Source organism: Heptranchias perlo, unplaced genomic scaffold, assembly GCF_035084215.1.
Source record: "Heptranchias perlo isolate sHepPer1 unplaced genomic scaffold, sHepPer1.hap1 HAP1_SCAFFOLD_63, whole genome shotgun sequence".
Lineage (NCBI taxonomy): Eukaryota > Metazoa > Chordata > Chondrichthyes > Hexanchiformes > Hexanchidae > Heptranchias > Heptranchias perlo.
Window position 1 is genome coordinate 1617703 of NW_027139655.1, and position 141630 is coordinate 1759332.

Genomic DNA, 141630 nt, shown 5'->3' on the forward strand with positions numbered 1-141630 from the left:
GCCCTGAAATGATCTTAAATCTGATTCTGAGATTATATTTTATTGATAATCTCACCTATTGAGGCAGGATTTGCTTTGCAGACAACACGTGAATTGTGGATCTAAATGGCGGCACTAAAGAGCTCAGCTGGACTTTGAATAACTGACCGCAAGACAAAATGGGCAAAGCTCGAAATCAAAGTCACTTCTGTGGACCTGATCAGGATGTGTGTACTTCACATAAATGTTGAGAGAGAGGGAGAGAGGAAGGGAGGGAGGGAGAGAGAGAGGGGAGACAGAGAGAGGGACAGAGAGAGAGAGAGGGGAGGTGGAGAACGGGAGACAGAGAGAGAGTGAGAAAGAAGGAGTGAGGGAGCGAGAAAGAGGGAGAGAAAGGGAGAGGCAATTGGAGAGAGACAGAGACAGAGAGAGGGAGACAGAGAGAATGAGAGAGGGAGAGTCAGAGACAAAGAGAGATTTGGAGAGAGACAGAGAAAGAGAGACAGAGAAAGAAAGACAAAGGGGAAGAGAGAGGGAAAGGGTGAGAGAGGGTGGGAGAGAGAGAGGGAGAGAAAGAAGGAGAGGCAGAGAGACAGAGAGGGAGATATAGAGAGAGGGAAGCGAGGGAAAGAGAATGACAGAGAGAGAGAGAGACAGAGAGAGTGGCACATAGATTGACCGAGAGAGAGACAGAGAGAGAGACCAGGAGAAAGACAAAGAGAGAGGCAGGGAGAGAGAGACACAGAGAGAATGAGAGACAGAGAGGGCAGAGAAAGGGAAATAAACAGATAGATAGAGAGGCAGGGCAGAGGGAGAGAGACGAGAGACAGAGAGAAGGACAGACAGAGAGAGAACACAAGGACAACATAAATGTACCAATTAGAAAAGTGCAGAAATAAAGAGAGGCAGAGACAGAGTTATTCAGAGACGGAGAGAAATAAAGAGTAAGTTATTAAGACAAAAGAGAAAAATAAAGAGAGAAAGAAAGTATATATATATATATATATATATATATATACTTTCTTTCTCTATATATAATGAGAGAGAGACACTGCCAAATAATTACAAAGGAGAGGAGAGGTTAATAGACAGAAGAAATCAATTCAAAATAACTAGAGACTGAGCAAGATTCAGAGCAAGAGAGTGTCAGACATAAAACGACAAAGAGAAAGAGAAAAGGAGGAACAGAAACCAGGGAGAAAATGGAAAACAGGAGAGAGGGGGAGAAATACAAATATTAAAACAGAGACTGAGAGAGATGGAATGAAATACAGAAACAGATGCAAAGAAGAGTTCAAGAATTCAAATCGAAACAGAGAGAAAGAAGTAGACAGAAGCAGTGCTGGAGAGAGTGAGAAGCAAACAGAATGATATAAAGACAGATGGAAAGGGAAGGAGGATGAGACAGATAGAAAGAAGGAAAAGGGAAAAGTAGATCCACAGAGAGAAACAAAGAGAGAGGTGATGCCGGGAGGCTGCACAACAAAGTCACCCAGCCTTGTGTACCTGACCCTGACCATTACTTACTGCAGGAGTTTCCCAGCTGCTCTGTGTCGTAAAATAAAATCATCTGATAAACGAAAGCCTGAGATTAAATCGGCTTCAGCATGTCTGAAGGAAAAGAACGATTAAAAGGAGGAAGGGCTGTTAGAAGGATTGTTAATGACACGTTGTGAAAGACCACACAGCAGAGGATAGATCACCATAGCAATAATAACGATTCCAGGAGGGCTGGAGATGGTTTGAACTCCTGTCGGCTTGACTTGGTTACGTTGTGGACACTGAGAGAAAACAAGTGAAGTGTCAATCAATCATGGGTTGTATTTGTAGGAAACTATTTTTGATAAGCTAACGCCCCAGAGGTGTGGTTCTATGTTACAAAGAAGCTGGGCAGAAGTTGAGTGGGCAGAGACGCAGATCCACCACTGCTGCTCCAAACTCACATTTCGCTTCCTGGCAGCACCACCTCACCTGGAATCTTCATGACTGCTCGCAACCTCCCAGCTTGATGCCTCGATGCTGGTTTACAGGTTGCCTGTGAAGCAGATGACCTGGATGCCAGAGTAAGGCAGGCGACACTACAACAGGATCCATCAAAACGCCTGGAATCTTCCAGGCAAGCTTGAGTCAACCATAAGGATATAACTTTCGTTATCAGCTTAGTCGAAGATAGATATTGGATTTCCAAACGGTTATGCATTTTCGGAATTCAGAATGTGTAGTTTCATTGGTGTTAAAGCAATTCTAAATCGGGTATAATCCCAAGATGTTGATTAAATTCAAATGTAAAATTTTCTAGTGCATTAAGAATAATAAATGATTGTTTTGTTCATAAAGCCATGGTTTGTGCCTGAAGTTTCTTGAGGAGAAAGAGCCCATTATTTAAATATAAATTTTAACCTTTTGGAGATAAAAAGGCACTGCCCCAAATTAAAGTGTAAAATCACTTTGCACATTTTTATTCCTCCATCTGTACCATGTGTAACTTTCCCAGTGAGCTGCTGGGATTCTGTAATAAATCATAATGTACTCTTACCCCTTCTGCTGTCTTACTAAACTGGGCAGAGTCCCGCAGCGCTCTCCTGTTATGTTACTGTTACAAGTCCGGTTATTGTTTCAGATTAAAGAAAAATATTCGATGTTAAATATACATACATATAATATTTGATTATATATTGTATTATATTTTCTACTCCAGAAGTTGTTGTCAAATAAGAAATTCAGGGGAACTTCTTTACCCAGATGGGCTGAATGGCCTGTTTCTGTGCCGTGCTGTATTCTATGTAAAATATATATACAGATATGTACGGGGTTCAATTCGATAACCCCCAGAATCCGGGCGCGGGGGTCGATTAACCCCCACGTCATTAACCTGCACCCGGTCATTGAGATGCAGACAGTCCGTGAGATTGGTGCTGCCTGGTGATTTCCTTGATTCCTGCGAGCAGCGCTGTTGAGCGGCTTCTCACCAGCAGGGGGCCACGATATTGCGTAAGTGGCCAGCACCTCTTAAAGGCAGGCTGCACCTCTTGAAGGCAGCCTGACCTCACAAAGTCAAACATTTGATTCAGATACAAACCTCCGGGGTCATTTCTTCTCCTCCAGTTCTGATTGGAAGCTTCAGTTGAATTAAACAGACCATTGCTTAAAATGACTGGCTCCCAGTCACTGTTTTGAAACTATTTGTCAGCCTGTCTTTTTCAAACTGGTGAGTCTGTTTGGAATCTCTGAGAATGTTCATCAAGTCGTCAGTTTCCATAGTTAGTGAAAAAATGACAACAAAGAAACCAGGATGTTCGAAAGTTCGCTCACAGTTTCGTACAGTATTTGTGAATTATTTATTATTTTCTTTTCCAGTAAGGATCTCGTTGAGCTTTACATTAAAACTGTTGTCTTGCTGCTACTATTTGTTTGTTCTCTTACTGTTTCATCAATTTGTTTGGCAGTTCAAGTCTAAAACAAGATCTAGTGTAATGTGAATCTTTCACCCTCTGAAGAACAGGCACTATTAGGCACTGGATAGAACGAGTGGGCTGAGATAATCTGAAGGGGTTTCACTGTTCATTACCTGGAGCCCTTCAAATGTTACATTGATATCAGGACAAGCGTAAACGCTGATAAATTGGGAGTGAAGCCTCACCTAACAGAGGAGCTGCTTTTTCAAGCTTAGAAATACAGCTGATTTGAAATCAGCAAAATTTCACTTCATGAAAGTCGGCAAAAAGGCAACTATCTCTGAACTGTCGCCACGATTTGAAAAACAAGGACATTTTACTGATCGGGGAACAATGATCTTGTTCAAACCATACAAATTAAAAATCAATCCTAATTTTTTTTAAATAACGATCTGATATAAATCATTCTCCAACCAAACATTCCCAGGACATTGAGAGATTAAGTGAGTGGGTAAAACTGTGGCAAATGGAGTTCAATGAGGGGAAATGTGAGGTCATCCACTTCGGATCTGAGAAAGATAGATCAGAGAGATTTCTAAATGGTGAGGAGCTCGGAACTGTGGAGGAGCAGAGAAATTTAGGGTCCAACTACAGAAATCATTAAAATCTAGTGGACAGTTACAGAAATAATTAAAAAGGCTAATAGAATGTCGGCCTTTATTTCTCGAGGGCTGGAATATAAAGGGGTGGAAGTTATGTTCCAGCTGTACAGAGCTCTGGTTAGAGCCCACCTGGAGGACTGCATTCAGTTCTGGGCACTGCACCTCAGGAAGGATATATTTGGCTTGGAAGGGCTGCAGCGCAGATTCACCAGAATTATACCGGAGCTGAAAGGGTTAAATTATGAGGACAGGTTGAATAGACAAGGCTTGTATCCCCCTGACTATAGAAGATTATGTGATGATCTAATTGAGGTGTTTAGGATGATTAAAGGAACTAATAGGGTAGATAGAGAAAAAAACTATTTCCTCTGGTGGGGAATCGACAACAATGGTGCATAACCTTGAAATTGGAGGTCGGCCGTGCAGGGTTGATGTCAGGAATCACTTATTCACACAAAGGGTAGTGGGAATCTGGAACTCCCTCCCACAAAAGTCTATAGAGGCGGGGGGTCAATACGAAATTTCGAAACATAGATTGCTAGATTTTTGTTCGGCAAAAGTATTACGGATTTAGGAACCAAGGCGGTTGAATGAAGTTAAGATACAGATCTAATTAAATGGCGGAACAGGCTCAAGGAGCTGAATGGTGTATTCCTGTTCCTATGTAACTTTCTCGAGGGGCTGAATGGCCTCCACCTGTTCCAATGTAACAGGATCGAGGGACTGATTGGCCTCCTCCTGTTCCAACCTAACATGCTCGAGGGGCTGAATTTCGTCCAATTCCTGTATAACAGGCTCGAGCTGCTGAACGGCCTCCGCCTGTCGCTATGTAACAGGCTTGAGGGGCTGATTGGCCTTCAGTTCCTGTATAACATGCTCGAGGGGCTGAATGGCCTCCTCTTCCCACTTAACAGGCTCGAGTAGCTGAATGGCGTCCAGTTCCTGTGAAACAGGCTCGAGGGACACAATGTAATAGGACCATGATTCTGAATGGCCTTCAGTTCCCGTATAACAGTATCGAGGGGCTGAATGGCCTCCTCCTGTTGCTATCCGACAGGCTCGAGAGGTTGATTGGCCTCCAGTTCCTGGAAAGAAGGGCTGAATGGCCTCCTCCTTTTCCTGTGTAACAGCCTTGAGGGGCTGAATGTTCTCCAGAATCAGGAACTGTCGCTCTCGATTGGAAAATTGCACATATCACTCCGCTTTTTAAGAAAGGAGAGAGAGGGAAACCTGGGAATTATCAACCAGTTAGCCTAAGATCTGTTGTGGGGAAAATGCTGGAGTCTATAATTAAGGATAGGGTGACTGAACACCTCGAGAATTTTCAGTTAATCAGAGAGAGCCAGCATGGATTTGTGAAAGGTAGATCGTGCCTGACAAATCTGAATGAATTTTATGAAGCCGTGACTGAAGTAGTGGTCAGGGGAATGTCAATGGATGTTAATTATATGGACTTCCAAAAGGCATTTGATAAGGTCCCAAATAAGAGACTGTTAGCTAACATAGAAGCCCATGGAATCGAGGGAAAAGTACGGACTTGGTTCGGAAGTTGGCTGAGCGAAAAGCGACAGAGAGTAGGGATAATGGGTAGGTCCTCACATTGGCAGGATGTGACTCGTGGAGTCCCGCAGGGATCTGTCTTGGGGCCTCAATTATTTACAATATTTATTAACGACTAAGTTTGCCGATGACACAAAGATTGGTGGCATTGTAAGCAGTGTAGATGAAAACATAAAATTATAAAGCGATATTGATAGATTAGGTGAATGGGCAAAACTGTGGCAAATGGAATTCAGTGTAGACAAATGTGAGGTCATCCATTTTGGATCAAAAAAGGATGGAACAGGGCACTTTCTAAATGGTAAAAAGTTAAAAACAGTGGATGTCCAAATGGACTTCCGTTTCAGGTACACAGATCATTGAAGTGTCATGAACAGGTGTATAAAATAATCAAGAAGGCCAATGGAATGCTGGCCTTTATATCTAGAGGACTAGAGTACAAGGGGGCAGATGTTGTGCTGCAGCTATACAAAACCTTGGTTAGACCGCACCTGGAGTACTGTGAGCAGTTCTGGGCACCGCACCTTCGGAAGGACATATTGGCCTTGGAGGGAGTGCAGTGTGGGTTTACTAGAATGATACCCGGGCTTCAAGCATTAAGTTACAAGGAGACATTACACAATGTGGGTTGTATTCTCTAGAGTTTGGAAGGTTAAGGGGTGATCTGATCGAAGTTTATAAGATATTAAGGGGAACTATTTCCGCTGGTTGGGGAATCTAGGAGTAGGGGGCACAATATAAAAATTAGAGCCAGACCTTTCAGGTGTGAGATTAGAAAACATTTCTACACACGTAAAGGGTGGTAGAAGTTTGGAACTCTCTTCTGCAAACGACAATTGATACTAGCTCAATTGCTAAATTTAAACGTGAGATCGATAGCTTTTTGTCAACCAAAGTTATTAAGGGATATGGGCCAAAGGCAGGTATATGGAGTTAGATCACAGATCAGCCATGATCTTATCAAATGGCGGATCAGGCACGAGAGGCTGAATGGCATATCCTGTTCCTATATTCCGATGAATGGCCTCTTTTATCTGTGAAACAGGCTGGAGGGGCTGAATGGCCTCCTCCTCTTCCTGTCGAACAGCCTTGAGGTACTTGCCGCTATTACGTCCAACGTGGCTGCCGTAATCACCTCCATTTTATCCAAGATCGCCGTCGTGCTTACCGCCATTTTGTCCAATATGGCCGCCGTACTTGCGACCATTTTGTCCAAGATGGCCGCCTTACTTTCAGCCGTTTTGTCCAAAGTGGCCGCCATACTTGCCGCCATTTTGTCCAAGATGGCCGCCGTGCTAGCCGACATTTTGTTCAATATGGCTGCCATACTTACTGCCTTTTTGACCAAAACGGCCACCGTACTTGCCGCCATTTTGTCCAAGATGTCCTTCGTACCTGCCGCAACTTTGTCCATGACGGCCGCCGTACATGCGGCCATTTTTTTCAAGATGGCCGCTGTAGATTTAGTCTGGATGGAGTTAAGAAGCAGCAAGGGGCAGAAAACACCGGTGGGAGTTGTCTATAGGCTTCTAAACAGTAGTGGTAATATAGGGGTCGGCATCAAACAGGAAATTAGAGATGCATGTAATCATGGGTGCCTTTAATCTACATATCGACTGGCCAAACCCAATTACCAATAATACTGTGGAGGATGAATTCCTGGAGTGTGCACGAGATGATATTTTAGACCAGTGCGATGAAGAGCCAACTGGGGAACAGTCTATCCTTGATTGGGTATTGTGCAATGAGAAGGGGTTAATTAATAATCTTGTTGTGCGGGGTCCTCTTGGCAAGAGTGACCATAACATGATAGAATTCGTCATTAAGATGGAAAGTGAAGTAGTCCAATCCGAAACTAGGGTCCTAAATCTAAACAAAGGAAACTACGAAGGTATGAGGAATGAGTTGGCTATGATAGATTGGGAAACTTCATTAAAAGGCATGACGGTGGATAGGCAATGGCTAACATTTTAGGAACGAATGCATAAATTGCAAAAGTTTTTGGCATAAAAACACAAATGGGTAAGTGGCCCAACCATGGCTAACACAAGTAATTAAGGATAGTATTAGATCCAAAGAGGAGTCATATAAAGTGCCAGAAAAAGTAGCAAGCCTGAAGATTGGGAGCAGTTTAGAATTCAACAAAAAAGCACCAAGCGATTGATTAAGAGGGTAAAATAGATTGTGAGAGTAAACTTGCAAGGAACATAAAAGTGGACTGTAAAAGCTTCTACAAGTATGTGAAAAGAAAAAGATTAGTGAAGACAAAAGTAGGTCCATTACAGTCAGAAACGGGAGGATTTATAATGGGGAACAAGGAAATGGCAGAACAATTAAACAAATACTTTGGTTCTGTCTTCACGGAAGAGGACACAAATAACTTCCCAGAAATGCTCGGGACTAGTGAGAAAGAGGAATTAAAGGAAATTAGTATTAGTAAACGAATAGTGCTGGAGAAATCAATAGGACTGAAAGCCGATAAAACCCCAGGGCCTGATAATCTGCATCCCAGAGCACTGAAAGAGGTAGTCATGGAAATAATGAATGCATTAGTCGTCATCTTCCAAAATTCGATAGATTATGGAACAGTTCCTACAGATTGGAGGGTGGCAAATATAAACCCACTATTTAAAAAAGGAAGGAGAGAGAAAACAGGGAACTACGGACCGGTTAGCCTAACATCAGTAGTAGGGAAAATATGAGAGTCTATTATAAAGGATGTGATAACAGGACACTCAGAAAATATCAACGGGATTAGACAAAGTCAACATGGATTTATGAAAGGGAAATCATGTTTGACAAATCTACTGGAGTTTTTTGAGGATGTAACTGGCAGAATAGATAAGGGAGAACCAGTGGATGTGTTTTATTTGGATTTTCAGAAGGCTTTTGATAAAGTCCCACATATAAGTGTGCAAAATTAAAACACATGGGATTGGTGGCAATATACTTTGAGCCAGAATTAAACCAGCGATTTGCCTTTCAAGTTTCAATCTCTACAAGTTTTCTGCACTACCAGCTGAGCAACGGAAGGGAAGCAGCAAAGGTCCCTCTCTTTAGTGATTTTTCACCGTGCGCCTTTTGACACTCCCGGACTCGTGGAGTCGTGTGGAAATGACCGAGACTGACTCGATACCTGCTCATACCGCAGCGCTGTGGGAGTGTGAGCTCCTAATTACTTGCTGCACCCTGGGCCAGTGGAGAAATGAATAACGTGTCTGACCAGAATTCAGGAGATTGTTGGTTCGATTTCCACCTGGATGGATGGTTTTTGCAAACTGCCAATTAGTTCATGACTTTACACCTTGCAAACTGTCCGACTTGGTAGTGCTGCCTGGACAGTTATGTTTCAAGTGCCTTCTTAGCGCAGCAGGCAGCGCGTCAGTCTCATAATCTGAAGGTCCTGAGTTCAATCCTCAGAGAAGGCATAATTAAGCTTTTTTTTCCATCTTTGCTCAAGACCAAAATCAAGAATTTTTGCTTCCTGCAGCACACCAAAAGGTTTGCTGCCCCTTGACCTCTGTGTGCCATCGCACGCAGTGAAGCTTAAGAAGTACATGGGCCATGGGCTCGCTGAAAACTGACGCCACTTTTTTTCTGGACAATTGACCCAAGTCAAAAGGTGTATGGAGAATGCAACAATCTATCCTGCTATCTCTCACATGCTCAGCGAGAATCATAGAAAGGTTACAGCACGGAATGAGGCCATTCGACCTATCGAGTCCGCACCGGCTCTATGCACGAGCAACCCAGCTAGTCCCACTCCCCCGCCCCATTCCCGTCGACCTGAAAATGATTTCTTTTCCACGATTGAATCATGCCCTCGGGCAGTGCATTCCAGATCCTAACTGCTCGCTGTGTAAAAATGTTTTTCCTCATGTTACCTTTAATTCTTTTGCCAATCAACTTTATTTCTATTTCCTCTGGTCCTTGACCCTTCCACCAATGGGAACAGTTTCTCTCTATCTACTCTGTCTAGACCCTTCATGATTTTGAATACCTCCATCAAGTCTCCTCGCAACAGTCTCTGTTCCAAGGAGAACAACTCCAGCTTCTCCAGCCTCTCCACGTTACTGGAGCCCCTCATCCATGGAATCAATCTAGTAAATCTCTTCAGCACCCTCTCGGAGACCTTCACATCTTTCCTAAAATGCAGTGGCCAGAAGTGGACACAATACTACAGTTTTGGCCGAAACATTGTTTTATAAAGGTTCATCATGACTTCCATACTTTTGTAGTCTATTTAAAAAGCCCTGGATCACGTATGCTTTTTAACCGCTTTCCCAACCTGCCCTGCCACCTTGAACGATTTGTGCACATATACCCCCAGATCTCTCTGTTCCTGTGCCCCTTTTAGAATTGTGCCCTGTAGTTTATATTGCCTCTCCTCGTTCTTCCTACCGAAATGCATGATTTCGCATTTTTCTGCGTTAACTTTCATTTGCCACGTATACGCCCATGCCACCAGCCTGTCTATATCCTCTTGAAGTCGATCACTATCCACCTCACTGTTCACTACACTTCCATTTTTGAGTCATATGCAAATTTGGAAATTGTGCCCTATACACCCAAGTCCAAGTCATTAATGTATATCAAGAAAAGCAGTGGTCCCAGAACTGGTCCCTGGGGAACACCACTGTACCCCTCCTTACAGTCCGAAAAACAACCATTCACCACTACTCTCTGTTTCCTGGACCTGAGCCAATTCTGTATCCATGTTGCTACTGCCCCCTTTATTCCACATTTGAGGTTGTTTCTTGTAAATTGCCCATCACAGTAGCTGCTTCGCACTCGCTTCCAAGCAGCTCCACTACCAGCAGATAAATCTTGCCTTGGGTTGGCCCCTCCCTGAATTCAATCAATATTTTGCTCCAATCGGAGTTATCGAGTATCAACAAGTGAGCGACAGCAGAACGGGAAGCCACAGTAATCGTGAATGATGCTGAGAAGAGCCCGAGCCTGCGGAAAGCAGACGAGGATAGGAACAACCGTGCCGAGCTTGAGGGAGCAGCGAGAACCCAGTATGTCTCTCTGTCTGTCTGACTGATAGAAGACTTTTTTTGCCTGAAAGCGGTTTGAAGTGTTGTTGCTCAAAGGCACTCACTGCTGGTGAGCAGAGGCAAATGCTCGAGCAAAACAGCCGTGTTTGGGCAGACACAGAAAGCTTTAAGTTATGAGAAATGAAAAGAGGTCTCCTGTGCCTCAGCGCCAACGTGTTAAGCTGTCGGCTGCCTGTAAATTTAAGAGAACGGCCTGGAGCTAATTACTCCAAAAGCACGTTCGCTACTTCGAACAAGCAACCTGAGGATGACTTTGATCTGTTAATTGTACAACAGTTCTCCACTCTACCTGAGCGATCGAAGGGAAGCAGCAAAGGTCTTTGGGGATTGTTCACCGTGTGCCTTTTGACTGTCCTGGACACGTGGAATCGGGTGGGCATGACCGAGACTGTCTCGGTACCTGCTCATTCTTCAGAGCTGTGGGAGTGTGAGCTGTTACTACAGTTTTACAACCTCGGCCAGTGGAGTCATGGATAACGTTTCTGTTTACAAATAACACCCGTTCTATGTTCGTTTCCCGCTGGACTCGAAGGTTTCTGCGAACTGTTTTTTGTTACAAAACAGACATTACTGCATAAAATTGGTCAGAGAGACTTCTGTGATCAACAGCCTGAAGGAGAAAGAGGGCTCGGTGACGTCTTCAAAGACCGACATACTGAGTCCACCCCACCTTGTATTGTACAGAATGTAATATAAGTTATGTACTGAGTCCACCCCACCTTGTATTGTACAGAATGTAATACAAGATATGTACTGAGTCCACCCACCTTGTATTGTACAGAATGTAATATAAGTTATGTGCTGAGTCCACCCCACCTTGTATTGTACAGAATGTAATATAAGATATGTACTGAGTCCACCCCACTTTGTATTGTACAGAATGTAATACAAGATATGTACTGAGTCCACCCCACCTTGTATTGTACAGAATGTAATATAAGATATGTACTGAGTCCACCCCACCTTGTATTGTACAATATGTAATATAAGATATGTACTGAGTCCACCCCACCTTGTATTGTGCAGAATGTAATATAAGATATGTACTGAGTCCACCCCACCTTGTATTGTACAGAATGTAATATAAGTTATGTGCTGTGTCCACCCCACTTTGTATTGTACAGAATGTAATATAAGATATGTACTGAGTCCACCCCACCTTGTATTGTACAGAATGTAATATAAGATATGTACTGAGTCCACCCCACCTTGTATTGTACAGAATGTAATATAAGATATGTACTGAGTCCACCCCACCTTGTATTGTACAGAATGTAATATAAGATATGTACAGAGTCCACCCACCTTGTATTGTACAGGATGTAATATAAGATATGTACTGAGTCCACCCCACCTTGTATTGTACAGGATGTAATATAAGATATGTACTGAGTCCACCCCACCTTGTATTGTACAGGATGTAATATAAGATATGTACTGAGTCCACCCCACCTTGTATTGTACAGGATGTAATATAAGATATGTACTGAGTCCACCCCACCTTGTATTGTACAGAATGTAATATAAGATATGTACTGAGTCCTCCCCACCTTGTATTGTACAGAATGTAATATAAGATATGTACTGAGTCCACCCCGCTTTGTATTGTACAGAATGTAATATAAGATATGGACTGAGTCCACCCCACCTTGTATTGTACAGAATGTAATACAAGATATGTACTGAGTCCACCCCACCTTGTATTGTACAGAATGTAATATAAGATATGTACTGAGTCCACCCCACTTTGTATTGTACAGAATGTAATACAAGATATGTACTGAGTCCACCCCACCTTGTATTGTACAGAATGTAATATAAGATATGTACTGAGTCCACCCCACTTTGTATTGTACAGAATGTAATACAAGATATGTACTGAGTCCACCCCACCTTGTATTGTACAGAATGTAATATAAGATATGTACTGAGTCCACCCCACCTTGTATTGTACAATATGTAATATAAGATATGTACTGAGTCCACCCCACCTTGTATTGTACAGAATGTAATATAAGATATGTACTGAGTCCACCCCACCTTGTATTGTACAATATGTAATATAAGATATGTACTGAGTCCACCCACCTTGTATTGTACAGGATGTAATATAAGATATGTACTGAGTCCTCCCCACCTTGTATTGTACAGAATGTAATATAAGATATGTACTGAGTCCACCCCGCTTTGTATTGTACAGAATGTAATATAAGATATGTACTGAGTCCACCCCACCTTGTATTGTACAGAATGTAATATAAGATATGGACTGAGTCCACCCCGCTTTGTATTGTACAGAATGTAATACAAGATATGTACTGAGTCCACCCCACCTTTTATTGTACAGAATATAATATAAGATATTTACTGAGTCCACACCACCTTGTATTGCACAGAATTTGAAATTAGATATGTCGTGCGTTTTCTTTTGAAATAGCATGATCATAGTGTGTGCGATCTATTTTGTATTGTTTTGAACTGAAAGTGCGACTTTTACACTGAACTGTATGTACCCTTAAATTTTATGAAATGAAGTATACTTTGAAATTTTTAAAAAGTTGCTGCTCAAAGGCGCTCCCTGCTGGTGAACAGAGTGAAATGTTCGAGTGAAACAGCCGTTCGGGCAGACACAGAAAGCTTTAAGTTTTGAGAAAGGATAAGAGTTGTCAACATGTTGAGCTGTCGGCTGGAAAGTTAAAAGAGCGGCCTTGAGCTAATTGCTCCAAAAGAGCACTCGCTCCTTCAAGCCGGAATTCAAACACTGATCGAAGGATGAATTTGCTTTGTGTTCTAGGTCAATTAAGCATCTTCCGCTCCACCAGATGAGCGATCGAAGGGAAGCAGTGAAGGTTTTTCTCTTTGGTGATTGTTCACCATGCGTCTTTTGACACTCCCGGACTCGTGGAGTCGCGTGGCCACTGATTCGGTACCTGCTCATACCGCAGCGCTGTGGAAGTGTGAGCTGTTACTTTCTCTCCACACCCTGAGCCAGTGGAGCAATGGGTAACGTGTTTGACTCAAGGCCAGAAGTTTGCAAGTTTGCTTTCTAGATGGTTCATGTACACGTTTTTTTTTATTACAAAATATATTTTGTTTCATAAAATTTAATAATCCACAGAGTTCAAAATAAATATCGCAATTTCAAATCAATGCAATTCAAAACAACACAAAGCAGAACGTGCATAGTATGATCCCAATATCGCAATTCAAACAAAGTACATATTTTATAATATATGGTGACCAATATCACGTGGGATGGCCTTACCCGGTTCCCTTTCCCCATAGAGCTTTTGCGTAGGCCGCACTTCACTTCAATGCGTCACGCAGCACGTACTCCTGGACTTCGGAATGTGCCAGTTGGCAACACTCGGTCGTGGGCTGCTCCCTCAGCTGAAAGGTCAAGAGGTTTCAGACAGGCCAAAGGGCCTACTTCACCGAGTTGGTGGACTTCCAGCAGCAGTTGATATCTGTCTCGGTGTGTGTCCTGGGGAACAGTCCATAGATCACAACGTCCTGTGTTACCGCGGTGTTGGGGATGAACGGGACCGATACCAACGATTCTCTCTCCAAACATTCTGATTGAAGGGTAAGTCCATCAGGAGACGGACGACGGTCTCCTGCCCGCCGCAGCCTCGAGGGCAGCTCACGGTGGTGCTGAGATTCTATCAGTGTTGGAAGGACTGCACTGGAAGGCCTTTCTCACCACCATCCAGGCTACAACCTGGTGGCTGTTCATCAGTTCCAGCGATGGATGTTCTGCCAAATGGCATCGACTATCTGGTCGAGGAACTGCCTGTTCGGAGCCTGCCTCTCCTTTCCCTGCCGGATCCCCGGAACGTTCCGTGCTGACCACTGTCTGAGGTCTTTGTGGTCAAAGTGGTTCCTCCTCGGGAACTTCTTCACCTGGGACAGATGGGGGCGATGGTCCAGCTGGACGGGACGTCCTGCATCTGCTCCATCAGCATAGAAACTCAGTGAGCAGTGATTTTCCTCTTCTCAGCAGCATTCCTGATTACTGAGGTTTCCCGTTCTGCTGTTCTGGGGAATGAGGTGGGTCAAGTGGAGCAAGTATCAGGGGGGATAATTTAGGGAACAGCAATTATAATATCATGAGGTTTCGATTCGTGATGGACAAGGAAAGGAGCAATCTACAGTAAAAATACTTCATTGCAAGAGTGACAATTTCAGTGGGTTGAGAAACGGATAAATTGGAATCAAAGATTGGCAGGCAAATTGTATTCGAGGAATGGGTGGCCTTTAAAGAGGAGATGGTACGGGTACAGTCTAGGTACATTCCCACGAGGGGGAAACGTAGGGCAACAAAAGGCAGCGTTCCCTGGATGACGAAAGAGATAGAGAGTAAGATGAAGTAGAGAAAGTGGGCTTATGACAGATAATACAAGTGAGAACCAGGGTAAATATAGAAACCTCAGAGGAGAAGTGAAAAATGAAGTAAGAGGGGCAAAGAGAATATGAGAGTAGACTGGCGGCTAACACAAAAGGGGAATCCAAAAGTTTTCTACAGGCAGATAATAGTAAACGGGTAGTAAGAAGAGGATGTGGCCGATTAGAGAACAAAAAGTAGGTTTACGCATGGCGGCAGAGGGCATGGCTGACGCACTAAATGAGCACTTTTGCATCTGTCTTTAACAAGGAAGAAGATGCTGCCAAAGTCACAGTAAAATGGGAGGTAGTTGAGATACTGGATGGGCTAAAAAATGATAAAGAGGAGGTACTAAAACGGCTGGCTGTGCTTAAAGTAGATAAGTCACCCGGTCCAGATGGGATGCATCCTTGGTTGCTGAGGGAAGTAAGGATGGAAGTTGCTGAGTTAATGGCCATAAACTTCCAATCATCCTTAGATGATACGGAGGTGGTGCCAGTCGACTGGAGAACTGCAAATGTTACACCCTTGTTCAAAAAAAGGTGTCAGGATAAAAGAATCAACTACAGGCCAGTCAGTTTAACCTCGGTGGTGGGGAAGCTTTTAGAAACAAATAATCCGGGGCAAAATTAATAGCCACTTGGACAAGTGTGGATTAATCAAGGGACTAATTGGATAGCCCTTTCAAAGAGCTAGCACAGGTTCAGTGGGCAGAATGGCCTTCTCTTGTGCCGTACCTACTATGAAAATATGAAACTATGCACAAAACAACTTCAACGTCATGAACCTGAAAAAGAATGGCAGCCAGTATGGCAACAATCTTACTGAGGGACAAACTGGACATCTTACTGAGGTGCAAGGCGGCCATCTTACTGAGGGGCAAGGCAGCCAACTTACTGAGGAGCAAGGCAAACAAATTACGGGCGGGAAAGGGGGCAATGTCAAACAAAATGGCCTCCATGAAACTGAAACAAAATGGCCGACCTGATCCTGAAGCAAAATGACCACCAGGAAGGCAGCCATCTTACTGAGGGCCAAGGTGGAGCTTGTTATGATGAGAGAGACGGAGAGGGTTTATTTGCTGTTCCTGTTAAATTACAGTTGCATTATAGTTAAAGATACAAACTGAGTGAGATTGGCAGTAGTTGATGTTTAACACAAAGACAGCGGTGCAGTGAAGGAATTAAACACCAAAACGTGAACTTCTGCTGAAAAAAAAGGATTAACGTTTTTTTTTGACGTAATGTTCACGGCGAAGGAGAGACCAGACAATCGGACGAAAGGTCAAATTAGCCATTTTGTGTAGAGAATGCAATTCTAGCTTCTATTAAATAAATCAGAGTAAAATTGGACTCAATGTGACTGTAGTTCTGATCTGGGATGGTGTTTATTTCTCCATTATTATTTAATCTGAAACAATAACAGTATTTATAACTGTAACAGAGCAGAAGAGTACTGCGGGACCCTGTCACACAGTAACACAGCAAAAGGGGTAAGAGTACAGTGTGATTTATCACAGAATCCAGCAGCTCACTGGGAAAGTTACACATGGTACAGATGGAGGAGCAGAAAGGTACAAAGTGATTTTACACTTTAATTTGGGGCAATGACGTTTTATCTCCACGAGGTTTAGTTTTATAATTAACTTAATGGTCTCTTTTTCCTCAAGAAACTTCAGGCACAGACCACGACTTCAGAAAGAAAACAATCAGTTATTATTAATACACAAGAAAAATTGACATTAGAATTTGAACAACATCTTGGGTTTATGCCCGATTTAGAATTGCTTTAACACCAATAAAACAACACATTCTGAATTCTAAAAATGTCTAACCGTTTGGAAACCAAATGTCTATCTTAGACTAAGCCCATAACGAAAGTTCTCTCCTCATTTGAGGCTAATTCGGGAGTTTAATGACTTCGACATTTTTTCCCTGTGACTTGTATAGTTTCGATCGATGATATGTTCGTGAAAAGAGTCAGTGTAAAGAGAGTTAGCAGCTCATGTTTTCCCGAGACACTTCCTTCAGCCCTGAGACCGAAACGTTTGTCGTTTCCGTAGTGTAGTGGTTATCATGTTCACCAGTTACACGCAGAAAGTCCCCGATTTGACCTCGGAGGGAAGCATTTTGTTGGGACTTGCTCCCCATAAACCTCCAGGGTCGAGTTTCTTCAAGCGTGAAAGGGGCTACAAACCTTTTTAAATTTAACAGCGGCTGCACCAGATTCCTGGTATAATAAGCATTAAACATTTTTAAGCAGACTCCCAAAATACAATATGTAAAATGGGAAGGGAGAAACGTTCATGACATGCAAAGCACAAAGATTTATAAATGTTTTAATTGTCACTTAGCAAACAAGTTAGCATTTCCTTCAGTGTGCAACAGAACGTATTAATGGCGATTAAAAAAAACATTAAGTGTCTCACATACTTGAATTATTTTTGTGCAATGAACTATTCCCAACGACTAGGGAACACTGCATCAAACATATATATTTAAGTATATAATACGTACACGTACATAAAAAAATCTATGCCCCTAGCAGACCTTGTGGCGCAACGGTCGGCCACCCAGGGACGAAAATTGCACATTTTTTCCCACTTTAGGATTTATCGCCTCATTCTGATAGCCATGAAGCTGGTGCCAGGTTTTAATTCCCGATCTGCAGTAAGTGGGAGCACTTTAAATGGCTCCGATCTCTTAATCTCATTTCAAGTTTTCTAATGTGTGATTTGGTTGCAAGAAAACACTCTGTGAACAATGTCATCTGAGCATGCCTGATTCGCCATAATTTAAACTGCGGTCGGATATCAGGCAGATGCAAAAAAAAACAGTGAATTGTTTGTGTCGGCGCGATGCTCTGGGATTCCCCGCCTGACCATCGCCACCTGTCCTTCTCTGCAGCCTTCCGAAATACAGCGCAGCAAATGTATCCCTGTGAAATCAGCTCCTGGACAGTAATGCGGAAATTGTTTGGCTGAGGGGTTATGTCTCTAACACGGGAGTCGAGGCATCAGGTTTCCGTAGTGTAGTGGTTATCACATTCGCCTAACACGCGAAAGGTGCCCGGTTCGAAACCGGGCGGAAACATTTTGCAAACTTGTCCCCATTAAAAATGATTAAATATTTAACGATTCACATTGCTGAACAATGTGAACAAAGTCCATATCTCCCAGCCCTGTTATTGCAGTCCGCTGAGAGCAGGCGATGAATGCCAGCGTGATATTGGGGGTGAAGGCTGCTTCCAATACTGTCTCATTACCGGTGGGACCTGGCGGAGATTTGATCAGCCCTATCTATTCAACCAATGCATGAAACGGTGTTTGAGAAACATTCGTATATATAATAACATCCAGGATCCTGTCTTCAGAGTGCGTGGCACAAAGGTCTGACTCCAGATCAAAAGGCTGCGTGTTCACATCACATCGGGGTCACTGTTTCTTTCACCGCTCACATGAGACCGGATAATTCCCGAATGAAGGTTTTAATTGCTTTTTCACAAAAAAACTGAGTCCACCCCACTTTGTATTGTACAGAATGTAATATAAGATATGGACTGAGTCCACCCCACCTTGTATTGTACAGAATGTAATATAAGATATGGACTGAGTCCACCCCACCTTGTATTGTACAGAATGTAATATAAGTTATGTACTGAGTCCACCCCACCTTGTATTGTACAGAATGTAATATAAGTTATGTACTGAGTCCAACCCACCTTGTATTGTGCAGAATGTAATACAAGATATGTACTGAGTCCACCCAACCTTGTATTGTACAGAATGTAATATAAGATATGGACTGAGTCCACCCCACTTTGTATTGTACAGAATGTAATATAAGATATGTACTGAGTCCACCCCACTTTGTATTGTACAGAATGTAATATAAGATATGGACTGAGTCCACCCCACCTTGTATTGTAGAGAATGTAATATAAGATATGGACTGAGTCCACCCCACCTTGTATTGTACAGAATGTAATATAAGATATGGACTGCGTCCACCCCACCTTATATTGTACAGAATGTAATATAAGTTATGTACTGAGTCCACCCCACCATGTATTGTACAGAATGTAATATAAGATATGTACTGAGTCCACCCCACTTTGTATTGTACATAATGTAATATAAGATATGTACTGAGTCCACCCCACTTTGTATTGTACAGAATGTAATATAAGATATGTACTGAGTCCACCCCACTTTGTATTGTACAGAATGTAATATAAGATATGTACTGAGTCCACCCCACTTTGTATTGTACAGAATGTAATATAAGATATGTACTGAGTCCACCCCACTTTGTATTGTACAGAATGTAATATAAGATATGTACTGAGTCCACCCCACTTTGTATTGTACAGAATGTAATATAAGATATGTACTGAGTCCACCCCACTTTGTATTGTACAGAATGTAATATAAGATATGTACTGAGTCCACCCCACTTTGTATTGTACAGAATGTAATATAAGATATGTACTGAGTCCACCCCACTTTGTATTGTACAGAATGTAATATAAGATATGTACTGAGTCCACCCCACTTTGTATTGTACAGAATGTAATATAAGATATGTACTGAGTCCACCCCACCTTGTATTGTACAGAATATAATATAAGATATGTACTGAGTCCACCCCACCTTGTATTGTACAGAATGTAATATAAGATATGTGCTGTGTCCACCCCACTTTGTATTGTACAGAATGTAATATAAGATATGTACTGAGTCCACCCCACCTTGTATTGTACAGAATTTAATATAAGTTATGTACTGAGTCCACCCCACCTTGTATTGTACAGAATGTAATATAAGATATGGACTGAGTCCACCCCACTTTGTATTGTACATAATGTAATATAAGATATGTACTGAGTCCACCCCACTTTGTATTGTACAGAATGTAATATAAGATATGGACTGAGTCCACCCCACCTTGTATTGTAGAGAATGTAATATAAGATATGGACTGAGTCCACCCCACCTTGTATTGTACAGAATGTAATATAAGATATGGACTGCGTCCACCCCACCTTATATTGTACAGAATGTAATATAAGTTATGTACTGAGTCCACCCCACCTTGTATTGTACAGAATGTAATACAAGATATATACTGAGTCCACCCAACCTTGTATTGTACAGAATGTAATATAAGATATGTACTGAGTCCACCCCACCTTGTATTGTACAGAATGTAATATAAGATATGGACTGAGTCCACCCCACTTTGTATTGTACAGAATGTAATATAAGATATGTACTGAGTCCACCCCACCTTGTATTGTACATAATGTAATATAAGATATGTACTGAGTCCACCCCACTTTGTATTGTACAGAATGTATATTAGATATGTACTGAGTCCACCCCACTTTGTATTGTACAGAATGTAATATAAGATATGTACTGAGTCCACCCCACCTTGTATTGTACAGAATGTAATATAAGATATGTACTGAGTCCACCCCACCTTGTATTGTACAGAATGTAATATAAGATATGTGCTGTGTCCACCCCACTTTGTATTGTACAGAATGTAATATAAGATATGTACTGAGTCCACCCCACCTTGTATTGTACAGAATGTAATATAAGTTATGTACTGAGTCCACCCCACCTTGTATTGTACAGAATGTAATATAAGTTATGTACTGAGTCCTCCCCACCTTGTATTGTACAGAATGTAATATAAGATATGTACTGAGTCCACCCCACCTTGTATTGTACAGAATGTAATATAAGATATGTGCTGTGTCCACCCCACTTTGTATTGTACAGAATGTAATATAAGATATGTACTGAGTCCACCCCACCTTGTATTGTACAGAATGTAATATAAGATATGTGCTGTGTCCACCCCACTTTGTATTGTACAGAATGTAATATAAGATATGTACTGAGTCCACCCCACCTTGTATTGTACAGAATGTAATATAAGATATGTACTGAGTCCACCCCACCTTGTATTGTACAGAATGTAATATAAGTTATGTGCTGTGTCCACCCCACTTTGTATTGTACAGAATGTAATATAAGATATGTACTGAGTCCACCCCACCTTGTATTGTACAGAATGTAATATAAGTTATGTGCTGTGTCCACCCCACTTTGTATTGTACAGAATGTAATACAAGATATGTACTGAGTCCACCCCACCTTGTAATGTATAGAATGTAATATAAGAAATGTACTGAGTCCACCCCACCTTGTATTATACAGAATGTAATATAAGATATGTACTGAGTCCACCCCACCTTGTATTGTGCAGAATGTAATATAAGATATGTACTGAGTCCACCCCACCTTGTATTGTGCAGAATGTAATATAAGATATGTACTGAGTCCATCCAACCTTGTATTGTACAGGATGTAATATAAGATATGTACTGAGTCCACCCCACTGTGTATTGTACAGAATGTAATATAAGATATGTACTGAGTCCACCCACCTTGTAATGTACAGAATGTAATATAAGATATGTGCTGTGTCCACCCCACTTTGTATTGTACAGAATGTAATACAAGATATGTACTGAGTCCACCCCACCTTGTATTGTACAGAATTTGAAATTAGATATGTCGTGTGTTTTCTTTTGAAATAGCATGATCATAGTGTGTGCGATCTATTTTGTATTGTTTTGAACTGAAATTGCGACTTTTACACTGAACTGTATGTACCCTTAAATTTTATGAAATGAAGTATACTTTGAAATTTTTTAAAAGTTGCTGCTCAAAGGCGCTCCCTGCTGGTGAACAGAGTGAAATGTTCGAGTGAAACAGCCGTTCCGGCAGACACAGAAAGCTTTCAGTTTTGAGAAAGGATAAGAGTTGTCAACATGTTGAGCTGTCGGCTGGAAAGTTAAAAGAGCGGCCTTGAGCTAATTGCTCCAAAAGAGCACTCTCTCCTTCAAGCCGGAATTCAAACACTGATCGAAGGATGAATTTGCTTTGTGTTCTAGGTCAATTCAGCATCTTCCGCTCCACCAGATGAGCGATCGAAGGGAAGCAGTAAAGGTTTTTCTCTTTGGTGATTGTTCACCATGCGTCTTTTGACACTCCCGGACTCGTGGAGTCGCGTGGCCATGACCGAGACTGATTCGGTACCTGCTCATACCGCAGCGCTGTGGAAGTGTGAGCTGTTACTTTCTCTCCACACCCTGAGCCAGTGGAGCAATGGGTAACGTGTTTGACTCAAGGCCAGAAGTTTGCAAGTTTGCTTTCTAGATGGTTCATGTACACGTTTTTTTAATTACAAAATATATTTTGTTTCATAAAATTTAATAATCCACAGAGTTCAAAATAAATATTGCAATTTCAAATCAATGCAATTCAAAACAACATAAAGCAGAACGTGCATAGTATGATCCCAATATCGCAATTCAAACAAAGTACATATTTTATAATATATGGTGACCAATATCACGTGGGATGGCCTTACCCGGTTCCCTTTCCCCATAGAGCATTTGCGTAGGCCGCACTTCACTTCAGTGCGTCACGCAGCACGTACTCCTGGACTTCGGAATGTGCCAGTTGGCAACACTCGGTCGTGGGCTGCTCCCTCAGCTGAAAGGTCAAGAGGTTTCAGACAGGCCAAAGGGCCTACTTCACCGAGTTGGTGGTCTTCCAGCAGCAGTTGATATCTGTCTCGGTGTGTGTCCTGGGGAACAGTCCATAGATCACAACGTCCTGTGTTACCGCGGTGTTGGGGATGAACGGGACCGATACCAACGATTCTCTCTCCAAACATTCTGATTGAAGGGTAAGTCCATCAGGAGACGGACGACGGTCTCCTGCCCGCCGCAGCCTCGAGGGCAGCTCACGGTGGTGCTGAGATTCTATCAGTGTTGGAAGGACTGCACTGGAAGGCCTTTCTCACCACCATCCAGGCTACAACCTGGTGGCTGTTCATCAGTTCCAGCGATGGATGTTCTGCCAAATGGCATCGACTATCTGGTCGAGGAACTGCCCGTTCGGAGCCTGCCTCTCCTTTCCCTGCCGGATCCCCGGAACGTTCCGTGCTGACCACTGTCTGAGGTCTTTGTGGTCAAAGTGGTTCCTCCTCGGGAACTTCTTCACCTGGGACAGATGGGGGCGATGGTCCAGCTGGACGGGACGTCCTGCATCTGCTCCATCAGCATAGAAACTCAGTGAGCAGTGATTTTCCTCTTCTCAGCAGCATTCCTGATTACTGAGGTTTCCCGTTCTGCTGTTCTGGGGAATGAGGTGGGTCAAGTGGAGCAAGTATCAGGGTGGATCATTTAGGGAACAGCAATTATAATATCATGAGGTTTCGATTCGTGATGGACAAGGAAAGGAGCAATCTACAGTAAAAATACTTCATTGCAAGAGTGACAATTTCAGTGGGTTGAGAACGGATAAATTGGAATCAGAGATTGGCAGGCAAATTGTATTCGAGGAATGGGTGGCCTTTAAAGGGGAGATGGTACGGGTACAGTCCAGGTACATTCCCACGAGGGGGAAACGTAGGGCAACGAAAGGCAGCGTTCCCTGGATGACGAAAGAGATAGAGAGTAAGATGAAGTAGAGAAAGTGGGCTTATGACAGATAATACAAGTGAGAACCAGGGTAAATATGGAAACCTCAGAGGAGAAGTGAAAAATGAAGTAAGAGGGGCAAAGAGAATATGAGAGTAGACTGGCGGCTAACACAAAAGGGGAATCCAAAAGTTTTCTACAGGCAGATAATAGTAAACGGGTAGTAAGAAGAGGATGTGGCCGATTAGAGAACAAAAAGTAGGTTTACGCATGGCGGCAGAGGGCATGGCTGACGCACTAAATGAGCACTTTTGCATCTGTCTTTATCAAGGAAGAAGATGCTGCCAAAGTCACAGTAAAATGGGAGGTAGTTGAGATACTGGATGGGCTAAAAAATGATAAAGAGGAGGTACTAAAACGGCTGGCTGTGCTTAAAGTAGATAAGTCACCCCGTCCAGATGGGATGCATCCTTGGTTGCTGAGGGAAGTAAGGATGGAAATTGCTGAGTTAATGGCCATAAACGGAGGTGGTGCCAGTCGACTGGAGAACTGCAAATGTTACACCCTTGTTCAAAAAAAAGGTGTCAGGATAAAAGAATTAACTACAGGCCAGTCAATTCAACCTCGGTGGTGGGGAAGCTTTTAGAAACAAATAATCCGGGACAAAATTAATAGCCACTTGGACAAGTGTGGATTAATAAAGGGACTAATTGGATAGCCCTTTCAAAGAGCTAGCACAGGTTCAGTGGGCAGAATGGCCTTCTCTTGTGCCGTACCTACTATTAAAATATGAAACTATGCACAAAACAACTTCAACGTCATAAACCTGAAAAAGAATGGCAGCCAGTATGGCAACAATCTTACTGAGGGACAAACTGGACATCTTACTGAGGTGCAAGGCGGCCATCTTACTGAGGGGCAAGGCAGCCAACTTACTGAGGAGCAAGGCAAACAACTTACCGGCGGGAAAGGGAGCAATGTCAAACAAATTGGCCTTCATGAAACTTAAACAAAATTGCCGACCTGATCCTGAAGCAAAATGACCACCAGGAAGGCAGCCATCTTACTGAGGGCCAAGGTGGAGCTTGTTATGATGAGAGAGACATAAGAACATAAGAACATAAGAAATTGGAGCAGGAGTAGGCCAATCGGCCCCTCGAGCCTGCTCCGCCATTCAATAAGATCATGGCTGATCTGATCCCAACCACAAATCTAAAGAACACAAGAAGTCGGAGCAGGACCCGGCCACATAGCCCCTGGGCCCTCTCCGCCACCCACAGGGCATTGACCGATCCGAACTCAGCTTCATGTCCAATTTCCTGCCCGCTCCCCATAACCCCTAATTCCCTTTACTTCTAGGAAACTGTCTATTTCTGTTTTAAATTTATCTAATGATGTAGCTTCCACAGCTTCCTGGGGCAGCAAATTCCACAGACCTACCACCCTCTGAGTGAAGAAGTTTCTCCTCATCTCAGTTTTGAAAGAGCAGCCCCTTATTCTAAGATTATGCCCCCTAGTTCTAGTTTCACCCATCTTTGGGAACATCCTTACTGCATCCACCCGATCAAGACCCTTCACAATCTTATATGTTTCAATAAGATCGCCTCTCATTCTTCTGAACTCCAATGAGTAGAGTCCCAATCTACTCAACCTCTCCTCATATGTCCGCCCCCTCATCCCCGGGATTAACCGAGTGAACCTTCTTTGTACTGCCTCGAGAGCAAGTATGTCTTTTCTTAAGTATGGAGACCAAAACTGTATGCAGTATTCCAGGTGCGGTCTCACCAATACCTTATATAACTGCAGCAATACCTCCTTGTTTTTATATTCTATCCCCCTAGCAATAAAAGCCAACATTCCGTTGGCTTTCTTGATCACCTGCTGCACCTGCATACCAACTTTTTGATTTTCTTGCACTAGGACCCCCAGATCCCTTTGTACTGCAGTACTTTCCAGTCTCTCGCCATTAAGAAAATAACTTGCTCTCTGATTTTTCCTGCCAAAGTGCATAACCTCACATTTTCCAATATTATATTGCATCTGCCAAATCTCCGCCCACTCACCCAGCCTGTCTATATCCCCTTGCAGGTTTTTTATGTCCTCCTCACTCTCTACTTTCCTCCCATCTTTGTATCATCTGCAAATTTTGATATGTTGCACTCGGTCCCCTCCTCCAAATCGTTAATATAGATTGTAAAGAGTTGGGGACCCAGCACCGACCCCTGTGGAACACCACTGGTTACTGGTTGCCAGTCCGAAAATGAACCATTTATCCCAACTCTCTGCTTCCTGTTCGATAACCAATCCTCCACCCATGCCAGAATATTACCCCCAATCCCGTGATTTTTTATCTTAAGTAATAATCTTTTATGTGGCACCTTGTCGAATGCCTTCTGGAAGTCTAAATACACTATGTCCACTGGTTCCCCTTTATCCACCCTATACGTTATATCCTCGAAGAACTCAAGCAAATTTGTCAGACATGACTTCCCCTTCATAAAGCCATGCTGACTTTGTCCTATTAAATTATGCTTATCTAAATGTTCCGTTACTGTCTCCTTAATAATAGACTCCAAAATTTTACCCACCACAGATGTTAAGCTAACTGGCCTATAATTTCCAGCCTTCTGCCTACTACCCTTTTTAAATAACGGTGTGACATTAACAGTTTTCCAATCTGCCGGGACCTCTCCTGAGTCCAGGGAATTTTGGAAAACTATCACCAAAGCATCCACAATCCCTACTGCCACTTCCCTCAAGACCCTAGAATGGAAGCCATCAGGTCCAGGGGATTTATCCGCCTTGAGTCCCATTATTTTACTGAGTACCATCTCCTGAGTGATTTTAATCGTATTTAGCTCCTCCCCCCCGAGAGTCCCCTGTTTGTCCAGTGTTGGGATATTCTTAGTGTCCTCTACTGTGAAGACTGAAACAAAATATTTGTTCAGCATTTTTGCCATCTCCATGTTTCCCACCATTAATTTCCCGGTCTCATCCTCTAAGGGACCTATGTTTGCCTTAGCCACCCTTTTTCTTTTTATATAACTATAGAAACTCTTGCTATCTGTTTTTATATTTTTTGCTAATTTCTTTTCATAATCTAACTTCCCTTTCTTAATCAATCCTTTAGTTACTTTTTGCTGTCTTTTGAAGAATTCCCAATCTTCTATCCTCCCACTAAGTTTGGCTACCTTATATGTCCTTGTTTTTAGTCGGATACTATCCTTGATTTCTTTACTTAGCCACGGATGGCTGTCATTTCTTTTACACCCTTTTTTCCTCAGTGGAATATATTTATTTTGAAAGTTGTAAAATAACTCCCTAAATGAACACCACTGCTCATGTACCGTCTTACCCTTTAATCTATTTTCCCAGTCCACTTTAGTCAATTCCGCTCTCATACCATCATAGTCTCCTTTATTCAAGCTCAGTACGCTTGTTTGAGAATCAACCTTCTCACCCTCTAATTGGATATGGAATTCAACCATGTTGTGGTCGCTCGTTCCAAGGGGATCCTTAACTAGGACATTATTAATTAATCCTGACTCATTACACAGGACCAGGTCCAAGGTTGCCTGCCCCCTTGTAGGATCAGTTACATACTGCTCAAGAAATCCATCCCTGATGCACTCAATGAACTCGTCCTCAAGGCTGCTCTGCCCAATTTGATTTGTCCAGTTAATATGATAATTAAAATCCCCCATAATTATGGCTGTTCCCTTATTACATGCCCCGACTATCTCCTGATTAATACTTCTTCCAGCAGAGTTGCAACTATTAGGAGGCCTATATACTACGCCCACTAATGTTTATTTTCCCTTATTATTCCTTATCTCCACCCAAACTGTTTCATTATCTTGATGCTTTGTCCCAATATCATTTCTCTGTATTACAGTGATTCCTTCCTTTATTAACATAGCCACCCCACCTCCCCTTCCTTCCTGCCTGTCCTTCCTGATTGTTAAATACCCTGGCATATTTAATTCCCAGTCGTTGTCACCCTGCAGCCATGTTTCTGTAATGGCCACAAGATCATACCCATACGTAGTTATTTGTGCCGTTAACTCGTCCATTTTATTACGAATGCTACGTGCATTCAGATAAAGAACTTTCAAATCTGTTTTGTGACGCTTAGTTCCTGCTTTTTCCTTTTTTAACACTTTACCTTTTACTCCATACCTTCTGTCCCTTCCTGTTACGCTTTCCTCTCTCTCCCTGCTCAGGTTCCCAACCCCCTGCCACTTTAGTTTAAACCCTCCCCAACAGCACTAGCAAACACTCCTCCTAGGACAGCGGTCCCGGCCCTGCCCAGGTGCAGACCATCCGGTTTGTACTGGTCCCACCTCCCCCAGAACCGTTTCCAGTGTCCCAGGAATTTGAATCCCTCCCCCTTGCACCATTCCTCTAGCCACGTATTCATTTGAAATATCCTCCTATTTCTACTCTGACTAGCACGTGCCACTGGCAGCAATCCTGAGATTACTACCTTTGAGGTCCTATTTTTTAATTTACCTCCTAACTCCCTATATTCTGCTTTTAAGACCTCATCTCCTTTTTTACCTATATCGTTGGTGCCTATGTGCACCACGACAGCTGGCTGTTCGCCCTCCCCCTCCAAAATGTTCTGTAGCCGCTCCGAGACATCCTTGATCCTTGCACCAGGGAGGCAACACACCATCCTGGAGTCTCGGTTGCGGCCGCAGAAACGCCTGTCTATTCCCCTTACAATTGAGTCCCCTATCACTATAGCTCTGCCACTCTTTTTCCTCCCAGCCTGTGCAGCAGAGCTACCCGTGGTGCCAGGAAGTTGGCTGCTGCTGCCTTCCCCTGATAAGTCATCCCCCCCAACAGCATCCAAAGTGGCATATCTGTTTGAGAGGGGGATGGCCACAGGGGACCCCTGCACTACCTGCCTGCATCTCTTACTCTTCCTGGTGGTCACCCATTCACTTCCTGCCTGTATACCCTTTACCTGCGGTGTGACCAACTCGCTAAACGTGCTATCCACGAGTTTCTCTGCATCGCGGATGCTCCACAGGTAGTCCACCCGCAGCTCCAGCTCCGAGATACGATCGGTCAGTAGCTGCAGGTGGACACACTTCCCGCACACATGGTCGGCAGGGACACTGGTAGTGTCCATGACTTCCCACATCTTGCAGGAGGAGCATATCACGGGTGCGAGGTCTGCTGCCATGACTTGCCTTAGCTGAGTTACCCCTTTTAAATTACGTTGAAATTAGAAAATGTTAACTATACTAGGGACCTAGGTTCACTAAAAAAAACCACTATCTGCTATAAAACCTGCAGATCTTCCCTTTCTTATTACTTTACTTACAGTAAAATGGTAGAAATACTCACCTGAACCTACTCACCAATCAGCTGCCTCCCCTGTGCCGCGTCACTTTCTGACTGGTGACGTCACCCCGAACTCTGCCGCTGGTCTCAGAGTCTCGCTCTCAGAGTGAGCTCTGGTCTCGCTCTCTCCGCGCTGTTTAGACGGAGAGGGTTTATTTGCTGTTCCTGTTAAATTACAGTTGCATTATAGTTAAAGATACAAACTGAGTGAGATTGGCAGTAGTTGATGTTTAACACAAAGACAGCGGTGCAGTGAAGGAATTAAACACCAAAACGTGAACTTCTGCTGAAAAAAAAGGATTAACGTTTGTTTTTTTTTTGATGTAATGTTCACGGCGAAGGAGAGAATAGACAATCGGACGAAAGGTCAAATTAGCCATTTTGTGTATAGAATGCAATTCTAGCTTCTATTAAATAAATCAGAGTAAAATTGGACTCAATGTGACTGTAGTTCTGATCTGGGAAGGTGTTTATTTCTCCATTATTATTTAATCTGAAACAATAACAGTATTTGTAACTGTAACAAAGCAGAAGAGTGCTGCGGGACCCTGTCACACAGTAACACAGCAAAAGGGGTAAGAGTACAGTGTGATTTATCACAGAATCCAGCAGCTCACTGGGAAAGTTACACATGGTACAGATGGAGGAGCAGAAAGGTACAAAGTGATTTTACACTTTAATTTGGGGCAATGACGTTTTATCTCCACGAGGTTTAATTTTATAATTAACTTAATGGTCTCTTTTTCCTCAAGAAACTTCAAGCACAGACCACGACTTCATAAAGAAAACAATCAGTTATTACTAATACACAAGAAAAATTGACATTAGAATTTGAACAACATCTTGGGTTTATGCCCGATTTAGAATTGCTTTAACACCAATAAAACAACACATTTTGAATTCTAAAAATGTCTAACCGTTTGGAAACCAAATGTCTATCTTAGACTAAGCCCATAACGAAAGTTATATCCTCATTTGAGGCTAATTCGGGATTTTAATGACTTTGACATTTTTTCGCTGTGACTTGTATAGTTTCGATCGATGAAATGTTCGTCAAAAGAGTCAGTGTAAAGAGAGTTAGCAGCTCATGTTTTCCCGAGACACTTCCTTCAGCCCTGAGACCGAAGAGTTTGTCGTTTCGTCGTGCAGCGGTTATCATGTTCACCAGTTACACGCACAAAGTCCCCGATTTGACCTCGGAGGGAAGCATTTTGTTGGGACTTGCTCCCCATAAACCTCCAGGGTCGAGTTTCTTCAAGCGTGAAAGGGGCTACAAACCTTTTTAAATTTAACAGCGGCTGCGCCAGATTCCTGGTATAATAAGCATTAAACATTTTTAAGCAGACTCCCAAAATACAATATGTAAAATGGGAAGGGAGAAAAGTTCATGACATGCAAAGCACAAAGATTTATAAACGTTTTAATTGTCACTTGGCAAACAAGTTAACATTTCCTTCAGTGTGCAACAGAACGTATTAATGGCGATTAAAAAAAACATTAAGTGTCTCACAGACTTGAATTAGTTTTGTGCAATGAGCTATTCCCAACGACTAGGGAACACTGCATCAAACATATATATTTAAGTATATAATACGTACACGTACATAAAAAAATCTCTGCCCCGAGTAGACCTTGTGGCGCAACGGTCGGCCACCCAGGGACGAAAATTGCACCTTTTTTCCCAATTTTGGATTTATCGCCTCATTCTGATCGCCCTGAAGCCGGTGCCAGGTTTTAATTCCTGATCTGGAGCAACTGGGAGCACTTTAAATGGCTCCGATCTCTTAATCTCATTTCAAGTTTTCTAATGTGTGATTTGGCTGCAAGAAAACACTCTGTGAACAATGTCATCTGAGCATGCCTGATTCGCCATAATTTACACTGCGGTCGGATATCAGGCACATGCAAAAAAAACAGTGAAATGTTTGTGTGGGCGCGATGCTCTGGGATTCCCTGCCTGACCATCACCACCGATCCTTCTCTGCAGCCTTCCGAAATACAGCGCAGTAAATGTATCTCTGTGAAATGAGCTCCTGGACAGTAATACGGAAATTAGTTTGGCTGATGGGTTATATCCCTAACACAGGTACACAGACATCAGGTTTCCGTAGTGTAGTGGTCATCACGTTCGCCTAACACGCGAAAAGTCCCCGGTTCGAAACCGGGCGGAAACATTTTGTAACCTTGTCCCCATTAAAAATGATTAAATATTTAACGATTCCCACTGGTGGTCAAGTGTGAACAAAGTCCATTTCTCCCAGCCCTGTTAATGCAGTCCGCTGAGAGCAGGAGATAAATGCCAGCGTAACATTGGGGGTGAAGGCTGCTTCCAATCCTGTCTCACACCCGGTGGGATCTGGCGGAGATTTGATAAGCCCGATCTATTCAACCAATAAACGAAACGGTGTTTGAGAAACATTCATATGTATAATAACATCCAAGATCCTGTCATCAGGGTGCATGGCGCAAAAATCAGACTCCAGATCAAAAGGGAGCGGCGTCACTGTTTCTTTCACCGCTCACATGAGACTGGATAATTCCCGAATTAAGATTTTAATTGCTTTTTCACAAATAAAACAGATGTTTGGTTTAAACCCTGACTCAGTACCTACCCAGTGGCAGGGAGGGGAGCGCCTGATACCCTCATTTATTTCATGCAACAAACTGACACGAAAACTGGTATTGATTCAAAATCGACCTGCAGATGGACACACACAGAGAAAAGACAACCACAGAAACAGGCATATATATATATATATATGTATATATATGCATATATATATATATATATATATGCATATATATATCTGTGTATAGCGCCTTTAACGTGGTCAGACGATTTAAGCTCGGTGAACTTGCTTCAGCTTTCTGAAACGTACTTGTCCATCCTTCAGAGGTCACGGGAAATATATTTTTTGCCTTTCGAAAAAAGACGCGAAAAGCAGAGACATGTTTTGTTTTCAACACGGCTGGTGAAATGGCCGGACTATCATAAATTAGGAGTCGCCTTTGAAACGTTGAAAGGCGAATACCTAAAAATCACTGAGTGCAAATTTAAAATCAGGGTTACTATTTATTTAAGTCTGAAAGAAATAACAATCAACATGTCAGTCAGTGCCCGCGGTGAGACGGTGTCGCACTTGTTTGCTGCGAAGTTCACCGCTGGGCTAAAGTTGACGTTCACAGAACGCGAACCCACTCAATGTGCAGGATAAGCTCATAACCAACAGGTCCCGTCAACGTCAAACACCTCCTTTCTTGTTCAATAGAGGGAGCAGAGGCGTGTCCATCATCAGACGCCAGCAACTTTAAGAAATGGAACAGATAAAGGCACAGATGCAAGTTCCAAATCTTTTCAATGCAAAGTTATTTCACTTTACTTAAAGTGCCGTGAGGCTGAAAACGGGCCCCAGATGATTTGCGTTCACTCGTGACTTGTTTTCCAATGTTTTTCCGTCAGGTTTGCAATTCAATTTGTATTCGATATTGAAGATATTTCAGGATGATTTCACAACATACCATGTGTAAAGCAACCATCTTGATAACTTCAATCATCACACACTCCACATCGACGCTGCAGAGGCCCCAGCACCCCTTTCAATATTGTTTTTCTTAACTCACAGTTTTCAAAAGGGAATTGGATAAACGCTTGGATGGAAACATTTTCAGGGCTATGGGGAAACAGCAGGCGAGTAGGACTAACTGGACAGCACTTTCAGAGCTGTCCAGTCATGCCCACAATACTAGTCTCCCTGATAAATACTGAAGCAAAGTGATTATTTAATATTTCTGCCACTTCGCTGTCATTGCCTGTGAGTTTGTCGTGTGTATCCCTTAATGGCCCGATTCCTATCCGAAATTTGCTTTGGCTGTTGATGTGTCCAGAATACTTTGCTTTTTTGATATTCCTTTTTGCCTTTCTAATAGTTCTTTAGACTTCTTTCCCAGTCTTTTCACATTCCCCTCTCTCCTTTATTGTCCAGTGTGTGCCTTTTTCTTTAGTTTCAATTTTGCCCTTATTTCTTTATTCATCCCTGGTGTGTCATTTCTGGATAGTTTGTTCTTGCTTTTTAGTGGGAGAAATTTCTCCTGGACTCTATTGATCACCGTTTTAAATGTTTCCCACTGCTGTTCTTTTTCTTTGTCCAGGTTAATAATATGTCAACCATTTCACCGTTCGAAACTTCTCAAGTCACATCTCCATGACAAAGCCAGTTGCTTTTGTGGGAGGACCAAATCAACTTGGTGGAAAAATCAGCTGCAGCCCAATCCACAAATAAAATATTTCCACGTAATGGTAAAAATAAGAAATGTCAGAAGTGGGATTTGAACCCACGCCTCCAGAAGAGACTGCGTCCTGAACGCAGCGCCTTAGTCCGCTCGGCCATCCTGACTGCCGATTGCCCTTTTCATTCTGCATCATTTCTGCACTGTTGGACAGTGAAAGCAGCATAAATATTTAAAATGGTGCTCACCCAACGTGGGGCTCGAACCCACGACCCTGATATTAAAAGTCGCATGTTCCACCGACTGAGCGAGCCGGACCGAAGTGCACCTAACCGCCGTATCTGTTATTGTAGCAATCAGGAGAAAGATTCCATTTCAAATTATTGTAATTAATTCTGAGGGACAGGATAAACTGTCACTTCGAAAGCCAGGGACGAATCTCGGACAGACAGCATGGATTTGTTCAGGGGAGGTCGTGTCTGACTAACCCGATTGAATTTTTCGAGGAGGTGACAAGAAGGATCGATGAGGGTCCCGCAATTGATGTAGTCTGCATGGATTTTAGAAAGGCTTTTGAAAAATTCCCACATGGCAGATTGGCCAAAAAAGTAAAAGCCCATGGGATCCAAGGGAATGTGGCTTGTTGGATCCAAAATTGGCACAGTGACAGGAAGCAAAGGGTAATGATCGACGGGTGCTTTGTGGCTGGAAGGCTGTTTCCAGTCGGGTGCCGTAGGGCTCGATACTTGGTCCTTTGCTTTTTGTGGTATACATTAACGATTTGGACTTTAACGAAGGGGGCATGATTAAGAAATTTGCGAGTGACACAAAAATAGGCCGTGTGGTTAATAGCGAGGAGGAAAGCCGTGGACTGTAGGGGTTCGGGCAATTTTCAGATAACAAAGCACTCAAACTATCTCTGAACGAATTTTGAACGAGTACGTGTGTTTGACCCGGCACTGGCACGATGGACCGAATGATCTCATTTTGTGGCCTAACATAATACGATTATACTAAGTGTTGTCAGACGGAAAAGCAACACATTCCAAATAAGAGCAGAGAGAGGAAACAGCATAACAGCACGGTGAGATATTGTATTTGAGAAGGATGAGGAGGGATAGTTTATCATGGTGGGAGTCACATCCGGTATCATTTGTGACTTTGATAAGGACCATTTCATGCTGCGACAGGGGCAGAAACCTAATTGGAGAGATTCAGCCCGGGCGCGGCCCCATCGTGCGCGGTGAGACAGAGGGGGGTGGGGGAAGTGTCAGAGCTGGGGCTCACCGGTGGAAGCAGCAGAAAAGTTTAAAACGGTACTCGCCCAACGTGGGCTCAAACCCACCACCCTGAGAGTTTTTAAAGCAAAGGGGGAACAGCCACTGTCTGCATCTCTTGCTGCACTTGAAACAACACATTCCAACTGCGAGCAGAGAGAGGACACCATTCAGTTGCCCATTGTTTAGTGAAATATTATCCATTTCCGTAGTGTAGCGGTTATCACGTCTGCTTTGTAAGCAAAAAGTCCCCAGTTCGATTCCGGGCAGGAGCGTTATGTTGGAACTTGGTCTCCATAAACATCCACATCGATTTTCTTCTCCTGCCAAAAAGGGAGACAGTGGCTGTTCCCTGATTCTTTGGAAGGTGCATCTTTTACTTCATTGAACAGTTTACTTTGAGTGAGAGAAAACTGATCCACAGTGACGCTCTTTTCAAGTTTTATTCCCTTTTAATCTGGAAGGATACATTTGCTTTGGACAGAGTGGCTTTCAAAACGAGTTGTCGGGTGGGATCGATAAACCTTTTCCGCTGGTGGGGTCAAGGGAACCAAACCAAACATCTACCAAATTCTCCCGAATTATCCGGTTCAATGGGAAACCGACCAACAAAAGCCCTTTCATTGACCGTGGAGGTTCAGACATTTTTCTGATAACAAAGCGCTCAATCTATTTCTCTTGTCTACTTCCCGATGTTTCCGGATACTGTCTGCATCTCTGCCCTGTGTTTATCTCACTCCGTGTCCACCTGCAGGGTGGTTTTTGAACGAAGACGTGTGTTTGTCTTCTGTTCGTGATAAAGTCAGTGCGGTTTGACGTGTTGTTACTCAAAGGTGCACTTGCCCTGCTGGTGAGCAGAGGCAAGTGCTCGAGCAAAACAGACGTTTCCGGGCAGATGCACAAAGCTTTCAGGTTGAAGAAAGGAACGGAGGTCTCCTGTGCCTCAGCGCCAACATGTTAAGCTGTAGGCTGTCTGTAAAGTAAAGAAAACGGCTTTGAGCTAATTTCTGCTTACTCCAAAAGCACGTTCGCTGGTTCCAACCAGAATCCTAAGGATGACTTTTATCCGTTAATTGTATTACAGTCCTCCGCTGTACCAGCTGATCGATCAAAGGGAAGCAGCAAAGATTGCTCTCTTTGGTAAATGTTCATTGTGCGCCTTTTGACACTCCCGGACTCGTGGAGTCACATGTGCATGACCGAGACTGACTCGGTTCCTGCTCATAGCGCATCGTTGTGGGAGTGTGAGCTGCTACTTTCTCTGCACACCCGAGGCGAATGCAGCAGTGGACACCGTGTCTTATGACAAATCAGAAGATTGTCTGGTCAACTCCAACCTGACTGGATTGTTTTTGCAAACTGTCCATTACTTTATGACTTTTAATAGCTTGCAAATTGCCCTAATTGGAAGTGCTGCCTGGAAGTCTCCACCGTTCGTGCACTCTTAACAGAGCAGGAAATGCATTAGTTTTATTCACTTTGCAAAACCTGAGTTCCATCCAAAGAAAAGATACCAGGACCCGTGAAGCTTTTTTCCATGTCTCACTTTATCTTTCCATCTTTGCGAAACACCAAAATCAAAAACTTTTGCTGACTGCAGCACACCAAAAGATTTACTGCCCCTTGACCTCTATTTATCGAAGCTCAGGATTCACGTGGGTTATGGATTTGCTGAAAACTGGAACCATTTTTGTTTCGGGACAATTCCCCAAGGTAAAAAAAGTGAGTGGAAAAAGCGGACATCGATCCCAGTACTTCTCGCATGCGAAGCGAGCACTCTACCATTTGAGCTAATTCCCCAGTTGCGGTGGTGACTTTGCCCTTCACAATAATCGCTTAACATTCGTCTCCAGGCAGTGCCACGAATTGCCCCCTCCCTGAATGCATTCAATGCTCCAATCCGCGGTCTCGATTGTTCGCAATTGAGCAACAGCAGAACGGGAAGGCACAGTAATCGTGAATGATGCCGAGAAGAGCCCGAGCCTGCGGAACGCAGACGAGGTCATCGGAAAAGAACAGCAGCCCGAGCTTGAGGAAACAGCGAGAGCTCTGTCTGTCTGTCGGTCTGACTGACTGATGGAAGGCTTATTTGCCTGAAAATGAGTGCGGTTTGACGTGTTGTTATTCAAAGGTACGACCTGCTGGTGAGCAGAGGCAAGTGCTCGAGCAAAACAGCCGTTTTCGGGCAGACACAAAAAACTTTCAGGTTGAAGAAAGGAAAGGAGGTCTCCTGTGCCTCAGCGCCAACATGTTAAGCTTTTGGTTGTCTGTAAAGTAAAGAAAACGGCCATGAGCTAATTTCTGCTCACTCCAAAAGCACGTTTGCTAGTTCCAACCAGAAACCTAAGGATGACTTTTCTCTGTTAATTGTATTGCAGTCCTCCGCTGTACTAGCTGAACGATCGAATGGAAGCAGCCAAGATTGCTCTCTTTGGTCAATATTCACTTTGCGCCTTTTGACACTCCCGGACTCGTGGAGTCACGTGTGCATGACCGAGACTGACTCATTCCCTGCTCAGACCGCAGCGCTGTGGCAGTGTAAGCTGCTACTTTCTCTGCACACCCGAGACCAGTGGAGCAGTGGATTTCGTGTCTAATGACAAATCAGAAGATTGTCTGGACAACTCCTACCTGACTGGATTGTTTTTGCCAACTGTCCATTGCTTTATGACTATAGATAGCTTGCAAACTTACCTTATTGGTAATGCTGCCTTGCAGTCTCCACCGTTCATGCGCTTTTCATGCAGCAGGGAGTGCATTAGTTTTATTAACTTTGTAAATCCTGAGTTCAATCCATAGAAAATATATCAGGACCTGTGAAGCTTTTTTCCATGTCTCACTTCATCTTTCCATCTTTGCTAAACACCAAAATCAAAAACTTTTGCTCGCTGCAGCACACCAAAAGATTTGCTGCTCCTTGACCTCTCTTCATCGAAGCTGAGGATTGACGTGGGTTATGGATTTGCTGAAAACTGACACCATTTTTGTTTCGGGACAATTGCCCAAGGTAAAAAAGTGAGTGGAGAATGCGGGCATCGATCCAGCTACTTCTCGCATGCTAAGCAAGCGCTCTACCATTTGAGCTAATTCCCCTGCGTAACGGGACCAGTTGCCCTTCACAATAGTCGCTTAACACTCGCCTCCAAACAGCGCCACGAATTGCCACCTCCCTGAATTTCCTCAATACTTTGCTCCAATCCGCGGTATCGAGTATTCGCAAGTGAGCAACCGCAGAATGGAAAGGCACAGTAATCGTGAATGATGCCGAGAAGAGCCCGAGCCTGCGGAACGCAGACGAGGTCATCGGACAAGAACAGCAGCCCGAACTTGAGGAAACAGCGAGAGCTCTGTCTGTCTGTCGGTCTGACTGACTGATGGAAGGCTTATTTGCCTGAAAATGAGTGCGGTTTGACGTGTTGTTATTCAAAGGTACGCCCTGCTGGTGAGCAGAGGCAAGTGCTCGAGCAAAACAGACGTTTTCGGGCAGACACAAAAAACTTTCAGGTTTCAGAAAGGAAAGGAGGTCTCCTGTGCCTCAGCGCCAACATGTTAAGCTTTTGGTTGTCTGTAAAGTAAAGAAAACGGCCTTGAGCTAATTTCTGCTCACTCCAAAAGCACGTTCGCTAGTTCCAACCAGAAACCTAAGGATGACTTTTCTCTGTTAATTGTATTGCAGTCCTCCGCTGTACTAGCTGAACGATCGAAGGGAAGCAGCCAAGATTGCTCTCTTTGGTCAATATTCACTGTGCGCCTTTTGACACTCCCGGACTCGTGGAGTCACGTGTGCATGACCGAGACTGACTCATTTCCTGCTCAGACCGCAGCGCTGTGGCAGTGCAAGCTGCTACTTTCTCTGCACACCCGAGACCAGTGGAGCAGTGGATATCGTGTCTAATGACAAATCAGAAGATTGTCTGGACAACTCCTACCTGACTGGATTGTTTTTGCCAACTGTCCATTGCTTTATGACAATAGATAGCTTGCAAACTTACCTTATTGATAATGCTGCCTGGCAGTCTCCACCGTTCATGCGCTTTTCATACAGCAGGGAGTGCATTAGTTTTATTATCTTTGTAAATCCTGAGTTCAATCCACAGAAAAGATACCAGGACCTGTGAAGCTTTTTTCCATGTCTCACTTCATCTTTCCATCTTTGCTAAACACCAAAATCAAAAACTTTTGCTCGCTGCAGCACACCAAAAGATTTGCTGCTCCTTGACCTCTCTTTATCGAAGCTGAGGATTGACGTGGCTTCTGGATTTGCTGAGAACTGACACCATTTTCGTTTCGGGACAATTCCCCAAGGTAAAAAAGTGAGTGGAGAATGCGGGCATCGATCCCGCTACTTCTCGCATGCTGAGCGAGCGCTCTACCATTTGAGCTAATTCCCCTGTTTGGCGGATCTATTTGCCCTTCACAATAGTCGCTTTACACTCGCCTCCAAGCAGCGCCACGAATTGCAACCTCCATGAATGTTTTCAATGCTTTGCTCCAATACGCGGTATCGAGTATTCGCAAGTGAGCAACAGCAGAACGGGAAGGCACAGTAACCGTGAATGATGCCGAGAAGAGCCCGAGCCTGCGGAAGGCATACGAGGTCATCGGAAAAGAACAGCCGCCCGAGTTTGAGGAAAATGTGAGAGCTCTGTCTGACTGAAGAATGGAAGGCTTATTTGCCTGAAAGTGAGCGCGGTTTGACGCGTTGTTACTCAAAGGTACGCCCTGCTGATCAGCAGAGGCAAGTGCTCGAGCAAAACAGCCGTTTTCGGGCAGACACAAAAAGCTTTTGGTTTCAGAAAGGAAAGGACGTCTCCTGTGCCTCAGCGCCAACATGTGAAGCTGTCGGCTGTCTGTAAAGCAAAGAAAACGGCATTGAGCTAATTTCTGCTTACTCCAAAAGCACGTTCGCTCGTTCCAACCAGAAAGCTAAGGATGACTTTTATCTGTTAATACTATTACAGTCCTCCGCTGTACCAGCTGAACGATCGAAGGGAAGCAGCAAAGATTGCTCTCTTTGGTAAATGTTCACTGTGCGCCTTTTGACACTCCAGGACTCGTGGAGTCACATGTGCATGACGGAGACTGACTCGGTTCCTGCTCATGGCGCATCGTTGTGGCAGTGTGAGCTGCTACTTTCTCTGCACACCCGAGGCGAATGCAGCAGTGGATACCGTGTCTAATGACAAATCAGAAGATTGTCTGGTCAACTCCAACCTGACTGCATTGTTTTTGCGAACTGTCCATTACCTTATGACTTTTGATAGCTTGCAAACTGATCTAATTGGAAGTGCTGCCTGGCAGTCTCCACCGTTCGTGCGCTTTTAACACAGCAGGAAATGCATTAGGTTTATTCACTTTGTAAATCCTGAGTTCAATCCGCAAGAAAGAGACCAGGACCCATGAAGCTTTTTTTATGTCTCACTTCATCTTTCCATCTTTGCGAAACACGAAAATCAAAAACTATTGCTTGCTGCAGCACACCAAAAGATTTATTACCCCTTGACCTCTCTTTATCGAAGATTAGGATTCACGTGGGTAATGGATTTGCTGAAAACTGACACCCTTTTTGTTTCGGGACAATTGCCCAAGGTAAAAAAGTGAGTGGAGAATGCGGGCATCGATCCCGCTACTTCTCGCATGCTAAGCGAGCACTCTACCATTTGAGCTAATTCCCCAGTTGAGGCAGTGAATTTGCCCTTCACAATAATCGCTTAACATTCGTCTCCAGGCAGCGCCGCGAAGTGCCAACTCCCTGAATGCATTCAATACTTTGCTCCAATCCGCGGTAACGAGTGTTCGCAATTGAGTAACAGCAGAACGGGAAGGCACAGTCATCGTGAATGATGCTGAGAAGAGCCCGAGCCTGCGGAAGGCAGACAAGGTCATCGGAAAAGAACAGCAGCCCGAGCTTGAGGAAACAGCGAGAGCTCTGTCTGTCTGTCTGTCTGTCTGACTGATGGAAGGCTTATTTGCCTGAAAGTGAGCGCGGTTTGACGCGTTGTTACTCAAAGGCACTCCCTGCTGGTGAGCAGAAGCAAGTGCTCGAGCAAAACAACCGTTTTCGGGGAGACACAAAAAGCTTTCAGGTTTCAGAAAGGAAAGGAGGTCTCCTGTGCCTCAGCGCCAACATGTTAAGCTTTTGGCTGTCTGTAAAGTAAAGAAAACGGCATTGAGCTAATTTCTGCTTACTCCAAAAGCACGTTCGCTAGTTCCAACCAGAAAGCTAAGGATGACTTTTATCTGTTAATTGTATTGCTGTCCTCCGCTGTACCAGCTGAACGATCGAAGGGAAGCAGCCAAGATTGCTCTCTTTGGTAAATGTTCACTGTGCGCCTTTTGACACTCCCGGACTCGTGGAGTCACGTGTGCATGACCGAGACTGACTCATTTCCTGCTCATGCCGCAGCGCTGTGGCAGTGTGAGCTGCTACTTTCTCTGCACACCCTCGGCCAGTGGAGCAGTGGATATCGTGTCTAATGACAAATCAGAAGATTGTCTGGACAACTCCGACCGGACTGGATTGTTTTTGCCAACTGCCCATTATTTATGACTTTAGATAGCTTGCAAACTAACCTAATTGGCAGTGCTGCCTGGCAGTCTCCACCGTTCGTGCGCTTTTCACACAGCAGGGAGTGCATTAGTTTTATTAACTTTGTAAATCCTGAGTTCAATCCACAGAAAAGATACCAGGACCTGTGAAGCTTTTTTCCATGTCTCACTTCATCTTTCCATCTTTGCTAAATACCAGAATCAAAAACTTTTGCTTACTGCAGCACACCAAAAGATTTGCTGCTCTTTGATCTCTATTTATCAAAGCTGAGGATTGACGTGGGTTCTGGATTTGCTGAAAACTGACACCATTTTTGTTTCGGGACAATTGCCCAAGGTAAAAAAGTGAGTGGAGAATGCGGGCATCGATCCCGCTACTTTTCACATGCTCAGCGAGCGCTCGAGCAAAACAGCCGTTTTCGGACAGACACAAAAAGCTTTTGGTTTCAGACAGGAAAGGAGGTCTCCTGTGCCTCAGCGCCAACATGTTAAGCTTTTGGCTGTCTGTAAAGTAAAGAAAACGGCATTGAGCTAATTTCTGCTTACTCCAAAAGCACGTTCGCTTGTTCCAACCAGAAACCTAAGGATGACTTTTATCTGTTAATTGTTTTGCAGTCCTCCGCTGTACCAGCTGAACGATCGAAGGCAAGCAACAAAGATTGCTCTCTTTGGTAAATGTTCACTGTGCGCCTTTTGACACTCCCGGACTCGTGGAGTCACGTGTGCATGACCGAGACTGACTCGGTTCCTGCACATGCCGCAGCGCTGTGGCAGTGTGAGCTGCTACTTTCTCTGCACAACCAAGGCCATTGGAGCAGCGGATATCGTGTCTGATGACAAATCAGAAGATTGTCTGGTCAACTCCAACCTGACTGGATTGTTTTTGCAAACTGTCCATGACTTTATGAATTTAGATAGCTTGTAAACTGACCAACTTGTCAGTGCTGCCTGGCAGTCTCCACCGTTCGTGCGCTCCTCACACAGCAGGGAATTTATCAGTTTTATTATCTTTGGAAATGCTGAGTTCAAACCACAGAAAAGATATCAGGACCTGTGAAGCTTTTTCCATGTCTCACTTCATCTTTCCATCTTTGCTTAACACAAAAATCAAAAACTTTTGCTGACTGCAGCACACCAAATGATTTATCGCCCCTTGAGTTCTCTTTATCGAAGCTTTGGCTTTCCGTGGGTCATGGATTTGCTGAAAACTGACACCATTTTTGTTTCGCTGCAAAACCCCAAGATAAAGAAGTGAGGGAAAATACAGGCATCGATCCCGCTATTTCTCGCATGTTAAGCAAGCGCTCTACTATTTGAGCTAATTCCCCAGTTATTAGCCCAACCTTGCCCTTCACAATGGTCGCTTTACACTCGCCTCCAAGCAGCCTTCGAGAAATGCAGCAACGCAAAATCGTCGAGCACAAATTGATAACCAAGTTCCGCACCCATGAGTATGGCCTCAACCGGGATCTTGGGTTCATGTCACGCTGCACGTAACCCCACCAGCGAAAATAAGTTCTCTGTTATTAATACAACGGGTCATTCTCTGTCTTTCTCTTCCTTTCGGAAGTTTCTCTCTCTCTCTCTCTCTCTGTCTTTTGTTCTGGCCGTTTGTATATTCGGTGGTCCTGTCGGTTACATCTATCTGTCCGAACACGTTGATTGCCTTGACAACGGGCAGTTGGAAAGATTATCTGTAATCACCAGGTTGTGTTCTCTGACGATAAATGCAGTCACCTTCCATGGAATCCCATACTCACCTGACGAAGGAGAAAGCCTCCGGAAGCTTGTGATTTTCAAATAAAACAGTTGGACTATAACCTGGTGTTGTAAGATTCCTTACATTTGTCAACCCCAGTCCATCACCGGCATCTCCACATCATAAATTATTGTCGTCAGCACACTTGGAAATAAACTCTCAACATAAGAACATAAGAAATAGCAGCAGAATAGGCCATATGGCCTATCGAGCCTGCTCCGCCATTCAATAAGATCATGGCTGATCTTCGATCTCATCTCCACTTTCCCGCCAGATCCACATATCCCTTGATTCCCCTCGAGTCCAAAAATCTATCGATCTCAGCTTTGAATATAACTCAACGACAGAGCATCCACAGCCCTCTGGGGTGTCGAGAATTCCAAAGATTCATAATCCTTTGAGTGAAGAAATGTTTCCTCATGTCGGTCCGAAATGGCCGACCCCTTATCTTGAGACCATGAGCTCGAGTTCTTGAATCTCCAGCCAGGGGAATCAGACTCTCAGCATCGACCCTGTCAAGCCGTCTAAGAATTTTATACATTTCAATGCGATCACCTCTCATTCTTCTAAACTCCACCGAAAATTGGCCAATTTTACACAATATTTCCTCATACTACAATTGCAGCAAGACCTTCTTACTCTCATATTCCAACACGCTTCCAATAAAGGCTAACATTTCATTTCCCTTCCTCACTCTCATTCGACCCTTGGTAAATCAGTATTTCCAGCATGTTATTCCTCTTTTGCTTCTTTCGGGAAAAGAAATGAAGGTTGAAAATATTTTACTATAATTGCACTATGTTTTGGAAACAATATCCAACTGAACTGCATCAAATTCGATTGTAAACTTAACAGTTTCTGATGGAAATAAACTAATAAAAACACTTAACTGCGATGGCCGGGAATCGAACCCGGGTCAACTCCTTGGAAGGCAGCTATGATCACCACTATACCGCCATCGCTAAAAATAATCAACAATAAAATAGTTGCCAAACATCAGATCCTGATCCGACACTGCAGGCTGTTGGATTTTGTTCTTCATTTGAACTGGTTTCTGACGGATCGTTTCTCGCTCTGTTGCAGTTCCTGTTTCCGCCCAGGAGATTGAGCCAACCCCCAATCAATGGAAATTCCACACCAGCCAGTAATTCTTCAACTGAAATCGGACTGAAGAGATTGTCGATACCGGCAATACTTGACCAGCTGGCAATACATTTTACCACAGCTCATATCAGCGATTGAGTAAAGTTAAATAATTCCATTAAATCATTACAGAGACCTGACGAACAATTGGGCAGGATTGGCAGCTTAATATTCAAGTCCATAAGATCTTTAAAAAGGACAGGGAAATAGGGAAAGGAGGAGGAGCAGCAATATTACTAATGGTCAATATTACAGCAGTTCAAAGATAGAATATCAGTGAGGGTGAGCGGGCAGTGTAAACACTCTGAGAGAGACTCATCACAAGTGCCCCCACTGTACTCCTCCAGAAGGTATAAGAAGGGCGAGTGCGGGAGGATTTCTTCATTCTTTGTGAAAGTGTTTGTGAGATTGTGTTAAATGTCTGGAAGAGGAAAAACCGGCGGTAAAGCTCGGGCCAAGGCCCAGTCTCGCTCATCCCGGGGCGGACTGCAGTTCCCTGTTACCCGTGTTCACAGGCTCCTGCGAAAGGGGAACTATGCTGAACGTGTGGGTGCCGGAGACCCGGTCTAACTGGCTGCTGTGCATCGAGTATCTGACGGCTGAAATCCTCGAGCTGCCCGGCAACGCGGCCCGGGACAAACAAGAAGACCCGCATCATCCCCAGACACCTGCAGCTGGCCATCCGTAACGACGAGGAGCTCAACAAGCTGCCGGGACGGGTGACCATCGCTCTGGGTGTTGTCTGATATCCAGGCCGTGATGCTGCCGAAGAAAACCAGCATTGTGAGCTCCAAGAGCAAGTAAACCGGCCAAGGCTTAATCTGATAACCCAAAGGACAGGACCAACCTTATTGAAATCTTTGAAGAAGGAACAGAAAATGTAGACAAGTTTAATGCAGTAGATGTGATATATTTGGATTTTCAGAAGGCCTTCTATAATGTACCACATTGCAGACTCATGGCTAAGTTCAGAGCAAGTGGAGTCAGGTCAGGTGGCAGAATGGATAGTAAGTTGGCTACAAAATTGACAGGCGAGAATAGAGTTTCAGGGTTGCGACTCAGACTGGCAAAAAGGTGGGAAGTGGAATTCCAGTTGCTGGGACAACTGTTCTTCACAATTTACATTAACGATTTGGATTCGGGAATCGGAAGTACAATTCCAAAATTTGTGGACGACACCCAATTGGGGGATTTAGTTAATACAAAGGAAGAATGCATCAAAACGCAAGAGGGCATAAATAAACTTGCAGAATGAAGAATCAGGAGGTCACACACTGCTTGGATAATAAGAGTCTAAACGGGATATAGCAGCAAAGGGATCTAGTGGTACAGATACACAAATTACTAAAAGTAGCGACCCAGGTTAATCAGGTCATAAAAAGACAAATCAAACACTAGGATTCATTTCTAGAGGGATAGAGATGAAAAGCAAAGAAGTTATGTTAAACTTGTATAGAACCTTGTTTAGACCATACTTGGAAGACTGCGAACAGGGCTCGTCTCCATATTATAGACATAGGGGCATTGGAGAAGGTGCAAACAGGATTCACAAGAATGATACCAGAAATGAGAGGATATTCTTATCAGGAAAGACTGAACAGACTGGGTCTCGTTTCTCTAGAAAAGAGAAGACTGAGGGTTGATCTGATCGAGGTTTTTAAGATAATGATAGGGTTTGTTAGGATAGATGTAGAGAAAATGTTTCCACTTGTGGGGAGTCCAAAACTTCAGGTAATAAACATAAAATTGTCGCTAATAAATTAAATAGGGAATTCAGGAGAAATTGCTTTACCCAGAGAGTGGTTAGAATGTGGAACTTGCAACTACGAGGAGTAGCTGAGCCAAATAACAGAGCGACATTTAAGGGGAAGATAGATCAGCACATGAGGGAGAAAGGAATAGAAGGATATGCCGATAGGGTTCGATGAAGTAAGGAAGGAGGAGGCTCATCAGCAGCATAAACGCCGGCATAGACTAGTTGGGCCGTATGGCCTGTTTCTGTGCTCCAGTTTCAATGTAACTGGATGTAAAGGCTCTTTTCAGAGCCACCCTCTGTATCTGTGAAAGGGCTGGTTACTGTCTGAAGGGAGACGCTGATATCAAGCTACCAGTGAGGCTTTGAGCTGCTTTTGTCTCGTTGTGGACGAGATGAGGAATTAATGGGACTGGAGTCGGGGCAGTGACCACAATCCGGTACATTAAACGGTGACTTATAGACCCCAGCCCACACATCACCAGGTTTCTTGTATTTATTTAAACTACTTGCCATGCTGGGCTCATAAAGAATCACCAGAACTGCTCGACTAACCTTTCTACATCTGTGGAATTCAGCGCTTCGCTCTGTTTCTGTTCTATTTTGTTGGATTATTTACATAACGCATCAAACTCACTGGGGAGTCTCTGAAATGTAACTCTGTACAGAAACAAATAACAGTGAATTGCCTGGTGCCCAGGAGATCAGGAACATTACTCGCCTTTCGTCCTGTTAACGAGTAAACCGTGTTTAGAGTCCACCGACCCGCTTTGGTTCCATATGGGGGATTAAACAGAGAAATCGGGAGGGGAGGAGACAGTCAGAGTGACAGAGCGGAGAGCGGCATCTGATCTTCCAACTCAACCTCCAGTTCTCTCCATCCGACAGTTTCAAACCGTTTATCGATAATAGAACCGAACCTCAGCGCTCCGCACAAACCCTGACAGACCCGGGCTTCATAGTCAAGGGTTCCCAAAACCCGAAGCTTTCAAATAAGCCCCGTTACAATGAGAAATCGTTAATATTCCTGTCTGAATACAGTCCATTCAATAACAAGTCAACTCGGCTCCTCCATTTCAGTCTGTTTCCCTGTTCTATCTCCCCACACATCCCCTCCCAGACGGGTTCAGCGTTTCACAAACACCTTATTCCAGCTTATTTGGAGAATCTCATGTGTTGGGGTTTGAGTTATGACGCGGAGTTTCTCCACCAGTGTTACCGTCTCACAGAGACACTCGCCCTGAATCTGTGAAAAGATTATGACCATGAACTGGGACTGGAGCCGAACACATCCCCAGTTACAGTGAGGCCCGGCCCGGACATCTCATTCTCTCTATTTTATATCAGACAGTATCCCACTTTCAGGTCCAGCAACAGAGGGAGAGAGAGAGAGAGAGACAGTATCAGTCTTACACTTCCGATCTGTGTCCAAATCACGCTCAATAGCAGTATCCACCTTCATATACAGCACCATAGAGAGAGAGGGAGGCAGACACGGTGAGAGAGACAGAGAGAGCGGTGAGACACAGTGACAGACAGACGTTAACAGTATTAGATCCAGACTGACCGGTAAAGTGCCGTTTTATCCAGAAAGATCGCGTTGGAGAGACAGAAGATGCAATCTCATCTCTCACTGATATTGTACAAGGGTCAGAAACACTATTAATCCCACACCCAGGGACAGTACAGAGAGGGACAGAAACAATGGGTCACATTTAACCCTCTAATGCCTGTTGTACTATCTGCAGTTTTACAGCTCAGGGCTGTTCGATATTACTCTCAGTGACCGACAGTTTCACTCCGGTTAAATTAATCTGCGACTGTTGCTGCCTGATATTAACCCTACACGGTCCCAGCAAATACACCGACTCCCACTTTCCTCCCATGTTTCTCCAGGATTGGTTTGAGAAATCCTCTCTCAGTCACACATTATAGGGGCCATTAATGAAGAGAATCCATTGGCTGATTTCACAGCCGCTCACTTTATCTCTGAAAGGCATTTCCCATCAAAAGACTCCGAGAGAAACAGCAGGGATGGAAACATCTAGTTTAATAGTTGGAGATTGTAAAGTCAGTCTGGATTCCAGCGTTAGGCACTGGTGGAATCCCATCTGTTTCCCATTCTGGTGCCTGTTCCTGCACTGCCTGTGGACCCCATTCCCTCTGACATTTCCCCCAGACCCAATTCCTTTGCTCAGACTCGGAAAAATTCCAATTGGGGAAAGTTTCCATCGATTTTTGGATTGGGAATTGTGGGCGCCATTCCCTCAGTGAGCGGAAGAAGATGGTTTAAAACAGTCGGGAATGGAGAGATCACGGCCCCCGGGGGAAGGGAGCAAAGAGCAGCCTCGTTACAGCAGATCATCGCTTCGGGACCGTGTCCGCAGATGGGCTCAGAGATCGGCATTGAGTCCGGGGGAAGTTCAGGGGCAGTCCGGGGGCTGTTTGTAAGAGGCGGAGTCGATCAGGAACTGGTCCCGGAACATGGAGTGAGAGGGGGGAAGGGAGAGGTCATTCTCGGGCTGTGTGTGTACAGGGTGTGTCCAGGGGAAGGGAGAGAGAATGGGCAGAACCTGCTATTAAAATCATTGCTGCTTTCTCTCCCCAAACCAGGAGTGAATGGTCCTGGTTTAGTTCCAGCCTCACCCTGTTTATTGTTATTGGACAGTGAAGAGTGGAAACAGAGCCGGACAGTAAGGATGTGGGGAGTTATACAAAGAGCATCTATTGCAGGCATCAGGTGAGAAGTGTGAAGGACACATTTTAAACAGCGGCTGTTTGGTTTCGATTGAACGGTTAGTCCCATGGGAGAGGGGATTAGAAACCTGACCTGTGCAAAGGTCCCTGCCCCATCGGGTCGTCCCATTCATGGATCAGTGCAGGGGTTGGGCCGTGTCTGGATGTCATTAAATTGTTATAAAACAGCCCAACACACCTGGTATGCAGAAGCTGATTGCTGCAGTACTGCAGTGGAGTCAGACACTGACACTGTTTGTATCACTGGATTTCATTTGTGGATATTCAAAATGATCATTAAGAGAGATATTAAACTGATCACTTCTGTATTTTCTACCTCACATGTTCCTGAGTAACAAGAGATAATTTTCTTTCCACAGGCAAACCCTTGAACGATCCAGAATAAATGTGATGCTTCCTCCACCCGAGGCAGAAGGAACAGTGCAGCCAGCTCCTTCTCACACACAGTAAGTATATTATCACTCACAGAGCACAGAGACACAGACAGGTCATCAGTTCCACAGTCTCAGACAGCAGGAGTAGTCAGTCCCACACTGATCACAATTTCCAGAGACACATTTTCAATCCAACAGTCAAGCAGAGTAGGTGAGGCAGACACTGTTCCATTTCCCCCGAACTCAGTCCCGCTGACAGGTAGATACAAAAATCCCAGTCCAAAATCACACACTCAGAGTGAAAGGCACTGTGTCAATCTCACAATAGGGCAACATTCGCTTCGAATTAAATACCAGATAGAAATCACACATGGTACCCGATTCAAAGGTACTGAATGAATCCCAATAATGTACCCCGAGATTCAAATTGAATACTGGCCGAGAACTCTCACACACATGACTTTAATACATGCAATATCCATTCGAAAAGTGTATCATATGATACAAATTGCATACAAGTCCAAAACTCAGGTAGAGTATCAGATTGAGAAATATTGAAAGATAGTAAACCTGAGAAACAAATTAGATACTTGTTCAGAATGTCCTCGTAGAATGAGATTTAAAGATAGAGTATCAATTCTATTAGTGCAGCCTGAGATACACATTGCATACCAGTCCAAAAATCTCATACACAAAAAGCAGGACAAATCCAATCCGGCCAATTACCGCCCTATCAGTCCACTCTCAATCATCAGCAAATTGACGTAAGGTGTCGTCGACAGTGCTATCAAGTGGCACTTACTCACCAATAACCTGCTCACCGATGCTCAGTTTGGGTTCCGTCAGGACCACTCGGCTGCAGACCTCATTACAGCCTTGGTCCGAACATGGACAAAAGAGCTGAATTCCAGAGGTGAGGTGAGAGTAACTGCTCTTGACGTCAAGCCAGCATTTGACCGAGTGTGGCACCAAGGAGCCCAAGTAAAATTGAAGTCAATGGGAGTCAGGGGGAAAACTCTCCAGTGGCTGGAGTCATACCTAGCACAAAGGAAGATGGTAGTGGTTGTTGGAGGCCAATCATCTCAGCCCCAGGGCATTGCTGCAGGAGTTCCTCAGGGCAGTGTCCTAGGCCCAACCATCTTCAGCTGCTTCATCAATGACCTTCCCTCCATCATAAGGTCAGAAATGGGGATGTTCGCTGATGATTGCACAGTGTTCAGTTCCATTCGCAACCCCTCAAATAATGAAGCAGTCCGAGCCCGCATGCAGCAAGACCTGGACAACATCCAGGCTTGGGCTCATAAGTGGCAAGTAACATTCGCGCCAGATAAGTGCCAGGCAATGACCATCTCCAACAAGAGAGAGTCGAACCACCTCCCCTTGACATTCAACGGCATTTCCATCACCGAATCCCCCACCATCAACATCCTGGGGGTCACCATTGACCAGAAACTTAACTGGACCAGCCATATAAATACTGTGGCTACGAGAGCAGGTCAGAGGCTGGGTATTCTGCGGCGATTGACTCACCTCCTGACTCCCCTAAGCATTTCCCCCATCTGGAAGGCACAAGTCAGGAGTGTGATGGAATACTCTCCACTTGCTTGGATGAGTGCAGCTCCAAAACACTCAAGAAGCTCGACACCATCCAAGATAAAGCAGCCCGCTTGATTGGCACCCCATCCACCACCCTAAACATTCACTCCCTTCACCACTGGCGCACAGTGGCTGCAGTGTGTACCATCCACAGGATGCACTGCAGCAACTCGCCAAGGCTTCTTCGACAGCATCTCCCAAACCCGCGACCTCTACCACCTAGAAGGACAAGAGCAGCAGGCACATGGGAACAACACCACCTGCACGTTCCCCTCCAAGTCACACACCATCCCGACTTGGAAATATATCGCCGTTACTTCATCGTCGCTGGGTCAAAATCTTGGAACTCCCTTCCTAACAGCACTGTGGGAGAACCTTCACCACACGGACTGCAGCGGTTCAAGAAGGCGGCTCACCACCACCTTCTCGAGGGCAATTAGGGATGGGCAATAAATGCTGGCCTCGCCAGCGACGCCCACATCCTATGAACGAATAAAAAAAACAGTTATTAAACATAACAACGAGATCTGCACCTGTGTTTTATCTGTTCAATTTCTGATCTCCATTCAGACCTGTATCAGTGTTTCACTTTATATTTCCTGTCCTCTGTACAGTGCGTTTATTTCCCAGTGAGGAGAGCTGCTCTGTAATAAATGTCCCAGTGCTGTGTTGACACAAAATGGTGGCCCTGAATAAACACAAAATTGAGACAGACACCTGTAAAAAAATCAGTGCCTTTACATTTAAACAAAATGCCTCTCTCAGTGTGTCTCTCCTTCTCGGTACTTTACGGCCCATGTATGGAACAGTGTCAGCTCCTGGACATGAACAGTACACAGTGGGTAACAGGGAACCATTCACTCCCGCCCTGAACTGAAAACAAAATGGAGCCAGCAATGCTTACTGAGGGGCAAGCCGGCCATCATACTGATGGTCAAGGCGGCCATCTTACTGAGGATTGTAAACAATTTTACAACACCAAGTTATAGTCCAGCAATTTTATTTTAAATTCACAAGCTTTCGGAGATTTTCTCCTTCCTCAGGCAAATGTTTCATGACTATCATCTTACTGAGGGGCAAGGTGGCCATCATACTTTGAGGCAAGGCGGCCATCTTACTGAGGGGCAAGGCGGCCATCATACTTTGGGGCAAGGTGGCCATCATACTTTGGGGCAAGGCGGCCATCATACTGAGGGTCAAGGCGGCCATCTTACTGAGGGGCAAGGTGGCCATCATACTTTGGGGCAAGGTGGCCATCATACTTTGGGGCAAGGCGGCCATCATACTGAGGGTCAAGGCGGCCATCTTACTGAGGGGCAAGGTGGCCATCATACTTTGGGGCAAGGCGGCCATCTTACTGAGGGGCAAGGCGGCCATCCTACTGAGGGGCAAGGCGGCCATCATACTGAGGGGCAAGCCGGCCATCATACTTTGGGGCAAGGTGGTTCTCTTCCTGAGGGGCAAGGCGGCCATCTTACTGAGGGGCAAGGCGGCCATCTTACTGAGGGGCACGGCGGCCATCATACTGAAGGGCAAGCCTGCCATCATACTTTGGGGCAAGGTGGCTATCTTACTGAGGGGCAAGGCGGCCATCTTACTGAGGGGCAAGGTGGCCATCTTACTGAGGGGCAAGGCGGCCATGTTACTGAGGGGCAAGGCGGCCATCTTACTGAGGGGCAAGGCGGCCATCATACTGAGGGGCAAGCCGGCCATCATACTTTGGGGCAAGGTGGCTATCTCACTGAGGGGCAAGGCGGCCATCTTACTGAGGGGCAAGGCGGCCATCATACTGAGGGGCAAGGCGGCCATCATACTGTGGGGCAAGCTGGCGATCTTGCTGAGGGGCGAAGGCCATAAAAATGCAAACATTTCTAGAGGAATAGAATTGAAAAGCAGAGATATTATGTTGAACTTGTACAGGAGCTTGTTTAGACCAGTCTATGTAAACTGTAATTAAATCAGATAATGCTGGACACACACAACAGGTCAGGCAGCATCTGTGGAGAGAGAAACAGTCTTCACATTTCAGGTCTGTGAACAGTTCTGGTCTCCATATTATAAAAACGATACATGGTCACTGGAAAAGGTGCAAAAAATGATTCACTAGAATGATACCAGAACTGAGAGGTTATAAATATCAGGAAAGACTGAACAGGCTGGGTATTTTTATTCTAGAGAAGAGAAGGCTGACGAGTGCCCTAATAGAGGTTTTTACAATTAGGAAGGGGTTTGATATGTTAGAGGGAGGGAAGATTTTTCCACTTGTGGGGCGCCCAAAACTTGGGCTCAGCAATATAAAATAGTCACTATTAAACCCAATAAGGAATTCAGGAGAAACTTTTTAACCATGAGAGTGGATGGAATTTTGGAACTTGCTCCTACCTGGAGTAGTTGAGGCGAATAGTGGAGATGTATTTAAGGGGAAGCTGGATAAGTACACGAGGGAGAGAGGAACAGAAGGATATTCTGAAAGAGTTAGATGAAGTCAGGAGGAGGCTCGTGTGGAGCATATACACCGGAATGGAACAGTTGGGCCGAATGGACTGTTTTTTTAAGATTTAAGCCTCGTCCTTTCTATTCCCATGGAAATAATCCTGTTTTTTCAAGTCTTTCCAAATAAGTTTCCCTTCCCTGGCCTCATTCGAATGAATCTACACTGTGCTCTCCCTATGGCTTTAATGTTGTTTCTATAATGGGACACCGAAACTGCTCTGGAACTATGTGGTTTAACCGAATAGAGTAACTAATAAATCTTCATCATAGTCATCAGTCCCAGGGAGCAGTAAAACGGGTTATAATCATGGAGTAAAAAGGCAAATAACTAATAAACCTTCATCCTAGTCAGTGTTGCTTGTCTCCTATTAGATCAAGGTTCCCCTAAAGGTTCCCTCACGATTGTACAAACCGATTTCAATGCGATGCCTGAACATAAACCAAGTTATGTTGTTCGAATAAAACGGTGTCCACGAGCAGTTTCCAATGTTTATTTATGTGAGCAAGTCTGTCTCTGATATAAATTTCTTTCTGGTACAAGAATATGATCCCAGAAACTACTTTTGCTCATACAGTGGACAACTAATGAACACATTCCAATGAAAGTTAACAACAACTTGCATTCCCAGACCGCCTTTAATGGAATAAACATTCCCAAGCGGATTCACGGAGAAGTAAAAGGAATAACAAGATATCAGGAGGACTGGCGAAAACCTTGGTCAAGAGTGGGTTTCGGGAGGATGTAAAAGGAGGAGAAGTAAATGGAGAATCGGAGGGGATATGATTGGTTTTCAAGAGTAGAATTTCGACGACCCCTGACCAAGTAAGGAAATAGTAGGAAGGACGGCAAAAACTTGAGCAAGAGACGGGTTTCTTGGAAGGTCTGAAAGAAGGAAAGAACTTGCTTTTATCAAGCGCCGTTCTTGACCTCTGGACGTCCCTAAATAGTCAATGAAGTACATTGTTAAGAGTAGTCGCTGTGTTAATGTAGGAAACGTGGCAGCCAATTTGCGCACATGAAGCTCCCACACACTGCAATGAGATAAATGGCCAGAAAGTCGGTTTTATAAACATTGGTTGAGGGGTAAATATTGGCCAGGACACTGGAAGGAACTCCCCTGCTCTTTTTCGAATATTGCTGTAGGATCATTTACATCTGCCTGAGAGGGCAGATGGGCCCTCGGCTTAAAATATCGTACCGTCGGCACCTTCGACAGTATAGCGCTCCCAGGGTACTGCCCGTCCGACAGTACTGCGCTCTTTTAGCACTGACCATCCGGCAGTGCGCCAGTCCCTCAGTACCGACCCTCCGACAGTGCAGCACTCCCTCACTGCTGACCCTCAGACAGTACTGTGCTGCCTCAATATTGACCCTCCGACCATACAGCACTCCCTCAGTACTGACCCTCCGAGAGTACTGTGCTCCCTCAGTACTGACCCTCCGAGAGTAATGTGCTCCCTCAGTAGTGACCCTCCGATAGTCGAGTGCTCCCTCAGGACTGCACTGCAGTGTCAGCCGGGATTATATGTTCAAGTATCTGGAATTAGACTTCAATGCACAGACTTCTATCTCACAGGTGAGACTGCTCCCACTGAGCCACGTCTGACACGTGAAAGGAGGAATGGAGATGGAGCGGCTTAGGGAGGGCATTCAGGAGCGTGGATATGGCTGAAGGCACCGCTGTCAGAAGTAGGACAAATGGACTGCAGATGCACAAGCGGCCAGAGGTGGAGGAGCGGAATGTTTGGGAGGGGCTTCCGGAACTGGTAGTTTATAGAGATAGGGAGGGGTGAGGCCCTGATGGATTCAAGTGTGAGAAAGAATAAAAATAAACTAAAGGCTGAGGAGATTGGAATCCAAAGTGACTCACCAATCAAAAAACTAGGGGTGAGGATGGAATCCCTGGCAAGTATGTGGAGATTGTGGGGCCAAAGATCATGACTTCCCAATTTTTAACTGGAGGAACTGGAGGCTCATCTAAAACAGAATGTGGGTCTGGCAACACAAATATATTGGAAGGGTCAAGAGAGGCGGTGGTTTTGTCAGCGTCCATCTGAAAGCTGGTCCATGTCTGCGGACTGTGTCACCAAAGGGCAGCATGGAGATGAGGAAGAGGAGGGAGCCAAGGATTGAACCGTTAGAAACATCAGAGATAACGGTGATAGGGTGGGAAGAGAAGCTTCTTCTGGCTCTGATCAGATAGGTGAGTGGAACCAAGTGAGGTGAGTCCCAGCAAAAGAGGCCAGTTTCCGATGAATGAGATGCTGACGGGTGGGTTGTCTGTCGGTATGGAAATGGGGAGGGATTTAAACCCAAGGATGAGAATTTTAAATTTAATGAATATGCAACTGGGAGCCAGTGAGGGTCAGTGAGGCCGAGCAGGACCTGGTGCTGGTTGGACACGGACAAGAGTTTTGGACGAGCTCACGTTTAAAGAAGGTGGAGGTTGAATGGCCGGTCAGGAGTGCATTGGAGGAATTGAGTCTGGAGGGGACAGAGGCATTGATGAGGGTTTCAATGGCAAAGGGCTGAGGAAGGAATGGAGGCGGGTGAGGGAATTACGGGGCCTTTGTGATGGAGGTCAAAAAGGGTCATGGGCTCAGCTCGGTGTTACACGGGACCAATTTTACTGGAACCGTTAACCAATGTAGAATAAACGGGTAAACATCTGCAGTAAAATAGCGGAGAGAGGAATGTCAATATGACATGTTCAGTGTCCGTCCCCTAATATCACCCAGTCATTTCTAGGCTGCAATCCTCAACCTGCCCTTTAACTGTCCTCGTGTCAGAGACTCGCAATTCATATTTTAACTGGGAAACTGCAGGAACAGAGTGAAACGGGTCTGCTTGTGTCCCTGGATTCAGTGCACACTGCGGAGACATCTGTCTAAATTATAAATGAATCACCAGGAGTGAACATGGTCAATATAGTTATATAAAAGCTGTAAATGAAGCCGTTTATTATTGTTGGATCAGTCCTGTATGAGATCAGATTTAAACTTTATTCCTGAGAGAGATCTGACTAAGTAATATCGTGGACTTTGAGATGTTTGTGTTTTATTCACCACATTATTTACAGCGGAGTCAAAGCTGCTAATGTAATGTGTTTGTTAAACTGACTGTAACTAACAGCAATGATCAGGAGTATAACCGTGTCAGTGGAGACTTATCCCCTGTATAAATCAGGGCTTGTTGGAATGGATCAGCTCAGAGTGCCTGCTGGAGCTGTGGTTTCCAGGGTAACAGAAGTCAGTGCTTCTCACAGAAATGGGATATCCAGTAATCTATCAGATACAACGTATTTATTATCCTGTTCTTGCAGCCATTGGAGTTCCAGGTAAGCCGTTATCTCATCTGTTAATGGTGTAAATCGGTGTTAAATCTGCTGCTGTACTTGGAAAATTGTTTTTTGTCCCTACATATTTTACACAGTCACTTGTTCTGTTCTATTGGTTGAATGATGGAATGTGTTAAGTCTCTGCTCTTTCGGTATTGAGGCGCTGCATTATATCTGTCATGAATTTGTCTATCCAACCCTGGCATTGTTACTGGATTATTCTCTGTACTGAATGTACTGGGCTAAGAGTTGGTATCAGACCATCAGGAGCTGATAACAGTTTCTTGTTGTGGAACTAACCTGTCCTGGAATATGTTTTCATCAATGTGTTTTCAGTGATTGATAATGAGACAGCTCACGGTCTCAGTGTTACAAGGAGGCAGCGGAATGTCCTCCCTCCCAAATAACATGCTTCAGTTTAACTGGGATTTCAATGTATTTATTGGTTATCACTGTTATGAAATATTATTTCATTATGTGTGTATCTGACGCCGCTTCAGATGTCTGGTTACTGAACTGAGTTTTCTGCTGACTCTTTCACATCTCCTTCTCTGCTTCACTGTGGATGAATTCACTGACTGTCACTGGACTTCACTGTAAAATGAAATGTTTTAATGTTTTGTGGTCTCAATTTGCACTGTCCCTGTTGGAATCAGCAGCCCTTCTATGTACCTGTAGGTGATAAGTATGATGTTGGAGTTTTGTAAATTGAACAATCCCGCCATCCATCCCCATACCCTATAATTACTGGAGAAGGAATCTCAATTATTGTGAGTTCTGCCTGGGAGAGGGATTCGATTCTGTTTATTCCATGATTTGTGGATGAAGAGAACAGTGCAGGTGAACAGGTGGAGAATTGGATGATCTGTAGAAACATTAAACTATCCCACAGAGGCTTCACTATTTAACAAACTAACACTGAGAATAGGATCGGTGGAACACGGGGCTGGTGAACAGAATGCAGGCACAGGATGATAGGATTTAATCGGATATGAAAATGGACTTGAGAAAGAGAGTGAAGTGAGTGATAGAGAGGGAGACTGAGAGCGAAAGCGAGAGGCTGTGGTGTGAATAATTCATCAGAATGAACTGCTGAAACTTCCAGTACAATTACACAGAGAAAAAATGACTTGAATATGTTATTATGATGTGGTCAGTTTGGGTGAGTTTTTATTGTGGGACTCGCTCCTCATGTTTATATCCCTGTCAGGTCCTCAGTCTGTTTTTGTGAATGTTCTTTGTTTTCCAACTTAACACTGAACATAATTAAAATTTGCTGAAAAAAATATAATCAGAAATGTCTTGATCGTAATGAATTGTTCGGATACAGTACGTTAAAGTTAGGTGAATTCAATAAACAACGAGGTTGATTTAATTAATACTTTTAAATTTAATTTCAAGTGAATTACAAAGTAAATTTATTGTACACATTTTATAACGACACAGGTTCCCTGATATCAATAACCACAGAAATGAACTATTGAATGTTATAGTTGGATTGTGTTAGTGGGACCTATAGATTCGATTTCGTCTGACATTCTGCTGCAGTCTCTCCCCATGAATCCCAGCCTCTCCTCTCACTGCATTGAATCCTCTGTCTCCTCATCCGTTGCTTCAATTTGTTCGCTTTCCCAAACCATCTGCTCCTGACTCCCGTTCAGCTCCGACATGTCCTTTTCCTTGTCTCCCTCCCAATCTCACTCACTGGCTCGGGCTCCAGCTGCCTTTCCCATTTAGTGCCAGCCGCTGTCGGCTCACTTAACCCAGAGCAAGAAACCAGATGTACCTACCCCTGTCCCCTCACATTCCCCACCCTTCCCCCTTTTTCACATCAGTCTGGAACCCAAATCCGGCTTTAATCAGCTGGATTCCCGGTGTGCAAAACCCCTTCTCCATTCCCCACCGGCACTGTGCCCTCACCCAGCCCTTCCAGTGGATCCGGTGCTCACTTTATTCACTTTCTGCATCCATCTCTTAATTCATTACTGAACATTGTGTTTAAAAACATCCCTTTGACCGAAATCGCTGCCCAGGTCAATCAATCACTTTCCACCGTTTGATGCAGCAACAAAGCTGGAAATTTCACCTCAGATCCTCTCAAACTGCTGCTTTCACTCCAGGTCAGATCAATAATTTCTCTGCTTCCTTTTCACTCTCTTACAGTTAACTTGGTGGCGATTGTGATCCTGTCCCGAGGAAAGTGCGGTCTCTCCAAATGTATCAGTCACTACCTGGTGGGAATGGCAGTGGCCGATCTCCTGGTCGTTATCACTGATCCGATATTGAGTCAGATTACTTCGATTTATTTCACAATGTCATTCCTGGACATCACTCCCGTGTGTAGTTTTATTATAGTCTTGAGTTTTGTAACCACGAATGTTTCTGTCTGGTTCACGGTCGCTTTCACCTTTGATCGATTTGTGGCCATTTGTTGTGAGAAGCTGAAAACTAAATATTGCACCGAGAGAACGGCGGCTGTGGTTCTGGGAACAGTGAGTGTGCTGGGCTGTTTGGTGAATGTCCCCTGGTACTTTACCAATGAACCTTTATATATAATTGATAATGCTCCCTGGTTTTGTGTGAGTAAACTGAGCTTCCGTACTTCCCCCGCATGGGCCGCATTTGACATGTTTCACCTCATTTTAACCCCTTGTGTCCCGTTCTGTCTGATTTTGCTGTTCAATGTTCTGACAGTCAGGTGTATTTTAGTGTCCAGTCGAGTCCGCAGGGGACTCCGGGGCCGCAGCAATGTAGAGAATCGGAGTGATCCAGAGATGGAGAACCGAAAGAAATCCATCATTTTACTCTTCAGTATCTCGGGTAGTTTTATACTGTTGTGGCTGACATATGTTGTATTTTTCATTTATGTGCGAATTGCAGACATTCGGTCTTATTACTCCTTCACTGACCCTGGTTATATCTCAGAACAGATATCAAAGATGCTGCGGCTTCTCAGTTCCTGCACAAACACGTGTATTTATGTCCTGACCCAGACTAAATTCAGAGAGGAGCTGAAGAACGCGGTGAAATACCCACTCAATCTAATTGTTAAATTAGTGAAATCATAGAAAGAACAGAAGGGTTTCAAGCACTAGAACTAAATCCCATTTCATACTCCATCCCCTACACTTCCCGGGGGATGGAAAGTACATTTTATATTAGCAGCACAGAGCCCTGAAATGATCTTAAATCTGATTCTGAGATTATATTTTATTGATAATCTCACCTATTGAGGCAGGGTTTGCTTTGCAGACAACACGTGAATTGTTGTTCAAAACGACGGCACCAAAGAGCTCAGCTGGACTTTAATTAACTGACCGCAAGACAAAATGGGCAAAGCTGGAAATCAATGTCACTTCTGTGGACCTGATCAGGATGTGTGTCCTTCACATAAATGGTGAGAGAGATGGAGAGGGGAAGGGACAGAGGGAGAGAGAGAGGGGAGACAGAGAGAGGGACAGAGAGAGAGAGGGGAGGGGGAGAACGGGAGACAGAGAGAGAGTGAGAAAGAAGGAGTGAGGGAGCGAGAAAGAGGGAGAGAAAGGGAGCGGCAATTAGGGAGAGACAGAGACAGAGAGAGGGAGACAGAGAGAATGAGAGAGGGAGAGTCAGAGACAAAGAGAGATTTGGAGAGAGACAGAGAAAGAGAGACAGAGAAAGAGAGACAAAGGGGAAGAGAGAGGGAAAGGGCGAGAGAGGGTGGGAGAGAGAGAGGGAGAGAAAGAAGGAGAGGCAGAGAGACAGAGAGGGAGATATAGAGAGAGGGAAGCCAGGGAAAGAGAATGACAGAGAGAGAAAGTGACAGAGAGAGTGGCACATAGATTGACCGAGAGAGAGACAGAGAGAGAGACCAGGAGAAAGACAAAGAGAGAGGCAGGGAGAGAGAGACACAGAGAGAATGAGAGACAGAGAGGGCAGAGAAAGGGAAATAAACAGATAGATAGAGAGGCAGAGGGAGAGAGACGAGAGACAGAGAGAAGGACAGACAGAGAGAGAACACAAGGACAACATAAATGTACCAATTAGAAAAGTGCAGAAATAAAGAGAGGCAGAGACAGAGTTATTCAGAGACGGAGAGAAATAAAGAGTAAGTTATTAAGACAAGAGAGAAAAATAAAGAGAGAAAGAAAGTATATCTATATATATATATATATATATACATATATATATATATATATTTATACTTTCTTTCTCTATATATAATGAGAGAGAGACACTGCCAAATAATTACAAAGGAGAGGAGAGGTTAATAGACAGAAGAAATCAATTCAAAATAACGAGAGACTGAGGAAGATTCAGAGCAAGAGAGTGTCAGACATAAAACGACAAAGAGAAAGAGAAAAAGAGGAACAGAAAGCAGGGAGAAAATGGAAAACAGGATAGAGGGGGAGAAATACAAATATTAAAACAGCGACTGAGAGAGATGGAATGAAATACAGAAACAGATGCAAAGAAGAGTTCGAGAATTCAAATAGAAACAGAGAGAAAGAAGGAGACAGAAGCAGTGCTGGAGAGAGTGAGAAGCAAACAGAATGATGTAAAGACAGATGGAAAGGGAAGGAGGAAGAGACAGATAGAAAGAAGGAAAGGGGAAAAGTAGATCCACAGAGAGAAACAAAGAGAGAGTTGATGCCGGGAGGCTGCACAACAAAGTCACTCAGTCTTGTGTACCTGACCCTGACCATTACTTACTGCAGGGGTTTCCCAGCTGTCCTGTGTCGTAAAAAAAATCATCTGATAAACGAAAGCCTGAGACTAAATCCGCTTCAGCATGTCTGAAGGAAAAGGACGATTAAAAGGAGGAAGGGCTGTTAGAAGGATTGTTAATGACACGTTGTGAAAGACCACACAGCAGAGGATCGATCACCATAGCAATAATAACGATTCCAGGAGGGCTGGAGATGGTTTGAACTCCTGCCGGCTTGACTTGGTTACGTTGTGGACACTGAGAGAAAACAAGTGAAGTGTCAATCAATCATGGGTTGTATTTGTAGGAACCTATTTTTGATCAGCTAACGCCCCAGAGGGGTGGTTCTATGTTATAAAGAAGCTGGGCAGAAGTTGAGTGGGGAGAGACGCAGATCCACCACTGCTGCTCCAAACTCACCTTTCACTTCCTGGCAGCACCACCTCACCTGGAATCTTCATGACTGCTCGCAACCTTCCAGCTTGATGCCTCGATGCTGGTTTACAGATTGCCTGTGAAGCAGATGACCTGGATGCCAGAGTAAGACAGGCTACCCTACAACGGTATCCATCAAAATACCTGGAATCCTCCAGACAAGCTTGAGTCAACCACAAGGATATAACTTTCGTTATCAGCTTATTCGAAGATAGACATTGGATTTCCAAACGGTTATTCATTTTGGGAATTCAGAATGTGTTGTTTTATTGGTGTTAAAGCAATTCTAAATCGGGTATAATCCCCAGATGTTGATTACATTCTAATGTAATTTTTTCTAGTGTATTAAGAATAATAAATGATTGTTTTGTTCATAAAGCCATGGCTTGTGCCTAAAGTTTCTTTCGGAGAAAGAGCCCATTATTTAAACATAAATTTTAACCTTTTGGAGATAAAAAGTCATTGCCCCAAATTAAAGTATAAAATCACTTTGCACCTTTTTATTCCTCCATCTGTACCATGTGTAACTTTCCCAGTGAGCTGCTGGATTCTGTAATAAATCACAATGTTCTCTTACCCCTTCTGCTGTCTCACTAAACCGGGCAGAGACCCGCAGCACTCTCCTGTTCTGTTACTGTTACAAATACTGTTATTGTTTCAGATTAAAGAAAAATATGAAAAATGTAGAATTAAACCAAATCCCAGATCAGAACTACATTCAGATTGAATCCAATTTTACTCTGATTTATTTAATAGAAGCTAGAATTACATTCTCTACACACATGGCTCATTTGACCTTTCCTCCGAATGTCTGGTCTCTCCTTCTCTGTAAGAATTAAGTCCAAATAACCAAATATTAATCCATTTTTCTGCAGAAGTTCACATTTTGGTCCTTGATTTCCTCACTGCTCCGCTGTCTTTGTGTTAAACACCAGCTAGTGCCAGTCTCACTCCGTTTGCATCTTTAACTATCGTTCAACAGTGATTTAACAGGAACAGCAAATGAACCCTCTCCGTGTCTCACAACACAGCTCACTTCATCTTGCCCCTCAGTAAGATGGCTGCCTTATTGGTGGCCATTAGGTTTCAGGATCAAGGCGCCCAATTTGTTCAAGCTGCATGGCGGCCAATTTGTTCAATATGACCATCTTGTCCCGCAGTAATTTGGCCGCCTTGCCCCTCAGTTAAATGGCCGCCTTGCCCCTCAGTAAGATGTCCAGCTTGCCCCTCAGTATGATGTCCAGCTTGCTCCTCAGTAAGATGACTGCCTTACTGGTATCCATTTTGTTTCGGTTTCATGACATTGAAGTTGTTGTTCATAGTTTTAAGTTTTCATGGTAACTATGGCACAAGAGGAGGCCTTTCGCCCCACTGTGCCTGTGTCAGCTCTTTGAAAGGGCTGTCCAATTCGTCCTATTTACCCCTTTGCTCTTTCCCCACATCCTTTATCGAGGCTTTGTAAGAGTAGTTGTATTATGCAAATATATATATTTATGTATATATGCAAATTGATGTTCTGGTAGTTGCTGTAAGATATTAATACAAGTTGTTGTCGATAAAGATTGTCTCTCAATCTTTTACTACTTAGTTTCTTCTCCTTTATAAACTGGGCTTTGTTTCTGTGTAATTGACTGTTGCTGAGAGATTGTCCCTGCAACTGATGAGGGATCATGCCGTGTGTTAGGTTTTTGAAAAAACTTTTTGCTTTGGCTCTTTTGAATGTCATGAATTTTTTTGAACTCTTTGGCTGATTGGAAAAAGCCACAAACTGTAAGTTGACCACAAACTAAAGGCTTTCTCTCCACAGGGCACTGACCGAGGCCTTCACCACAGGCTGCACCCAATGACACTTACATGAGTTTTGTCTGGGTCACTGTGGGATCAATGGGAGCACTGTGGTCTCACAGGTTGCTGTTGGATCTCTGGGACACTGCAGGTTAACTGGGGTATTATGGGATCACTGGGACACTGTGAGATCAGTGGGACACTGTGGAATCATTGGGTTAATGTGGGAGCACTGGGACACTGGCGACCACCTTGTTTAAGATGACCGCCTTAATGACCGCCATTTCGTTTCAGCTTCATTGCAATTCAGGAGGAATTTCATTACCCATTCTATGTAATATGTAATACATATATAAAACACGTTATTTTATATGCACACGTTGTTGTAAATAAAGAAAGTCTCTCAAACGTTTACACAAATGCAATTTGATACTGGTACCTCTGGGTGCACCGTGCAATCACTGGGGGCACTGTGGGATCACTGGGATCACTTTGAGAGAACTGGGGCATTTTGGGATCACTGAGACACTTTGGATCACTGCGGCAATATCACTGGGTGCACTGTAGGATCACTGGGTCACGCTGCGATCACTGTGGGATCACTGGGTGCACTGTGGATCATTGGGACACTGCGCATGACTGAGTCAATATCACGAATGCACTGTGGTATCAATGGGTCACTCTGCAATCACTTTGGGACCACTGGGTGCACTTTGGATCACTGGGACACTGTGGATCAATGGGGCACTATCACTGGGTGCACTGTGGGATCACTTGGTCATTGTGGGAACACTGTGGGATATTTAATTATCCAGGTGGGCCGAATGGCCTGTTTCGGTGACGTGCTGAATTCTATGTAATATTTATATAAAGATATATTGTATTGTATTTTATATTAGGAAGTAGCTGTTGTAAAACAGAAATAGTAGTTGAGCCGAATGGACACTGTACTGTGCTGTACTGTACATTCGATGTTAAATATATATACACATAATATTTGATTATACATTGTATTATATTTTCTACTGCAGAAGTTGTTGTCAAATAAGAAATTCAGGGGAACTTCTTTACCCAGAGGGGCTGAATGGCCTGTTTCTGTCCCGTGCTGTATTGTATGTAATATATATATAAAGATATGTACGGGGTTAAATTCGATAACCCCCGAATCCGTGCGCGGGGGTCGATTAACCCCCCAGATCATGAAGCTGCACCCGGTCATTGTGATGCAGACAGTCCGTGATATTGGTGCTGCCTGGTGATTTGCCTGATTCCTGCGAGCAGTCAGGCCTGGCTGCGCTGTTGAACCGCTTCTCACCAGCAGGGGGGCCCAGATATTGCGTCAGTGCTTCGCACCTCTGAAAGGCAGGCTGCACCTCTTAAAGGCAGGTTGCACCTCACAATGTCAAAAATTTGATTCAGATACAAACCTCCGGGGTCATTTCTTCTCGTACAGTTCTGATTGGAAGTTTCTTTTGAATTAAACAGACCATTGCTTAAAATGACTGGCTCCCAGTCACTGTTTTGAAGGCATTTATCAGCCTGTCTTTTTCAAACTGGTGAGTCTGTTTGGAATCTCTGAGAATGTTAATCAAGTCGACAGTTTCCATAGTTTGTGAGAAAAAGACAACAAAGAACGAGGATTTTCGAAAGTTCAGTCACATTTTCGTATAGTATTTGTAAATTATTTATTATTTTCTTTTCCAGTAAGGATCTGGTTGAGCTTTACAGTAAAACTATTGTCTTACTGCTACTATGTTTTTTCTCTCTTACTGTTTCATCAATTTGTTTGACAGTTAAAGTCTGAAACAAGGCCTAGTGTAGTGTGAATCTACACCCTCTGAAGAGCAGGCACTATTCATTATCTGGAGCCCTTCAAATGTTGCATTGATATCAGGACAAGCGGAAACACTGAGACATTGGGAGTGAAGCCTCAACTGACAGAGGAGCTGCTTTATCAAGCTTAGAAATATATCTGATTTTAAATCAGCAAAATTTCACTTCATTAAAGTCGGCATAAAGACAACTATCTCTGAACTGTCGCCACTATCTGAAAAACAGACATTTTACTGATCGGGGAATAATGATCTTGTTCAAACTGTACAAAATAAAAATCAATTGTAATCTTTTTAAAATAACGATCTGACATAAAGCATTTTCCAACCAAACAAAAGTACCAAGCATTCCCAGGATATTGAGAGATTATGTGAGTGGGTAAAACTGTAGCAAATGGAGTTCAATGTGGGGAAATGTGAGGTCATCCACTTCGGATCTAAGAAAGATAGATCAGAGTGTTTTCTAAATGGTGAGGAGCTAGGAACTGTGGAGGAGCAGAGAGATTTGGGGGTCCAAGTACAGGAATCATTAAAAGCTAGTGGAGAGTTACAAAAATAATTAAAAAGGCGAAGAATGTCGGCCTTTATTTCAAGAGGGCTGGAATATAAAGGGGTGGAAGTTATGTTCCAGCTGTACAGAGCTCTGGATAGATCTCATCTGGAGTTCCTGCATTCAGTTCTAGGCACTGACCCTCAGGAAGGATATATTGGCCTTGGAAGGGCTGCAGCTCAGATTCAGCAGAATTATGTTTGGGCAAGATGAGTTAAATTATGAGGGCAGGTTGCATAGACTAGACTTGGATTCCTATGAATATAAAAGGTTAAGGGGTGATCTAATTGAGTTGTTTAAGTTGATTAAAGGAGTTGATAGGGTAGATAGAGAAACTACTTCCCCTTGTGGGGAATCCAGAACAAGGGGGCATAAAATGGATCTCGGCCGTTCAGGGGTGATGTCAGGAAACACTTCTTCACACAAAGGGTCGTGGAAATCTGGAACTCTCTCCCACAAAAGTTTGTTCAGGCGGATTTCAATACTAAATTTCAAAAGGAAAATTGATAATGTTTTGTTAGGCAAGGGTATAAAGGATTCTGGATCGAAGATGGGTAGACGGAGTTAAGACACAGATCAGTCATGATCTAATTGAATGGCGGAACAGGCTCAAAGAGCCGAATTGTGTACTTCTGTTCCATTGTAACAGGCTCGAGGGGCTGAATGGCCTACTCCCTTTACTAGGCAACACACTCGACGCGCTGAATGGCCTCCTCCTGTTCTGTATAATAGGCTCGAAAGGCTGAATGGCCTCCTCGTGGTCCTACTTAACACGCTCGAGGGTTGATTGGCCTTGTTCTGTTCCAGTGTAATCGGCTGGAGGGTCTGAATAGACTTCAGTTACCAAATAACTGGCTCGAAGGGCTGAATGGCTCCTCCTGTTCCGATGTAACAGGCTGGAGGGGATGATTTGCCTCCAGTTCTGGAGTAACGGGCTCGAGGAGTTAAATGGTCTCCACCTGTTACTGTATAACAGACTCGAAGGGCTCAATGTCCTCCTGCTGTTCCTGTCCGACAGCCTTGAGGAGCTTGCCGCCATTTGTCCAACATGGTCGCCTTTCATGCTGCCATTTTGTCTTAGAATGCCGCCGTACTTGCCGCGATTTTGTCCATGATGGTCGCCGTACTTGCCGCCAATTTGTCCAAGATGGCAACCGTCATGCAGGCCGTGTATCAATACACATACATATAAGTTATAAATTCAGGTTGTTGTTCTTGTAGTAGTATTTGTTGTATTGGTCTAAATATAGTGACTGCCACCCTGGGATCATTCTGGTGTGACTGGTTGCACTCTGGGGTTACTGGATGCAATCTGGGAACCCTCGGTGCACTCTGGGATCACTCTGGGGTGACTGGGTTCACTCTGGGATATGGCGTGCAATCAGGGATCACTCTGGGGTGACTGGGTTCACTCTGGGATATGGCGTGCAATCAGGGATCACTCTGGGGTGACTGGGTTCACTCTGGGATATGGCGTGCAATCAGGGATCACTCTGGGGTGACTGGGTTCACTCTGGGATATGGCGTGCAATCAGGGATCACTCTGGGGTGACTGGGTTCACTCTGGGATATGGCGTGCAATCAGGGATCACTCTGGGGTGACTGGGTTCACTCTGGGATATGGCGTGCAATCAGGGATCACTCTGGGGTGACTGGGTTCACTCTGGGATATGGCGTGCAATCAGGGATCACTCTGGGGTGACTGGGTTCACTCTGGGATATGGCGTGCAATCAGGGATCACTCTGGGGTGACTGGGTTCACTCTGGGATATGGCGTGCAATCAGGGATCACTCTGGGGTGACTGGGTTCACTCTGGGATATGGCGTGCAATCAGGGATCACTCTGGGGTGACTGGGTGCATGCTGGGTTCTCTGGGTGCACTCTGGAATCACTCTGTGGTGACCAGGTGCACTCTGGAGTCACTGAGGTTTCACTGGGATATTCTGGGAGCACTGTCGTATCACTGTCGACAATCTGCATGTTAATTTTAGCCATTTCTCTGTACTAGCCGCTATTTTTTCTAAGATGGCCGTTGCACTTGCCGCCATTTTGTCCATGATGGTAGGCCGTTCTTGCCAATTTTTTCCAGGATGGCCAACGTACTTGCCGCCATTTTGTCCAAGATGGCGGCAGTGGTTGACGCCATTTTGTCCAAAATGGCTGCACTCATTGCGGCCATTTTGTCTAAGATTGCAGAAACTCTGGCGCCATTTTGTCCAAGATGGCCGCCGTACTTTGCTTGTGTAAATACATACATATATGTTATAAATACAAGTTGTTGCTGTTTTGGTAGTAGTTGTTGTTGTGGTGGTGTAAATATAAAGACTGCCACTCTGCGATCCCTCTGGTGTTACTGGTTGCACTCGGGATTCCTGAGTGCATTCTGGAATCACTCTGGAGTGACTGGATGCACTCTGAGATCCCTGGGCGCACTCTGGGATCAATTTAGGTTGACTGGGTGAATTCTGGGATCCCTCTGATGTGCCTGGGTTCATTTTGGGATACTGCGAGCACTCCGGGAGCACTTTGGGGTGACTTGGTGTACTCTGGGATCCCTGTGCGTTCACTGGGACATTCTGGGGTGACTGTCGTATCAATGTCGACATTCTGCGTGGTAATATCCGCCATTTTATCCAAGATGGCGGAATACTTGCGGCCATTTTTCCAAGATGGACGGCGTACTTGCCGCCATTTTGTCCAAAATTCCGCCATGCTGGTCGTGTGCAAATACACATATACGTAGTATATATATATATATATTCTATATATTATAAATACACATTGATGTTGTAGTAGTTGTTGTTGTGGTCGTGGTCTAAATATAAAGACTGCCATTCTGGGATCCCTGAGTGCTCAATGGGATCATTCTGGGGTGACTGGGTGCACTCTGGGGTAAAGGGAATATTATGCGTTCACTGTGGTATCACTGGGGACACTCTGCCCGGTACTTTCTGCGATATTGTCCAAGATGACTGCCGCACTCGCGGCATTTGACCAAGACGGATGCCATACTTGCGGAAATTTTGTCCAAGAAGGCCGCCTTACTTGCCGCCATTTTGTGCAAGATGGCCGCCGCACTTTCCGCTATTTTGTCCACGAATCGATCATGCTGGACGTGTGTAAATACACACACACATATATATTTATATATATATGCACACACATATTTATATATGTACACACACATATATCATAAAATACAATCAATACATGTTGTTGTTGTTGTTGTTCCTCCCTGAGATGGGACCGGCCAAGGCCACATCCAGAGGGGACCGATCGAGACCTTCCCCAGAGAGGACCGACCGACGTCTTCCCCAGAGATGCCCGATCGAGGCCTCCTCCACAGGCTGCACCAAAACAGTGCCCAGTGAGTTCGGTCTGTTTATTGCCCTGGGGTTTAATTTCCTCTCTGGGCCATGGTTTTGGGGCCTCAGTTTGACATGTTCCTGTTCGATTGTGGCCGATGTCTAGAAGTGAATGATGCCTAATATTGCTCGCTGAACTGTCTGAAATCTCCCAGTTCAGATTGAATGAGTTCACTTCACCGACCATTAATTAGGATCCCCACAAGCTACTGATTGAAGGGCTGAAATTTCTTTCTCACCAAATCTTCAAAGAAGAAATCGGACAGCAAATCATGCACAACAATGGTTTATTCACTTGGATTTCATAATTATCATAATTTAAACATTGAGTACACCAGTAATAATTACATATAAACAGTTGTAGACAGGGTCATCCAGCAATTTTAATAACTTAACTAATCGGCAGATACTTAACACAATGAATACCGGTTGTAAAAGCAGCTGAGATTATCACCGTAATTCAGCATTAGTTGGATCACTGATTATCACATTATAATTTAGATCAGTGTCTGAAACGAGGGCAGATTGGTCAGGTTAATTTAGGATTCACTATTTAGATATCTGACAATTAAACCCCATTCGATCGCCAGCTTAAGGAACAGATGAGAGAATAAATTCACCTCTGGCGTGAGAGCAAAACGGGCGATAGCGTATTTGCAGTTCGTCTTCCACGCTGCCAGATTTTATTTTCCATTCACTGTTGCATTTCCCGATGAGATGTTAAACCAGGGCCCCCTCGGTGGACAGAACAGATCCAGCAACAATAACACATGTAAACAATTTTACAACACCAAGTTATAGTCCAGCAATTTTATTTTAAATTCACAAGCTTTCGGAGACTTCCTCCTTCCTCAGGTAAATGTTTCAGGACCTGAGGAAGGAGGAAGTCTCCGAAAGCTTGTGAATTTAAAATAAAATTGCTGGACTATAACTTGGTGTTGTAAAATTGTTTACAATTGTCAACCCCAGTCCATCACCGGCATCTCCACATCAACAATAACACAAGAAGAGATGGGGAATCCCCTGGTGTTCCGATGAACATTGATCCAATATTGACACAATGTCCCACTGTAGCCCAACCTGAGCTGTTATTGTCTGCATACTGACCCAGTGTCCCACTGCAGCCCAGACTGTGCCCCACCCTGGACCCTTCCTGTCTGTACATTGACCCAGTGTCCCACTGCAGCCCAGACTGAGCCCCACCCCGGGCCCTTCCTGCCTGTACATTGACCCAGTGTCCCACTGCAGCCCAGACTGAGCCCCACCCTGGGCCCTTCCTGTCTGTACATTGACCCAGTGTCCCACTGCAGCCCAGACTGAGCCCCACCCTGGGCCCTTCCTGTCTGTACATTGACCCAGTGTCCCACTGCAGCCCAGACTGAGCACCACCCTGGGCCCTTCCTGTCTGTACATTGACCCAGTGTCCCACTGCAGCCCAGACTGAGCCCCACCCTGGGCCCTTCCTGTCTGTACATTGACCCAGTGTCCCACTGCAGCCCAGACTGAGCCCCACCCTGGGCCCTTCCTGTCTTTACATTAACCCAGTGTCCCACTGCAGCCCAGACTGAGCCCCACCCTGGGCCCATCCTGTCTGCACATTGACCTAGTTTCCCACTGCAGCCCAGAATGAGCCCCACCCTGGGCTCTTCCTGCCTGTACATTGACCCAGTGTCCCACTGCAGCCCAGACTGAGCCCCACCCCGGGCCCTTCCTGCCTGTACATTGACCCAGTGTCCCACTGCAGCCCAGACTGAGCCCCACCCTGGGCCCTACCTGTCTGTACATTGACCCAGTGTCCCACTGCAGCCCAGACTGAGCCCCACCCTGGGCCCTTCCTGTCTGTACATTGACTCAGTGTCCCACTACAGCGTAGACTGAGCCCCACGCTGGGCCCTTCCTGTCTGTACTTTGACCCAGTGTCCCACTGCAGCCCAGACTGAGCCCCACCCTGGACCCATCCTGTCTGTTCATTGACACAGTGTCCAACTGAAGCACAGACTGAGCCCAACCCTGGGCCCTTCCTGTCTGCACATTGACCCAGTTTCCAAGTGCAGCCGAGACTGAGCACCACCCTGGGCCCTTCCTGTCTGTACTTTGACCCAGTGTCCCACTGCAGCCCAGACTGAGCCCCACCCTGGGCCCTTCCTGTCTGTACTTTGACCCAGTGTCCCACTGCAGCCCAGACTGAGCCCCACCCTGGGCCCTTCCTGTCTGTACATTGACCCAGTGTCCCACTGCAGCCCAGACTGAGCCCCACCCTGGGCTCTTACTGTCTGTACATTGAACCAGTGTCCCACTGCAGCCCAGACTGAGCCCCACCCTGGGCCCTTCCTGTCTGTGCATTGACCCAGTGTCCCACTGCCGCCCAGACTGAGCCCCACCCTGGGCTCTTCCTGTCTGGACATTGACCTAGTGTCCCACTGCAGCCCAGACTGAGCCCCACCCTGGGCTCTTCCTGTCTGAACATTGACCCAGTGTCCCACTGCAGCCCAGACTGAGCCCCAGCCTTGGCCCTTCCTGTCTGCACATTGACCCAGTGTCCCACTGCAGCCCAGACTGAGCCCCACCCTGGGCTCTTCCTGTCTGTACATTGACCCAGTGTCCCACTGCAGCCCAGACTGAGCCCCAAACTGGGCCCTTCCTTTCTGTACATTGACCCAGTGTCCCACTGCAGCCCAGACCGAGCCCCACCCTGGGCTCTTCCTGTCTGTACATTGACCCAGTGTCCCACTGCAGCCCAGACTGAGCCCCACCCTGGGCCATTCCTGTCTGTACTTTTACCCAGTGTCCCACTGCAGCCCAGACTGAGCCCCACCCTAGGCCCTTCCTGTCTGTACATTGACCCAGTGTCCCACTGCAGCCCAGACTGAGCCCCACTCTGGGCCCTTCCTGTCTGTGCATTGACCCAGTGTCCCATTGCAGCCCAGACTGAGCCCCACCCTGGGCCCTTCCTGTCTGTGCATTGACCCAGTGTCCCACTGCCGCCCAGACTGAGCCCCACCCTGGGCTCTTCCTGTCTGTGCATTGACCCAGTGTCCCACTGCAGCCCAGACTGAGCCCCACCCTGGGCTCGTCCTGTCTGTACTTTGACCCAGTGTCCCACTGCAGCCCAGACTGAGCCCCACCCCAGGCCCTTCCTGTCTGTACATTGACCCAGTGTCCCACTGCAGCCCAGACTGAGCCCCACCCTGGGCTCTTCGTGTCTGTGCATTGACCCAGTGTCCCACTGCAGCCCAGACTGAGCCCCACTCTGGGCCCTTCCTGTCTGCACATTGACCCAGTGTCCCACTGCAGCCCAGACTGAACCCCACCCTGGGTCCTTCCTGTCTGTGCATTGAACCAGTGTCCCACTGCAGCCCAGACTGAGCCCCACCCTGGGCCCTTCCTGTCTGTACATTGACCCAGTGTCCCACTGCAGGCCAGACCGAGCCCCACCCTGGGCTCTTCCTGTGTGTACATTGACCCAGAGTCCCACTGCAGCCCAGACTGAGCCCCACCCTGGGCCATTCCTGTCTGTACATTGACCCAGTGTCCCACTGCAGCCCAGACTGAGCCCCACCCTGGGCCCTTCCTGTCTGTACATTGACCCAGTGTCCCACTGCAGCCCAGACTGAGCCCCACCCTGGGCCATTCCTGTCTGTACGTTGACCCAGTGTCCCACTGCAGCCCAGACTGAGCCCCCCCTGGGCCCTTCCTGTCTGTACTTTGACCCAGTGTCCCAATGTAGCCCAGACTGAGCCCCACCCTGGGCCCTTCCTGTCTGTGCATTGAACCAGTCTCCCACTGCAGCCCAGACTGAGCCCCACCCTGGGCCCTTCCTGTCTGTGCATTGACCCAGTGTCCCACTGCCGCCCAGACTGAGCCCCACCCTGGGCTCTTCCTGTCTGTACTTTGACCCAGTGTCCCACTGCAGCCCAGACTGAGCCCCACCCTAGGCCCTTCCTGTCTGTACATTGACCCAGTGTCCCACTGCAGCCCAGACTGAGCCCCACTCTGGGCCCTTCCTGTCTGTGCATTGACCCAGTGTCCCACTGCAGCCCAGACTGAGCCCCACCCTGGTCCCTTCCTATCTGTGCATTGACCCAGTGTCCCACTGCCGCCCAGACTGAGCCCCACCCAAGGCCCTTCCTGTCTGTACATTGACCCAGTGTCCCACTGCAGCCCAGACTGAGGCCCACCCTGGGCTCTTCGTGTCTGTACATTGACCCAGTGTCCCAATGCAGCCCAGACTGAGCCCCACCCTGGGCCCTTCCTGTCTGTACTTTGACCCAGTGTCCCACTGCAGCCCTGACTGAGCCCCACCCTGGGCCCTTCCTGTCTGTACATTGACCCAGTGTCCCACTGCAGCCCAGACTGAGCCCCACCCTGGGCTCTTACTGTCTGTACATTGAACCAGTGTCCCACTGCAGCCCAGACTGAGCCCCACCCTGGGCCCTTCCTGTCTGTGCATTGACCCAGTGTCCCACTGCTGCCCAGAATGAGCCCCACCCTGGGCTCTTCCTGTCTGGACATTGACCCAGTGTCCCACTGCAGCCCAGACTGAGCCCCACCCTGGGCTCTTCCTGTCTGTACATTGACCCAGTGTCCCACTGCAGCCCAGACTGAGCCCCACCCTGGGCCATTCCTGTCTGTACATTGACCCAGTGTCCCACTGCAGCCCAGACTGAGCCCCACCCTGGGCCCTTCCTGTCTGTACATTGACCCAGTGTCCCACTGCAGCCCAGACTGAGCCCCACCCTGGGCCCTTCCTGTCTGTACTTTCACCCAGTGTCCCAATGCAGCCCAGACTGAGCCTCACCCTGGGCCCTTCCTGTCTGTGCATTGACCCAGTGTCCCACTGCCACCCAGACTGAGCCCCACCCTGGGCTCTTCCTGTCTGTACATTGACCCAGTGTCCCACTGCAGCCCAGACTGAGCCCCACCCTGGGATCTTCCTGTCTGTACTTTGACCCAGTGTCCCACTGCAGCCCAGACTGAGCCCCACCCTAGGCCCTTCCTGTCTGTACATTGACCCAGTGTCCCACTGCAGCCCAGACTGAGCCCCACTCTGGGCCCTTCCTGTCTGTGCATTGACCCAGTGTCCCACTGCCGCCCAGACTGAGCCCCACCCTGGGCTCTTCCTGTCTGTGCATTGACCCAGTGTCCCACTGCAGCCCAGACTGACCCCCACCCTGGGTTCTTCCTGTCTGTACTTTGACCCAGTGTCCCACTGCAGCCCAGACTGAGCCCCACCCTAGGCCCTTCCTGTCTGTACTTTGACCCAGTGTCCCACTGCAGCCCAGACTGAGCCCCACCCTGGGCTGTTCGTGTCTGTACATTGACCCAGTGTCCCACTGCAGCCCAGACTGAGCCCCACCCTGGGCTCTTCGTGTCTGTACATTGACCCAGTGTCCCACTGCAGCCCAGACTGAGCCCCACTCTGGGCCCTTCCTGTCTGTGCATTGACCCAGTGTCCCACTGCAGCCCAGACTGAGCCCCACCCTGGGCCCTTCCTGTCTGTGCATTGACCCAGTGTCCCACTGCCGCCCAGACTGAGCCCCACCCTGGGCCCTTCCTGTCTGTGCATTGACCCAGTGTCCCACTGCCGCCCAGACTGAGCCCCACCCTGGGCCCTTCCTGTCTGTACATTGACCCAGTGTCCCACTGCAGCCCAGACTGAGCCCCACCCTGGGCCCTTCCTGTCTGTGCATTGACCCAGTGTCCCACTGCCGCCCAGACTGAGCCCCACCCTGGGCTCTTCCAGTCTGTACATTGACCCAGTGTCCCACTGCCGCCCAGACTGAGCCCCACCCTGGGCCCTTCCTGTCTGTGCATTGACCCAGTGTCCCACTGCCGCCCAGACTGAGCCCCACCCTGGACACTTCCTGTCTGTGCATTGACCCAGTGTCCCACTGCCGCCCAGACTGAGCCCCACCCTGGGCCCTTCCTGTCTGTACATTGACCCAGTGTCCCACTGCAGCCCAGACTGAGCCCCACCCTGGGCCCTTCCTGTCTGTACATTGACCCAGTTTCCCACTGCAGCCCAGACTGAGCCCCACCCTGGACCCTTCCTGTCTGTACATTGACCCAGTGTCCCACTGCAGCCCAGACTGAGCCCCACCCTGGGCCCTTCCTGTCTGTACATTGACCCAGTGCCCCACTGCAGCCCAGACTGAGCCCCACCCTGGGCCCTTCCTGTCTGTACATTGACCCAGTGTCCCACTGCAGCCCAGACTGAGCCCCACCCTGGGCCCTTCCTGTCTGTACATTGACCCAGTGCCCCACTGCAGCCCAGACTGAGCCCCACCCTGGGCCCTTCCTGTCTGTACATTGACCCAGTGTCCCACTGCAGCCCAGACTGAGCCCCACCCTGGGCCCTTCCTGTCTGTACATTGACCCAGTGTCCCACTGCAGCCCAGACTGAGCCCCATCCTGGGCCCTTCCTGTCTGTACATTGACCCAGTGTCCCACTGCAGCCCAGACTGAGCCCCACCCTGGGCCCTTCCTGTCTGTACATTGACCCAGTGTCCCACTGCAGCCCAGACTGAGCCCCACCCTGGGCCCTTCCTGTCTGTACATTGACCCAGTGTCCCACTGCAGCCCAGACTGAGCCCCACCCTGGGCCCTTCCTGTCTGTACATTGACCCAGTGTCCCACTGCAGCCCAGACTGAGCCCCACCCTGGGCCCTTCCTGTCTGTACATTGACCCAGTGTCCCACTGCAGCCCAGACTGAGCCCCACCCTGGGCCCTTCCTGTCTGTACATTGACCCAGTGTCCCACTGCAGCCCAGACTGAGCCCCACCCTGGGCCCTTCCTGTCTGTACATTGACCCAGTGTCCCACTGCAGCCCAGACTGAGCCCCACCCTGGGCCCTTCCTGTCTGTACATTGACCCAGTGCCCCATTGGGGACCATCCAGCCCCGGATATCCGGCAGAATCAGCGCTGGGGGACCGGGTGACTGAGTCTCGTGACCCTGTCGCTGGGTCTCTGACGTCACAATGGGAGACGACGCTCGCTCAGCTCGAGCTGGAAACCGTTAAAGGGCCGTTCGGATTTAAACCTGGAGCGCGGCCGGTTAAAGGGGAGGGACAGAGAATCGGCCAAAAATGTTCGTATAATGAGACCAGGAATGGTTATAAATTGAAATGTTCATATCATGAGACCAGGAATGGTTATAAATTGAAATGTTCATATAATGAGACCAGGAATGGTTATAAATTGAAATGTTCATATAATGAGACCAGGAATGGTTATAAATTGAAATGTTCATATTTCCACTCTCAGTCCGGGTCTGGATTCCCGCAGTGACTCCAGGTGTCTCTTTCCGTTTGGACAGAACTGATTCAATGACAGCCTGAAACAGATTAAAGATTAAACAGGAAAAAAACAGATTGAACAACAGTGTAAATAACAGGGAGACTGGGGTTAATATTTCAATAATAATTACAGATAAATATTACCCATAAAAGGGACTGAATCCCACTGATATTTTATTTATTACATTAAACATTAACACAAACACTCACCCGATCCGCTCCAGACTCTTGCGGGTCAGTATGAGGGAGCGGAGAGCGGGGACAGATCGGTCTGTGAAGGAGTTTGATCCCAGGGACAGATCCGTCAGTGACCGGTTTGTGCTGAGAGCGGAGACGAGATCCTCGGTACAAGAATCTGTGAGACCGACATCAGTCAGACTGGGGATCAGAGAAAGAGAAATAACAGGAATCAGGGTGAATCCTGAGTGTTTATTAATAACACTGATACTGATATTAATAAACACTGTACATTATTAGTAACACTACTACTGATACTAATCATAATGTACAGTGTTTATTAATAACACTATTACTGACAATAATAATGTACAGAATTTAATAACGCTATTACTGATACTAATAATGTACAGTGTTTAACACGATTACTAATACTAATAAAGTAGTGCTCATTAATAACACTATTACTGACATTAATAATAATGTACAGTGTTTATTAATAACACTATTACTGGCACCGATAATAAAGTACAGTGTTTATTAAAAACACTATTATTGATACTACTAATAATATACAGCGTCAGACATCCAGTTATTATAAACACAATCTCACAGTGATACTCCAGTTCCTGTATTTTACAGTCCGGGTTCCTCAGAGCCGCAGACAGTAGTTTCACTCCTGAATCTCCCAGTTTATTATAACTCAGGTTGAGAACCGTCAGTGACAGGTTTGCACTGAGAGCGGAGGAGAGATCCTCGCTACAAGAATCTGTGAGATCATTACCCCATAACCTGGAGATCAGAGAAAGAAATTGGAGATAGACAGAGACGAACAGAGATAACAGGAATCAGAGTAAATTCCCAGTATTTATTTATATTATTATGACTGATACTGACATTCATGTACCATGTTCAGCATCCAATTAATATACACAATCTGGTACTTACCCCAGTTTCTGTATTTTACAGTCCGGGTTCCTCAGAGCCTCAGACGGTAGTTTCACTGCTGAATTTCCCAGTTTATTATTGCTCAGGTCGAGACCCGTAAGTGACCGGTTTGTCGTGAGAGCGGAGGAAAGATCCTTGATACAGGAATTTGTGAGATCGTTATCACATAACCTGCAGATCAGAGTGAGAAAGGAAGAGACAGAGACGATCAGAGATAACAGGAATCAGAGTAAATTCCCAGTATTTATTTGTATTATTATTACTTATACTGACATTAATATACAGTGCCCAGCATCCAGTTATTATAAACACAATCTCACACAGTCTGATACTTACTCCAGTTCCTGTATTTTACAGTGTGGGTTCCTCAGAGCCTCAGACAATAGTTTCACTCCTGAATCTCCCAGTTTATTGCTCCCCAGTCTAAACACAAACAGACCGAGAGTGAGAAACAAACTGAATCCAATCCACGATCTGATACAATTTTTCTCTGATATTACAGGAAACACTGAAAAATCTTTTGGAAATTAATAACCAGATTTCCCTGTCACTGACAATGAATCGCACTCTGTCCGACGCTCCATATATTCAGGGACTGTCAGTAAATGTATTTATTAAATAAACTGCTGTCTGTGTGAAGCCTTTAAATGTCCCTTATTCCGGTCTCATCCCCTGATGATCAGAATTACCCTCCTGGATGTCAGTGACCGGTCCCGTCATGTTTGGGGAAACTTCTCTCATTTCTGCTGCTTCTTAAATTCCAGATTTTATGGGAATGGGGCGATTTTCCCCGAATTAAATGATAAAGCGGTGATTATCTGTACTTTATGCAGTATTATATTAATCTGTATAATATCTCGGGGTGAGTTATATTGTGAAACGACGCTAACTGCTGCTGTAAAATCCGTCCCACAGGATTTTATGTCACAAGGAACGTTTATTGTGTTCTGTTACAAGTTTTCAATGTCCCTGCACTCCGAGATTATAGGGGAGGGGAGTCTCTCTGTTTTATCACATTAAACTGGCTCTACATTTAGTTCAGGTGTAACGGGCCTGACAGTTCTTGGGAATTTTCTGAAGTTCCGTCGCCGAACAGAGCCTCTCACAAATGAGGGCAGATTATGGGTAATTCCCGACACTGCCCCTGGTTCACCCAGGAGCTTCCCGCTGTGTGTGGGGCCTCACCGCTGGCCGGTGTGTGTCTGTACTCCTGGGCTCATATCCCACAACCCGTTCGATTGGAACCTTTTTACCGGCAGATTTTAGTTCACAAATCCCACTGAAGTGTCGGCCTGGATTAATGAGCGAGGGGCCTGAATCCACGACCTTCTGACTCAGAGGCACGAGTGCTGCCAGCTGGGTGAAGAGATGGTGGATGTATTGGAGAGTGTGAAGGGCAGTGTCATTGATGAGTTAAGATAACATACCGACGTCCAACGGGGAAAGCTCAGCCCGCCCATTGACGGGTGTGTGCCCGAAAGCTGTGTTTTGCTCTTTGTTACTGAATGATTGGAGTTTCTGCTTCCCTCTCCTGCACACGTTGACAGTCCGGTGTCACCTGCACCCACACCTCGGTAAGAGGGAGGGATGCTCCGACACACAGACTGCTCAGTTAGTGTTGGCCAACGTGGAAGTAATAGTGAGAAGAAATCTCTTCAATGGGCGTATCTCCGACAGTAAGAAAAAAACAGCAATAAATATTATTTAATGCAATTAAATTATCAGACTCTTTCAGTGACCTGTATTTACTGATCCGATAAAGACTGTAAAATCCCGACTCGTTCACAAGGATCAATTTTAGATTCTTCAGTCCTTAGGGAATTACTAACCGATCCTCTTATCATTTGTCATGTTTGGGTTGAATCTGCTTCTCTCTGGTTTAACAGAACTGTTTCTTTCCCTTCATTATGGAGCAACAATAAAATTTGTGCCTGTTTTACAATTGGCCTAACAGTTAGAGACAAATAAACAGTTACCTCAACACCTGGCATTTGTGCACTACGGTTCCCAGCCGCTGGAGTCCTTCACACTGGATGGAGCATTTCTGTAGATCGAGGTGTTTTATTGTATCACAGAGTCCAATGACATGAGACAGCACCGCACAGTCAATCGGGGTCAGTCGCAATCCACTAAATGTTAGTGTTTCCATCGATCCCACTGTGACCCGAGCCAGTGTTTTATTTTGAGACTCAAACAGGTAGTGGAATGTGTTCAGGAGGTTCCTTTTCCCAGTTTCACTCTCTGTCTTTCCAATCTGTCCTTCAACCTTCTCCTTCACCCAGTCAATCACTCCGCAGATCGTTTGATGAAGAAATGGACCCAGAAACTCCTCCAGGGGCCGAGCTGACTGTGAGGAGGAGAGACCAACAACAAAACGGAGAAATATCTCAAATCGCCCATCTTCCTTGCTGTGGGCTTCACTGAGGAGTTTCCGGATGTCCCCTGGATCTGGAGTCAGGAATCGTGCGAGTGCAGCTACAAACTCTTGGATGGTGAGGTGCGGGAATGTGTAAACCACACTCTGGGCAGAATCATCTCTCTCCAAAAGTTCCATCATGAACCCAGACAGGAACTGGGAAGGTTGCAGATTGTACTTGATCAAATCTCCATTTCTAAACACAATCTTCTTCTCGGAGACTCCAGTGAAGGCCATCTCACCGGCCTTCAGTAACACATCACGGGGGGATTCAATCTCTCGGCCATGGTTTTTCAGAATGTTGTAAATATAGTAGGAATATAGTTGGGTGATGGTCTTGGGAACTCGCTGCTGTTTCCTGTCTCTTTGTGTGAAGAAGGGACCCAGTGACAGACCGAGGATCCAGCAGTAGGAAGGGTTGTAACACATGGTGTACAGGATCTCGTTCTCCTCCACATGTTTGAAAACAGCTGCTGCCACCGTCTGATCTTCAAAATACTTGTTGAAATATTCCTTCCGTTCTTCACCAACAAATCCCAGGATTTCAGCCCAGACACTGATCTCAGCCTTTTCCAATAAATGTAATGCAGTGGGGCGGCTGGTCAATAGCACTGAACATCCTGGGAGCAGCTTAGAATCATAGAATCATAGAAGTTACAACATGGAAACAGGCCCTTCGGCCCAACATGTCCATGTCGCCCAGTTTATACCACTAAGCTAGTCCCAATTTCCTGCACTTGGCCCATATCCCTCTATACCCATCTTACCCATGTAACTGTCCAAATGCTTTTTAAAAGACAAAATTGTACCCGCCTCTACTACTGCCTCTGCCAGCTCGTTCCAGGCACTCACCACCCTTTGAGTGAAAAAATTGCCCCTCTGGACCCTTTTGTATCTCTCCCCTCTCACCTTAAATCTATGCCCCCTCGTTATAGACTCCCCTACCTTTGGGAAAAGATTTTGACTATCGACCTTATCTCTGCCCCTCATTATTTTATAGACTTCTATAAGATCACCCCATAACCTCCTACTCTCCAGGGAAAAAAGTCCCAGTCTGTCTAACCTCTCCCTGTAAGTCAAACCATCAAGTCCCGGTAGCATCCTAGTAAATCTTTTCTGCACTCTTTCTAGTTTAATAATATCCTTTCTATAATAGGGGGACCAGAACTGTACACAGTATTCCAAGTGTGGCCTCACCAATGCCCTGTACAACTTCAACAAGACATCCCAACTCCTGCATTCAATGTTCTGACCAATGAAACCAAGCATGCCGAATGCCTTCTTCACCACCCTATCCACCTGTGACTCCACTTTCAAGGAGCTATGAATCTGTACTCCTAGATCTCTTTGTTCGAAAACTCTCCCCAACGCCCTACCATTAACGGAGTAGGTCCTGGCCCGATTCGATCTACCAAAATGCATCACCTCACATTTATCTAAATTAAACTCCATCTGCCATTCATCGGCCCACTGGCCCAATTGATCAAGATCCCGTTGCAATCCCAGATAACCTTCTTCACTGTCCACAATGCCACCAATCTTGATGTCATCTGCAAACTTACTAACCATGCTTGTGCTGTATTAAACTGTACACAATGTCAGACACTTCACACCGGTCTTCAGGATCTGTGCACATGTAATCAGCCTCTGTATTTATCCGATTGTTATCAAAATCGATACTGTCCTTGAATTCATCTAAACCATCGAATATAAACAGTAATCCCTCTGGGTTCTTCCAGAGCTCTCCCAGAATATTCCTAAAGTAAGGATACAGATCTAGTATCAGATTCCTCAGGTTTATTCTACAGTTAATTGCGTTCAAATCCAGGAATTTAAAACTGAAAACAAATTGAAAGTGTGGGTATATTTTCCCAGTGGCCCAGTCATAAACAATCTTTTGTACCATTGTTGTTTTTCCAATCCCCGCGACTCCACTCACTGCTGCTGAACTCCCAGATTTGGATTTTCTCCGGGAAAAACTGCTCTCGAACAATTGGTCAGTTCGGATTTTTTCCAGTTCTCTCCGGAGATGTTTCTCTCTCCACTCTTCATGGTCTCGGCCTCTTGCCAGCAGTTCATGTTCTACAAGTGTCCGATCTCGAACAGTAGAAATGACCGTTAGCTCAGTGTATAGAGTGACCAGCTGGAAAATCTTAACCTTCTCCTTTATTAGGATCGTGTTCACTCTCAGTGTTTCAGTTTGGACCCGGAGTCTTTCCTTGTGTTTCTGTTGAACATCTTCAATTTGAACAGACAGAAAGTGATTCTCAATGGTAGTTGTATTAACATAAAAACAAATTCTCAATATCACTTTACTATTCAGTAAAATGTTCCGAAATTGAACTCCCAGCTTCAATAGAGGTGCGAGCAGGAAATTAAACTCTATTACTGGAAACCTCGCTTGAAAGTGAATAATGGCTGAGAAAAGTTTCAAATCCTCACTTGATTCTAATATTTACTGAACATGGAGATTTCTATGAAGGTGATATTTTCCCTCTGATGATTAATACTATCAGCCCTGCCCTGTACCATGGACATCTCGTTACAAATCCAAACGTGATTCTTTTATACGAAACTAGAGGTTCTCGTGGAATAATTTATGAAACCGTCAGTGGTGCTGACCTGTTGCAGAAATGGGAATTGGGGTATTGGGTATCAGTCGGAAAGGGATAGCTTGTGAATGGGCAGATGTTTCACTCTTATTGTATCGGACCTCGGGCAGGTTATCTGGGATATTGTGTGCATTGGGAGAGGGATTGACTGTGAGTTGACAGAAGTTCCACTGTTATTGTATCAGATCTCGGACAGGTTATCTGGGATATTGTGGACATTGGGAGAGGGACAGACTGTGAATGGACAGAAGTCCCAATGTTCATGTATCAGATCTCGGACAGGTTATCTGGGATATTGTGGACATTGGGAGAGGGACAGACTGTGAATGGACAGAAGTCCCAATGTTCATGTATCAGATCTCGGACAGGTTATCTGGGATATTGTGGACATTGGGAGAGGGACAGACTGTGAATGGACAGAAGTCCCAATGTTATTGTATCAGACCTTGTGCAGGTTATCTGGGATATTGTGGGCATTGGGAGAGGGAGACTGTGAATGGACAGAAGTCCCACTGTTAATGTATCAGACCTTGCGCATGTTATCTGGGATATTGTGGGAACTGGGAGAGGGCCAGACTGTGAATGGACGGAAGTCCCACTCTTATTGTATCAGTCCTCGGGCAGGTTATCTGGGATATTGTGGCCACTGGGAGAGGGACAGACTGTGAATGGGCAGAAGTTCCACTGTTATTGTATCAGACCTTGTGCAGGTTCTCTGGGATATTGTGGGCACTGGGAGAGGGACAGACTGCGAATGGACAGAAGTTCCACTGTTGTTGTATCAGACCATGGGCAGGTTATCTGGAATATTGTGGGCACTGGGAGAGGGACAGACTGTGAATGGACGGAAGTTCCACTGTTGTTGTATCAGACCATGGGCAGGTTATCTGGGATATTGTGGCCACTGGGAGAGGGACAGACTGTGAATGGGCAGAAGTTCCACTGTTATTGTATCAGTCCTCGGGCAGGTTATCTGGGATATTGTGGCCACTGGGAGAGGGACAGACTGTGAATGGGCAGAAGTTCCACTGTTATTGTATCAGACCTCGTGCATGTGATCTGGGATATTGTGGGCACTGGGAGACGGACAGACAGTGAATGGACAGAAGTCCCACTGATATTATATCAGGCCTCGGGCAGGTTATCTGGGATATTGTGGGCACTGGGAGACGGACAGACTGTGAATGGACAGAAATTCCACTTTGACCCTGAGAAAAGGTTCCGTCCCCTCACCCTCTCCATCACATAGACCGCCTTCTTTCACCTCCATATCACCCGCCTCCTCTACCCACTCAGCCCATTTGCTGCTGAAACCCCCATGAATGTCTCTATTACCTCAAGACTCAACTGTTCAAAGGCTCCCCTGACCAGCCTCCCACCTTCTGTAAACTTGAGCTCGTATCCAACGCGCACCAAGACCCGGTCACCCATCACCCCTGTGCACACTGATCTACATTGACTCCCGGTTCGGAAGACTCTATTTTAAAATTCTCATTCGTATTTTAAAATCCCTTCATGGCCCTCGCCCCTCCCTGTCTCTGTGATCTCCTCCAGTCCTGTGATCCTCCAATTCTTGCATCTTGCGCCTCCCCGATTTCCATCACTCCGCCACTGGTGGATTTGCCTTCAGCTGCCTAGGCCCTAAACTCTGGAATTCCCTCCCTAAACCTCTCCGTTTCTTAACAGAAGTCCCAATATCATTGTATCAGACCTCTGGCAGGTTATCTGGGATATTGTGGGCACTGGGAGAGGGACAGACTGTGAATAGACAGAAGTCCCTCTGTTTAACCTCGGTGGTGGGGAAACTTTTAGAAACGGGACTCGGGTTGGTTATGTGTGGTATTACCTGTACTTCTATAGTCATTTGATCACAGGTATGGATTACTGCCATTCTGAAGGTACAGAGGGGAATCAGAAAGATGATTTAAGATATTAGAGTTCAGGTTGAGGGAATGGCGAGAGGGTTTGATGTATTTTGTTTGGGCAAGAAACTTTGGTATTGAAATGTTTTAATGGAATTCAGAACATTAGTGCAGGAAACAGGCTCACAAAATAATTAATAATGGAGAAGGGAAGTCAGGGTAATTTTCTCACCCAAAGGGCCCGAGGGCATGGGAAGGACACTAAAGGGACAGTGTAAGTGGGGTGAAGAGATAATTGAACGTGTTTCTGTGGATACACTGAGAGGAGGGGGAGGTGGGGTCATCTCTCTAACAGGGACAGGCTTAATTGGGCCAAATGGCCTTTTCCTATCCCTCATCATTCTCCTGTTATATTGTGTTTCAGAAATTGTCAACAATTTTTCAGCAGTTTCACACCGACATTGAATGTGTTTTTCGAACAGTCCTTTCATGTCACCGATTAGAATGAGAATTACTGCCCACATCATTCAGTGTAATGTTAGTGCAGAAAACATTCACAGTTCATTTCAACTGTTCTCCCAATAATTATACTCCATTGTTTCATTTTGGTCTCAATTTCCTATAATGCAGGTTTGGGAAATTACAAATCTGTTTCCATTAGTCATTATATTGGGTCTAAAAAGATCCTGCGTTAAAGGACTATTATTTGAGTAGAATTAGGTTCTCTCTTTCATTGCCATTCTAAATCAAGCCCATAACTTCCTAATTACCCTGAACATTGTCTTTCCCTCACAATCCTCCAAGGATTAATGATCAATTGTGTGAACATCTGTACATCTTCTCAGAGCAGATTGAAAACTTTGATGTCTCATTCTGTTCTGTGAAATGAAAACATTTTAATGTTTCGCATTTCTCCACCTCTTTCCCTACAGTTGATGGTGGGCAGATTTCCCGGGGAGCAGGTAACCCATAACGTCTGGCTCATGGCACTGCTCATTAATTGTGAGCCCAGAACATCTGTGCGGCACATCGGAGCTGTGTATGGGGATTGACAGTGTATCAGGATCCTGCCTGGTGTGTATGGGGATTGACAGTGTATCAGGATCCTGCCAGGTGTGTACGGAGATTCACAGTGTATCAGGATCCTGCCAGGTGTGTATGAGGATTCACAGTATATCAGGATCCTGCCAGGTGTGTATGGGGATTCACAGTGTATCAGGATCCTGCCAGGTGTGTATGGGGATTCACAGTGTATCAGGATCCTGCCAGGTGTGTATGGGGATTCACAGTGTATCAGGATCCTGCCAGGTGTGTATGGGGATTCACAGTGTATCAGGATCCTGCCTGGTGTGTGTGGGGATTGACAGTTTATCAGGATCCTGCCAGGTGTGTCTGGGGATTCATAGTGTATCAGGATCCTGCCAGGTGTGTATGGGGATTCACAGTGTATCAGGATCCTGCCTGGTGTGTGGGGATTCACAGTGTTTCAGGACCCTGCCAGGTGTGTATGGGGATTCAGAGTATCAGGATCCTGCCAGGTGTGTATGGGGATTCAGAGTATCAGGATCCTGCCAGGTGTGTATGGGGATTCACAGTGTATCAGGATCCTGCCTGGTGTGTGGGGATTCACAGTGTTTCAGGATCCTGCCTTTTGTGTGTGGGGATTTACAGTGTATCAGGATCCTGCCAGGTGTGTATGGGGATTCACAGTGTATCAGGATCCTGCCAGGTGTGTATGTAGTTGGATTAATTGGAGTAATACAAACTCACTAATAATTCAAAACTCGGAGTGACTTTTAACTTCAAGCTACGCAAAACATTCTTTTCCTGCGATGCCAGGGCACCTCACAGATGTGTATGAAGTGCTGCAGTGTATTAGGATCCTGCCAGATGCATGCGGTTTCACAGGATTAACAACAAATGAAAATTAACTTTTTTTCTGTTTCCTCCACCCTTTGAACTTCTGATTCCAAGATTCTGACAATCTCAAAACAAAAAACTACAATCAAACATTCTGATTCTCAGAAGTGGAATAAACGGTTTGAAATCTCCATTTCATCACTTACCTTTCAGGTGACTGGGTATTTCAGATAAACCTCGTCCGATGTTCATATAATCAAATGGATCAGGACCTGTTTAAATCAATGAGCTTTCATGAAATCAGATCTGTGTAATATTATAGTAAATTCTGCAGTGTTTCAATCTGAAATTGAATTCAGTGTGTGATTTTACCGTACCAAGTTCCTGCATCTCTTTCAGTATTTTATCCAACTTTGGTAATCTGTGCATTTTCACAAAGGATTCCCACATCACCCTTCGGGCCCGGGAGCCTTTCTCCATCACCAGATTTAGGAGAAGTTTGGAACTTGCCGCCCTGTTTCCCTTCTCCGCGAGCTCAGTGACTTTCTGTAAAGAATAATAATGAATATATTGAGGAGTGGAGTGAAAGACAAAGACTGAGAATCAGAAGGAGAGGAGCTGCTCCGTGATGGGATCACCCAGTTTATATTGAACACAAAGTAATCACTGGGCCGGGTTCTGATCCATTCTGAACATGGGCAAAATATTCTGTAAACATCTTGATTTATCAACAACAACAACACAGCACCTTTAATATAGAAAAATGTCCCACGGCGATTCACAGGAGTGGAATCATACAATGGGCCTGAGACAAAGGAGGGCATATTATTAGGGATGACCAAAAGCTGGATAAAGAATCAAATTTTAAAGAGAAGAGGGAGATAGAGAGGCGGAGGATTTTAGGGAGTGAATTCCAGAGCCTGGGTCCAAAAACTGCGGAATGCTCGGCCACCGCTGGTAGGGCGATGGGGAGAGGCACAAGATGCCAGAGTCAGAGCAAGAGAGAATTCTAGTGAGGGGCAGGACCTTGAAGTGATTTAAACAGGAGGATGGGAATTTAAAATTGAAGTCATTCGAGAACTGCGATAGGTGAACGAGCACAGGAGTGAGGGGTGAGCGGGACGGGGGAGGGACAGGTTACAGGCAGCAGCGTTTTGGATGTGTTGAAGTTTACAGAAAGCGGAGGATGGGAAGCCGGCCAGGAGAGCATCGGAATAGTTGCATCCGGAGGAAATTTCCTCCAATTAAATATTGGGAAGACCGAAACCATCCCTTTGTCACTTCCACACTCCACCATTCCAATGGTGTCCTGGCCGGCCTCCCACCTTCCAGCCTCCGTAAATTTGAGCTCATCCAAAACTCTGCTTCCCGCAGCCTAACTCACACCAAGTCCCGTTCATCCAACACCCCTGTGCTAGCTGACCTACATTGGCTCCCGATCCGGAAACTGATCGATTTTAAAATTCTCATCCTTGTGCACAAATCCTACCATGTCCTTGCCTCTCCTTATCTCTGTCACCTCCTCCAGCCCTACAAACCCCTCAGATCTCTGCACTCCTCCAATTCTGACCTCTTGTGCATCCCCGATTGTCGTTGCTCCATCATTGGTGGCCGTGCCTTCAACTGCCGAGTCCACAAGCTCTGAAAGTTCCCTCCCTAAACGTCTCCGCCTCTCTACCTCGCTCTCCTTTCCTTTAAGACGCTCCTCAAAACCCGCCTCTTTGACCAAGCTTTTGATCACCTCTCTGAATATCTCATGTGGCTCGGTGTCAAATTTTGTTTGATAATCGCTCCTATGAAGCACCTTGGGACGAATTATTATGTTAAACGCGTGATATAAATGCATGTTGCTGTTGTCGTTTCCCTTGTCTTTCTCTGTACAGATATTGACTGATCCATTCGGTATTATCATCTCTTCCTATCATTGGTTCAGATTCAAATATTTTCAGTTTTATCCATTTCTTCCCTATTTGGCCTGTTTCTGTTCTGTAACATTCTATGATTCTAAGATGTGATATTCTGTCACTTCTGTTACATTTAAATAATCCAAACTCATTCTGTGTCCATTCCACTTACGTGATATTCCTGCCCATTGAAATGGTCCTCGCCTGTTAACATGAGACTGAGTCCCTCCAACCCCTCTTCAATCACCTGTTCAAGTCTGTCCCGGTAGAATTTCGTCAACTGGAACAGCTGGTAATCGTCGCACTTTGTCAGGAACTCAGTGATTGCAGGGTTCAGACCTGTGAACAAAAATGGAGAAAACTAAACACATTATCCGGGCGGCTACATTTCCTCTTATACCAAACGGCTGAAGCCTCCTGTCACATCATCAAACACCTTCTGAAAACCCATATACACCGCATGTGCTGCCTTCCATCGTTCCGTACAGTCAATTCTTAAAAACCGGTGTTTAAATATGTGAAACACGACTTGTCTACAGCGAATCAGTTCCAGCCTCCCCTGATCATCCCCTGTATCTCTAAATGTTCACTAATTCAACCTGGAATTACAGATTCGAGGAGTTTGCCCACTGCTGACGTACACTAATTGATCTCCAGTTACCGGGTTTACCTTCTCTCCCTCTTGAACAGATACATTTCTTTGTCTCTTTCTAATCCGTTTATATATCCAAAGTCTCCTCCCTGACTTCATTTAACCGCATTGGTTGTCGGTCCATTGGCTTCTTCACTTTGACTATTTTTCTCAGATCCAAATCCTTCTCTAGTTATCTCTGACATCCTCCTCCAGTACACCGACATTCCCACCAACACCATCAGTGTTAGAATCTTCATTAATCTCCCCGCAAAATGATATAACCAGGAAGATTTCGCTGAATCCGTGTAAACCTAAACCATGTGGTCTGATAGCTCCTGGACCATATCTCTTATGATTCTGACTTTCCAAATGTGTTTGGAATGATTTGTACATTCACAGACATAAAACTGAATCCAAACTCCGATTTTGGGGGTAATTTACCTATAATTCGTTTTTCTTTCCCCCCTCGACATCCATAACTTTATCTCTCAATACTTAAAAACCTCCTACCCTTTTTCCTGCCAATATCATTTCATTACTTCATAAATCATCTGTTCCTGCCCCAACAGTTTTATTAATTCCACGCTTAAATCTCAGATCCAGATAGTTCCCCCCCTCCAGTCATATCAACTGAAACCTTCCCGCTGCTCCTTTCACCAAGTCTGTAAAACCATTGTTGGTCGGTTCAGACCGTGACCGTACCTTCCCTTCTCCCTGAACTCACTCTATCCCCAAGACCGTGAACCCTTCCCTCCTGCTCCATTCACCCAGTCTGTAAAATCATTGTTGCTCGGTTCAGACCGTGACCGTCCCTTCCCTTCTCCCTGAACTCACTCTATCCCCAAGACCGTGAACACTTCCCTCCTGCTCCATTCACCCAGTCTGTAAAATCATTGTTGCTCGGTTCAGACCGTGACCGTCCCTTCCCTTCTCCCTGAACTCACTCTATCCCCAAGACCGTGAACCCTTCCCTCCTGCTCCAGCCACACATTGACCTGCCGCATATTTCCCTCTTTAAGTGGCCCACCGTAAAACAATCCAGAGATCAACACCTGAAGGCCTTGTTTAATGTGTCGAGCCTCAGTTTCAATATTACCTGTATAATCGTATTTCTATCCATGTTATTGGGTCCGACCATGACTATTCTCTGCTCCCCTTTCCTTTCCAGAGATCGTCCCACCTGTTCCTGGAAATTTTTCCCTCTGACACCAGGGAGGCAACTTACCATTTGGAACCTGCTCAGGGCTGCAGAAGAGTCTGTATATTCCCCAGACTATAGAATCTCCCACCACTATCGCTTTCCTATTGCTGTGCCCCACCTGCCTCTCACCCCTGCCCCACTCGGGGTGTCCACCTGCTCCCCGGTCTCACACTGTTAATCCTCTGAGACACTGTCTCTATCCACCTTACAGTACCCAACACCAGTTATCTATTGGACAGTTCCAGTACTCAGGAGATCCCTCCACCTGTGACTGCACTGTCCCTCTGGATGGTCACTCACTTCCCTCTATCTGCACAGTATCTGTGCTGTTACCTCTTCCTGTGGTGAGCTGCAGGTTCCTGCTCGTGATCTGGACCCTTTGTGAGGTCAGAAATTATATTTTGATGAATTTTCTGAACCTACCTGTGTCCATTCTCATTCTTGTTGAAGATGTTGGATCTCCTCCCCTATTTGAACCTTCAGCCATGGTGGTGACAGATTCCCAGATTCTGATGCTCTGTAATAAATATATTAATATGAAGTTAGACAGAAATATTAAAATGAGGAGAGCGTTGCCTTGTTAAACATGATACCAAGTCCCTCCTCCCCCATCAGTACAACATTTGTTAGCTCTGGGATCGAGCATTTCACGAGTGTTATGATCAACGTTCCACATCAGGTGTGAAACAGACAGCTGCCCAGTGAAACCCACTGAGTCCTTGTTCTCCACCATAAATTCTCCCGCTTCTGACCGTGATGGACTCACATTTGTCTTCACTAATCTTTTTCTTTTTAAATACTTGTAGAAGATTTTACAGTCCACTTTTATGTTCCTTCCACGTTTACTCTCATACTCTGTTTTTCCTCTTAATCATCTTGGTCCTTTTTCGCTGAATTCTAAACTGCTCCCAATCCTCAGGTTTGCTGCTTTTTCTGGTAACTTTATATGACTCTTCTTTGAATCTATCCTTAATCTCTTTTGTTAGCCTCGGCGGAGCCACGTTTCCTTTTGTGTTTTTGCACCAGAAAGGAATGAATGACCAGAAATACGGCCCACTCTTCGTCTTAGGATAAACCCAATCACTGAAACTATCGATAGTTGGTGGGGAATTGAGGGGAAACATCTCTCGGGGCCTCTCCAGACACAAAGGGGAATGTGTCTTTTTCTGATCCAAAGTGGATGACCTCACACTTGCCCACATAAAACACCATCTCCCACAGTTTTCCTCACTCACTGAGTCTGTCTGTGTCCCTGGTTTCCAGTTCCCCAATAGGGTCAGATTCTGTTTTCAGCACAAAGTAACAGGTAATGAAATCTACCCTTTTATTAGGTATATTAAGGTGACATGCAGCTAAGGCGGGAAATGGAGTTGAGGTACAGATCGGTTACGATCTAATAGAGTGACGGGACAGGTTCGAGGGGCTGAACGGCATCCTCCTGTTCCTGTCTAATGTCATTGGGTGGAGTGTGAAACAAACGGGTGATGATACAGTGTCACACACTTTGGGGAAGGCATTGTGTCACCACACGATGGCAGTGTACCCTGTGAGAGAGACAGTGAGAGAGGATGCCTCTGAACATCAGTGAGTGTGAGAGAGAGAGGATGCCTCTGAACATCAATGAGTGTGAGAGAGAGAGGATGCCTCTGAACATCAATGAGTGTGAGAGAGAGAGGATGCCTCTGAACATCAATGAGTGTGAGAGAGAGAGGATGCCTCTGAACATCAGTGAGTGTGAGAGAGAGAGGATGCCTCTGAACATCAGTGAGTGTGAGAGAGAGAGGATGCCTCTGAACATCAATGAGTGTGAGAGAGAGAGGATGCCTCTGAACATCAATGAGTGTGAGAGAGAGAGGATGCCTCTGAACATCAATGAGTGTGAGAGAGAGAGGATGCCTCTGAACATCAATGAGTGTGAGAGAGAGAGGATGCCTCTGAACATCAATGCGTGTGAGAGAGAGAAGATGCCTCTGAACATCAATGCGTGTGAGAGAGAGAAGATGCCTCTGAACATCAGTGAGTGACTGAGTGTTTTGTGTGGAGAGAAGTGCCAGGATGATGAAACCCGACCTTTAACCATCAACGATTTGTAAAATCCGGCACAGACTGGGATTGAACAAGTTAAATTGCCAGAAGACACGTGTCCATATCACAGGTTGGATCAGACACAGCAAGTGGCGTCTCGGGGCAAAGGATCAGAAACCTCTTCCTCATATCGATCCAAAGTTGGAGGAAGTGAGGTTCCCACAAACGGAAAATTTTCGCTTCTGTCTCTGCGAGTTTCAGCATTTTGCTTTTACTTTGTGTCACTCGGGCATAAATGTTGAGACCCACTCAGTTCCCCCTTCAGTGTGATTTTTTTACCAGAAGGCTTCTTCAATCCCAGTGCTTTTTGATTAAAGTAGATCTGGGTTACAATTCGACCCTAACATCCACCTGAGAATAATGGGGTCACCCGCATTTGGTGTTGATTGATTCTCTGCATTAGGTTTTATCTTTAATTCTGATCACCATCTGGTTTCCACCCAGAACCGTGTGTGTGATGAGAGAAAGAGGGGAGATTGACTTTACCCTCCAGTCTCCAGATGACAAACCGCCGTCAGCAGAGGCGTGCGATGCAACAGATCTACTTTACCCCCCAAGTCTCCAGGTTACAAACCTCAGTCAGCAGAGGGGGGCGATGCAACAGATCTCGTTTCCGTTCCTTGAGCTCGCTGACAACTTACAGCCGGCAAATGGAAAGAAGTGTTTTGAACTTTGTGTCGCTGCAATTATATTTGTTTTTCATAGAACACATATTATAACCCCGCCATTTCTTAACAATGGTATTACTGAAAATGATCTCTTTATAATATGAAAGTAACTTTACACGCCAGACTTGTACTTTAATCTAAAGGACCTGTCTCAGTGATGTTTTAAAATCACATATTAAAACACGGTCCTCTATTTATACCTGTTAAGTTAGATTAAAGATATTTATTAATCGATAAACGGATGGTTAGAAAAAGGCTTTTAAGATTAATATGTGTCGATAACCAGGGGACACAGATTTAAGATAATTGACAAAAGAACCAGGGCGGGGGGGTGGGGGAAATGAAGAGATTTTCATTTTGATGTGGCCAGATATTATGATCTGGAATGCACTACCTGAACGGGTGGTGGAAGCAGATTCAATAGTAACTTTCAAAAGGGAATTGGATAGAATAATGGAATGATTACAGCATCGAAGGTGGCCATTCAGGCCATCGAGCCTGTGCCAGCTCTTTGTAAGAGCATTCAAGTTCGTCCCATTCCCCCGCTCATTCCACGCAGGTCTGCAAATATTTTCCCTTACACAATTTATCCAATTCGCTTTTGAAATTTATTATTGAATCTGCTTCCACCACCCTGTCAGGCAGTGCATTCCAGATCATTAAACTCACTGAATGTGGTTCTTTCGCCAATCACCTTTAATGTGTGTCCTCTGGTTTTTGATCCTTCCACCAATGGGAACAGTTTCTCTTTATTTACTTTATCTAAATCGCCATGATTTTGAACACTTCTATCAAATCAAAGAGCAGGGAAATGAATCTGGATTGTATCGGGACAAACATCGCTCTCAGTTTAATAAAAAGAACCCTCGGCCGAGGCCGGGAGCTGGATCATGTGATCACCCAGAACATTATTTTGTGCTTTGTATCAGAATAATCAATTGGAAGAAATTTTACAAATCATTAAATAAGATTTACGCATCATTTTATCACCAGTTTATATTTAAATGATAATCATTTAATTCAACTACAATTGTTAAATCCAGAAATAGATTTACTGATGGGAAATAACATTAAGTTAAACCCAATATCCAGTTCCGAATTTTAAGTTGATTTATTTTGACTGTTGGATAGGAAATATATTTGAATTCGGTAACACTGTCTGGCACTACCTTAACTCACAGTGTAATATCGATATTATCGGGGCTATAAAGGTGGGTTCTTTCCGAGTTGGTGCTGGGGGCGGGGAGACACTGTATATCTGCTAGGCACTGCCTCAGACTGGAGTCACCTCTTAGATCAAACCCCTTTTCTCTAAAACACACACAAGATTCATTTGTGACTGTGTGTTTTGAGACAGAAACTGATCTCACTTCACGTTTCATTGCACGGCCTCATGCTGGATAATTGTACTCGGTGATCAGACTCTCCCAGTCTCATTCTCACCATTTCCCCCATTACCTTGTAACCTTTGTGGACTGTCTACAGGACCAGTGTTTATCTGAGTAAATGGGACTTTCTCTTACCTTTCTCCTCAGTCGATCTATGGAAGCTTTTTGAATCGGAAGGATTCTCTCTGGTTGCTGCTCTCACAATCCTGTGCTGATTCACCTGCTGTTGTTCCTCAGTCTACAATCCCTGTTTACTTCCAGCTGTGGACTTTTCTCAATCACTCCGTCATTCACCAGGATATCTAATTATGGCGGGGCAGAAAATGAGATCAATATTGACGGTGTGAAGGAGAATCTAATCTACACTTTTCCTTAAATATTGAATTTAATACACTGTTTGAGGAACTCTGTTCCCACATTCCATGTCTCTTCACCATCCCGACCACAATATGTGATCGTTTCATTCTCCTGCCCCAGTTTGAGGCAATTCCCTCTCCATGTGCCACCCCTGTTTTTAGGATCATATTTTCCTCTGGATTCTGATCCACCCCCTTCCCTCCGAGTGGCCCCCAGTCCCGCACAGTCTGATCCTGATCCTTCCCTCCGAGTGGCCCCCAGTCCCGCACAGTCTGATCCTGATCCATCCCTTCCCTCCGAGTGGCCCCCAGTCCCGCACAGTCTGATCCTGATCCCCCCTTCCCTCCGAGTGGCCCCCAGTCCTGCACAGTCTGATCCTGATCCCCCCTTCCCTCCGAGTGGCCCCCAGTCCCGCACAGTCTGATCCTGATCCCCCCCTTCCCTCCGAGTGGCCCCCAGTCCCGCAGTCTGATCCTGATCCTTCCCTCCGAGTGGCCCCCAGTCCCGCACAGTCTGATCCTGATCCCCCCCTTCCCTCCGAGCGGCCCCCAGTCCCGCACAGTCTGATCCTGATCCTTCCCTCCGAGTGGCCCCCAGTCCCGCAGTCTGATCCTGATCCTTCCCTCCGAGTGGCCCCCAGTCCCACACAGTCTGATCCTGATCCTTCCCTCCGAGTGGCCCCCAGTCCCACAGTCTGATCCTGATCCTTCCCTCCGAGTGGCCCCCAGTCCCGCACAGTCTGATCCTGATCCTTCCCTCCGAGTGACCCCAGCCCCGCACAGTCTGATCCTGATCCTTCCCTCCGAGTGACCCCCAGAACCGCACAGTCTGATCCTGATCCACCCCCTTCCCTCCGAGTGGCCCCCAGAACCACACAGTCTGATCCTGATCCTTCCCTCTGAGTGGCCCCCAGTCCCGCACAGTCTGATCCTGATCCCCCCTTCCCTCCGAGTGGCCCCCAGTCCCGCACAGTCTGATCCTGATCCCCCCCCTTCCCTCCGAGTGGCCCCCAGAACTGCACAGTCTGATCCTGATCCTTCGCTCCGAGTGACCCCAGTCCCGCACAGTCTGATCCTGATCCCCCCTTCCCTCCGAGTGGCCCCCTGTCCCGCACAGTCTGATCCTGATCCCCCCCTTCCCTCCGAGTGGCCCCCAGTCCCGCACAGTCTGATCCTGATCCTTCCCTCCGAGTGGCCCCCAGTCCCGCACAGTCTGATCCTGATCCTTCCCTCCGAGTGGCCCCCTGTCCCGCACAGTCTGATCCTGATCCTTCCCTCCGAGTGGCCCCCTGTCCCGCAGTCTGATCCTGATCCTTCCCTCCGAGTGGCCCCCAAACCCGCACTCGATTGACTGAACAATACCGAGACCCCCTCCCATCAGTTCATCAAATACCGAGACCCCCTCCCATCAGTTCATCAAATACTGAGACCCCCCCCTCAGTTCATCAAATACTGAGACCCCCCCTCAGTTCATCAAATACTGAGACCCCCCCCTCAGTTCATCAAATACTGAGACACCCCCCCCCTCAGTTCATCAAATACTGAGACCCCCCCCCTCAGTTCATCAAATACTGAGACCCCCCCCCTCAGTTCATCAAATACTGAGACCCCCCCCCTCAGTTCATCAAATACTGAGACCCCCCCCCTCAGTTCATCAAATACTGAGACCCCCCCCTCAGTTCATCAAATACTGAGACCCCCCCCCTCAGTTCATCAAATACTGAGACCCCCCCCCCTCAGTTCATCAAATACTGAGACCCCCCCTCAGTTCATCAAATACTGAGTCCCCCCCCCTCAGTTCATCAAATACTGAGACCCCCCTCAGTTCATCAAATACCGAGAACCCCCCTCAGTTCATCAAATACTGAGACCCCCCCCTCAGTTCATCAAATACTGAGACCCCCCCCCTCAGTTCATCAAATACTGAGACCCCCCCCCCTCAGTTCATCAAATACTGAGACCCCCCCTCAGTTCATCAAATACTGAGACCCCCCCCCTCAGTTCATCAAATACTGAGACCCCCCCCCCTCAGTTCATCAAATACTGAGACCCCCCCTCAGTTCATCAAATACTGAGACCCCCCCCCCTCAGTTCATCAAATACTGAGACCCCCCCCCTCAGTTCATCAAATACCGAGACCCCCTCCCTCAGTTCATCAAATACTGAGACCACCCCCTCAGTTCATCAAATACTGAGACCCCCCCCCCTCAGTTCATCAAATACTGAGACCCCCCCATCAGTTCATCAAATACTGAGACCCCCCCCTCAGTTCATCAAATACTGAGACCCCCCCTCAGTTCATCAAATACTGAGACCCCCCTCAGTTCATCAAATACTGAGACCCCCCCCCTCAGTTCCTTCTTCTCTCTGATTGTTTTCCCCGGGAGTTTATTCAATCCCCGGGGCCGGGGTTTTGATTAAAGGAGCTCCGGCTCTCAGTCCCGGGACCCGGGCTGATCTAATCTCCGATCCACAGATCTCCCCGAGCCCCGCCATCTCCGGAGGGAGGGGGGAGATCACCGAGACCGACTGCGGGCTCCCTCCATCCACACGGCGGCGGCTCGGGCCGTCCGCGGGGGGTGAGGGGGATACAGCCTCCCTCCCTCGGAGCGGCCCCCAGTCCCGCACACTCACCCTATCTCTCACTCTTTCTCCGCCTCCGCCGCCATTTTCCCATCAAACCGCCTTCTTCTCCGCCGACTCCGCTCCATTCGGGGATTGGAGGGTCGGGGCATGCGCACTTCGGATATTCGGCCTCAATTAACGCCCCCTCCTCGAGTCCGCCCCTGCGATTGGGTCGGAACCCGCTGATTGACATCCCCGCTCACCAATCGGGGCTCGGCCCCGCCCCAAGCTCCATTCACTGACCGCGGGGGACGGCGGCCCGGGGTCACGTGGTGGCTGATTTGAAAGCTGCTCGGCCGTTAAACCGAAACAGCGCGGGCCGGGAGCGTGTGTGACGAGCTAAAGACGGTGATGTCATGAGACCGTGATCAGTAATGAGACTCCCCAGAGTGTCATGATCTGTGTTCATCAGATCTGATCTGTCATTGTATTATTTGCATTGTACTGTTTGTATCTTCACAAATTTTATGAATAAAGTACATTTTTGAAATAAAAAAACCCCATATGCACATCAGTTCAGCTTCAGGAATAAAAACAGAAAATACCAGCATCTGTGGACACTCAGGGAATCAAGGGATATGGGGATCGAGCGGGAAAGTGGAGCTGATGTAGAAGATCAGCCACGATCTTATTGAATGGAGGAGCAGGATCGAGGGGCCGTGTGGCCGACTCCTGCTCCTATTTCTTATGCCCTTAAAAACTCCCTCAGGCAGAATGTAAAATTCAAATTGATGTAATGTACCTGTAATCAATCTGTAATGTAACTGGAATTAATCTGTAATGAATCACCTGTATTGAGTGTAATGCAATGAGGTACCCTCGACTGTCATGAACTGTCATTATGTCCAATGTGTTCATTGAACTGTACTTGATGTAACCTGAATATTGTATAATCTGTATTGTGTACGTTTGGAATGTGATATGACAACTGTCTTGTATGTATTGCTGCAAATTTTATGAATAAAGTATATTTTTTGAAAAAAAAACAGGTTTAACGTTTGAGGTCGATGACATTTCGTCAGAACTGGAAGAAGTTAAAAGATTTAACAGTTTTTAAGCAACTTCATGGCCAGGCAAAATGGGGGAGGAAAGAACAAAAGGCAAGGTCTGAGATTGAGTGGGAGGGCAGGAGTGATTAAATGACAAGAGGGATGATGATGATGATTCAAGGCGAGGAGGGCGGTAGTGGGAAAAGTAAAGAAACAAGAGATGAGCTGCAAATGGGCAGAACCATTCAGGAATTATCCATTCAATCCGGCGAATGGGGGGGGGGCGTTCTTTCCTTTTATGGGTGATATGCAAATGAGGCAGCGAATGCAGTTGAATCTTCAAAAGCTATCATACTTAACCAAGGAAATGATGGAAAAACAATGATTCTTACATCTCCAGTAAACATTACTTATCAAAATGGAAAATGAACGTTTAAAATTCTTACTTGCCCTAATGTGAAAGAGTATTGACTGCCGTTGGATGGGAATTTGCAACACTGTTCGAGCATACTTACCTGGCAGGGGAGAGACCTTGATCAGGAAGGAGTTTCTCCCAGGATGAGGCTAACCCATTGCACTCCGGGTGTGCTGACGCCTGCGATGTCCCCAAATGCGGGATACTCGACTGCAAAATTTGTGGTAGTGGGGACTGCGTTCGCGCTCTCCCCTCGTTCATGACTAAAGATAGAAATGAAGTTTGCTCCCAGAGTGATGAGTTATTAATGGAGTAATCTCGAATCAGTGACTATTTGAGCGATCAGCGCAAACGACTTGCTGGCCGATTAATAGTGTTGTTTGTCGTTTTTCTGTAAAATATCTAGTAACCCTTAGATATTAAAGCATTTCCAGGACTGGGCGCTGAGATTCAGCCGCCGCAAAAGCTCGATGGGGAAAGGCCACAGTTTAGGACACTCTCGCCATCGTAGGCCGAGGGACTGGAAACCAAAAAAAACTCCTTGTAATGATTGTAATTGCTGTAATGTAACTGTAATCTATGCTGATTGCAAGTGCAATGAGGCACCCTGGAGTGCCTTTTGGCTAAGATCAAGTGTGTTCCTTTTCGGGCTTATTTGGATCTGAGCGGACTGGAACGCTGGCCGCGACCTCGTGCGCTCGCAAAGTGCGGACTTTGCTGTGATTGGTCGTTTGTGTGCTGGCTCCGCCCCTAAATTTGCATAAGGACCACATCAACACTGCAATGGCAGGGAAGGGCACCCGGGCAGTCGGCCATGGTGTGCCAAACACCGTCAGGGTGACGGTAACGACAGTCGAATGTGTTTCGCCGGTGGATCGGGAGCTTTTCGTCAAACGCGTTCTGCTCGACTGCTGTGGATTCAAAGCGACGGACATCTTGTGCCTCCAGGATTTCCCTCGAAGCGGACATTTTGACGTCACCTTCAAGACCGTCGCTGGACGCCAGAAGCTTCTTCAAGTCTTCAAGGAGAAGGGGAGCGTCGGACTGCTGGCCATGCTCGCTGCGGAGCCGCTTTTCACCCTCCCAACGCAGAGGAATCGCAAGCTGATTGTACACATGTACAACCCACACGTCCCGCTCGCCGATGTGCTGACGTTCCTTGCCAGATACGTCGACGGGGCGCAGAACAGCGTCGACGTCACCGACCAGTTTGGGATCTGGACCAGCAAGAGGGAGGTCACGGCAATGTTGAGACTGGACGCCCAAGGCAACATCGTCCACCCTCCCTCCAGCTTCGCCATCGGAGGAAGTCGAGGATACATCACGTACGTGGGGCAGCCCAGAGTCTGTCGCACCTGTGGCAAATCCGGCCATTTGGCGAACACCTGCACTGCAACCGTCTGCAAGAACTGCAAGCAGGAAGGACACCAGACTAAGGACTGCAAGGAGAGCAAGCGCTGCAACCTGTGCGGGCTGGAAGGCCATCTCTACAGGGTCTGCCCCGAACGCAACCTCAGCTACGCCCAGGCGGCCAAGAACAACACAGCGGAGGAGGAGGGGGCAACAAGCAAGGATGCCCCAAAGAAGGCCAAGAGTCAGCGGCCGGCCGCGACCTCCTCCAAGAAGCCCCTAGCCCAGGAAAACAATGAACGAGGAAAGGGTCAAGCCGAAAACTGCCAGACCCCGACACCCAGCTCCGAGCCTCCCCAACAGACGACAGAGTCCATGGACGAGGAGGCAGCAGAGGGAGGATGGCAGCTGGTGGTCAATAAAACCAAAAAGAAGAAGCCAGAGAAAAGGAAACAAGCCCCTGCCGACACTACACCAGGGGTCAAAAGAGCACTCGAGTCGCAGTCGGACTGCAACGACTACCCCGAGTCTGACGAGGAGGGACGACAGGAGCGAAGTGGTCAGCCGTCCCACCGAAAGCGGCAAAATACCCAAGGTGACCCCGATGCGATCGGCACCCCCCATCTCCAGAACACTGGGAGCGACAACGCCTCCAGTGCCCTCCAGCTCCGGGAAGCCGGCAGCATCGTAGTGCCCAGCGCACACCAGCTCCAGGACACCGGGAGCAGCACCACAGAGAGCGAAGACCAGCTCCGGGAAACCGGGAGAAGCGACAACGAGGAGCCCCAACCGATCGAGGATCGCACGGACTCTTCACCCGACACCAGGCCGCCGATGTCACCCCGGCGGAACGACGACCCCCTCTCTGAGGCAGAACAGAACTCGTACCTCAGCTCAGGGATCGTGGAACACTTTACACAGATCACCTATATGCAGAAACACGGCCAAGAGCTGGAAACAGCAAACGGACTGACGGGTGAGACTTTAAACAGTTGTTAAAATGGGTCTGAAAGTCGCATCCATTAACGTGCGTAGCGTTAAAAGCACTACGCGATGTGTGTCGACCTTGGACTACCTGGCCAAGGTCAAGAGCGACCTGCTGTTCTTACAGGAGTGCGGCCTGCCGCATCTCAGCAATTACAGGCAATGGTCGCAGCGCTGGGCCCACGGGCCGTCTATCTGGTCGGGAGGCAACGATAACCGTGCCTCCGGCCTGGGGATTCTGCTGCGGGGGGGCAACTTCACCATCACCGAAGTAAAGGAGGTGGTGGGGGGCCGTCTCCTCGTAGCAGACGTAATGTACAAAAACGCTCCGCTCCGGCTGATCAACGTGTACGCCCCGGCTCTGAAGGACGAGCGGCTGGCCGTCTTCCAGCAGCTCCCACTGCTGCTGGCGACGTCCAAGCCGGTCATTCTCGGCGGTGACTTCAACTGCATCATCGATGCGGCTGGACGATCCGGCAGAGCCGACAGCAAACTGGACACCACGTCCAAACTCCTGATGGAAGCGGTGAAAGACGCCAAGCTGTGCGACGTCTTCAGCAACCCTGCAGACGGAGCGGCGCGTCAATACACCTGGTCCAGACCAGACGGGTCCGTCCGTTCCAGGATAGACTTCCTGTTTGTATCCCCGAAGCTCAAGGTCAGATCCACCAAGGTCACACCGGTGTTCTTCTCTGACCACTGCCTCCTCCTGGCCGACTGTCACCTACAGGACGATCAGAGAGTGGGCAGGGGGACATGGAAGCTGAACGTGAAACTGTTGACCCCGGGAAACATTGAGGAACTGACGAGGGATTACAAAGGTTGGAGAACCGTAAAGCCCCTCTTTGATTCCCCAGTGCACTGGTGGGAAGCCATCAAGGCGAACATCAAGAGGTTCTTCATCCTCAAAGGTGTTCAGAAGGCGAGAGAGAGGCAGAGGGAAACGTCCCGACTCCAGAAAAGCATGCAGAATCTTCTCCTGCTGCAGTCGATGGGGATCGATGTCGGGGAGGAACTCAGAGAGGTGAAGGACCAGCAAGCCTCGCTCTTTGCCTCCGAGGCCTCCAAGATCATCTTCCGGTCCAGAGTCCGCTCCGTGGAGCAGGACGAGACTTGCTCGCGCTTCTTCTTCCAAAAGGTGCACAGAGAGAGCTCTGTGATCAGCAGCCTGAAGGAAGAGAACGGCTCGGTCACGTCCTCGCAGCCCGACATACTGAGGATCTGCAAATCCTTTTATGCCGGACTGTACGACGCGAAGCCCACAGACAGCGCGGCCTCCCACTCCTTCTTGTCGTCTATCACGGAGGTTCTAGACGACAGCAAGCGGGAGAGTCTGGATCACCCGCTAACTCTGGACGAACTGACAAAGGCCGTCCGATCCTTCGAGAAGAGTAAGACTCCCGGAAGCGACGGCTTACCGGTGGAGTTGTACTCGGCTCTGTGGGACTGGATAGGCCCAGACCTGCTGGAAGTGTACGGGGGTATGCTTCTGGCAGGCAGCATGTCAGAGTCCATGAGGAAAGGCATCATCACCCTCATCTACAAACGGAAGGGGGAGAGGGAAGAAATCAAAAATTGGCGACCCATCTCACTACTTAACGTGGACTACAAAATTCTGTCCAAGGTCATCGCCAATCGGGTCAAGTCAGCCCTGGAGGTGGTGATCCACCCCGATCAGACCTGCGCCGTACCCGGCAGGAAGATCTCTGATAGCCTGGCGCTACTCAGGGATACGATTGCCTACGTACAGGACAGGGGGGTGAACACCTGCCTGATCAGCCTGGACCAGGAGAAGGCCTTTGACAGAATATCCCACACGTACATGATGGACGTGCTCTCCAAAATGGGGTTTGCGGAGGGAATCCGCAATTGGATCCAACTGCTCTACACAAACATAAGTAGCGCAGTTTCAATCAATGGGTGGGAATCAGAAAGCTTTCCGATCAAATCTGGAGTCAGGCAGGGCTGTCCTCTCTCCTCCGTCTTGTTCGTGTGTTGCATCGAACCCTTTGCCGAGTCCATCAGGAGGGATGCGGGCATAAGAGGGGTGACGATCCCAGGCAGCGGAGGCACTCAGGTCAAGGCCTCCCTGTACATGGATGACGTCGCCGTCTTTTGCTCGGATCAGCTGTCGGTCCGCAGATTGATGAGCATCTGCGACCAGTTCGAACTGGCCTCGGGGGCCAGGGTAAATCGTAGCAAGAGCGAGGCCATGTTCTTTGGGAACTGGACCGACCGATCCTTTGTCCCCTTCACCGTCAGGTCGGATTACCTGAAGGTGCTGGGGATCTGGTTCGGGGGGGCCGGGGCGTGCACCAAAAACTGGGAGGAGCGTATCTCCAAGGTTAAGCAGAAACTGGGACTGTGGCATCAACGATCCCTCTCGATCGTGGGCAAGAACCTGGTCATCAGGTGCGAGGTGCTCTCGGTGTTGCTGTACGTGGCGCAGGTCTGGCCCATACCTCGCTCCTGCGCCGCGACAGTCACCCGAGCCATCTTCCACTTCGTCTGGAGATCAAAAATGGACCGTGTCCGCAGGGTCACGATGTACAAATCTCCAGAGAAAGGGGGGAAAGGCGTGCCCAACGTGGCCCTCATCCTGATGGTCACCTTTGTGTGCGGCTGCATCAAGCTGTGCATAGACCCTCAGTACGCAAACACAAAGTGTCACTCCGTGCTGAGGTTCTACCTGTCCCCGGTGTTGAGAAGGATGGGCCTGGCCACGCTGCCACGGAACGCTCCGTCCAGTTGGACCGTTCCGCCCCACCTGTCCTTCGTGGAAAGGTTTGTGCAGGAAAACACCTTTGACCACAAGGCGATCAGCAAGTGGTCCGCACGTAACGTCCTCGAGACCCTGCGGGAAAAGGAGATGGTGGATCCTGTCGGTTGGTTCCCCGAGCAGACTGTCAATGTCATTTGGCAGAACGCCTCATCGCCAGAACTTTCAAACAAGCACCAAGACCGAGCTTGGCTGGTGGTGAGAAGGGCCCTTCCCGTCAGATCCTTCATGCAATCCCGGACTCTCAGCGCCACCGCGCGCTGTCCCAGAGGAGGCTGCGGTGGAGACGAGACCGTCACCCATCTCCTTATGGAATGTGCCTTTGCAAAGAAGGTCTGGAGAGAGATGCAGTGGTATCTGTCCAGGTTCGTCCCGAGCAGTTCCGTAACACAGGTTTCTGTGCTCTACGGGCTGTTCCCGGGGACGCACACTGAGACGGACATCAGCTGCTGCTGGAAGACCATCAACTCGGTGAAAGACGCCCTTTGGTCTGCCCGAAACTTGCTGGTCTTCCAGCACAAGGAGCTGTCCTCGACCGAGTGTTGCAGACTGGCACATTTCAAGGTCCAGGACTACGTGCTGAGGGATGCACTGAGGATGGGTGCGGCCGCCGCAAAGGCCCTGTGGGGAAAGGCAACCGTTTAGAGCCTTCCCGCCATTGTAAACCGAGGGGCTGCAATCAGGGAAAAACCCCCTCGGGCAGAATGTAAAATTCAAATTCCTGTAATGTACCTGTAATGAATCTGAAATGAATCTGTAAGCAATAATCTGTGTTGAGTATGATGCAATGAGACACCCTAGAGTGTCATGAACTGTAATTATGTCCAATGTGTTCATTGAACTGTACTTGACGTAACCTGCAAATTGTATAATCTGTATTGTGTACGTTTGGAAAGTGATATGACAACTGTATTGTATGTACTGCTGCAAATTTTATGAATAAAGTATATTTTTTGGAAAAAAAAGATTCAAGGCGAGGAGGGCGGTAGTGGGACAAGTGAAGAAACAAGAGATGAGCTGTAAATGGGCAGAGCCATTCAGGAATGCTCCGTTCCATCCGGCGAATGGGGGGCGCTCTTTCCTTTTATGGGTGATATGCAAATGAGGCAGCGAATACTGTTGAATCTGCAAAAACGATCATATTTAACCAAAGAAATGATGGAAAAACAATGATTCTTACATTTCCAGTAAACATTCCTTATAAAAATGGAAAATGAACGTTTAAAATTCTTATTTGCCCTAATGTGAAAGAGTGTTGACTGCCGTTGGATGGAAATTTGCAACACCATTCGAGCATACTTACCTGGCAGGGGAGAGACCTTGATCAGGAAGGAGGTTCTCCCAGGATGAGGCTAACCCATTGCACTCCGGATGTGCTGACGCCTGCGATGTCCCCAAATGCGGGATACTCGACTGCAAAATTTGTGGTAGTGGGGACTGCGTTCGCGCTCTCCCCTCGTTCATGACTAAAAACAGAAATAATGTGTGCTCCCAGAGCGGTGACTTTAATGGCAACTTCGAATCACTGCCTATCTGAGCTGTGATGTGGAGACGCCGGTGATGGACTGGGGTTGACAATTGTAAACAATTTTACAACACCAAGTTATAGTCCAGCAATTTTATTTTAAATCCCACAAGCTTTCGGAGGCTTCCTCCTTCGTCAGGTGAAGCCTCCGAAAGCTTGTGGAATTTAAAATAAATTTGTTGGACTATAACTTGGTGGTGTAAAATTGTTTACAATCTGAGCTATCACCTGGAAGGACTTGCTGGCCGATTAACAATGGTGTTCGTCGTTCTTTTCTGCAAAATACCTAGTAACCCTTAGATATTAAAGCATTTCTAGGACAGGGCGCTGAGATGCAGCCACCGCAAAAGCTCGATGGGGAAAGGCAACATTTTAGGACACTCTTGCCATCGTAGGCTGAGGGACTGGAAACCAAAAAAAACTCCTTGTAATGACTGTAATTGCTGTAATGTAACTGTAATCTATACTGATTGCAAGTGCAATGAGGCACCCTGGAGTGTCATGAACTGTATTTATCATGTATGACATGTAGTTGTATTGTGATAGTTGCATTGTTCTGTTTACCTTTACAATTTTTATGAATAAAGTATATTTTTGAAATATATAAATAAAAACATCGCCAGAAGTTTCAAACAAGCACCAAGACATAGCTTGGCTGGTGGTGAGAAGGGCCCTTCCTTTCAGATCCTTCTTGCACTCCCGGTCTCTCAGCGCCACCGCACATTGTCCCCGAGGAGGCTGCGGTGCAGACCAAACCGTCACCCATCTCATTCTGGAATGCGCCTTTGCAAAGAAGGCCTGGAGAGAGATGCAGTGGTATCTGTCCAAGTTCGTCCCGAGCAGCTCCGTAACACAGGACTGTGTGCTCTACGGGCTGTTCCCGGGGACGCACACCGAGACAGACATCAACTGCTGCTGGAAGTCCATTAACTTGGTGAAAGACGCCCTTTGGTCTGCCCGAAACCTGCTGGTCATCCAGTGCATGGAGCTGTCCTCGACCGAGTGTTGCAGACTGGCACGTTCCAAGGTCCAGGACGACGTGCTCAGGGACGCACTGAGGATGGGTGCGGCCACCGCAAAGGCTCTGTGGGGAAAGGCAACCGTTTATAGCCTTCCCGCCATTGTATACCGAGGGGCTGAAATCAGGGGAAAAAAAACCCTGTGCAGAATGTAAAATTCAAATTGCTGTAATGTACCTGTAATGAATCTGTAATGTACCTGTAATGAATCTGTAATCAACAATCTGTGTTGCGTATAATGCAATGAGACACCCCATAGTGTGATGAACTGTAATAATGTACAATGTGTTCATTGAACCGTACTTGATGTAACCTGCAAATTGTATAATCTGTATTGTGTACGTTTGGAATGTGATATGACAACTGTACTGTATGCATTGCTGCAAATTTTATTAATAAAGTACATTTTTTTGAAAAAGAAAAGCTGGAGTAAACCATTGGGACGGGAGAAATCTATTGGTGTTCCAGATATCTATTGGGGCTTCCGGTAATCTATTGATGGTCCAGAAACCACTGGGACAGGAGAAAGGAGCCACACAAGAGATTGTTACACAAGATTAGGGCTCATAGGATTGGAGGTAATATATTAGCATGGATTGACGATTGGTTAACGGACTGGAAAAAAGGAGTAAGGAATAAATGGGTCATTTTCGGGTTGGCAGGTAGTAACGAGACGGGTGCCGCAATGATCAGTGCTGGAGCCTCAGCTGTTTACAATCCATATCAATGACTTATAGGAGGGGACCGAGAATAATGTATCCAAACTTGTTGACGATACAAAGGTGGGAAAGTAAGTGGTGAGGAGGACGCAAAGAGGCTTCAAAGGGATATAGACAGGTTAAGTGAATGGGCGAGAAGGTGGCAAATAGAGTATAATGTGGGGAAATGTGAGGTTATTCACTTTGGTAGCAAGAATAGAAAAGCAGAATATTTTTTTAAATGGTGAGAGACTCAGAAATGTTGTAATCAGGGGGATTTGGGTTTCCTTGTACACGAATCAAAGAAAGTTAACATGCAGGTACAGCAAGCAATTAGGAAGGGAAATGCTATGTTATCCAATATTTCAAGGGGGTTGGAGTACAAGAATAAGGAGGTCTTGCTGCAAATATATAGGACTTTGGTGAGACCACATCTGGAGTACTGTGCACAGTTTTGGTCTCCTTACCTAAGGAAGGATATACTTGCCTTAGAGGGCGTGCAACGAAGGTTCACTGGATTGATTCCTGGGATGAGAGGGCTGTCCTATGAGGAGATATTGAGTAGAATGGGCTCAAGTTCTCTGGATTTTAGAAGAATGAGTGGTGATCTAATTGAAACGTATAAAATTCTTAGAAGGCTTGACAAGGTAGATGCAGAGAGGCTGCTCTCCCTGGCTGGAGACTCTAGAACTAGGGGTCATAGTCTCAAGATGAGGGGTCGGCCATTTAGGACCGAGAAGAGGAAAAAAAATACTCAGCGGGTTGTGAATCTTTGGAATTTTCTGCCCCCCCCCCCCCCCCCCCAGAGGGCTGTTGATGCTCAGTTGTTGAATATCTTCAAGACTGACATCGATCGATTTTTGGACACTGAGGGAATCAAGTGATATGTGGATACGGTGGGAAAGTGGAATTGAGGTCGAAGTTCAGCCATGATCTTATTTAATGGAGGAGCAGGGTCCAGGGGCCGTATGGCCTACTTCTGCTGTACTGTACAGGAAAATCTATGCACCAACCAACTCGACATCTTTGCTTCACAATTTGGCAAAGGTTTTGCTATTTAACAATAAAAGAGGAAGAACTTTAATTTATAAAGCGCCCTTCACGATCAAAGCAGGTCCGAAAGCGATTTGTAGCCAATGAAGTGTTTTTTGTAATGTAATCACTGTTGTAATGTAGGAACATAGCAGCCGATTTTCACAGAGCAAGGTCCCATAAACAGCAATGTAATAATAAGCAGATCATCTGTACTGGTGATGTTGGTTGAGGGATAAACATTGACCAGGACACTCGGTTGAACTCGCCTGCTTTTTTTCCAATAGTGCATTAGACTATTTCACGTCCACCTGTGAGAGAATATAGAGCCTCTGTTTAATGTCTTATCTGAAAGACAGATCCTCTCAGAGTACCAAACTCCATTAGTTCTGCACTGGACTAATCCAGTAAGCCTAGATTTTGTGCTGAAGTCTCTGGAGTGGGAGTCGAAACTACAATGTCCAATATCAGAGTTAAGGAGGCTATCAACTGGGCCACTACTGACACCTTACAACAAAGCCCAGCGAGTTCAATTACTAATACATTATAAATCATATGCCTGCACCTAATATTGTTTTTAAAAAGTACTTACACTTCTGCGTCACCTCTTTCCATTAGAAATTCCTATATTGTATTAATTTTTACAATAAAAAACTGCCTCTGTAAATGTGAAATGCTGTAATTACACCTGTCCACCAGAGGTGACGCTGTAGAACCTCGATTCTATAACTCCCACCTTCTCAGCATGTTTGCAAAAACCTCTGATATTTCAACAAACTCTACTTGCTTCAGAAATTGCCAGATATTTTACTACTTTACTGTAAATCTACAACAATTTTAAACAAAGTATGCATACACTTCCTAATATAGACAAACAAATACATAACGTCGGACTTTAAAAGGAGATTTACAGAATACAAACTCATTATTTCGCCAGATGAATGCAGTATGTGAGTGGATGATAGTTGCACAATACAAATTGATTATTGATCCAGTAAAATGCAGTGAGTGGGGGATAGTTACATAATATATATTGATTATTGATCCAGTAAAATGCAATGAGTGGAGGATAGTTACATAATATAAATTGATTATTTCTCCAGCAATATTTCAATCGAGAGCTGGACCTCTTTCAGGCTGGGGAAGATCATCGCATGCAAAAGGTAGGTAATGCATAGAATTATCCAGAGCCAGAATAACCTCCTACTCCAGTTTCGATCTCCTAAGGGTCGAGAGGAAACTCCAAGATTCCCCCTCCCCCCAGATTGGCCTGAGTTTTCATTTGTTTTTTCGCCTCTCGCAGGAGATGGCGTAGTTTTGGGTGGAGTGGGGATTCTATTTAGTGTGAAACACAAGGTATGAGAATTGCATGAGACAGGCTGGATGCACCAGAGTATCTTTTGCTGTTAGTTCTTGTTCGTATGTTTGTATGTTTGTAAAATGCAATGCGGGGAGGATAGTTACATAATCCAAATTATGTGTGTAAAATTAATCCCAGTCAGTTACAGCAGTGAAAGATGGGGGAATTACCCAATCATCTCCATTCTGGCCGAAAACAGTGGCCACACTACTTGCAGCCCTAAATAAATGGTGAATTTCAGCTATAAGCGGGGTTGAGTGGTGCGGGCGAATTAAAGATCTAAAATGAAATTGAGAGTGCATTGGCCGCGAATCGAACACAGGTCACTCATGGGGAAAGCGAAATTTCGACCACTGATCTTCAGCAAAGTGATGGAAGGTTTCATCGATGGTGCTATCTAGCGGCACTTACTCACAAATAACCTGCTCACTGATGCTCAGTTTCGGTTCCGCCAGGATCACTCGGCTCCAGACCTCATTACAGCCTTGGTACAAACATGGACATAAGAGCTGAATTCCAGAGGTGAGGTAAGAGTGACTGCCCTTGACATCAAGGCAGCATTTGACCGAGTGTGCCACCAAGGAGCCCGAGTAAAATTGAAGTCAACGGGAATCAGGGGGAAAACTCGCCATCGGCTGGAGTCACACCTAGCAAGAAGGAAGATGGTAGTGGTTGTTGGAGACCAATCATCTCAGCCCCAGGACATTGCTGCTGGAGTTCCTCAGGGCAGTGTCCTAGGCCCAACGATCTTCAGCTGCTTCATCAATGACCTTCCCTCCATCATAAGTTCTGAAATGGGGATGTTCGCTCATGATTGCACAGTTTTCAGTTTCATTCGCAACCCCTCAGATAATGAAGTCCGTGCCCGCATGCAGCAAGACCTGGACAACATCCAGGCTTGGGCTCATAAGTGGCAAGTAAAATTCGCGCCAGACAAGTGCCAGGCAATGACCATCTCCAACAAGAGAGAGTCTAACTATCTTACCATTGGCATTCAACGGCATTACCATCGCCGAATCCCCCACCATTAACATCCTGGGGGTCGCCATTGACCAGAAACTTAACTGGACCAGCCACATAAATACTGTGGCTACAAGAGCAGGTCAGAGGCTGGGTATTCTGCGGCGAGTGACTCAACTCCTGACTCCCCAAAGCCTTTCCACCATCTCCAAGGCACAAGTCAAGAGTTTGATGGAATACTCTCCACTTGCCTGGATGAGTGCAGCTCCAACAACACTCAAGAAGCTCGACACCATCCAGGACAAAGCAGCCCGCTTGATTGGCACCCCATCCACCACCAGGAAGTAATGCTCAGGGTGGATAAGGGGGAACCAATGGATGCAGTATATTTGGATTTCCAAAAGACGTTCGATAAGGTACCATATAAAAGATGACTGCACACGATAAGAGCTCATGGTGTTGGGGTAATATACTGGCATGGATAGAGGATTTGCTAACTAACAGAAAACAAAGAGTCAGGATAAAAGGGTCATTTTCCAAATAACAATCTGTAACTAGTGGGGTGCCACAGGGCTCCGTGCTGGGGCCTCAACTATTTACAATATATATCAATGACTTAGATGAAGGAACAGAGTATCTTGTGGCCAAGTTTGCTGATGATACAAAGATAGGTGGAAAAGCAAGTTGCGATGAGGGCACAAAGTGTCTGCAAAAGGATATTGTCAGGTTAAGTGAATGGGCAAACATTTGGCAGATGGAATATAACGTGGCAAAATGTGAAGACATCCACTTTGAGAGGAAAAATAAAAAAGCAAATATTAATTGAATGGAGAAATACTACAAAATGCTGCAGTACAGAGGGATCTGGGTGTCCTCGTACATGAAACACAAAAAGACAACATGTAGGTGCAGCAGGTAATCCGGAAGACAAACGGAATATTGGCCTTTATTTATGTGGGAGCGGAGTGTAAAAGCAGGGAAGTCATGCTAAAACTGTACAGGGTGCTGGTGAGACCGCACCTGGAGGACAGCATACAGTACTGGTGCCCTTATTTAAGGAAGGACATACTTGCATTGGAGGCAGTTCAGAGAATCATAGAAGTTTACAACATGGAAACAGGCCCTTCGGCCCAACATGTCCATGTCGCCCAGTTTATACCACTAAGCTAGTCCCAATTGCCTGCACTTGGCCCATATCCCTCTATACCTATCTAACCCATGTAACTGTCCAAATGCTTTTTAAAACACAAAATTGTACCCGCCTCTACTACTGCCTCTGGAAGCTCATTCCAGACACTCACCACCCTTTGAGTGAAAAAATTGCCCCTCTGGATCCTTTTATATCTCTCCCCTCTCAGCTTAAATCTATGTCCCCTCGTTATAGCCTCCCCTACCTTTGGGAAAAGATTTTGACTATCTACCTTATCTATGCCCCTCATTATTTTATAGACTTCTATAAGATCACCCCTTAACCTCCTACTCTCCAGGGGAAAAAGTCCCAGTCTATCTAACCTCTCCCTATAAGTCAAACCATCAAGTTCCGGTAGCATCCTAGTAAATCTGTTCTGCACTCTTTCTAGTTTAATAATATCCTTTCTATAATAGGGTGACCAGAACTGTACACAGTATTCCAAGTGTGGCCTTACTAATGTCTTGTACAACTTCAACCAGACATCCCAACTCCTGTATTCAATGTTCTGACCAATGAAACCAAGCATGCCGAATGCCTTCTTCACCATCCTATACACCTGTGACTCCACTTTCAAGGAGCTATGAACCTGTACTCCTAGATCTCTTTGTTCTATAACTCTCCCCGACGCCCCACCATTAACGGAGTAGGTCCTGGCCTGATTCGATCTCCCAAAATGCATCACCTCACATTTATCTAAATTAAACTCCATCTGCCATTCATCGGCCCACTGGCCCAATTTATCAAGATCCCGTTGCAATCCCAGATAACCTTCTTCACTGTCCACAATGCCACCAATCTTGGTGTCATCTGCAAACTTACTAACCATGCCTCCTAAATTCTCATCCAAATCATTAATATAAATAACAAATAACAGCGGACCCAGCACCGATCCCTGAGGCACACCGCTGGTCACAGTCCTCCAGTTTGAAAAACAACCCTCTACAACCACCCTCTGTCTTCTGTCGTCAAGCCAATTTTGTATCCAATTGGCTACCTCACCTTGGATCCCGTGAGATTTAACCTTATGTAACAACCTACCATGCGGTACCTTGTCAAAGGCTTTGCTAAAGTCCATGTAGACCACATCTACTGCACAGCCCTCATCTATCTTCTTGGTTACTCCTTCAAAAAACTCAATCAAATTCGTGAGATATGATTTTCCTCTCACAAAACCATGCCGACTGTTCCTAATCACTCCCTGCCTCTCCAAATGCCTGTAGAAGGTTCACCTGGTTGATTCCAGGTATGGATGGGTTGTCTCATGAGGAAAGATTGTACAGGTTGGGTCTATACTCGTTGGAGTTTAGAAGAATGAGAGGAGACCTAACCGAAAAATACAAGATTCTGAGGGGACTCGATAGGGTAGATGCTGAGAGGATGGAACCCCTCATGGAGGAATCTAAAACTAGGGGCCATAGTCTCAGAATAAGGGTTCGCACGTTTAAGACGGAAATGAGGAGGAATTTCTTCTCCCAGAGGGTCATGAATCTTTGGAATTCTTTACCCCAAAAAGCTGTGGAGGCTGAGCCATTGAATACATTCAAGGCTGAGTCAGACAAATTTTTGGTCAGCAAGGGAGTCAAAGGATATGGGGAAAAGGCGGGAAAGTGGAGTTGAGGTAAAAATCAGATCAGCCATGATCTCATTAAATGGCGGAACGGGGTCGAGGGGCCGAATGGCCAACTCCTACTCCCATCTATTTTGTTCTTATGATCACAGGGTGAGGCCCTTTAACTGGACAGGTCACACCGTGAGATCTCATGGTGTGGCCCCTTTAACTGGACGGGCCATACCGTGAGACACGGTCTTTATTGTATTGTATTGCTTCGAAATTGTGAAATTTAATTTTAACTCTGTGTATTCTTAAATTTTATGTAGTAATGTATGTTCTGTAATAAAAAAAGTTTACAGAAACCTTCGAGTGAAATGGGAACCGAATCTACAATGGGCTTATCAGTAAACAGGCATGTTGTCCATTGCTCCACTGGCCCAACTGATACAAGGTAAGTAGGAGCTCACACTCCCAAAGCGCTGCGGTATGAGCAGGTACCGAGTCGATCTCGGTCATGCCCACACGATTCCACGAGCCCAGGAGTGTCAAAAGGCGCACAGTGAACAATCACCAAAGGGAAAAACCTTAACTGCTTCCCATGGATAGCTCAGCTGGTCGAATCGAAGTGTTTAATACAAAAGTAGATCAAAATCATCCTTAGTGTCGCTGGTTCGAAGTAGTGAACGTGCTTTTGGAATAAGCAGCAATTAGCTCATGGCCGTTCTCATAACTTTACAGACAGCCGATTGCTTAACATGTTGGCGCTGAGGCACAGGGCACCTCTTTTCCGTTCTCAAACATTCAAGCTTTCTGTGTCTGCCCGAAAACGGCTGTTTTGCTCGAGCATTTGCCTCTGCTCACCGGCAGGGAGTGCCTTTGCGTAACAATACTTCAAACCGCTTTCAGACAAAAGACTTCTGTCAGTCAGTCAGACAGACAGGGCCTTCGCTGATCCCTCAAACTCGGGGCCGCTGTTCCTTTCCGGTGACCTCGTCTGCCTTCCGCAGGCTCGGGCTCTTCTCAGCATCATTCACGATTGCTGTGGCTTCCAGTTCTACTGTTGCTCACTTGCTGATGCTCGATACTACCGATTGGAGTAAAGTATTGATTGTATTCAGGGAGGGGGCCAACCCAAGGCAAGATTTCTCTGCTGGTCGTGGAGCCGCTTGGAGGCGAGTGCGAAGCAGCTACTGTGAAGGGCAATTTACAATAAACAACCACAAATATGGAATAAAGGGGGCAATAGAAACATGGATACAGAATTAGCTGCGGGACAGGAAACAGAGAGTCGTGGTGAACGGTTGTTTTTTCGGACTGGAGGGAAGTATATAGTGGTGTTCCTCAGCGGTCAGTGCTGGGACCACTGCTTTTCTTGATATATATTAATGACTTGGACTTGGGTGTACAGGGCACAATTTCCAAATTTGCAGAGGACACGAAATTGTTTTTTATTCGTTCATGGGATGTGGGCATCGCTGGCCATCCCTCATCGCCCTTGAGAAGGTGGTGGTGAGCCGCCTTCTTGAACCGCTGCAGTCCGTGTGGTGAAGGTTCTCCCACAGTGGAAGGGTAGTAAACAGTAAGAAGAATAGTGATAGACTTCAAGAGGATATAGACACGCTGTTGTCATGGGCGGACACGTGGCAGATGAACATTAACGTAGAAAAATGCGAATTGATGCATTTCGGTGGGAATAACGAGGAGAGACAATATAAACTAGAGGGCACAATTCTAAAATGGGTACAGGAACAGAGAGATCTGGGGGTGTATGTGCACAAATCATTGAAGGTGACAGTGCAGGTTGAAAAAGCAGTTCAAACCATACGCGATCCATGGCTTTATAAATAGAGGCATAGAGTACAAAAGTATGGAAGTCATGATGAACCTTTATGAAACACTGGTTCGGCCATAACTGGAGTATTGTATCCACTCCTGGGCACCGCACTATAGGAAAGATGTGAAGGCCTTGCAGAGGGTGCAGAAGAGATTTACTCGAATGATTCCAGGGATGAGGGATTTTAGTTTCATGGATAGACTGGAGAAGCTGGGATTGTTCTCCTTGGAACAGAGACTGTTGCGAGCAGATTTGATAGAGGTATTCAAAATCATGAAGGATTTAGACAGAGTAGATAGAGAAAAACTGTTCCCATTGGCGGAAGGGTCAAGGACCAGATGACATATATTAAAGTTGATTGACAAAAGAACCAAATGTGGCAGGAGGAAAAACTTTTTTACGCAGCGAGTGGTTAGGATCTGGAATGCACTGCCCGAGGGGGTGATTCAATCATGGAAAGGAAAACAATTGCAGGGCTCCGGGGATGGGGCGGGGGAGTGGGACAAGCTGGATTGCTCTTGCATAGAGCTGGTGTGGACTCGATGGGCCGAATAGCCTCCTTCCGTGCTGTAACCTTTCTATGATTCTGATAGAGTGCTCGCTGAGCATGTGAGAGATAGTAGGATCGTTTCTTGCATTCTCCACTCACCTTTTGACTTGGGTCAATTGTCCAGAAACAAAAGTGGTGTCAGTTTTCAGCGAGCCCATGGTCCATGTACTTCTTAAGCTTCACTGCGTGCTACGGTACAGAGGGGTCAAGGGGCAGCAAATCTTTTGGTGTGCTGCAGGCAGCAAAAATTCTTGATTTTGGTCTTGAGCAAAGATGGAAAAAAAAAGCTTAAAGATGCCTTCTCTGAGGATTGAACTCAGGACCTTCAGATTATGAGACTGACGCGCTGCCTGCTGCGCTAAGAAGGCACTTGATCCATATATATCCAGGCAGCACTAACAAGTAGGACAGTTTGCAAGTTGTAAAATCATAAACTAATCGGCAGTTTGCAAAAAACTCTCCATCCAGGTGGAAATCGAACCAACAATCTTCTGAATTCTGGCCAGACACGTTCTCCATTGCTCCACTAACCCAGGTTGTGGAGAGTAAGGAGCAGCTCACACTCTCAAAGCGCTGCGGTATGAGCAGGTACCGAGTCAGTCTCGGTCATGCCCACGCAACTCCACGAGTCCGGGAGTGTCAAAAGGCGCACGGTGAACAATCACCTTTGCTGCTTCCCTTCGATAGCTCAGCTGGTAATGCGGAAAACTTGTAGAGATTAAATCTTGAAAGCAAAATTACTCTTAAATCGCTGGTTTAATTCCGGCGCAAAGTAGCAAACTTGCTTTTGGAGCGAATGGTGTTGAGCTCAAGGCCGCTTTCTTAACTTTACAGATTGCTTACTGCTTAAAATATTGGCGCTTTTCCTTTCTCAAACCTGAAAGCTTTCTGTGTCTGTCCGAACACGGCTGTTTTGCTCGAGCATTTTCCTCTGCTCACCAGCAGGGAGCGCCTTTGTGCAACAACACGTCAAACCGGACTCACTTTCAGGCAAAAAAGACTTCTCTCAGACAGTCAGACAGGTCTCTCGCTGCTCAGAGGAGTGCCGTTGAGCAGCAATTTTTTTTTATTTTCAAAATATACTTTATTTCATAAAATTTAAGGATGCATACAGTTCAGGGTAAAAATCGCAATTTCAATTCTAAACAATACAAAACAGATCGCACACACTCTGATCCCATTATTTCGATACAATGCAGAGTGCATTTCTTGTCATACATTCTGTATAATAAAAGGTGGGATGGCTTTACACGGTGATCTTTCCCCATAGAGCCCTTGTATAGGCCGCACCGTGCCTCAGTGCATCCCGCAGCAGATTTCCCTGGACCTTGGAGTGTGTCAGTCGGCAACACTCGGTCGTGGACCGCTCCTTCAGCTGGAAAACCTGTAGGTTTCGAGTGGACCAAAGGGCCTCCTTCACCGAGTTGATGGTCTTCCAGCAGCAGTCGATATCTGTCTCAGTTTACGTCCTGGGGAACAACCCATGGAGCACAGCGTCCTGTGTTACCGAGGTGTTGGGGATGAACTGGGACAGAGACAAACGCATCTCTCTCCACACATTCTGCGTGAAGGTCCAATCCACCAGAAGACGGACAACGGTCTCATCCCTGTTGCAGCTTTGAAGGCAGCTCGAGGTGGTGCTGAGATTCCGTGCGTGTTGGAAGGACCGCACTGGGAGGTCCCTTCTCACCACCATCCAGACCACATCCTGGTGCCTGTTGGTCAGTTCCAGCGACGAGATGTTCTGGCAAATGGCATCAACCGTCTGGTCGGTGAACTGCCCGAATGGATCCACCCTCTCATTTTCCTGCAGGACCCCCAGAACGTTTCTCGTCGACCACTGTCCGACGGCCTTGTGGTCGAAGTGGTTCCTCCTCAGGAAATTCTCCACCTGGGACAGTGGTGGGGGACTGTCTAGCTGGAAGGTACATCCTGCGTCTGCTCGGCCAGCATGGCCAGACCCAGTTTTCTCAGTGTATTGGACAGGTAGAAACTCAGCACGTAGTGACACTTGGTGATTGTGTATCGGGGCTCTACACACATCCTGAGGCAGCCACACACAAAAATATCCATCAGGATCAGGGCAGCATTAGGGACGCTTCTGCCCCCTTTGCCTGGGGACTTGTACATGGTGTCCCTGTGGACACATTCTACCTTGGACCTCCAGACAAATGGAAGATAGCTCGGGTGACTGTGGCGACCGAGCGGTGGGGAATGGGCCAGACCTGGGCCACGTAGAGCAACACCGCGAGTACCTCACACTTTATCACCAGGTTCCTGCCCGTTATTGAGCCCCCCAACACACCAAGCTTCTGTCTCGCCTTGGCTACCCGCTCCTCCCATTGCTTGCTGGAGACCTGGGGCCCCCCTGAACCAGGTAGCCGGACCTGACGGTGAAAGGGACAAAGGATCGGGTCTCCCACCTGCCATAGAACATGGCCTCACCCTTACTGTAGTTCACTCTGGACCCCGAGGCCAGTTCGTATCGTTCACAGATGCCCATCAGTCTGTGGACCGACTGCTGATCGGAGCAAAAGACGGTGACGTCATCCATGTGCAGGGAGGCCTTAACCTGAGAGCCTCCGCTGCCTGGGATCGTCATCCCCCTGATACCTGTGTCCTTCCTGATGGACGGGGCAAATAGCTCGATACAACACTTGAACAAGACCGCGGAGAGAGGACAGCCCTGCCTGACTCCAGATATGATTGGAAAACTCTCCCACTCCCGCCCATTGATTAGGAATGTGCTGCGGATGTCCACATAGGGCAGTCGGATCAAATCGCGGATTCCCTCCCCAAAGCCCATTTTGGAGAGCACGTCCATCATGTAGGTGTGAGATATTCTGAGCAAGGCCCTGTCCTGGACCAGGCTGATGAGGCAGGTGTTTAACCCCCTGTCCTGTATGTAGGCGATCGTATGCCTGGGCAGCACAAGGCTATCAGATATCTTCCTGCCGGGTACAGTACAGGTCTGATCCGGGTGGATCAACCGCTCCAGAGCAGACTTGAGCCTGTTGGCGATGGCCGCAGATAGAATTTTGAAGTCGTCATTTAGCAAGGAAATGGGTCGCCAATTTCTGATTTCTTCCCTCTCCCCCTTCTGCTTGTAGATGAGGGTGATGATGCTTTTCCTCATGGATTCTGACATGCTGCCTGCCAGAAGCAAACCCCCGTACACTTCCAGTAGGTCTGGACCTATCCAATCCCTCAGAGCTGACTACAACTCAACCGGTAAACCCTCGCTCCCCGGACTTCTACTCTTCTCAAGGACTGGACGGCCTTTGTCAACTCGTCCAAGGTCAATGACCAATCCAGGCTCTCCCACTCGCTGTCCTCTAAGAGAGAGAGGACAGGAAGGACTGGGAGGCTGTGCTGTCTCTGGACTTCGCGTCATACAGCCCGGCATAAAAGGATTTGCTGACTCTCAGTATGTCGGCCTGCGAAGACGGCACCGAGCCCTCTCCCTCCTTCAGGCTGCTGGTCACCAGAGGTCTCTCCATGCAGCTTCCAGAAGAAGAAGCGCGAGCACTTCTCGTCCTGCCCCACGGAGCGGACTCTGGACCAAAAGGTGATCTTTGAGGCCTCGGAGGTGAAGATTGAGACTTCTGGCCCTTCAACTCTCTGCGTTCCTCCCCAACATCGATCCCCATCGACTGCAGCTGGAGCAGATCCTGCATGCTTTTCTGGAGCTGGGACAATTTCCTCTGTCTCTCTCTCGTCCCCTTAACAGGACGGGTCAATCCGTGCGATCACAGGGTGGGGCCCCTTTAACTGGACAGGTCAAACCGTGAGATCACATGGTGAGGCCCCTTTAACTGGAGGTGTCACAACGTGAGATCACAGGATGAAACCTCTTTCACTGGACGGGTCACACCGTGAGATCATAGCGTGAGGCCCCTTTAACTGGAGGTGTCACACCATGAGATCACAGGTTGAAGCCTCTTTAGTTGGACGGGTCACACCGTGAGACCACACGGTGAGACCCCCTTTAACTGGACGGATCAAACCGTGAGATCTCAGGGTGAGACTGTTTTAACTGGCTGGGTCACACCGTGAGATAACAGAATGAGGCCTCTTTAACTGGACGGGTCACACCGAGAGAAATCAGGGAAAGGCTTTGTGATTCCAGGTGGTATGTCCTCGCTCAGCTAATTTAAATATGTGAGGTGACGAGAGTGTTGGAGAAATGAAGGCTTGAGATGGCAGAATCACAGGGTCTCAGCAGCAGTGGGACCAGGACTGTACTTTGTAACTGGTGCAGGGAAACAGCAGTGGGAACTGAAATCACAAAATCACAAGAGACTTAGAGGTCCATGTATATCGATCATTAAAATATCATGGACAGGCACAGAAAATAATCATAAAAGGCGAATGGAATGCTGGCCTTCATATCCAGAGGACCAGAATACGTGGGTAGAAGTTATGCTACAGCTGTATAAAGCCCTGGTTAGACCACAGCTGGATTACTGTGTTCAGTCCTGGGTACCACACCTTAGGAAGGACATATTGGCCTTGGGAGTGCAGAGCAGATTTACTGAAATGATACCTGGGCACTAAGGGTTCAATTACGAGGAGAGAGTAAACAAACTAGACTTGTGTTCCCTGGAATTTAGAAGATTAAGGGATAATTTGATCGCAGTTTTCAAGGTATTACGAGGAACTGATCGGTTCGATAGAGAGAAATTATTTCCGCTGTTTGGGGAGTCTCGGACTAGGGGCATAGCCTGAAAATTAAAGCCAGGACTTTCAGGAGTGAAGTTCGGAAACACTTCTACAGGGAAAGGGTGGGAGAAGTTTGGAAATCTCTTCATCAAACGGCAGTTGATGCTAGCTCAAATGTTAATTATAAATTTGATATTGAAAGATTTATGGTAACCAAAGGTATGAAGGGATTTGGGGCTAAGGCTGATATGTGGAGTTAGGTCACAGATTAAGCATGATCTCATTGAAAGTTGGAACATGCTCGAGGGACTAAATGGCCTAATCCTGTTCCGATCTTCCAATGTAACTATGTGTCAGCTTTCTGTGTTTATAAAGACTTCATTGTATTTCACTGCGTGTCCATCACTGTGAGGCCTCCCCTGGTGTGTCAGATTTCTGTGTTATAAACACTGCGGTGTATTTCACTCCTTGTACAACAATGTGAGGCCTCCCCTGGTCTATCAACTTTCAGTGATTATAAACACTTCACTGTATTTCATTCCTGCCCAACACTGCGAGGCCTCCCCTGGTGTATCAGCTTTCAGTGATTATAAACACTTCACTGTATTTCACTCCGTGCCCAACACTGTGAAGTCTCCCCTTGTGTATCAGCTTTCAGTGATTATAAACACTTCACTGTATTTCACTCCGTGCCCAACACTGTGAGGTCTCCCCTTGTGTATCAGCTTTCAGTGTTTATAAACACTTCACTGTATTTCACTCCGTGTCCTACACTGCGAGGCCTCCCCTAGTATGTCAGCTCCCTGTGTTTATAAACACTTCAATGCATTTCACTGCATTTCCAAAACTGTGAGGCCTCCCCTGGTATGTCAGCTCTCTGTATTTATAAACACGTCAATGTATTTCACTGCATTTGCAACACTGTGAGGCCTCCCCTGGTTTGTCAGCTCTCTGTATTTATAAACACTTCAATGTATTTCACTGCATTTCCAAAACTGTGAGGCCTCCCCCGGTGTGCCAGCTCACTGTGCTATAAATTGGGTCGTGTAACACCCGTTGTATCGGCGCTATGCGGCCTTCCAATGTGCCCAGATGGCGTCCGGAATGCGCGCACATAAATCTAGCGTGACGTGTTCCGTCGGCCACCTTGGAGGTGATGCTCCCACTGACACTATGGGATAACATGTTGAAAGTATTCGCTTATTAATAGCAGGGAGAAACACTCCATTGACACAAGTAGGGCCCATGGAGGCTGACATTAATTACAGTCACTGAACAAACAGATTCAGTTAACAACTTTAAATCCAATAATGTTTATATCACAACATATATTTAACCAAATATTACACAGATGGAAAACCCAAAGCTCAGTATATAATTTTAATAAATATTTGGAAGAAGAGAATCTATGAGACCCACAGTCTGACAGCACTGATGTGAAGGGAGAGCAGCTTCATTTACAGATTGCAGCTTATTTCTGAGTGAAACCCTTTAATTTCAGAGAGTTTCTACCCACTTAACAAGGGATGGGTTTAAATTCAGAGATGGGAACTGAACCATTCTACTGGTCAGTCTGGAGACCAATCTGCGAATATTGGTACAATCTCTGGATACCCCGTCAATATTGGCAAGTCTATGGATCCTCTTGTAAATATTGGGGGCAGTCTCTGGATCTACCTGTAAATAATGACACAGACTTTGGATTCCACTGTAAATATTCGCACAGTCTTTGGAATTCACTTCAATTATTCATACAGACTATGAGAAAGGCTCTGGATACTTTAAAATATTGATCCACTTCTGGATTTCCTCACACAATCTGTGGACTGTCTGAATATGTGCACTGCCTAGTAACACTGTAAATATTAAATCAGTCGCACAGACCCCTGTAAATATTGACATAGACTAGTACAGCTTGAATATATACAATCCCTGGTAGCCCTATAAATATCGACACACTCTCACAGACCCCTGTAAATGATGACACAATCTGGGAACTGTCTGAATATCTACAGTCCTTGGTACCCCTTTATATTTTGACTCACTCTCACAGACCTCTGTAAATACTGACAATTTGTGGGGCCTCCCTGAATGTCTACAGTCCTTGGAACCATTTTACATATTGACTCACTCTCACAGACCCCTGTAAAAACAGACACAATCGGGGGACTCCCTGAATATCTACAGTCCTTGGTCCCCCTGTAAATATCAACTCACCCTCACAAACCCCTATAAATACTGACACAATCGGGGGACTCCATGACGATCTACTGTCCTTGGTATCCCTGTAAATATCGACTCACTCCCACAGACCCCCGTAAATAATGACAGAATCTGGGAACTTCCTGAATATCCACAGTCCTCGGAACCATTTTACAAACTGGCTCACTCACAGACATCCCTCTATATGAGGACACAATCTGGGGACTGTCTGGATATCTACAGTCCTTGGTCCCCCTTTTTCATGTTGACTCACTCTCCCAGACCCCTCTACAAACTGAAACATGAACATCAACAACTTGCCTTTACACAGTTCATTTAACGTAGGAAAACGTCTCAAGGCACTTTACAGGAGCGATTAGCAAACACAATTTAAAACTGAGCCACGTAAGGAGACATTAGAACAGGGGTCAAAGAGGTAGGTTTTTTAGGAGTGCCTTCAAGGAGGAGAGAGAGGTCGAGAGGTGGAGAGGTTTAGGGACGGAATTCCAGAGCTTCGGGCCGAGGCAGCAAAATGCACGGCCGCCAATGGTGCAGCGATTAAAATCGGTAATGCGCAAGAGGCCAGAATTGGAAGATCGCAGAGGTCGCGGAGGGTTGTGGGGTTGGAGGAGGTGACAGATGTTCGGAGGGGCGAGGTTATGGAGGGATTTGAAAACAAGGATGAGAATTTTAAAATCGAGCCGCTCCCGGATCTGGAGCCAATGTAGGTCGGCGAGCACAGGGATGATGGGAAAAAGGGACTTGGTCCGAGTTAGGATGCGGGCCGTGGTAATGGGAGAAATGGACTTGGTCTGAGTTAGGATGCGGACCGTGGTGATGGGAGAAAGGGACTTGGTGCGAGTTAGGATGCGGGCCGTGGTGATGGGAGAAAGGGACTTGGTCTGAGTTAGGATGCGGGCCGTGGTGATGGGAGAAAGGGACTTGGTCCGAGTTAGGATGCGGGCCGTGGTGATGGGAGAGAGGGACTTGGTCCGAGTTAGGATGCGGGCCGTGGTGATGGGAGAAAGGGACTTGGTCTGAGTTAGGATGCGGGCTGTGGTGATGGGAGAAAGGGACTTGGTTCGAGTTAGGATGCGGGCCGTGGTGATGGGAGAAAGGGACTTGGTCCGAGTTCGGATGCGGGCCGTGGTGATGGGAGAAAGGGACTTGGTCCGAGTTAGGATGCGGGCCGTGGTGATGGGAGAAAGGGACTTGGTCCGAGTTAGGATGCGGGCCGTGGTGATGGGAGAAAGGGACTTGGTCCGAGTTAGGATGCGGGCCGTGGTGATGGGAGAAAGGGACTTGGTCCGAGTTAGGATGCGGGCCGTGGTGATGGGAGAAAGGGACTTGGTCCGAGTTAGGATGCGGGCCGTGGTGATGGGAGAAAGGGACTTGGTCCGAGTTAGGATGCGGGCCGTGGTGATGGGAGAAAGGGACTGGGTCTGAGTTAGGATGCGGGCCGTGGTGATGGGAGAAAGGGACTTGGTCCGAGTTAGGATGCGGGCCGTGGTGATGGGAGAAAGGGACTTGGTCCGAGTTAGGGTGCGGGCCGTGGTGATGGGAGAAAGGGACTTGGTCCGAGTTAGGATGCGGGCCGTGGTGATGGGAGAAAGGGACTTGGTCCGAGTTAGGATGCGGGCCGTGATGATGGGAGAAAGGGACTTGGTCTGAGTTAGGATGCGGGCCGTGGTGATGGGAGAAAGGGACTTGGTCCGAGTTAGGATGCGGGCCGTGGTGATTGGAGAAAGGGACTTGGTCCGAGTTAGGATGCGGGCCGTGGTGATGGGAGAAAGGGACTTGGTCCGAGTTAGGATGCGGGCCGTGGTGATGGGAGAAAGGGACTTGGTGCGAGTTAGGATGCGGACCGTGGTGATGGGAGAAAGGGACTTGGTGCGAGTTAGGATGCGGGCCGTGGTGATGGGAGAAAGGGACTTGGTGCGAGTTAGGATGCGGGCCGTGGTGATGGGAGAAAGGGACTTGGTGCGAGTTAGGATGCGGACCGTGGTGATGGGAGAAAGGGACTTGGTCCGAGTTAGGATGCGGGCCGTGGTGATGGGAGAAAGGGACTTGGTCTGAGTTAGGATGCGGGCCGTGGTGATGGGAGAAAGGGACTTGGTCTGAGTTAGGATGCGGGCCGTGGTGATGGGAGAAAGGGACTTGGTCCGAGTTAGGATGCGGGCCGTGGTGATGGGAGAAAGTGACTTGGTCCGAGTTAGGATGCGGGCCGTGGTGATTGGAGAAAGGGACTTGGTCCGAGTTAGGATGCGGGCCGTGGTGATGGGAGAAAGGGACTTGGTCTGAGTTAGGATGCGGGCCGTGGTGATGGGAGAAAGGGACTTGGTCTGAGTTAGGATGCGGGCCGTGGTGATGGGAGAAAGGGACTTGGTCCGAGTTAGGATGCGGGCCGTGGTGATGGGATAAAGGGACTTGGTGCGAGTTAGGATGCGGGCCGTGGTGATGGGAGAAAGGGACTTGGTCCGAGTTAGGATGCGGGCCGTGGTGATTGGAGAAAGGGACTTGGTGCGAGTTAGGATGCGGGCCGTGGTGATGGGAGAAAGGGACTTGGTCCGAGTTAGGATGCGGGCCGTGGTGATAGGAGAAAGGGACTTGGTGCGAGTTAGGATGCGGGCCGTGGTGATGGGAGAAAGGGACTTGGTCCGAGTTAGGATGCGGGCCGTGGAGATAGGAGAAAGGGACTTGGTCCGAGTTAGGATGCGGGCCGTGGTGATGGGAGAAAGGGACTTGGTCCGAGTTAGGATGCGGGCCGTGGTGATGGGAGAAAGGGACTTGGTCTGAGTTAGGATGCGGGCCGTGGTGATGGGAGAAAGGGACTTGGTCTGAGTTAGGATGCGGGCCGTGGTGATGGGAGAAAGGGACTTGGTCCGAGTTAGAATGCGGGCCGTGGTGATGGGATAAAGGGACTTGGTGCGAGTTAGGATGCGGGCCGTGGTGATGGGAGAAAGGGACTTGGTCCGAGTTAGGATGTGGGCCGTGGTGATGGGAGAAAGGGACTTGGTCCGAGTTAGGATGCGGGCCGTGGTGATGAGAGAAAGGGACTTGGTCCGAGTTAGGATGCGGACCGTGGTGATGGGAGAAAGGGACTTGGTCCGAGTTAGGATGCGGGCCGTGGTGATGGGAGAAAGGGACTTGGTCCGAGTTAGGAGGCGGGCCGTGGTGATGGGAGAAAGGGACTTGGTCCGAGTTAGGATGCGGGCCGTGGTGATGGGAGAAAGGGACTTGGTCCAAGTTAGGATGCGGGCCGTGGTGATGGAGAAAGCGACTTGGTCCGAGTTAGGATGCGGGCCGTGGTGATGGAGAAAGGGACTTGGTCCGAGTTAGGATGCGGGCCGTGGTGATGGGAGAAAGTGACTTGGTCCGAGTTAGGATGCGGGCCGTGGTGATGGGAGAAAGGGACTTGGTCCGAGTTAGGATGCGGGCCGTGGTGATGGGAGAAAGGGATTTGGTCCGAGTTAGGATGCGGGCCGTGGTGATGGGAGAAAGGGACTTGGTCCGAGTTAGGATGCGGGCCGTGGTGATGGGAGAAAGGGACTTGGTCCGAGTTAGGATGCGGGCCGTGGTGATGGGAGAAAGGGACTTGGTCCGAGTTAGGATGCGGGCCGTGGTGATGGGAGAAAGGGATTTGGTCCGAGTTAGGATGCGGGCCGTGGTGATGGGAGAGAGGGACTTGGTCCGAGTTAGGATGCGGGCCGTGGTGATGGGAGAAAGGGATTTGGTCCGAGTTAGGATGCGGGCCGTGGTGATGGGAGAGAGGGACTTGGTCCGAGTTAGGATGCGGGCCGTGGTGATGGGAGAAAGGGACTTGGTCCGAGTTAGGATGCGGGCCGTGGTGATGGGAGAAAGGGACTTGGTGCGAGTTAGGATGCGGAACGTGGTGATGGGAGAAAGGGACTTGGTCCGAGTTAGGATGTGGGCCGTGGTGATGGGAGAAAGGGACTTGGTCCGAGTTAGGATGCGGGCCGTGGTGATGGGAGAAAGGGACTTGGTCCGAGTTAGGATGCGGGCCGTGGTGATGGGAGAAAGGGACTTGGTCCGAGTTAGGATGCGGGCCGTGGTGATTGGAGAAAGGGACTTGGTCCGAGTTAGGATGAGGGCAGCAGAGTTTTAGATGATCTCTAGTTTATGGAGAGTAAAGATAAGAAGCCGGCCATGAGACCATTGGAATAGTCCAGTCTGGACGTAACAAAGGCAAGAATGATGGTTTCAGCATCAGATGAACTGAGGCTGGGGCAGAGACAGCTGATCTTGGGGAGGTGAAGGACGCGGTCTTAGTGATGGAGCGAATCGTGGTCGAAAGCTTATCTCATGGTCAAGTAGGACGCCAATGTTGCGAACGGCAAAGGAGTAGGATGGAGTCGGTGGCTAGGGAACGGAGTTTGTGGCAGGGACCAAACACAGTGGTTTTGCTCTTTCCAATATTGAGTCGCAGGAAATTTTTGCTGATCCAGTACTGAATGTCGGACAAGCAATGTGACAAATGGGAGACAGTGGAGGGATCGAGGGAGGTGGTGGTGAGGTAGAGCTGGGTGTCGTCAGTGTACACGTGGAATCTGACGTTGTGTTTTCGGATGATGTCGCCGAGAGACAGCATATAGATGAGAAAAAGGAGGGGTTCAAGGATAGATCCTTCGGGGACTCCAGAGGTAATGGTGCGGGAGCGAGAAGAGAAGCCATTGCAGGTTATTTGCTGTCCATGACTGGAGAGAGAAGAATGGAATCAGGCGCGCACAGTCCCACCCAGCTGGAAGATGCAGGAGAGGTGTTGGAGGAGGATGGTGTGGTCAACCGTGTCAAAGGCTGCAGACAGGTCGAGAAGGGTGAGGAGGGATATTTTACTATCGTCACCGTCACGTAGGATGTCATTTGTGACTTTGATAAGGGCCGTTTCAGTACTGTGGCAGGGGCAGAAACCTGATGGGAGGGATTCACACATGGAGTTGAGAGAAAGATGGGAACTGATTTGAGAGGTGACAATACGTTCAAGGACTTTGGAGAGGAATGGGAGTTTGGAGATGGGGCGTTAATTTGCAAGGACAGAGGTTCAAGGTTGGGTTTTTTGAGGAGGGGGCTGATGACGGCGGATTTGAAGGGGAGGGGGACAATACCTGAGGAGAGGGAATCGTTCATAATAGCAGCTAACATGGGGGCCAGGAAGGGAAGTTGGGTGGTCAGCAGTTTAGTGGGAATAGGGTCGAGGGTGCAGGAAGTGGGTCTTATGGTCAAGATGGGCTCGGAGAGAGTATGAGTGGAGACAGGAGAGAAACAAGAGAAAGATGTGAGTTCAGGGCGAGGGCAGGGGGGAACCATAGGGGAAGTTTTGCTTGATGGGCTAGGGGAAGGGAGGCAGCTGAACGGATGGTCTCAATCCTCGTGACAAAGAATTCCATGAGCTCCTCGCACTTTTCGTTGGAGGTGAGAGTGGAGGGGGCAGAGAGAGGGATTTATGAAGATGGTTTGTGGTGGAGAAGAGAAGCCGGGGGTTTATCTTTACATTCCAGGATGATCCTGGAATATTGAGCAGTTTTGGCAGAGGAGAGCAGGACCCGATAGTGCCCGAAAGAAGGCCCAAAAGAAGGAGATATTAGGAGGGATGACAAAAGCTTGGAGCAAGAGATGGGTTTCATGGAAGGTTTGAAAGAAGGAAAGAACTTGCCTTTATATAGCGCCTTTCAAGACCTCAGGACATCCCAAAACAGTCAATGAAGGACATTGTGAAGTGTATTCACTGTGGTAATGTAGGAAACGCGACAGATAATTTGCACACAGCAAGATCCCACACATTTCATTGAGATAAATGACCAGACAATCGGTTTCAGTAATGTTGGTTGCGGGAAAGTTATTTGCCAGAACACCCGGGAGAACTCCCCTGCACTGTTTTGAATATTGCCGGGTGATCTTTTACACCTACCTGAGAGGGCAGATGGGCCCTCGCTTCATTGTGTCCGAAAAAAGTTGGCACCTCCGACATTGCTGCACTCCCTCAGTATTGACCCTCCGACATTGCTGCACTCCCTCAGTATTGACCCTCCGACAACACAGCGCTCCTTCAGTAGTGACACTCCGACAGCACTGCGCTGCCTCAGTAGTGACCCTCCGACATTGCTGTGCTCCCTCAGTACTGACCCTCCGAGAGTACTGTGCTCCCTCAGTACTGACCCTCCGAGAGTACTGTGCTCCCTCAGTACTGACCCTCCGAGAGTACTGTGCTCCCTCAGTACTGACCCTCCGAGAGTACTGTGCTCCCTCAGTACTGACCCTCCGAGAGTACTGTGCTCCCTCAGTACTGACCCTCCGAGAGTACTGTGCTCCCTCAGTACTGCCACTCCGACAACACTGCGCTATCTCAGTCGTGACGCTCCAGCAGCACTGTGCTTCTTCAGTACTGACCCTTCGACAGCAATGTGCTCTCTCAATACTGACTATCCGACAGCACAGTGCGCCCTAAGTACTGACCATCCGACAGCACAGTGCTCTCTCAGTACTGACCATCCGACAGCACTGTGCTCCCTCAGTACTGACCCTCCGAAAGCACAGTGCTCCCTCAGTACTGACCATCCGACAGCACTGTGCTCCCTCAGTACTGACCATCCGACAGCACTGTGCTCCCTCAGTACTGACGATCCGACAGCACTGTGCTCCCTCATTACTGACTATCCGACAGCACTGTGCTCCCTCAGTACTGACCATCCGACAGCACTGTGCTCCCACAGTACTGACCATCCGACAGCACTGTGCTCCCTCAGTACTGACCATCCGACAGCACTGTGCTCCCTCAGTACTGACCCTCCGACAGCACAGTGCTCCCTGAGTACTGACCATCCGACAGCACTGTGCTCCCACAGTACTGACTATCCGACAGCACTGTGCTCCCTCATTACTGAATATCCGACAGCACAGTGCTCCCTCAGTACCGACCATCCGACAGCACAGTGCTCCCTCAGTACTGACCATCCGACAGCACTGTGCTCCCTCAGTACTAACCATCGAAAGTACGGTGCGCCCTCAGTACTGCATTGCAGTGTCAGCCTGGATTATGTGTTCAGGTCTCTGGAGTGGGACTTGAACTCACAAATTTCTGACTGAGAGGTGAGAGTGGTACCACTGAGCCACGGCTGGCACCTGAAACGGGGAGAGGGAGATGGAGGGGCTTGTGAAGGGCGAACTGGACCGTGGATATGGCTGAAGTCACGGCTGCCAAAAGTAGGACAAATGAACTGTGGATGCACAAGTTGCCAGAAATGGAGGACCGGAGTGATGAGCGACTCACCAATCAAAAAGCCAGGGGTGGGATGGAATCCGTCGCTAGGAGTTCCCAATTTTTAATTGGAGGAAATTGTGTCTCACCTGAAACAAAATGTGGGACTGACAAACGCAAAGACATTGGAGTCATAGAATCATGAAAGGTGACTGCACAGAAGGAGGCCGTTCGGCCCATCGAGTAGGTGCCGGCTCGATGCAAGAGCAATCCAGCTCGTCCCACTCCCCCGCCCTTTCCCCGTTGTTCTGCATTTTTTTTCCTTTCAAGTACTTATGCCGTTCCCTTTTGAAGGCCATGATTGAATTTGCATCCACCAGCTCATCTGGCAGTGCATTCCAGATCCTAACCACTCGCTGCGGAAAAAAGTTTTCCTCATGACACCTTTGGTTTTTTTGCCAAACTCCTCAAATTAATGTTCTCTGATTCTTGACCATCCCGCCAATGGGGACAGTTTCTCTCTATCTTCTCTATCTGGGCCCTTCATGATTTTGAACAAATCTATCAAATCTCCTCTCAACCCTCTCTGTTCCAAGGAGAATAACCCCAGCTTCTCCAGTCTTTTCACGTAAAAAATGTACCTCATCCCAGGAATCATTCTCGTAAATTTCGACTGCATCCTCTCGAAGGCCTTCACATCTTTCCTAAAGTGCGGGGCCCATAACTGGAAACAATACTCCAATTGTGGCCGAACCAGTGTTTTATAAAGATTCATCATGACAGCCTTACTTTTGTGCTCTATGCCTCCATTTATAAAGCCCAGGATCCCGTATGATTTTTTTAACTCCTTTCTCAACCTGCCCTGCCAGCTTCAACGATTTGTGCACATATAACCCCATATCTCTCTGTTCCTGCACGAAGGGTCAAGAGAGGCGGTGGTTTTATCAGCGTCCATCTGAAAGCCGGTCCGTGTCTGTGGACTATGTCACGAAAGGGCAGCATGTCGATGAGGACGAGGAGGGAGCCAAGGATTGAATCTTCAGAGACATCAGAGATAACGGTGATAGGGTGGGAAGAGAAGCTTCTCCTGGCTGTGATCAGATAGGTGAGTGGAACCAAGCGGGGGTAGTCCCAGGAAAAGAGACCAGCGTCCGATGAATGAGGAGGTCATTGGTGGGTTTGCTGTAGGTGTGAAGATGGGGATGGGTGGGCCATGGAGGGATTTAAACCCAAGGATGAGAACTTTAAATTTAAGTGATATGGAACTGGGAGCCATTGAGAGTCAGTGAGGCCGAGCAGGACCTGGTGCTGGTTGGACACGGACAACAGAGTCTTGGACGAGCTCTCGTTTATGGAAGGTGGAGGTTGGGTGGCCGGCCAGGAGTGCATTGGAGGAATGAAGTCTGGAGGGAACAGAGGCATTGATGAAGGTTTCAATGGCAATGGGCTGAGGAAGGAATGGAGGCGGGTGAGGGAATCACGGGGCCTTTGTGATGGAGGTCAAATCGGGTCATGAGCTCAGCTCAGTGTTACACGGGGCGAATTTTACTGGAGCCGTTAACCAATGTGGAATAAACGGGTAAACATCTGCAGTAAAATAGCGGAGAGAGGAATGTCAATGGGACACGTTCAGTGTCCATCTCCTAATATCACCCACAGTCATTTCTAGGCTACAATCCTCAACCTGCCCTTTAACTGTCCTCGTGTCACTGACTCAATATTCATATTTTAACTGGGAAACTGCAGGACATCGTGAAACGCTTGTGTCCGTGGATTCAGTCTACAATGCAGAGAATCGGTAACATTTATAAATGAATCTCCAGGAGTGAACATGGTCAATACAATTATATAAAAACTGTAAATGGACCCGCTCATTATTGTTGGATCAGTCCTGTATGAGAACAAATTTAAACTTTATTCCTGAGACTGGTCTGATTAAGATAATAACCTGGACTTTGAGATCTTGGTGTTTTATTCACTACATTATTTACATCGGAGTCAAAGTTTCTGATGTAATGTGTTTGTTAAACTGACTGTAATTAACAGCAATGGTCAGGAGTATAACCGTGTCAGTGGAGACTTACCCACTGTATAAATCAGGGCTTGTTGGAATGGATCAGCTCAGAGTGCCTGCCGGAGTTGTGGTTTCCAGGCCAACAGAAATCAGTGCTTCTCACAGAAATGGGATATTCAGTAATAATTCATGTACAACGCATGTATTATCCTGTTCTTGCAGCCGTTGGAGTTCCAGGTAAGCCATTATCCCAGCTGTTAATAGTTTAAATCAGTGTTAAGTCTAATGCTGTACTTGGCAAATTAATTTTTCTCCCAACATCTATTACACAGTGACCTGATCTGTTCTATTGGTTGAATGATGGAATGTGTTAAGTCTCTGCTCTTTCGGTCTTGTCGGACGTGCATTATATCTGTAATGAACTTTCTATATCCAACACTGGCATTGTTACTGGATTATTCTCTGTATTAATATATTGTTGAATAATGCTATCTCCTTAACTTCTAAACGCTCCGACTTGTAGGAGTTACATTATTTCTGTACTGACCTTTGTATATACAAACCTGGCATCATTACTGGATTATTCCCTGTACTGAATGTATTGGAATCAGACGCAGTCAGGGCTAAGAGCTGGTATCAGACCATCAGGAGCTGATAATATTTCCATCGTGTGGATCTAACCTGTTCTAGAATATGTTTTCATCAATGTGTTTTCAATGATTGATAATGAGACAGCTCACGTTCTCAGTGTTACAAGAAGACAGTGCAGTGTCCTCCCTCCTTAATAATATGCTTCAGTTTAACTGGGACTTCAATGTATTTATTAGTGATGACTGTTATGAAATATTATTTCATTATGTGTGTATCTGACGCCGCTTCAGATGTCTGGTTACTGAACTGAGTTTGCTGCTGACTCTTTCACATCTCCTTCTCTGCTTCACTGTGTATGAATTCACTGACTGTCACTGGACTTCACTGTAAAATGAAATGTTTTGATGTTATCTTGTATCAGTTCGCACTCTATCTGTTGGAATCAGGAGCCCTTCTATGTATCTGTAGATTATAAGTATTCTGTTGGCGTTTTGTTAATTGAACAATCCCGCCATCTATCCCTTTACTTTATAATTGCAGGAGAAGGAATCCCAATTATTGTGAGATCTGCCTGGGAGAGGGATTTGATTCTGTTTATTCCATGATTTGTAGATGAAGTGAACAGTGTAGGTGAACAGGTGGAGAATCGGATGATCTGTAGAAACATTAAACTCTCCCACAGAGGCTTCACTATTGAACAAACTGACACTGAGAATAGGATCGGTGGAACACGGGGCTGGTGAACAGAATGCAGGCACAGGATGATAGGATTTAATCGGATATAAAAATGGACTTGAGAAAGAGAGTAGAGTGAGTGATAGAGAGGGCGACTGAGAGGGAAAGCGAGAGCCTGTGGTGTGAATAATTCATCAGAATGAACTGCTGAAACTTCCAGTACAATTATATATAGAAAATGTGACTTATGATACGGTCATATTGGGTGAGTTTTTATTGTGGGACTCGCTCCTCATGTTTATATCGCTGTCAGGTCCTCAATCTGTTTTTGTGAATGTTCCTTGTTTTCCAACGTGACATTAAACATAATGAAAACTTACTTCAAGAATAGAATCAGTAATTTCTTGATCGTAAGGAATTATTCAGATACTGTATTTTTAAAGCTCGGCTGAATTCAATAAACAACGAGGTTGATATAATTAATACTTATAAATTTAATTTTAATTGAATGTACAGAGTAAATTTATTGAACATATTTTATACACAACACAGGTTCCCTGACACCAATAACCACAGAAATGAACAGTTGAATGTATTAGTTAGATTGTGTTAGTGGGACCTATAGATTAGATTTCCTCTAACACTCTGCTGCAGTCTCTCCCTGTGAATCCCAGCCTCTCCTCCCATTGCATTGAATCCTCTGTCTTCTCGACCGTTGCTTCAGATTGTTCGCTTTTCCAAACCATCTGCTCCTGACTCCCCTCCAGCTCCGACAGGTCCTTTTACTTGTCTCCGTCCTAATCTCACTCACTGGCTCGGTCTCCAGCTGACTTTACCAATTAGTGCCAGCCACTGTCGGCTCTCTTCACCCAGAGCAACAAAGAGGCTACACCTCCCCCTGTCCCCTCACCTTCCTGACCCTTCGCTCTCTTTCCCCGTCCATCTGGAGCCCAAAACCGGCTTTAATCCGATGGATTCCCGCTATGTAAAACACCTTGATCCTTCTCCACCGGCACTGAGCCCTCACTCAGCCCTTCCAGTGGATCCGGTGCTCACTTTATTCACTTTCTGTATCCATCTCCCAATTCATTATTGATCATTGTGTTTAAAAACATCTCTCTGCCCGAAAGCGCTGCCCAGGTCAATCAATCACTTTCCACCCTTCGATGCAGCAACAAAGCTGGAAATTTCACCTCAGATCCTCTCAATCTGCTGCTTTGGCTCCAGGTCTGATCAATAATTTATCTGCTTCCGTTTCTCTCTCTTCCAGTTAACTTGGTGGCGATTGTGATCCTGTACCGAGGAAACTGCGGTCTCTCCAAATGCATCAGTCGATACCTGGTGGGAATGGCAATGGCCGATCTCCTGGTCGTTATAGCGGATCCGATATTGAGAGAGATTCCTTTGATGTATCTCCCACGGTCATTCCTGGACATTACTCCCGTGTGTAGTTTTATTATATTCTTGGGTTTTGCAACCGCGAATGTTTCTGTCTGGCTCACAGTCACTTTCACCTTTGATCGATTTGTGGCCATTTGTTCTGAGAAGCTGAAAACTAAATATTGCACCGAGAGAACGGCGGCTGTGGTTCTGGGAACAGTGAGTGTGCTGGGCTGTTTGGTGAATGTCCCCTGGTACTTCACATATGAACCTGGCTACATAATTGATAATGTTCCCTGGTTTTGTGTGACCAAATTGATCTTCCGTACTTCCCCCGCATGGGCCGCATTTGAGATGTTTCACCTCATTTTAACCCCTTGTGCCCCGTTCGGTCTGATTTTTCTGTTCAATGTTCTGACGGTCAGGCGTATTTTAGTGTCCAGTCGAGTCCGCAGGGGACTCCGGGGCCGCAGCAATGGCGAGAATCAGAGTGATCCAGAGATGGAGAACCGAAAGAAATCCATCATTTTACTCTTCAGTATATCGGGCAGTTTTATACTGTTGTGGCTGACACAGGTTGTCTTTTACATTTATGTGCGAATTGCAGACATTCGGTATTATTACTCCTACACTGACCCAGTTTATCTCACAGAACACACAGCCAAAATGCTGCAGCTTCTCAGTTCCTGCACAAACACGTGTATTTATGTCCTGACCCAGACTAAATTCAGAGAGGAGCTGAAGAACGCGGTGAAATACCCACTCAATCTAATTGTTAAATTAGTGAAATCATAGAAAGAGCTGAAGGGTTTCAAGCACTAGAACTAAATCCCATTTCATACTCCATCCCCTACACTTCCCGGGGGATGGAAATAACATTTTATATTAGCAGCACAGAATCCTGAAATGATCTTAAATCTGATTCTGATATATTTTATTGATAATATTTCCCATTGAGGCAGGATTTACTGCGCAGACGACATATGAATTTTTGATCGAAATGGCGGCACTAAAGAGCTCCGCTGGACATCAACCAATTGGCCACCGGGCAAATTTTGAAAAGCTGGTCATAAAAGTAGTTGCTTTGAGCCTGATCAGAATGGATGCAGTCCTCATAAATGGAAAAGGAGAGAGCGAGGGAGGGTGAGGGAGAGAGGAAGAGAGATGATGATAGAGAGTCAGAGAAAGAGGGTGAAGGAGACAGAGATAGGGGGAGAGGAAGAGAGGGAGAGGGAGAGCGAGACAGGGGAGGGAGAGAGAGAGAGAGAGCGAGCGGGATAAAGAAACAGAGAGAAGGGGAAAAAGAGAGAGAGATTTAGACAGATGGGGAGAGTACACATGGAAAAAAGAAATATATAAAGATTAAAAAAGCGCAGAAAATTTCAGACAGATTCACGTGAAAGCGAGGGTGTGTATGTGTGCGTGTTTGTGTGTGTGTGAGAGAGAGAGACAGAGAGAGAGAAACAAAGAGGGAGAAAGACAGAGCTACTCGGAGAAGGAGAGAAATAACGACAGTTTGTAAGAAAGGAGAGAAAAACAAAGAGAGAAAGAAAGAGTGAAATAAATCATCTATATATATATAGTGAGCGAGCAGACATGGACGGAACGACAGAGAGACACTGACAAAAAGTTACAAACGATGGAAGTAAAAGTGGAAAGAACAAGATAGAAAAACACACAGAAAATAAATAGAGACAAACGACATAAACAGAGAACAGATACAATGAAAGACGGACAAACACATAAAGAGATAGGAGGATAGAGAGAGGAGTGAGAATAGAACACAGAAAGCATTAAATAACCAAACAAACTGTGTCATCAGCCTGGAGTGTGTGAGAGTGCTGACCAGCAGAACAGCAGCAGATGAAGCAGGCCAGACAGTTCATGTTTGTTCTGTGGTAACACTCTTGTGGATTTAATTTTGACATTTATAAGGGTGATGCCTGGAGGCTGCACAATAAAGTCACTCAGCCTTGTGTACATGACCCTGACCATTACTTACTGCAGGAGTTTCCCAGCAGCTCTGTGTAGTTAACATTCAACCGATAAACGAAAGCCTGAGGAAAAGGACTGTTAAAAGGTGGAAGGGTTGTTAAAATGATTGATAATGACACATTGTAAGAGATCACACAGCAGAGGATAGATCACCATAGCAACAAGAACGATTCCAGGAGGGCTGGAGGTGGTTTGAAAATCTGCCGAATTAACTTGGTTACGTTGTGGACACTGAGAGAAAACAAGTGAAGTGTCAATCAATCGTGGGTTGTATTTGTAGGAACCTTTTTTTGATAAGCCATCGTCCCAGAGATGTGATTCTCTGTTGAAAAGGTCTTTAAAAGCTGGGCAGAAGTTGAGTGTGGAGAGACACAGATCCACCACTCGGGCTCCAACCTCACCTTTCGCTTCCTGTCAGCACCACCTCACCTCGAATTTTCCAGACTGCTCGCTACCTCCCAGCTTGATGCCTCGATGCTGGTTTACCGATTGCCTGTGAATCAAATGACCTGGATACAAGAGAAAGCCACGCTACACGACAACATTGTCCATCAAAATACCTGGAGACTTGCCCCAAGTTTGAGCCAACCACGAGGATATAAATTTCGTTACGGACTTAACCTGAGATCGACATTGGATTTCCAAACGGTTACGTATTTTGGGAATTCAGAAGGTGTTGTTTTATTGTTGTTAAAGCAATTTTAATCGGGCATAAACCCAAGATGTTGTTTAAATTCGAATCTCAATTTTTCTAGTTTATTAATATTAATAAATTATTGTTTTCTTCACAAAGCCATGGTTTGTGCCTGAAGTTTCTTTAGGATAAAGAGCCCGTTATTTTAATATAAAACTAAACCTTGTGGAGATAAACAGTCATTGCCCCAAATTAAAGTGTAAAATCACTTTGTACCTTTGTGCTCCTCCATCTGTACCATGTGTAACTTTCCCAGTGAGCTGCTGGATTCTGAAATAAATCACAATGTACTCTTACCCCTTCTGCTGTGTTACTAAACTGCTCTGTTACTGTTACAAATACTGTTCTTGTTTCAGATTAAAGAAAAAATATGAATAATGGAGAAATTATCCAAATCCCAGATCAGAACTACACTCAGATTGAGTCCAATTTTTTACTGATTTATTTGGTAGAAACTAGAATTGCAAACTCTATTCAAAATGGCTCATTTGACCTTTCCTCCGAATGTCTGGTCTCTCCTTCTCTTTAAGAATTAAGGCCAAATAACCAAATGTTAATCCTTTTTTGCAGAAGTTCACATTTTGGTCTTTATTTCCCTCACTGCACCGATGTCTTTGTGTTAAACACCAGCTAGTGCCAGTCTCACTCAGTTTGTATTGTTCACTATAGTGCAGCTGTGATTCAACAGGAACACCAAATGAACCCTCTCCGTGTCTCTCACCATAACAAGCTCCACCTTGCCCCTCAGTAAGATGGCTGCCTTATTGGCGGCCATTAGATTTCAGGATCATGGCGGCCATTTTGTTTAAGCTTCATGGCGGCTAATTTGTTCAAAATATCCATCTTGCCCCCCAGTAAGTTGTCCGCCTTGCCCCTCACTTAAATATCTGCCTTGCCCCTCAGTAAGGTGTCCAGCTTGCCCCTCAGTAAGATGACTGCCTTACTGGTGTCCATTTTGTTTCAGGTTCATGGCATTGAAGTTGTTGTTCATAACTTCATAGTTAAATGGAAAGTACGGGAGAAGAGGAGGCCATTCAGCCCACTGTGCATTTGCCTGCTCTTTGAAAGGGATGTCGAATTAATCCCATTTCCCCCTCTGCTCTTTCCCCACAGCCTTTATGGAGGCTTTGTAATAGCAGTTGTATTATGGAAATACATATATATGTATATATGCAAATTGATGCTGAAGTAGTTGCTGTAATATATAAATACAAGTTGTTGTTGTCGATAAAGATTGTCTCTCAATCTTTTACTCTTTAGATTCTTCTTTGTTTTTGTGTAAATGAATGTTTCTGAGAGATTGTCCCTGTAACTGAGTGAGGGATCATGCTATGTATTAAGTTTTTTTTTAAAAAAAAATTACCTTAGCTGTTTTAAACGTCATGAATTTGTTTGAACTCTTTGGCTAATTGGAAAAAGCCACAAACTGTAAGTTGACCACAAACTACAGGCTTTTTGTCCACTGCTCATTAAAACAAGAGAAAAGAGCAAAGGTAAAGTTCGTTCACCTTAGCAAACTGCAACATAAAGGGTGAAGTAGCAAAAAATGGCCAGGGTTTGCGTCCCCTGCTCCCGGAACAGAAGAGAAAATGAGCACAGGGGCAATTTGGACCACGCAGCAAACACTAACTGGAACAGGCAGACTGACCAGCACATTTTAGGGGCGGGGTGGGGAGGGGGGAGTTGGTGGGTGAGGGATTGAGTTGCAAAACAGGAGAGAAAACCCTGCTACTTGTATTAGAGAGAGAGAAGCAACTTGTGCTCTTCAGTCTGCCCTGAGTGCCTTTCTGTCTCTCTCTCTCGCCCAACTTTTCTCACTTTTCTTTCGATTCTCTGCTTTCTAACTAAGGATTTTGTTTGTCAGTGGTGTTTGCTGAGAGATTGCCTGCCTGTGTAATGGAATGAGTGAGTGAGTGAGTGTGAATGTGTGTGAGTGAGTGAGTGAGTGAGTGTGAGGGAGCTCTGGGCTCTTGCTGTGCCTTTTTAATCGCTTACTTTGTTTTTAATCAATTCATTTTCACTCTCTCTCTCTCCCTCCAGAGGATATTTTTTGTAGAAATGCTGTAACATGAAGATATGGAAAGTGAATTTTTGGGAGGAGGAGAATTCTTTGGGAAGAAGTTTGCTCTCCACAGGGGACTGGTCGAGGCCTTCACCACAGGCTGCACGCAATGGGGCTCACGTGAGTTGTGTCTGGGTCACTGTTGGATAACTAGGAGCACTGTGGGATCACGGGTTGCTGTGGCATCAATAAGGTACTGCAGGTTCACTGGGACATTGTGGGACCACTGGGACACTGTGTGATCAGTGGGACACTGGGACCATTAGGTTACTCTGGGATCACTTGGTCACTGCAGGTTCACTGGGACACTGTGGGATCACTGGAACAACGTGGGATCACTGGAACAACGTGGGGTCACTGGAACACTGTGGGATCAGTGGAACTCTGGGATCACTGGAACCACTGTGGGATCACTGGTTTCCTGTGTGATCACTGGGTTACTCTGCGATCACTGTGGAATCACTGGGTGAACTGTAGATCATTGGGACACTGTGCATGAGTGGGGCCCTGTCACTGGGTGCACTGTAAGATCACTGGGTCACTCTGCGATCACTGTGGGATCACTGGGTGCACTGTGAATCACTGGGACACTGTGGATCAATGGGGCACTGTCACTGGGTGCACTGTGAATCACTGGGACACTGTGCATGACTGGGGCCCTGTCCCTGGGTGCACTGCAATATCACTGGGTCACTCTGCGATCACTGTGGAATCACTGGGTGCACTGTAAGATCACTGGGTCACTCTGCGATCACTGTGGAATCACTGGGTGCACTGTAAGATCACTGGGACACTGTTGATTAATGGGGCACTAACACTGGGTGCACTCGATGATCACTTGGTCACAGCGGGAACACTGTGGGATATTTATTTACCCAGTTGGGCCGAAAGGCACCTTTTCCCCTGCAGTTTATTCGATGTAATTCTATGCATATAAAAATAGATATAATGCCGTTGTTGTTGTCGTAAAACAGGGAATCCCGGAGAGACTTCTTTACCCAGATGGGCCGAATGACCTCATTCTGTGCCGTGCTGCATTCTATGCAGTATATGTCTATACATAAATATATTATATATACAAGAAGATGTTGTAAAATCGAAATAGCTGTTGGGCCGAATGGCTTCTGTGATATATGCGCTGTACTGTACATTCAAAGTAAAAGATATAAATATATTATATTATAAAACATATTCAAGATTTTGTTGTTGTTGTCAATTGAGGAATTCAGGGGAAAATCTTTACCCAGATGGGCCGAGTGGCCTGTTTCTGTGACGTGGTGCATTTTATGTAATATATATGTAAAGATATATTACATTGTATTATACATACAAGAAGTAGTTGTTGTAAAATAGAAATAGCAGTCGGGCCGAATGGCCTCTCTACTGTGCTGTGCATTCGATGTTAAATATATATAAATATATTATTAGATTATATATTTTATCATATCTTCTACTCCAGAAGTTGTTGTTGACAAATAAGAAATTCAGAGGAATTTCTTTACCCAGATGGGCTGAATGACCTGTTTCTGTGCCGTGCTATAATCTATGTAAAATATATATAAAGATATGCACGGGGTTAAATTCGATAACGCCCGAATCTGGGGGCGGGAACGATTAACCCCCACGTGATTAACCTGCACCCGTTCGTTGAGATGCAGACAGCCCGTGAGATTGGTGCTGCCTGGTGATTTACCTGATTCCTGTTCAGCGGCTTCTCACCAGCAGGGGGTCCCCGATATAGCGTGAGTGGTCAGCACCTCTCAAAGGCAGCCTGCACCTCTTAAAGTCAGGCTGCAATTCACAAAGTCAAATACTTGATTCAGATACAAACCTCCGGGGTCATTTCTTCTCGTACACTTTTGATTGGCAGCTTCTTTTGAATTAAACAGACCATTGCTTAAAATGACTGGCTCCCAGTCACTGTTTTGAAGGCATTTATCAGCCTGTCTTTTTCAAACTGGTGAGTCTGTTTGGAATCTCTGAGAATGTTAATCAAGTCGACAGTTTCCATAGTTTGTGAGAAAAAGACAACAAAGGACCAGGATGTTCGAAAGTTCGGTCACAGTTTCGTATAGTATTTGTGAATTATTTATTATTTTTTTTTCCAATCAGGATCTGGTTGAGCTTTACAGTAAAACTGTTGCCTTACTGCGACTATTTCTTTATTCTCTTATTGTTTCATCAATTTGTTTGGCAGTTAAAGTCTAAAACAAGATCTAGTGTAGTGTGAATCTGTCACCATCTGAAGAGCAGGCACTATGAGGCACTGGATAGAACGAGTGGGCTGAGATAATCTGAAGGGGTTTCACTGTTCATTACCTGGAGCCCTTCAAATGTTACATTGATATCAGGACAAGTGGAAACACTGAGACATTGGGAGTGCAGCCTCACCTAACAGAGGAGCTGCTTTTTCAAGCTTTGAAGGACAGCTAATTTTAAATCAGCAAAATTTCACTTCATTCAATTTGGCAAAAAAAGAACTATCTCTGAACTGTCACCACTATATGAAAAACACAGACATTTTACTGATCGGGGAATAATGATCTTGTTCAAAAAGTACAAAATGAAAATCAGTTGTAATCTTTTTAAAATAACGATCTGATGTAAAGCATTCTCCAACCAAACAAAGGCACCAAACATTCCCAGGACATTGAGAGATTATGTGAGTGGGCAAAACTGTGGCAAATGAAGTTCAATGTCGGGAAATGTGAGGTCATCCACTTCGGATCTAAGAAAGATAGATCAGAGAATTTTCTAAATGGTGAGGAGCTCGGAACTGTGGAGGAGCAAAGAGATTTAGGGGTCCAAGTACAGAAATCATTAAAAGATCGTGGACAGTTACAAAAATAATTAAAAAGGCTAATAGAATGTCGGCCTTTACTTCAAGAGGGCTGGAATATAAAGGGGTGGAAGTTATGTTCCGGCTGTACAGAGCTCTGGTTAGAGCCCATCTGGAGGACTGCATTCAGTTCTGGGCACTGACCCTCAGGAAGGATACATTGGCCTTGGAAGGGCTGCAGCACAGATTTACCAGAATGATATCGGG

General features: G+C 46.3%; 2 protein-coding genes and 8 non-coding genes across 10 annotated transcripts; 6 read left to right on the top strand and 4 right to left on the bottom strand.

Annotated features, from left to right (window-relative positions):
* Window positions 1-8951: 8951 nt before the first annotated feature.
* On the top strand, window positions 8952-9024 carry trnam-cau (transfer RNA methionine (anticodon CAU)). Its single transcript has one exon. It is a non-coding gene; the product is annotated as a tRNA-Met (tRNA).
* Window positions 9025-18059: 9035 nt separating this feature from the next.
* Window positions 18060-18132, top strand: trnav-aac (transfer RNA valine (anticodon AAC)). The gene has a single exon. It is a non-coding gene; the product is annotated as a tRNA-Val (tRNA).
* A 12872-nt stretch (window positions 18133-31004) lies between these two features.
* trnav-aac (transfer RNA valine (anticodon AAC)) lies at window positions 31005-31077 on the top strand. Its single transcript has one exon. It is a non-coding gene; the product is annotated as a tRNA-Val (tRNA).
* A 2137-nt stretch (window positions 31078-33214) lies between these two features.
* On the bottom strand, window positions 33215-33297 carry trnal-cag (transfer RNA leucine (anticodon CAG)). Its single transcript has one exon. It is a non-coding gene; the product is annotated as a tRNA-Leu (tRNA).
* A 10308-nt stretch (window positions 33298-43605) lies between these two features.
* Window positions 43606-43677, bottom strand: trnag-ucc (transfer RNA glycine (anticodon UCC)). The gene has a single exon. It is a non-coding gene; the product is annotated as a tRNA-Gly (tRNA).
* Window positions 43678-56120: 12443 nt separating this feature from the next.
* On the top strand, window positions 56121-62018 carry LOC137317676 (probable G-protein coupled receptor 139; the record flags this gene model as incomplete). The annotated part of the gene is made up of 3 exons (XM_067980845.1): window positions 56121-56169; window positions 58333-59216; window positions 61953-62018. Coding segments are annotated over 3 exons (999 nt in total), but the record flags the coding sequence as incomplete, so codon positions are not given.
* A 13978-nt stretch (window positions 62019-75996) lies between these two features.
* Window positions 75997-96962, bottom strand: LOC137317693 (NACHT, LRR and PYD domains-containing protein 3-like). The gene is given in 13 exon segments (XM_067980870.1): window positions 75997-76159; window positions 76332-76499; window positions 76920-77090; window positions 77247-77417; window positions 77583-77669; window positions 79223-80292; window positions 81221-81900; window positions 86203-86268; window positions 86374-86542; window positions 88073-88239; window positions 90159-90252; window positions 94012-94178; window positions 96867-96962. Coding segments are annotated over 11 exon segments (2901 nt in total). The 5' UTR covers window positions 90223-90252; window positions 94012-94178; window positions 96867-96962; the 3' UTR covers window positions 75997-76071.
* A 1391-nt stretch (window positions 96963-98353) lies between these two features.
* Window positions 98354-98516, top strand: LOC137317702 (U1 spliceosomal RNA). The gene has a single exon (XR_010961748.1). It is a non-coding gene; the product is annotated as a U1 spliceosomal RNA (small nuclear RNA).
* Window positions 98517-104669: 6153 nt separating this feature from the next.
* LOC137317701 (U1 spliceosomal RNA) lies at window positions 104670-104832 on the top strand. The gene has a single exon (XR_010961747.1). It is a non-coding gene; the product is annotated as a U1 spliceosomal RNA (small nuclear RNA).
* A 10559-nt stretch (window positions 104833-115391) lies between these two features.
* trnam-cau (transfer RNA methionine (anticodon CAU)) lies at window positions 115392-115464 on the bottom strand. Its single transcript has one exon. It is a non-coding gene; the product is annotated as a tRNA-Met (tRNA).
* Between the last annotated feature and the right edge of the window lie 26166 nt (window positions 115465-141630).